General features: G+C 43.2%; 2 protein-coding genes across 3 annotated transcripts; both read left to right on the top strand.

The window, feature by feature from the left end:
* Positions 1–53,255: 53,255 nt before the first annotated feature.
* Positions 53,256–111,264, top strand: itga3b (integrin, alpha 3b). Of its 2 annotated transcripts, XM_007901558.2 has the most exons (26): positions 53,256–53,517; positions 83,046–83,173; positions 83,805–83,884; positions 84,628–84,886; positions 85,413–85,517; positions 86,037–86,244; positions 86,973–87,166; positions 89,993–90,081; positions 92,719–92,852; positions 93,749–93,832; positions 97,042–97,103; positions 97,609–97,748; positions 98,343–98,489; positions 99,420–99,529; positions 100,533–100,701; positions 101,331–101,405; positions 101,932–102,011; positions 103,463–103,540; positions 104,002–104,104; positions 105,495–105,671; positions 106,376–106,489; positions 106,828–106,944; positions 107,553–107,651; positions 107,853–107,978; positions 108,577–108,703; positions 110,147–110,210. In XM_007901558.2, exons 1-25 carry the CDS (start codon positions 53,336–53,338, stop codon positions 108,685–108,687), a joined length of 3,171 nt encoding a protein of 1,056 aa, XP_007899749.1. In that variant the 5' UTR covers positions 53,256–53,335; the 3' UTR covers positions 108,688–108,703; positions 110,147–110,210. The 2 variants fall into 2 exon arrangements, with proteins under 2 accessions (XP_007899749.1, XP_007899748.1); XM_007901557.2 differs by lacking the exon at positions 108,577–108,703 and having other exon boundaries at positions 110,147–111,264.
* Positions 111,265–117,655: 6,391 nt separating this feature from the next.
* LOC103183848 (pyruvate dehydrogenase (acetyl-transferring) kinase isozyme 2, mitochondrial) lies at positions 117,656–129,530 on the top strand. Its single transcript, XM_007901559.2, has 11 exons — positions 117,656–117,963; positions 120,856–120,997; positions 123,713–123,784; positions 124,619–124,803; positions 125,139–125,228; positions 125,486–125,563; positions 126,231–126,310; positions 126,802–126,900; positions 127,256–127,366; positions 127,490–127,603; positions 128,383–129,530. Exons 1-11 carry the CDS (start codon positions 117,846–117,848, stop codon positions 128,524–128,526), a joined length of 1,233 nt encoding a protein of 410 aa, XP_007899750.2. The 5' UTR covers positions 117,656–117,845; the 3' UTR covers positions 128,527–129,530.
* Positions 129,531–135,985: the final 6,455 nt, after the last annotated feature.

Raw genomic sequence — 135,985 nt, 5'->3', positions numbered from 1 at the left:
TCAGCCTCTCAGCCCCCAGGCTCTGGAACTCCATCCCCCAGTGCCTTCGCCTTGCTTCCTCCCTTTCCTCCTTCAAGGCCGGTCTCAAAACCTTTCTCTTTGACCGTGCCTTCAGCTCCCCTCTCGACTCTCTTCCCCCTCCTCGCTCCCTCCCTTCCCTCCCCTCACCCTGACCATTTCCCCCTCCTTGCTCCTTCCCTTCCCTCACCCTGACCATTTCCCCCCTCCTCGCTCCCTCCCTTCCCTCCCCTCACCCTGACCATTTCCCCCCTGCTCGGGTCATGACCCAACTGTGCAGCGCCTTGGGACGTCCTCCTGACGTGAAAGGCGCTTTATAAATGGAATCTTGTTGTTGTTGTTGTCAATGCAGAACTGATCACAGAGAAAATGACACTCAGGAACTTTGGCATTTTGGTCCTGAAATAAATTGTCTTCATTATAAATGGTTTAACCCTGTATCTTCTGTCAATGATTTCCTTTCTAAAAATTTTTTTGGAGGGGTTCAGCTAGGTGTCTGACACAAATGGAAAAAACCCAAATACCGTGCTTAAGAGTACCCAAACCAAGCTGAGAATTCCATGCACCCCACCTACACGTGGAAATCCCAGACATATGATGGAATGATGGAATGCGCTCTCTCTCTCCCTGGAGGGATGCATCCTGTTTACCTAATTCCGGAAAGTATTAGGCGCAGGTTGGCAAGAGCCAAGGCTTGAGGACCCCAGAGTGTGCTTTGGAGGTAACTGCTGGGGTCTAACCAGCTAAAACCACATAGCTTCCATGTACAGTAAACACTTGATAATATCACTGACATCATCAACCTGTCCCTCTCCTCTGGCTCTGTCCCCATTCCATTAAAAACTGCCATCATCACGCCCACCCTGAAAAAACCCTCCCTTGATGCGTCGCAGCTATCAAGCTACCGGCCCATCTCCAACCTCCCCTTTCTCTCCAAGGTCTTGGAAAGAGTTGTCGCCTCCCAACTGCGCTCTTTCCTTTCCACCCATTCTCTTTTTGAACGCCTTCAGTCAGGTTTCCGTGCTGCCCATAGCACAGAAACTGCCCTGGTCAAGGTCACCAATGATATCCTGACCATCTGTGACCAGGGCTCCCTCTGTCTCCTCGTCCTCCTCGACCTATCGGCAGCATTCGATACGGTCGACCACGCTATCCTACTCCACCGCTTGTCCTCCCACCTAAACCTTCAAGGCACTGTCCTTGAATGGTTTAGGTCGTACCTTTCTCACCGTCTTCACTTTGTCTCAACGAATGGCTTCTCCTCCACCCCCCGTACTGTCTCATGTGGTGTCCCTCAGGGCTCTGTCCTCGGTCCCCTCCTCTTCACCCTCTATATGCTCCCCCTCGGTGACATCATCCGCAGACATGGAGTTAACTTCCACATGTATGCGGATGACACCCAACTCTACCTTTCCTCCTCTACTCTCAACTCCACGACCACCGATGTCCTGACAGCCTGCCTGTCCGACATCGAGTCCTGGACGAGAGACAACTTTCTTCAGCTCAACGTGCGAAAAACCGAGGCCCTCCTGATTGGCTCACGTCAGCGCCTCCGCACCTCAGGCGCTGACACCATCAGCATCCAAGGCTGCACTCTCCACCTCTCAAAGCCAGTCAGGAACCTCGGCGTTTTGTTCGACCCTGAGCTGTCCTTTCTCCCTCACATCCGCACTACAACTGGCACCGCCTTCCATCACCTTCGGAACATCGCCAGACTACGGCACTACCTCACCCCTCACGCTGCTGAAACCCTGGTCCACGCCTTTGTCACCTCAAGGCTGGACTATGGGAACTCTCTCCTCGCCGGCCTTCCCGCCACCTCCCTCCACAAGCTGCAGGTCATTCAGAACTCTGCAGCTCGTGTACTGTCCCGCACCAGGCTTCGGGACCACATCACTCCCACCCTCGCTCGCCTCCACTGGCTCCCCATCCCCCAGAGGATTGATTTCAAGATCCTCATCCTCACCTACAAGGCCATTCACGGCCTTGCTCCCTCCTACCTCTCCAACCTACTATCCCCCTACCTACCTGCCCGTACCCTCCGTTCCTCTGGCTCTGGTCTGCTCCACGTCCCCCGCCCCAACCGCCCTACCATCGGTGGTCGGGCCTTCAGCCTCTCAGCCCCCAGGCTCTGGAACTCCATCCCCCAGTGCCTTCGCCTTGCTTCCTCCCTTTCCTCCTTCAAGGCCGGTCTCAAAACCTTTCTCTTTGACCGTGCCTTCAGCTCCCCTCTCGACTCTCTTCCCCCTCCTCGCTCCCTCCCTTCCCTCCCCTCACCCTGACCATTTCCCCCTCCTTGCTCCTTCCCTTCCCTCACCCTGACCATTTCCCCCCTCCTCGCTCCCTCCCTTCCCTCCCCTCACCCTGACCATTTCCCCCCTGCTCGGGTCATGACCCAACTGTGCAGCGCCTTGGGACGTCCTCCTGACGTGAAAGGCGCTTTATAAATGGAATCTTGTTGTTGTTGTTGTCAATGCAGAACTGATCACAGAGAAAATGACACTCAGGAACTTTGGCATTTTGGTCCTGAAATAAATTGTCTTCATTATAAATGGTTTAACCCTGTATCTTCTGTCAATGATTTCCTTTCTAAAAATTTTTTTGGAGGGGTTCAGCTAGGTGTCTGACACAAATGGAAAAAACCCAAATACCGTGCTTAAGAGTACCCAAACCAAGCTGAGAATTCCATGCACCCCACCTACACGTGGAAATCCCAGACATATGATGGAATGATGGAATGCGCTCTCTCTCTCCCTGGAGGGATGCATCCTGTTTACCTAATTCCGGAAAGTATTAGGCGCAGGTTGGCAAGAACCAAGGCTTGAGGACCCCAGAGTGTGCTTTGGAGGTAACTGCTGGAGTCTAACCAGCTAAAACCACATAGCTTCCATGTACAGTAAACACTTGATAATTCAAGGGGTTAAAGGCTCAGTGCTGAGTTATCCAGAGTGGAAAGTTAGGCAATGTATGAATACAGTATATAAAGAAATGTAACCGGGATATTGGCAGCATGATGACTAAAGTGGTAGTGACGAGTAAAGCCAGGAGTTCACTATGTGTAGCTTTCCTGGTTGACAGAAATGCAAGGGTTACATTTGTGATGCTTCATCACAAGTTGTGGGGTAAAATTCAATAAATGATAATAATCCTTTCATTTAAAGTCGCAGTGTTCATGTGAGGTGGACGTCTCAAAGTGCTTCACAGGATTTACTGTAAAGTGTCACGACTGTGGTTTGTGTGGGAGAACACAACAGCCATAAAGCCTGCAAATGAATCCTGGCATTTGATAAAGCACTTTATCCCCTCATCCAGATGTCTCAAAGAGCTTCACAGAATATAGTGTAAAGTGGTTTTGACTTATATACTATGGGCAAAACGCAGCAGCCAGTTGCGCACAGCAATGTCCCGCAAACAGCCACAAAGTGAGTGATGGTATAATCTTCAATGATTGTCAAGTATTACGTAGTCTGGAATGACTGTCCAGAAAACATTCTCTTCAAAGCATTGCAATAAATAATGACAATAATCCTTGTATTTGGTACAGTGGCTTATTGCGTCTTCAAGACATCTCAAAGCACTTCACAGAACATATTGTAAAGTGAATTGACTGTGTATAAACAAAACGCAAAATACTGCAGATGCTGGAAGTTTGAAAAAAAAACAGAAGTCGCTGGGAACACTCTATAGGTCAGGCAGCATCTATGGAGAAAGGAAAGTGAGTCAATGTTTCACGTCCACATGTTTTCTGATGAAGGGTCATGTCCCGAAACGTAGACTCATTTTCCTTTCTCCATAGATGCTGCCTGACCTGCTGACCGTTCCCAGCGACTTCTGTTTCGTGACTGTGTCTAACTTCCCTGATCAGCATTGATGTAAAATAAAAACAGAAGTTGCTGAGAACCATCAGCGGGTCAGGCAGCAGCTACGGAGATAGGAAAGTGAGTTAATCCATAGATGCTGCCTGACCTGCTGATTGTTCCCAACGACTTCTGTTTTTAAAGCACTCCATGGTCTTGCTCCCCCCTACCTCTGCAACTTCCTAACCCCTACCATCCTGCTCGCTCCATCCGATCAGTGGCCTGCTTCACGACCCCGCCTCGCTCTCCCCACTATTGGCAGGTGGACCTTCTGCCACTCTGCCCCCACCCTTTAGAATCACATTCCGCAGTCCCTCCGCCTCGTCACCTTCAAGACCCATCTCAAGACCTTCCTCTTCGACCATGCTTTTGATTTTCCTGCTTCTCCAGCTACCCTCCACCCTCCCCCACCCCGACCCCCAGCTCAGATCCGTAACTCTGTCTGTCCAGCGCCTTGGGATGTCCTCCCGATGTGAAAGGCATTATACACATGTAATTTTGATGTTGTTGATGTTGTTAATTCAGATTTCCAGCAGCTATTTTGATTATTGATAAGATGTACTCAAATTGTCCACCCAGTGGCGCTAACAGCCCAGCAAAATCCTGTTTTTACAGAGTGACCAGACTGAGTGTTCCAGATCTCTGGGAGTTTGAGTTATTTTTACTGGCTAATGAGGATTCCAGTCAAAGATCCCAAGCAGATTGACTTTGCATGGTTCAGTTTATCAATTTCAAGTCTTTAGGGAGCTTTTGCTCATAGGTTCAAGCCCCCCACCTTCAGACTTGAACTTACACAGTGCTGTTCCACATTCTCAGACTGTTTGTTGGACACTGCTGTGCACAATTGGCTGCTGCGTTTCGCCCACAAGCTACACGGTCAATTCGCTTTGCAATATATTCTGTCAAGCGCTTTGAGACGTCTCGACAACGTGATGAGGCGCTATATCAAATGCAAGGATTATCATTATTATTATTATTATTATGCCACTTGCTAGTTCCATTCTGATAAAATCAGTTTAACCACACTGACTCTGTCATTTTCATCTCATGAAAGTCAAGGGGAATTAGTTGACCTTAGTGTGAAATGTGGGATAAAACAATCAGCACAGAACTGGAAGAAAACGTTCAGTTCAGGGCTAGTCTGGACCGAGCCCTCAAAATGCAACAGGTTGACAGTCTGACCTCCAGGTTAAGGTCAGCAACAACAACAACAAATTACATTTGTGTAGCACCTTTCATGTCAGCATGATGTCCCAAGTCGCTGGACAGTCAGGGATCCACACCCAAACTGGTGGTTGGGATCAGGAGGGTGGAGGGCGGGGAGAGTAGGGGAGACTGAAGGCACAGTCGATGAGGAGAGTCTTAAGATGGGTCTTGAAGGAGTTAAGGGAGGGAGTGAGGTGGAGGGACTGTGAACTGGAGTTCTAGAGTGTAGGGGCAGAGAACCTGAAGACCCGGCCGCCAATGGGAGGGCGGGCATGGCGAGAAATGTGAAGCAGGCTGGATCCCACTTAGCAGAGGGAGCTTCTTTCTCATTTTCCTTTTGATGCATAAACTAAACTTGAATCAATTTGAGCTTAAGTCGATCGCAGGAGCCTGGCTTTTGTGTAGGCGGAACTTTCATGAGCAGGCCTTGTCTGCAGAACATTAAAAGACTCAATTTGTCCTGCATTACAAACAGAAACCTTCTGACGTAAGGTTAGCAGTGCCAGAGCGAAACCTTGGCTCTCATTTAATTCACAGCATAGCACCACTCTCAGACATCTCATGTTTGCAAAATGCGTCAGCTAAGAGGACAATAAATCAAATCGCTAAGTCACTTCCTTGGATGTTCTCAAAATTCAACACATCGGTTCCCCAAAAAAACCTCCGGCTTATGGAAATGAACGTCTACAAAATGTAATAATTCACTTTGGCCAAAAGTGTAATGAGCAATGTTCAAATAAAATAAATATGATTCATGGCAGCCTGTAATAAAATGGATCTGCTGATTGCATTCAGAGGAATAGCTTACATTGAGTATTGGATAAACTATGAGTGCAGTTTAATCTGCCAAGTGATATTGTTCTTCAAATTAACTTGTAACTACAACTTAATACAACAGCATAGCTCCTTCCCATGATACACCTGGAAGCACCTCTCAAAATAATAATAATAACCTTTGCATTTGATACAGCGCCTGATCAAGTCATTGAGTTGTCTCAAAGCGCCTCATAGAGTATAATGTAAAGTGAATCGACGATATATTTTGTGGGAGAATCGCAGCAGCCAATTGTGCACAGCAGTATAACACAAACAGTCATGGATTGAGTGACCAAATTATTATTGTGAGTCTAATTTGAAATAAAGACACATTCAGTCTTGAGAGAAGGCATCTCAGAGGAGATCTTATACTTATTTTAAATTTTCAGTGTCAACCTGACTCAGTAAGGAATACTCTTGCCTTTTGCTCAGAAGGTTGTGGGTTCAAACCCCACATCAGGATTTTAAGATCATAGTTTAAGGGTTATTTCCATTCTGACCAACACAGAGGGAGATCCTAAATGGGCAAGCAGCAGGAAGCTTGCCAGGCAGTGCCTCTCAATGGCAAGTTGTGTGTTTTTAACTGGTTAAACTCCAGCAGTTACACCCCCCCACCCCCCACACATTCAAGGGTCCCCAAATCTCAGCTCTTGCCAACCTGATCCTAATACTCCTGGAATTAGGTAAGTGGGGTGAGAGTGCGTATTCTGTTGTGGACATAGGAAAATACAACACAAAATTCCATTTGTATAGCGCCTTTCACGTCGGGAGGATGTCCCAAGGCGCTGGGCCATTTGTAGATTGGCATACGTGGAATTCTCAGTCTGGTTTGGGTACTCTTAAGTCCAGTGATGGATCTGCACATGTGTCAGACATCCAGCTGTCCGAACGAAGAAAAAATTTGTTCTAGCTTTTTGGATGAATCACTCACATGTAGTGTGAGTGATGGGATTTTTTCTTGCCAGGCTGCCTTATGTCTCATTCCAGTGGAAGCTTACTTTCACATCCACCCTTTCCATACCTGCTATTCACCACTTAGAGGTGGACAGCATCAAATATTGCCTTGTTACGTGAATTGTAAGCTACCGAATGATCTGCTGAAGCTCATCATGTTGATCTATCAACTAGGGAATGTCTGATGTATGAGTACAACTCTAACCATACTGTATGTAAATCCCAAACCAAATGTGAGCAGTAAATCATGAGCAATCTCTTACCCAAGCCATAATATTTAAACTTCTGAACAAACGGCTTTGTGTTTTTTACCATCCAGATTTCATCAGTCTTTCCCTTGTTCCCAGATGACTGATGAATGAACGCATGAGCTCATGAGATGGACCCGGGCCACGTTTCCTCTGTTATCTCCCCAGCTTAAATCATTCAGTTCAGTGGCCCGTAAAGTGGAGCCTTCTGGCAGCAAAGAAGCTAGGTCCAAATCTAGGTTGGGTTGTTATTTTTGAAGAGTTTGCCTGCAAAATACACAGTCGTTGCGCTTTACAGTAAATCCCCCCCACACCCACCCCCCCCCCCCCCCCCCGATAACATTGGTCATTCACTTTGTGGATGTTTGCGAGACATTGCTGTGCACAAATTGGCTCTCATGTTCACCCTTAAAACACGCAGTAATTTCACTTTAGAGTAAATCATGTGAAGTGCATTAAGACATCCTCCCAATGTGAAAGACATTGTACCAAACACAAGAGACGGTCGTAAGACTGGTTTAAAAAAATCTGATTGCAGTGTCTTACCAAAGGCACCCATGGGCGGATCGTACAAACTGGGATTTTGTGTTTGGTGTAATTATAATTCTACAGATTATCCTTTGGGTACCAAACGCTACAAAGTGGAAGTGACCTGTTCAATCCACTTGCACCACAATCCAGTCTGCTCCTGTGGTCTCTCAATGCACTGCTGTCAGATGACTGCCATTGATATATGTGTGGAGGTGTGACAGAAATAACAGTGAATTTCAGGCTCACTATTCCACGCTGGTGAAAGTATTATTGATATCTTTGCTCTCGTGAAAACTGCGTGTTGTCTTTGGCTGAATCGATGCGAAGCCTGTCGTGTGTCACAGCTGTCGCTCAGCTTTAATAATTAAAGATCTGTCAGGCTCTCCGCCCTTTTTAAGAGCCTTGCTGCCACTCCTCGTGGCTTTGGCTCGCTGGCTAATTGAGTGAGGAGGAGCTAAACTGATCAGTAGAGGCAAAGGTTGTTGAGACTGCGATTCCAAGTCCATGATTTGCGGTCTCTTAGTTTCACATTCTTTGACCACATTCTTTGGAGACCTGTAGCTCAGTGGTTAGAGCAGTCGCCTCGCAAGCGAGAGGACCATTGTTTGATTCCTGGGCAGGGCAAAACGTTAGGCAACTTTCCTTACTCCACAAGCCTCTGTTTACTTAGCAGTAAGTAGGAACCTGGTTATTATTCGATTGGTGGATGGTTTTTCCGAGGGTAATAATTATATTATTAAAATTATAAATTGGTCACTCAATTCACAACTGTTTGTGGGACCCTACTGTGCCAAATTGGCTGCTGCGTTTTGCCCACAAAATATAGTCAAGTATGTTCTGTGAAGCGCTTTGAGACATCTTGAAGATGTGATAAGGCGCTATATCAGCTGCAAAGATTATTATTATTTATTATGAAAGGCTGGTGATTAAATAATGTTGCAGATGAGATTAAAGCTGACAGACACAAAGCTATGGAACAGTTAGATCAAAGTTGGAGAGTATCAATGTCTGATCCCGAAGCACTCACACACAGAAGGTAGCCCCTTACAACCCATCCATTTGAAGAGTGAGAGATAGGAGGAACCCCATTACCCAAAATCAAGGACAGGGAGGGGGGAGATGAAGGGAGGGAGGGGAGAGAAAGAGGAACATAAAGAAAACATTCAAGCAAAAATGGATAAGAATACATTACGAATGCTTCTAAGAGCCAATGACACCATTAGGCTCTGAGCCAAGAGACAGGAACCAGATAGAAATCTAGTTATTTTTATACGTGCACACGCACAAACCCTACAGAGAGATCCACTTGCTGATTACCTATTATATGTTTCTCAATGTGCTTCATTATTGCTGAATCCAGGTTTGCAATATGTGGGCCTTGCATTTCCAATGGGAGAGCAAAATGTGCTTGAAAGTACAGGTCATGGAGTCCACAAGGTAAGAAAATTGAACGAACTAACTTTAGTCTCCCTCTCACCTCTCTGCCTTCCCTCACCCCTACACCATCCCTCCCCCATGCTCAGGCCCCGACATCTGACTGTTCAGCGCTTTGGGACGTCCTCCCGACATGAAAGGCGCTCTATAAATGTTATTTTGTTGTTGTTGTTGTTGATTGTCCAGGTGTGTGTGTGGCACATGCGGAAACCCGTCACTGTGCTTCAGAGTCTCCAAACCAGATTGAGAGTGTCATGCATCCCATCTACATATGGAAATTCCCATGTACTGGAATGGAATACACAGTCTCTCCCCAGAGGGATGGTATTTCTGCTTGCCTAATTCCAGAGAATATTGGAAACAGGCTGGCAAGAGGCAAGGCTCATCAACTCATCTCTTTCTCCTCAGACCAGCCACTCTCAACAAGCACAACAACAAATTACATTTCCACAACACGTTTCACGTCAGGAGGACGTTCCAAGGCGCTGGACAGTCAAGGATCCACACCCGAGCTGGTCATTGGAATCAGGATGGGTGGAGAGCGGGGAGGGTAGGGGTAGGAGGGTGGTCCAAGGCACAGTCGAAGAGGATCCAGTGAAATAATGAATCATAACGAATCCTTCAAATCTGGCTGTGTATTTCATCTAGTGAATTATTACATAGGTTGAAGGAAATACAGTAACATTTCTAAGAGAGAATCAAGAATTTGGAGTAAAGGTTTAGTCGTTCCCAAGCTTAACCGTTGACTGCATTGCTGTTTTCCTCATCACCAACAATCCAGAAATTGGGAGCTCAGAAAGCTCAGGGCCTTGAAGTCATGGTCTCGGCTGATTTTCCAACACAGTGCTGCAGGGAACATTGCATTATTGGAGGTGACACCATTTGGATGGCATATTAATCTTAGCTCCCGTCTGCCTGGCCAACAATCCCCCAGATAAAATTGATCATTCATTTCATGGCTGTTATGGGACATTGTTGTGTGCAAATTAGTTGCTGTATTGCCCTCCAAAAAAAAGTCATTACACTTTACAGTAATTGTTTGTGATGCCCTTTGAGATGTTTGGATATTGTATACTGGGTTGGAAGCTAATTATTTTGAGGACTGTGGAAAACCAAGATCCAAATAAAGACTGAATTAAATTTCAAGACAAAATTATAGGCAAAGACCAGATGATTTTCAATAATAATAATAATCCTTGCATTTGATATACCACCTTATCACATCTTCGAGACATCTCAAAGCGCTTCACAGAACATACTGTCAAGTGAATTGACTGTATATTTTGTGAGCGAAACGCGGCAGCCAATTGTGCACAGCAGTGTCCCACAAACAGTTGTGGATTGAGTGACCAAATTATTATTTTTTTAAAAAGTCAACAGTGTATTTCAACAACAACAACTTGCATTTATATAGTGTATTTTCCTCAGGTAGCATCTCGGAGAGCTTGAATTTCAGGAACATTGAGAGTAGATTTATTTGTGTTCTGTCAGTGATGTCTCTCTGTTCTCCATGTGCTGTTTGAAAGCCACAGAGGCAATACAGATAGTTGCAGAAGCCTTTGAGAACATTAGCATTTGACGCAGTTTGTTAATCAAACATTAACCAATGGCTTTATCACTCAAGTTGAGAACTACTGCTCATAACTTCCTAGCTACCAGAAGACAAAATCCACCGCTAACTTGTCAGAGTTGCCAAGCAACAGAGCGTAAATCCTCATTTCCTTTCTGATCTGCATGTTGACGTCCAAATAATCAATAATCAGTCACCTTAACTGTGCAGATTAATGCTTTCCCTTTCATCCCTATTACATCCACTAAACATCACATTTATAATAATAATGATGATAATATTATTAAAAGGAAAAGGGAAGGTAAATGGGAGTGAAAGGATTGCTCTTAAAAGAGCCAGCACAGACACAATGGACTTCTTCTCCACTGTAAATTTCTGTGGCTCTGATAATAATCCTTGAATTTGATGTAGCACCTTATTACATCATCAAGAGTACCTCACTGGGTTTTACTAGAGTCTTCTAGTGTATTGGTCAGAGCACTTGCCTCGCAAGTGAGAGGGCCCGGGTTCGATTCCCGGACAGGTTGAAACCTTAGGCAAATTTCCTTACTCCACATCCTCTGTTGTTAGTCGATTGATGGATTGCTTTCCAGGGGTAATAAGCCCTCGAAAAAGAAATAATAATAATAATAATGTCCCTCAATCCAAGACTGTTCGTGGGACACTGCTGTGTGCAATGTTTCGCTCACAAAATATACACTATATTCTGTGAAGCGCTTTGAGGCTCAAAGAGGTGATAAAGCGCTATATCAAATACAAGAATTATTAATATTATTGCTGTGAGGCGTAGCGACCACGTGTTTGTGGGCAAACTGGTCCACCCAAGCCGTGTGCATTGGCAAAGGGCCAGTGTGGTGGCTCTGTTTGTTGAAGCTTCACCATAGGAAGCCTGAGAGAAATGGTTTGTGGCCACACCACCTCTCACAGAGTTCCCAGTCCTAGTTGTGCCACGTCAGCACTGCCAGCCTTCCCGCAGGCTAGGAAAAGGGGAAAATTCACCCAAGCTTCACCCTGGCTGTTCTTCCCGATCTCCTAGCAACCAAGTACTTAAACACACCTGGTATGTACGAGTGCCCTCCTCTCAGGTAGCTGGCATTTAGGCACTTGAAGGATGGCCTGCAATGGGCTTTGCTGACCACCTTTTCCTAACAGGTCAGTCTCAGTCAATAGAATTTTGCAGATTCATGTCCTACATTACGACTTTGAGCTCGCAGTCTAGGCTGAAGATGGGGGAGAGCTGCATTGTCAGAGGTGTTATCCTTTGGATGAGACATTAAACTGAGGACCCGTCTGGGCCTGTTCAGGTGAACGTTAAAGATCCCCCGACGCTTCTCAAAAAGAGAAGGGAGTTTTTCCCCCAGTATCCTGGCTGACAACCAGCCCCTCCCCCCCCCAAATCACCACCTAATAAAACTAGTCCCTCACTCCATTGCTGTTTGTGAGACATTGCTGTGGTGCAAATTGGCTGCCAACGTCCACCCACAAATAAACAATTGCTCCACTTTACGCTGACATCCTGTGTGACGTGTTTGGAATGAGCTCAGCTCCAATCCTGTCAGCTCAGGCCTTAATGAGCTCACTGATCACACCTTCCATGAAGTGAGCAGAAAAAAAGGATTAAAGACAGAAACGACGACTTCTTGGAACAGTTAATTGCCAACGTTCTGCTGCTGTGTTAAACATGCTGACTCAGCAAGCAGCTGTTGGATGTTCGCTGTGAAGAGTAATTCTATGATCTATGGATTGAGTGGAGGGAATTAAGTTTGAAGATACAGGAGTGTAGGTTGCACTTTAGGACTTGTCCTCTTTAAAGTGTGCAGTAATGATGTTAGATGGAAAGGAGCCTAGGAAACTGGCAAAACTCCCATGCCCTTTTGGATCCAGCAATACACCATGGTGATTCATTGCCTGACCTGTCTTGCCATTTCCCAAGTCCAATCATTTCATGGCAAGTCATTGCTTTTGGTGTTCAAGCCAGCAGGATGTGGTTTGTTTATCCATCAGGTGCTAATCTTACTGGCATCCCACACAAGGTGGTTACTAATGCAAGAAAACTTTCCTTTACATGCCTAGGACGGTGTTCTGGACTGTGGAGTCCTGTAGCTTGGTGTTAGAGCATTCGCCTCACAAGCGAGAGGACCTGGATTTCATTCCTAGGCAGGGCGAAATGTTAGGCAAGTTTCCTTACTCCACATACCTCTGTTTACCTAGCAGTAGATAGGAACCTGGTTGCTCATCGATTGGCAGATTGCTTTTCCAGGAATAATAATCCCTTCAAAAAANGCTAAATAAATAAATATATAAATAAAAATAATTTGGTCAGTCAATCCACGGCTGTTTTGGGGACATTGCTGTGCGCAATTAATTAGCTGCTGTGTTTCGCCCACAAAGTATACAGTCAATTCACTTTATAGTACATTCTCTGAAGCGCTTTGAGACAACTCAAAGATGTAATGAGGCGCTATATCAAATGCAAGGATTATTATTATAGTTTTTATTACAATGGGAAGCACAGAACAAGGGATTTGCTGGAGGCTAGTGCAGGCTCAGTTGCATGTTCACAATGTGGTGAAGTTATATGTTGAATACAATGCTTAATATCAATGGCATGAATTGACCAATTGTGCCCCCATATAACAGTGTGTTTACAGTACTGCACAATGTCAGCCATGGTTTGTTTGGTAGCACTCTTGCTTCTGAATCAGAAAGTTTTGAGGATCTCCCAAGGTGCTGGGGATTGTTACTTAATTATTGATTGATTTATTACTTTCTTTGATCAAGCAAATATCACATTCTCCTTCTTGAATGAGAATCATTTGTTTTCCATTCATGAGCTGTTAGAACCTGTGGATCAGATCTCCAAAGCACTTTGAAACTGTTCTGGATTGATTGTTCAATGCCACATGCTGTTTGCTGCAGGTTTTGGGTTAGTCAATACAGCAAAACAACTGTGTTTTTAGGTGAATTTTTTTTGAGCATGGTTGTGGTCAATTTGCACGTGTCGATGTCCCACAGACAGGAAATGAAGTGAATGATCAATTGTATCTAGGAGACTGTTGTTCAAGACATCAGACAAAACATCCTTCTGGTTTCCTATAGTTGCCATGAGATCTTTGGTGTCCACCCGAACAGGTAGACAAGATCTCAATTGAAGGATGGCACCTCCATCAATGAGGCACAATTTATGGCATTAATCAAAAAATATTTAACCCAGAATATTTATTTTGTTGGCCGACCACAAAGAATGACCACCGCTGGCTGATACTGTGTGATTCCAAATTGTGACCTGGGGCATCAACTCACAACCTTTTATCTCCAAGGTGAGAGTGCAACCAACTGAGGCAGGCTGCCACCTAAATCTGACGAAGGGGGGAAAAAAACTGTTAATACTTGCACAGGATATGACTCAGAAGGTTTTGTGTGATAATATCAAGTTTGATCTTGACGAATGCTGTTTCCAGGAAGTAGCTTTTATAATAGAAGCACAGGCCATAAAATATTCACCTAGTGCAATGTAGCTCAATGAAAAGCATTGTGCCATTGCAATTTCTGTGCCACCCACTCACAAAATATACAATTCACTTTACAGTATGTCCTGTGAAGTGCTTTGAGACACCTCAAAGACAAGATAAGGCACTGTATCAAATGCAAGGATTATTACTAATCCCTACAAAGAGTGTTTGATCATGCCGTTTCGCAAGATCACAAGACTGGTTCGGATGAAGGCAACCCTTCGAACTATCATAACAATAATAATCCTTGCATTTGATATATCACCTTATATCTTCAAGGTGTCTCAAAGAACTTCACAGAATATATTGTAAAGTGAATTGACTGTGCGATTTGTGCGTGAAACACGGCAGCCAATTGCACACAGCTGTGTCCCTCAAACAGTCGTGGATTGAGTGACCAAATAATAAGAATGAATCTGTTTTAAATACCCACCTCTCTAATCTTTAAATAATGGTAGCATTACAGCCGGCTGAATATGTTGCAAGCTACTGTCATGGATTTCCACTTAAAGGCATAGTTGTTTTTCCAAGCAGAATCAGTGCATCAGGTGGTATTGTACAGGATATCATTTTAGTTGTCTTTGTTCTGTAAATCAGCTTAGTGAAATCACGTGCCATCAGGTTTCAAAGTGAAAATACAGCTGCAGATTTTTGGTGTGTGTAGTGTTGGTGTGTGTGTGTAGTGTTGATGTGTGTGTGTAGTGTTGGTATGTGTGTAGTGTTGGTGCGTATGAGTAGTGTTGGTGCGTGTATAGTGTTTGTAGTGGTGTATGTAGTGGTGGTGTGTGCGTGTAGCATTGATGTGTGTGTAGTGTTGGTGTATGTGTATATATGCTGGTTAAGAAATGTAATAATTTCTATAATGTCACTTTAAAAAGCTTCAGGAATTAGGCCAGTTATGTACTTCTAGTTTGTAGCTGCCATCTTTAAATGTTTGATTAAAATCTTGCTACACAGTCCACAGAGTAAGTACAGTACTGCTTTTCCGACAATGAGGATGGATACATGCAGGTGTCAAGCTTACTACATGTGATGTGATAGTTTGCTTGTTTCTATTGTGCAAGCGAAAGCTAAGTAATTAAGGATGTGATATATATACAACTTGCTGTTGCAGAGGTTCAGGCCTAGTGGCTGAATTACACCAACAACATTTAGGAAACAAGCGGGGAAAATTAGTCAAGGCTTTCAGGTCCGCGAGGAACAGTTCAGAACTGAAACTATCAGTACATCAAAACTACGAACATAACTCAGGATTTTTATTATTTGTGTGATTGCAGATGTTTCCAGTGTTTGTTGCTGGAAGGTCCTTTCCTATTGTTTCAAATATCTTACCCATTGTTCACAGCAAAAATACTCAATGAATGGTGAGCGAGTCCTTCAGAATGTCATGTGTGCCAATTGTATCCTTTCTCGGTTTCTTGCCAGTGTTAGTTAGTGTTTGTCCAGCAACTGGCAGTGACTTAACACTTTCCTGAATTGCCCACAAGGTGCTTTAAAGAAGCAGTCTTTTTGAATGATAACAAGGACAACAGCAACAAGAACTTGCATTTACTTAGCGCCCCTCACGCAAGGTAGCGTCCCAGAGCCCTTGACAGTGGCAGAGCATGATACTGGTGAAGCTGGGGCTCAATGAATTTGAGCCATAAAACTAGGAATGATCAGGGATTTCTGAATTAAGAAATTGTACAAAATCGATGCTTTTTTTGAAGGTTCACTACACTGGTTAAATTACATTAAACCATGAAATTGGGCATATTAACCCACAAAATGCTGGTCCTGTTTAATTCAGAACTGTTGCTCGTTCATGACTTTTCAAAAAAAAATGAAAAAATCCTCTCACCATGTTTTCCTCCCACTATAGTAGCTTCTATATATTGGAGCCATAGTAACCAACTGTCAGTGAGGCGGTTGTGTTAACCCTTAAAGTGTGATTTACGCGCTCTGAGATGCTACCCTGCAACCTGGGCGTGGTATAAATGCAAATTGTTGCCATTGTTGTTGCTGTTGATGAGATTTATTCCATGCATTTTTATACCGCACAGCACGCAAATACCTTCCTTAGAAAAACAGAATGTAGATTTCACAGAAAAAAGGGCTCCACTATTTTATGATTGTTTTTCTCCATGGCTTTTTTAAAACGCATTTAATTTATTTTCCCGTTCAAAGAACCATTCACCCCCCTCCCTCCCTGGGCATCATTCCAGCATTCTTTATAGCTGGCACCAATCGATGGTCTGTTATGCCTTGTTAAATACAACTGAAGCCTTTAAATGAAGTGTGATTGATATCCGTGTCTGAGGTTTAGTTGACTGCTGGAAAGTAAACTAGAAGCTGCACATTCACCAGGTCAGAATCTTACCTCTATGCACAATGGTCCGTTTATACTTCAATGTTTAAGCAGAATTGAGCCCATTATGAGTGTGAAACCAGCTATATTATACAACTACAGATTTGGTGTTACTTTGATTTTCCAGGGATTTATTTTATTATATAAAGCCTACATGCCCTCAGGTTTTAAAGAGGAAATTTAGCTGCAGGTCTGTTGTTGTTGTTGTTGTGTGTGTGTGTTGCCTGTGTGTGTGCGTGTATGTGTGTCTATATTTTATATATATATATACATATACGCACTGGTTCGAATGTTAAACTGAGGTTTCCGTCTACTTGTCCAGGCATCCATTAAAGATACCACGGCTCTATCCAAAAAGAGAAAGGAGTTTCTCTCTCCCAGAGTCCTGGCTGACAATTCCCCCAAATAACTCAATTCAGTGTGGAACTTGGTTGCCTCGTTTGCCAACAAAAGCAGTCACTCCACTTGGCAATAATTGCCCTTGAAGCACTTTGAGATATTTAAGTTGCAAGCACTATCAAAATGATATTCCCATGATATTATTGTATACTGTTATCATGTCCTGAATTGTTCTGAATGCCAGTCAACAGGTTTAAATTATTGATTTTCAAAATATGAAACAAGAATGAAACAAGTGTCTTCAAAAGAGATTATATTTCGGATTAAGGCTTTCCCTGGCCCATTGTGTGTGAAGATGGCTTTCATGAGAAATATAAACCGAGGTCTGCCTGTTCAGGTGGATGTTAAAGATCTCATGGCGCTAGTCGAAAATGGAAGGGAATTACTCCTGCTGTTCTGGCTAATAATTCCTCAAATAAAAATTGGTCGCTCACTCCATGGCTATTTATGGGTCGTTGTGCTTAAATTGGCTTTTGTATTCATCCACAAATACAGTTATTCCACTTCACAGTGAATCCTGTGAAACGCTTTGAGATATCCTCCCCTCATGAAAGACACTATAACGAAAGCAAAGATTATTATTCTTGTTATTCTTCCAGAACATCCATCCTACTGTTCTCCCATCACAACATGAAGCTGTATTTTTTTTAAATAAAACCCTTCTTGGAAACATGTTCCAGTTGTTAATTATCCTCTGGGAAAAGAAAAACTTCCTTTGCAAACTCTAAACTCGTGTTCTCTTGCCTCAGTGGGTCCAACAGTATTGTTCTGAGTTTACTTTCTCAATCCGACTTAGCAACTTATGAACCTCTAAAGTCCCTTCTAAGATGTCTCTTTTCATGACTGAAGAGCCCTGCCTTGTCTGATCAACGCTCATAACTCATTCTTGCTTTCTTCTGAACTGCCTCCAGGGCTGCTTCCACCTGAAACTGGAAGGCAGGAGGTGAGTAAATATACTTATCCTATTCAATATCCCATCGGGCTGAAACATCAGACTTGCCTTGCGAGAGAATCTTCTCAGTTACGTTACAATCACTTGATCCTTGTGACAGAGTTTTTTTTTCCACATTAAAGTGGCCCAATTCTTCAACCGAGACGAGACACGATCGCATCAATAAATTGGAAAGGAGCAGTCAATGGAATTGATATTAGTCTATTTTTCATCAGCGAATTGCCATCACATTTTGTCTTGATGGATTACACAAGTAAAACCCCTGTTGTTTGCTTCAACCGTAAAGCCTCGAACCTTCCTTTCACCACTTTATGTTGACAAACTCATGACTGCAAATCACATCTATCCAGATTTTCTTCATGTTATTAAATGTCTCATTCTACTTTAAATGTGATTTAACCACTGCCAGTTCTTTACCCAAGCCCTGATCCGGGGATGGCCTGGCTCAATTGGTAGCACGCTCAACTCTGGGTGAGAAGGTTGTGCATTCAATCCCTACTGCTGGGTTGAACTTATATACAATCTGTTTAGGTGGATGTAAAAGATCCCAAGGCACTATTTGAAAAGAGAGGGGAGTTTCTCCTAGTGTCCTGGTCAACAATCTCCCAGATAAAATTGGTCACTCACTTCATGGCTGTGTGAAATTGGCTGCTTGCGAAGTACACAGTCACTGTGGAGTCCTGTAGCTCAGTGGTTAGAGCACTCGCTTTGCAAGCGAGGGACCTGAGTTCAATTCCAGGCAGGACGAAACCTTGGGCAAGTTTCCTTACTCCACACAGAGCCTAATAATAATCCCTCCAAAACCAAAAACAATAATAAATTGGTCATTTTCAATCTATGACTGTTTGTGGGACATTGCTGTGCGCAATTGACTGCTGCGTTCGCCCACAAATATACAGTCAATTCACCTTACAGTGTGTTCTGTGAAGCGCTTTGGGACGTCCTCCCGACGTGAAAAGCGCTATATCAAATGCAAGGATTATTATTATTACTACACTTTACAGCATGTTCTGTGAAGTGCTTTGAGGTGTCTTCCTGACGTCAGGGGCACTGTATCAAATGTGAGTATTATTATTATTATTTAGGATGACTTCAGGCATCCCCTCCCCCACTGATGTGATGATCCCAATTTTAATTCATGTTCTGGACAAGTCTTTGTGTTATCACGGGAAGAATAGCATTATAAAGGGCCTCAGATCCAACGAGATCTTAAAATAAATAAACTTGCTTCATTGGGTTATTCCTTTGAGGTTTTCCATTTCCCATACCCTGGTACCTGGCTTTGAGACCAATGATACATCTATTTTCCTTAATCAGAATTTGTTGAAGGACGGGACTTTTGGACGTGAATATTGCAAATATCATTTGATATCACGTCTTTTGCAGTTCTCAATCTGTCTCATTCATTGCAAGAAAAGTGAGAAGTGGATTTGGGGTAAGTGATTGACTGACAGGAGACAATTACTTCTAGTACTCAGCTTTTGAAAACTATATCCATAAAGGTCACCAAGAAAAGATCCTATAATAATAATAATAATAATAATCCTTGCATTTGATACAGCACCTCGTCACGTCGTTGAGATTCTCAAAGTGACAGAATATACTGTAAAGTGAATTGACTGTATATTTTGTGGGCGAAACGCAGCGGCCAATTGTGCACAGCAGTATCCCACAAACAGTGGTGGATTGAGTGACTAAATTATTATTATTATTTTCATTTTTTTGTTGAAGGGATTATTACCCCCGGAAATGCGATCCGCCAATCGACTAGGAAGGAAAACTACAACAGAGACGGGAGAACAACAGGTGAGTGAGACTGAACACACAGCTCTTACAGAGTCAGCACCTATCAGGACTTAGCATTGTCATCATGTTTGCATTTTTGCTGGACGGCAGTGAAGCTGATGAGTCTGTTACAGTTGAGAGGTCTGTCATTTGTTAACACATGATCATATCGTAGCCTTATCTTACGATGATGAATGTTTACAGTGAGCACAATTGCATCTTTTGTAACGTTGCTTTGCATTTCCTCTTTCCACTTGGCTGTGCAGAAGTCACAGAGGCAGTTCATTAGAGAAGACTGGACCTGCTAATTTACATTACCTTGGCTCACGTTCAAAACTCCAGGCTGATGAAAAGCAGTCCATCTCCAAAACGGAGTTTTTTTTTAACATGTTTGGTACTTGTGCAACATTAATGGCTTTGTTCCTTGTGACGCATGTCTGATGGAGCCCGTGGTGGTGTTGGGGTTGGTGGGGGGGGGAGAAATGTGTATTATCAGGGGGAGGATGGCGGGGGATAGAATGCGGTACGTAACAACAGCAACTTGCATTTATATCGCGCCCTTCACCCGGGGTAGTGTCCCGGAGCGCTTGATGGTGGCGGAGTCTGACCCCAAGCTGGTGGGGGGCTGGGAGGGATTGGGGAAGTGACCGTAAGCACAGTCAAAGAGGAAGGTCTTTAGGTGGGGTTTGAAAGTGGGGAGGGAGGGGACAAGGTGGAGGGATTGAGGGAGTGGTTATGTGATATCACTTCACCTCTCTTTTTTCTTCCCTTCCACCCCCTCCCACACCCCCCTGCACCCACCAGCTTCAGGTCAAATGATAATATTACATGCTGCATTTCCTTCCTGCACCCCACCCTTCCTTTCCACCTCTCACAACTGTGTTTGTGCTGCACTTTAGTGGTGGTGGTGACGGTGGTTTGGAAGGAGAGGGTGCCAGTGCCAAAAGAGAGGAAGAGTCGCTTACACTTAGCGACTAAGTCATTCCCAGTCAGCCTCTGGTACTAGGAATTGAACTCCACTTTGGAGATGAACTGTATCTTTCATTTATTGAGGCTTGGAAAGCAGATCTATTTATTTGTGTGTGTGTAAAAAAAATTCTGTTGAAAGCCGGCCATGGTAAACTTACTAAGGCAGAGCCAAGTTTTTCTGACAAATTGCCGCAATTGAATTGAGCGAATGGTGGTAGTTGTTGCACTGTTGAATAGAAGGGAAAATGAATAGCAACAGTCCCAAAAGATGCAACTGTAATGAATGTGGACGTTTATCAGTTCAAGATCAGACGCGATCTAATGACAATAATAATCCTTGTGTTTGATCTAGAGTGGCTTGCACATCAGTTGGACTTCTTAAAGTATTTCACAGAATGTCCTGTAATTGTAGTGACTGTGTGTTTTATAGCCGAGTGGGTAACGTAAAAAAATGACTTTGTTGGCAGTTAGTGATATGATATATTATTAATATAATATTAATATAATCCTTGCATTTGTTATAGCACTTCATCAAGTCTTCGCGATGTCTCAAAGTGCTTCACAGAATATACTGTAAAGTGAATTGACTATATATTTTGTGTCCAAAATGGATCATCATTCCAAAATCTCCTTCGATCAATTGATGGTTTTGATTTTAATTGATCAATTTCCTTTGACCCATTGAAATCCCTGAGAAACAATAACTTTAATATAGCGTGTGACAATATCCTTGCTGAACATATGTATTTTGAAAGCCAGTTTCCCAGATCCTCCATATATTATATTCAAACCAAATCACAATAATCTAACAAAACCTTTTCTCTTTCATTCCCTGTTATGTGTTCCAAGACACTATATAAACTCAAGTTGTTGTTGTGCTGATTTGTGGTGCTACAAAAGATTTTCCTCTCGACAGACATTGATGCAACACAACCTTCCAAGTCAGTGAGAGTATAAATTTACACATCACCTGTGTTTTTTNAATAACCTGTCTCAGCAAGTGGCCTTAACTAACTGCACCTCTGACTAATGTTGAATCACTGCATAAAATTCTTACATCAATCACCAGAAACGGTCTTTTGTAACATCATTTGGAACAGGAGCTTGAGCCAGTTTATTAGGTCATTGATTGATCTTTTAATCATCTTCCCCTTCATTTTCTCCATAGCCTTAAATACGCTTTCTCCCTTGTACCTATCCAGCTTTTTCTTTAAGATGTCCCAATTGAGTTATCATACAATCTTACGGAACAGAGGGAGGCAATTGGCCCATCAATGCCTGTGCAGTCTGTTTGAAAGAGCTATCCAACTATATATAATAATATAATAATCCTTGCATTTGATATAGCGCTTTTCACGTCTTTTCGATGTCTCAAAGCGCTTCACAGAATAGACTGTAAAGTGAATTGACCGTATATTTGTGGGCGAAATTAACTAGTCCCATTCCATGCTCTTATCCCATAACCCTGCCAATTTTTGCTTTTCAAGTACCTGTCCAATTCTCTTTTGAAAGTTGTCCCAACAGAGTTCGGAGGGATCAATGGAGCATTATCGGGAGGGTGGTGGTGGTGACGGTGGTTTGGAAGGAGAGGGTGCCAGTGCCAGGAGAGAGGAAGAGGTTAATTACATTTCGGAGGGATAAAGTGCTATTAAAATATCAATGTCTTTAGGAAGAGGGGTTGGGGGGGAAGGGTTGGGGGAGATTGTTAGGCAGGACATGGTGGTTCTGGTACATTGTGAGCTAACGACCGGCAGGTCAGTGTATTCTGCTGACCTGCTTTGTGCCACATTCCTGCGGCTGTCACACACTTTGTAGCCTGCGGGAAAGGATTTCCACACCACACAAACTTTTGTCATTCAGGAATGTAATAGAACAAGTGAAAGGCTGCCTTAGGAATTCGGGCTGGGCTGTGACTTGCACAGGTTTCTCTCTGACTGAACAGGCAGAGGAAGGTGGGTTGTGTTGTTTTGTTGCAGCAAATCATTCCTATGTCTGAGTAATTTCCAAACTAATCCTGCAAACATTCTCCTGCTCAACCTCAATATGTGCATACTTTACGTTTACATGTCCAAACCAGTACCTAGGCTGAGCTGGTGAATTTTGTTACTGCGTTTTCCTTGACGTGATGACTTTCCTGACTGTAGTTTTATTTGTGAGAACATAAATTGTCCAGTTTTCAACCCAAAGAATAAGCAGGATTCAAAGTGTTTTTTTTTATTGGTGCTTTCAATGAATTTGCTCATTTGAAAGCATGCAAATCCAATTCAGGCTCATTTAAAATAAGACAAAAGACAAAACTGAGGCGAGTTTGGTAAATACAGAGGTTTTGTGAGGTCTGAAGCTGCCAACAGCAACAAAAACATTAAATTACATTTGTATAGCGGCTTTCACTTGAGGAGGATGTATCAAAGCGCTGAACGGTCAAATATTTGAACCCAGGGGTTGGGATCAGGAGGGATGGAGGGCAAGGAGGGTGGTGGGGGTGGGAGGGTGACCGAAGGCATGGGGTTGAAGAGGAGGGTCTTGAGGGCCTTGAAGGAGGCAAGGCAAGGAGTGAGGCAGGACTTCTAGAGGGCGGTGGCAAAAAGTGGGTCATGGAGCAGGCTAGAGCTTGCTGTGCACAAATTGATTGCCACATTTGCCTGTGAAGATAACTGCACTCAACTGTAATTACCTGTAAAGTGGTTGAAGACATTCTGTCATAAGGTGGCTGCATAGTATTCAGGAATATCTCTGAGCACCTTAAACTTCCATTAATTAATAATATTAGAGTAGTGACCATTATGGCTGCATTATTGATCCTTTTCAATTTTGCTTAAATCCTGTCGGATCGATCGTAGATTTGAATAAAAATGTCCTTTACTGGATTGCGATGACCTCTGACCTTTGTTGCCTTCCAGAAATCAAATGACGTGTGTGTTCCCCAGTATTGCTCACTCTTCTGTTTTCCTGTGAAGTTGCTTTCAGAATAATAGATTGCTCACAGTGAAATGCAAGGCAGTAATTGAATTGAGGGCTTCAGACATAAAATCCGAGAGGAAAGCTGGAGATTTATGAACAATCTGAATTAAGCCTTGAAAATTGATTACTCCCCTGTACCTGATAGCCTTGTTTTACCCCTCTATATATATATAGAGAGAGAGAGAGAGTGGTGTGTGTGTGTGTGTGTGTGAGATGTGTGGTGTTTTCTGTGCACCTTCTGTGTGGCTGTTTTGTTACCTAACTATCTGAATGAAAGTCTGTGTGTGTGTTTGTATGAGTGGTATTGCGTATGTTAATATGGAATTACATCCACTGTACACAGAAACAGGTCATTTAACACAAATGATCTGTGCTGGTATTTATACTCCACATTAACTTCCACCTCTCCTAATCTGCTCTCCCAAACCTCTCTCCTAGCTCAACCACCCCTCATAGCAACCTGTTCCTGTCATTAATTACTCTCTGAGTAAAAAAACATTTATTGCTGTCTGCTGTGAAATTGCTCTTTGCAATTCCAAACCTGTGTCCTCTTGTTCTGGTGTCTCAGTGCCTCCCTAAGTATTGTTCTGGGTTTACTTCTTCAATCCCATTTAAAATGCTATACACCTCCATAAGGTCCCCTCTAAATCATCTTCTTTTGAAACTGAAGAGCCTGAGCTTGTCTAATCACTACTTGTAACCTAATCCTCCACCACTCCTCATTGCTCATCTCTGCACCATCTTTAGAGCATTATGTCATGGCGACACTGACTGTCATGTTTCTCAATCCAAAACACTGGGATATTAAGTAATTGCTTTAATCTCAACTAATGTCTAATAATCCAGCCATAAACCCACACACCCTTTGTCCCACTCCCAGTGTCCTTTTAGGCATCTTGTCTTCCTCTGATTGTCTCTTTCTTAACTGCCATCGATTTCTTAAGAGGGATACCTTACACTGACCTGGATCCGATCAGATCGTACCAATATGGGATTGTCACGGTCTGTAAGGTTCAGATCCACAATGCATGCTATATTTACCAAGTGAGCAATCAACAACAACATGCAATTTTTTAAAATATATATAAAATATACCCTTCTTAGCCAAAAGCGTAGTGGAAATTTGGAACTCTCTCCCTCAAAAGGTTGAGGATGCTGGATCCATTCACATTTTCAAGACTGAGGTGGGTAGATGTTTGTAGCTCAGGGTATTAAGGGATCCGGGGCAAGAGCAGGTAATTGGACTTGAGGTACAGATCAGCCGTGATCATAGAAAGGCAGAACAGGCTTGAGGGGCTGAGTGGCCTACTCCTGTTTCTATTTTTCTATGTTTCTATATACAGTCAATTCACTTTACAGTATACTCTGTGAATCACTTTGAGGCATCTCAAAGATGTGATAAGGCGCTGTATCAAATGTAATGATTATTATTATGATTATGATATAGTGTCTTTCATATCGGAAGGATGTCCCAAGGTGCTGTATCAGATGACTACTCCTTCAGTTCAAACTTATCTTCCTAACAATCGCAAAGATATCTATCCCTCTTGACCGATCTGCCTGTTCTGAACACTGTGCTCAATACAATACAATACAAAGTTATATTTACACAGCCCTTTCATGTCTGAAGGATTTCCCAAGGCGCTGGACAGTCAGGAATTCGGACCCGAACCTGGGGTCAGGATCTGGGAAGTAGGAGGGTGGCCAAAGGTACAGTCAAAGACGTGATTTCAGGTGATTCCCTCCCGACGTGAAAGGCGCTCTATAAATGTAATTTAGTTGTTGTTCTTGTTGTTGAAGAGAAGGGTTTTGAGACATACCTTGAAGGAGGCAAGGGAGGGAGCAAGGCAAAGGGAATGTGGGATGGAGTTCCAAAGAGGGCGGGTCAGAAAGGCTGAAGGCCTGACCGCTGATGGTGGGGCGGGCCAGGGGGGGACGGCGAGTGGAGGGAGTGGACCGGTTGATATGAGGTCAACAGTTCGCAGAGATAGGAAGGAGCAACCTTGAAGGCGAGGACGAGGATTTTGATCTCTATCCTCTCGGGGATGGAGTGCCAGTGGAGTCGGATGAGGGTGGGGGTGATGGGATCATGGAGCCTGGTGTGGGAGAGGACGAGAGCTGCAGAGTTCTGGATGATGTGCAGCTTGTGGAGGGAAGAGTTGGGAAGGCCAACAAGCAGGGAGTTGGCAGAGTCAAGCCTGATGTGACATTAGAGATGCACCATGGGGATAAGGACAGGGAGCAACTTAGGGAAATTTTCATTAGTAGAGAATTGGTGCTCGGGAAACTGTTAGCACTAAAAAGTGACAAATCCCCTGGTCCGGATGGCTTGCATCCCAGGGTTGTAAAAGAGGAGCTTATGAGATAATGGAGGCCTTATATCTGACCTTCCAAAATTCCTTGGATTCTGGAACAGTCCCCATGGATTGGAAGATCACAAATGTTACACCACTATTTAAAAAAGGTTGAAAGGAAAAGATGGGGAACTATAGGCCAGTTAGTCTCACATCAGTGATAGGAAAAATTTTAGAATCATTGATTAAGGATGTGGTAGTGCGGTATTTAGGGCACAATATAATTAGGCCAAGTCAACATGGCTTTACAAAAGGGAAGTCATGTTTGACAAATCTCATAGAGTTTTTTGAGGATATTTTGAGTAAACTAGATAAGGGTGAATCAGTGGATGTGGTCTATTTGGACTTCCAGAAGGCATTCGATAAGGTGCCGCATAAAAGGTTAGTCCAAAAGATAAGGGCCCATGGAATTGGGGGGAGCATATTAACATGGATTGGGGAATGGTTAACGGGTAGGAAACAAAGAGTAGGGATAAACGGGTCCTTTTCAGATTGGCGGGATGTGACTAGTGGAGTGCCACAAGGATCAGTCCTTGGGCCTCAGCTATTTACCATCTACATCAACGATCTAGATGAGGACATCGAAGTTAATATATCTAAATTCGCGGATGACACAAAACTAGGAGGAAGTGTCAACACAGAGGATGACATTAAAAAAATGCAGCGAGACATAGATAGGTTAGGTGATTGGGCAGGTAGGTGGCAGATGAAGTATAATGTAGGGAAGTGCAAAGTCATCCACCCAGGTAGCAAAAACAGTAGAGCGGGTTATTTTTTAGAAGGGGAGAGATTGGAATGTGTTACCGTCCAGAGGGACTTGGGTGTCCTTGTACACCAATCACAGAAAGTTAGTCTACAGGTGCAGCAGTAATTAGGAAGGCGAACGGTATGTTAGCATTCATTATGAAAGGATTAGAGTATAAGAGTAGGGAAGTCTTGCTGCAACTGTATAGGGCCCTGGTGAGACCACACCTGGAATACTGTGTGCAGTTTTGGTCTCCTTATTTAAGGAAGGATGTACTTGCCTTGGAGGGGGTGCAGCGTAGATTTACTCGGTTAGTACCAGGGATGAAGGGGATGAGTTACAAGGATAGGCTGACCAATTTGGGCCTATATTCTCTAGAATATAGAAGAATTAGAGGGGATCTTATAGAAACCTATAAGATCATCAAAGGGCATGATAGAGTAGATAGTGGGAGATTGTTTCCCCTGGTTGGAGAAGCTAAAACCAGAGGCCACAACCTTAAAATCAGAGGCCAACCCTTTCGCACTGAGTTGAGGAAGAACTTCTTCACTCAAAGGGTGGTGAATGTATGGAACTCGCTACTCCAAAGGGCTGTTGACGCTCAGTCCTTGAACATATTCAAGACTGAGATAGATAGATTTCTTATTGCAAACGGGATTAAGGGATATGGGGATAAGGCAGGGTTATGGTATTAGCTGGAGTTAGATTAGAAGATCAGCCATCAGAATGGCGGGGCAGGCTCGAAGGGCCGAATGGCCTACTCCTGCTCCTACATGTTATGTTATGTTACAAGTGTGTGGATAAGAGTTTCGGTGGCCTAAGGGATGAAGCAATGGCGGAGCCAGGCAATGTTGCGGAAGTGGGGGAAGGCAGAGCGCATCATGGCACAAATGTGGGCATGCCACATGCCATAAGACATGCGAAGACGCAACAGTACAGAGCAGAATGGAAGTAGTGAAAATGTTAGTTTCATTTTGACTTCAAACTGGCGTTTACTCTGGTTCCCAGGTTTTGAACAACTGTTTGTGGGACAGTTCTGTGAGCAATTGCCTGCCGCATTTCGCCCACAAAATATTACGTCAATTTACTTTCCAGTATATTCTGTGAAGCGCTTTGAGACGTTTCGAAGACATGATAAGGTGCTATATCAAATGCAAGTATTATTATCATATTCCTAACCCATCATTAACAACCAGCGAAATTGAAGGAGCACAATTTTTGTTGTATACATTTCAAGAGAATGTTCCTTTTTCAATAATAATAATCCTTGCATTTGATATAGCGCTTTATCACGTCATTGAGATGTGTCAAAGTGCTTCACAGTAAAGTACGTAAAGTGAATTGACTGTACATTTTGTGGGTGAAACGTTCTTTTTTGAGACATCTTGAGAGTGTCAGTACCACCCGCAATTTACTCTCAAGGCAAATCAAACTCACCAACTAGGAATAAAACTGTAAAAAGATCGAAAAGTCTTCGACATCACGCCAACCAGACAGAGCAAAGATTTACATTCTCACATCTGGTCTTGCTGAAGGAAAAATGTATATTTGTGCCTCACTGTTTCTTTAAGTGCATGCACGATTCTTTGCTGGTTTTGTAAAGACTTGTCTTTCAGGACTGGTTGCAGATGTACAGGTGTAAAGCGCTCCAAGGCGCTGCCCCTCGTGTAGGGCGCTGTATAAATGCAAGTTGTAGCTGTTGTTGTCTCAGTCCTCCTTATTGCCCACATTTTGCCAACTGAGCCAGGAATTCTGATCAGATTCATTTCCATAAACCTTGGGAAAATACACAATTGTTCTGAAGCATCAACTCAACAACCCTCCTCTCTGCCTGAAATCCTTCAATAATACTCCTGAGTATTATTAATTATCTCAATATATTATTGAGATAATACTCCTTACCATCCTTGATATAGTGCCTTTCATGGCAGGAGGATGTCTCAAAGCACCACACAAGATTTGATCGTAAAGTGTAGTGACTGTGTACTTTGGAGGTGATTGTAACAGCCAATTTAATTACAGCAAGGTCCCACAATTAGCCATGAAATAAGTGATCAATTTAATCCAGGGGATTGTCGGCCAGGACACAGGGAGAAACTGCCTTCTCTTTATCAGATGGTACCAGGGCAAAACGTTGGTCAAGCTTCCTTACTCCACACGCTCCTGTTTACCAGCAGTAAATAGGAACCCGATTGTTAGTCGATTCATGGATCGCTTTTCTGGGGGTAATAATTCCTTCAAAATAAATAAAAATAATTTGATCACTGAATCCACAACTGTTTGTGGGACACTGATGTGCGCAATTGGCTGTGGGTTTCGCCCACAAATTATACAATCACTTTACACTTTACAGTATATCCTGCAAAGCGCTTTGAGATGTTTCGAAGATGTGATATGGTGCTATATCAAATGCAAGGATAAATATTATTACAACAGGATCTTTAGCGACCACCTGACCACACACAGTTAATGATCTCAGTTTAATGTCTCAACTGAAGAACAACACCTCTGAAAATGCAGCGTTCCCCAAGCACTGTGCTGGAATGCCAGTGTTAACCATGTGAGTTGAAAGCCCGGAACATGGGGCTCAAACCCACAACCGTCTGGCTCAGAGGCAAGTGCTTGGGGACGCTACCCCGCATGAAGGGTACCATACAAATGCAAGTTGTTGTTGTTGCTACCAACTGGGCCAGAGACTGGCACTTAAATCTATTTGCAGTGGGGGTGAGGGGAGTCAGGCACATATTCTTCTGACTTGGAAGAAATCCAGTTGCAAAAGGCTTGAAAGGTAGAAAATGATTATTTACTGGTGCTGCAGAATAAAGGCACGCATCAAACGAGAGGCTTTAAACTCTTTAATAGAAGTGGATTTGGTTGCTAAGTGCCTGGGTTTCTGTAAGAGAGTCTGCATTGTACACTGATGGTAGTGGTGTTGCCTGTCTTGGGCTATTATCTGGTGGTGTCTGACAGCTACTGGCATGCTGCCATGTAACTGCAGCATATTTACCACACTGCATTGCAGTAAGTCCGGCCCTCAAACTCTCACAGAAACAGATGCCCCAACAGACATTTCTCTCCGTCAGTTTTGTCACACCAATGAGAGTTTTAGGGTTCTTCCTTCCACTGATAAAGCAATGAAAGCGTTTCACCCACAAAAGATATATAATCAATTCACTTTAATGTATATTCTGTGAAGTGCTTTGAGACGTCTCGAACACGTGAGAAGGAGCTATATCCAATGCAAGGATTATTATTGTTGTTATAATAAAACAAGAAGACAGCAATTCACTTGCGAAGAGCTGATTGCCCTATTTAATTTAGCATATAGAGATAGAATCTTAGCGTGTCAAGCTTGTGATATTTTGAATTAATATTGCTTCCCACTGCCATCTCATCATTGAATAGCAGATTCCTTGCTCTTATGCAAAACAAACTTTCATCTTTCCATTTGGGGGCTGGATAGGGTTGCTGGAAAGACTCTCAGAAAAGCTGAATCAAATGGATTCTTTCATCTGTCAAGTATAAGAGAAAAATGAGTAAATGGAGAGTGGAGAACTACAAGTCTCCAGTCTACAGGCATCTGTAATTTTTACTTGGTGGGAAAGGGAACAGAGGAGAGTACCAGATGAAAACCACGATAGCAATTCACCTTTAATAATCATAATAATAATCCTTGCAGACATCACCTTATCGTGTCTCAAAGCGCTTCATAACATATACTGTTTACGTAGAAGTAAGTAGGACCCGCTTGTTCGTCGATTGGGGATCGCGTTCCGTGAGTAATAATCCCTTTATTAAAAAATCACTCAATCCACGACTGTTTTGTGGGACACTGCTGTGTGCAATTGGCTGCTGCGTTTTGTCTACAAAGTACACGGTCAATTTACTTAGGCTTTACGCCGGCACAGAACTTCACATGATCACGTCAACGTGTTCAGTCTGCGTCTAATCAACGTTTTTCTCCAGATTGGAAACCGGTTGGCCACAGGTAACTCAGTTATACCTTCATCGCCATGACAACCCCTTTTTTCTTCCCCTTATCTAGGTGTCCTGATCAACAAATCCCCCAGGTAAATTGGTCATTCAGTTCTTTGCTGTTGGTAGGAATTTGTTTGCTTACAAAATAGCTGCTGTAGCCAATGAGGCTTTGTGAATTGCACGAGAGACTTTTTGACATCAAAGATATTGTATCAAATGCCAAGCTTCTTCTTATAGAAGAACCAAGGATGACAATATTTTGTTTCGGAAACCTCCATAAATTATTAACAATGAACGACGCATGCATTTGGTGTTTCAATCCAACCACTCCCGGCCGTTCCTTTCACTCAGTGAACACTATCTATCTATCTGGAGCTCCATTCCCCGAAGTCCCACCGACTCACTCCCTCATTCCCCTCGTTCACAGCCCGTCTTAAGCGAGCAATGTCTCAGGTGTTCCATGAGGCACCTTTCAAGTGGGGAGGGCAACTCGAAGCGCTTTGCAGGATTTACTGTGGGGTATAGTGACTATGTATTTTGTAGGCAGACAATGCGTGAGGCCGTCATTTGCACATGAGTCCTCAGTACTTGCTGTCTGAGGAAAAGCGAGCCAGAAAACATCCCATACTCCCAGGCCAATCAGTGCATCCACCTCCCACCACTCCTCCCACCCCACCTCCCCTCAAAATGAATCATGATTTTTTTTGCATTCGCATGTGGTTTAAAGGGAAAGCAATCTTGCAAGTAATGAAAAGCTAACAGCACAGCACTTACAATTCAGCAATGTTTAAATATATCAAACAGCTGTTCGGGAGATTTGAAAGCACGCTAAGAATATAAATCACGCTTCCTTGCATTAATTCTACAGTTAATATTTTACATCAGTACGACATTAAAACCATCACTTTGTAAGACACTGACAGAGCATTACTCAAAACGAGGCAGTTAATTGTTACAATTTACTTGTTGGTACCAAACTGTTTACAGCAGTTTAAGAGCTGTCAAATAGTTGGAACCATTTGTTGGGAATATTATAATAATCAATATATCTTTGTACAGGCTCTGTGCTGCTTGCACTGCTGAAGACCTAGTTTGTTTCTTGTTCGAACAATGCTACAATGGTTAGGCATAGCTACAGAAAGTACCTCCATGACGTGCAGCTGGTAAAAACGCCAAACTCAATTCCAACCGTGTATTTAACATTGGTATCCCGGGCTGGGCAAAACGTTGGGCAAATTTCCTTACTCCACATGCCTCTGTTTACCCTACCAGTAAGTAGGAACCTGTTTTTAGTCGATTGGCAGATTGCTTCTCCGGGGGTAAGAATCCCTCCAATGAATAAATAATAATAAATTTGTCACTCAATCCACAACTGTTTGTGGGACACTGCGCAATTGGCTGCTGCGTTTTGTCCACACAGTACATGGTCAACTCACTTTACAATATATTCTGCGAAGCGCTTTGAGACATCTCGAAGAGGTGATAAAGCACTGTATCCAATGCAAGGATTATTATATTAAAGGCAGCTTTGCATTAAGATGGACCATTTGACTGAGATCCATCCAGGAGGAATGAATGGAGCTGAGCCCAGCTTTTACGAGAGAGAGTTGCTGGGATGTGGAATGTCCTACCAGGTGCGATGGTCGAGGCAGGTTCCAGATTTCCATTCGCTTGATCGCTTTGAGGCTTTTTTTTCTCCAAACACTGTAAATTTGAGCGCCGTTTAAGCTAAACACTGCCCCACTCACCAGATGGGAACTGAACCCTATGTGATTGTCTGGGCCGCATTCTCAGTTTATCAGCCAGTACAGAAGAAAATCAATAATTCTCCCTTCAAGCATCTGCTCACCATCATCTTTCAGCACTCCCTCGGCATATTTAATTTTGCTGAATTCCACGCTGCTGATATTAAGCACTGCTGAGAGTTATAGTCAGGGCTAGACTTTCAAACACTCGTGATGTTTAGTCCAACTCCCAGTGACTCATATACAATGCAATACAGTACAAAATTACATTTGCACAGTGCCTTTTATGTTGGGAGGACATCCCAAGGGGCTGGACAGTCAGGGATTTGGATTCGAGCTGGGGGTCAGTATTGGGGAGGATGGAGGGCAGGTAGGGTAGGAAGGTGGCTGAAGGCTCGGTCAAAGAGGAGGGTCTTGAGACGCACCTTGAAAAGGCAAGGGAGGGAGCAAGGCGAAGGGAATGTTATTACATATTTGTTCATTTCATTTCTGATATTTATCACAGGGACCGTAAAGATTTTTAGGGACCATAAAGATTAGGATACTTGGTTTTATCTCACTGCGTTTTGATTTAAGAACTTCTTTTACTCAACAATGACTTTCATTTAGATCTCAGGATAACACCTCAGAGCACTAATGGCCCAGAAAACTGTAGTGACTGGTATTCTTGATCTTAACAGGGCAATTTTTTGGTTCTCTTTAAAAACAACCTGTTTTGGAAGCTCACTTTATAATAATAATAATCCTTACATTTGATATAGCACCTTATCACATCTCAAAATGCTTCACAGAGTATACTTCAAAGTGAATTGACTGTATATTTTGTGGGCGAAATCTGGCAACCAATTGCACACAGCAGTGTCCCACAAACAGTCGTGGATTGAGTGACCACTTTTTTTTGTAATTCTTTTTGAAGGGATTATTACGCCTGAGAAAGCGATCCACCAATCGACTAACAAAGGGTTTCTATTTACTGCTAGATAAACAGAGGCGTGTGGACTGAGGAAACTTGCCCAATGTTTCGCCCTGTTCCACAGTCACTATTGATCGGCTGATCAATCCTTTCAAACAAGACAAATACCTGACCGTACAAACCTTGTAATGTTTGCGTGTTCTCTTTGGGATTATGGTTGGACTGATGGGTCCTGTGTCCGGCGGACGCTGAGTAGTTGCTTTTTGCTATTGATTTAGTAAATCAATAATTAACTCGCATTGGTGTCAGACTGGCCTTGTTCCCACCTCTGAGTCAGAAGGTTGTGAGTTCAAGCCCTGAGTTGGGGACATTTAGTCCATGTCTAGGTTGTCGCTCCAGTGCAGCGCTGACTGCAATGTCGGACGTGTTGTCCCTCAGATAATTTTAATAATGCTTGGATTTGATACAGCGCCTTTTCACGTCTTCGAGACGTCTCAAAGCGCTTCACAGGATACACTGTAAAGTGAAATGATTGTATATTTTGTGGGCGAAACGCAGCAGCCAATTGCGCACAACAGCGTCCCACAAATGTTACTCCCTTATCATCAGTCCTGCACAATTTAATTTAATCTAATAAATAACAGATGAGACGTTAGACCAAATTCCCGTCTGTCTGTTCAGGTGGACGGCAAAGTTTCTCCAAGTCTTGGCCAACAATTTCCCCCGCACTTTAAATTGTTTAAATTTAAATTTAATATTGTTGATGTTGATGATGTTGTTGTTTATCTACCAGCTCTGTTGCATATCCCTGGCTGTCCAACGCCTTGGGACATCCTCCTGATGTGCTATACACGAATGTAATTTATCGTTCTTGTTTACTCTTTTTTTAAAAAAAAGGTTTCTTTCTGTAAAAGATAAGAGAAAGACAAGACATTTAAAATGAGTGTGTGATCCAGTGAGAGGGAAAAGAGGAGCTGTGATCCACCCAGAGAATCGCAGAATTTTTTTCAACTCATCCTTTATGACGGGACAAATATCTGAGGGGCCTTTTGCAGACTTACAGACTGATTTACAGACTGGAATAAAACTGGAAATTGCCTTGGAATGCAAACTTTTTTTAGAAAAGCAAAGGAATGTGGCAGCGAGATTTTAAGAAACCTACCTTGCTTTGAAACGCTGTTAAGAAGTCATTTTGACAAGAATCTCGTTATTGCCGAAACTTTTTTTTATTAATTGTGCCAATTCTTTCTCGCCTTTCAATTTTCTGCAGAATTTTTTTATTTTGATTTTTAAGGGAGTTTAACAAAAACTTTAAAATAATTAGGAACATTAAAAATATTAAAACATTAAAAAATTGACCCGAGTCTGCAAATCATGTTGAAACAAATTGGTTCTGTATGAGGAAATGACGCCTCACTTGAAGTAATTTTGTCTCAGAGTATTTTTGGTTTCAGAAAAAAAAACACTGAATCGATTGTGCTTAAACCGGCTCGAAAATTGAAGGGAATTAGTTCAGTTTTACTCTTGTTTGTGTGTGTCTATTTGTGACGGATGAAAATATAACTTTTGAGTGGGTGGGGGGAAGCGGCTGAGCTGACCGGGCTTTGCGAGTGCTTTTGAGTGTGTTCGCATACATGTGTGTGTTTGTGTATGTGTTGTGTGTGTGTTGTTTGTGTCAGCACCAGATCCAACTCCCACTCCCTCAACTCATTGACTGTTACATTCAACTTTACTTCACATCCCATTACATTGTGTAGAGAGCAATGCCTCTCTCCAGCCATAACATCCTATTAGCCCAAATTGGAGTAAAATAGCCTTCGCTACCTTCCACCTATCTTTGTGTGTGTGTGTATGTGATATCATATGATTGTTGTTTTTTATGAATTGGCCCCCTTTTAAGGCTAGTTATAATCATCGATTCCTTCAAACCTAGTCTTCACGGCCCATTGTATAATTGTTTCTTTAATGTGCAGTATGTAGCTTGTGCAGAAGATACCAACGTACCCAGTTCCCCTTGCCGTTCAATTATCATTCAAGGTTGTTTCCTCCACTGCTATTTTTAGCCTTTGTTGAGTGTAGCACTTTCTTTAGTCTTTTCTGTGTGAACTTCGCTCTTTAGATTCTCCAACAAACCCTCCCTGGTAACCTTTTTCAATTGACGAAAAACTTCCCTGTGTCTTTCCAGCAATTGGCCTTCACAACTACTGTATAAACTTGTGTCCTTTTGCCTTAGAGCAGCCTAAACCACCTCCTCCAAAACAAGATGAGACATAGCATGGATGTCTGGATTATTTCTCACGCCCTCAAGCCGTAGCTTCAGTCCTCTGTGGCAGTAAATGTGATAATACTTAGAATCATAGAATCTTACAGCACAGAAGGAGGCCATTCCGCCCTTGTGCCTCTGCTGGCTCTTTGAAAGAGCTATCCAACTAGACCCACTCTCCTGCTCTTTCCCCACAGCCTTGCAAATGTTTCCTTTTCAAGTACATATCCAATTCCCTTTTGAAAGTTATTATTCAATCTGCTTCCACCCTTTCAGGCAGTGCATTCCAGATTGTAACAACTTGCTACGTGAAACATTTTTTCCCTGCTTTGCTTCCAAGTCCTCCTAACGTGAAAGGCTGGGTTGAAAATTCTGGCTACTTCTTTCCAAAGCAATTCACGACTCTTCGTATCACTGATGATAATAATAATAATAATTGCATTTCATATTGCGCTTCACGGGATTTTACTGTGAGGTGTAGTGGCTGTGTTTTTTGTAGGTTAAACACAACATTTAAGCACAGCAAAGTTCCACAAAGCCAATGAGTGAATGTCCAATGTTATGGGGCTGAACCTTGTGATTATTGGTCACTTTGACTAGAAACCGGGGAAAGGACAAAAAAAGACAGCAAGCTTTAGAACTATACCCCAACTTTTTTTTTGCTCTCTTAAAAATACCTGAACTCACACCCACAGCAGAAATACACATGAGGTAGACACCGGAAGTCAAACCACATGTTGAGAGAAACATACAAAACCCAAAGCCACTTACCAGACTGCAAGGACAGAAAGAAAAAGTCCCAAATATGTACAACCTGTAGCTTAATGTGGCTCAGTGGCTGGAGCATTCACCTCGCAAGCAAGAGACGGCTGGTCTGAGAGAGGGAAAGCAGAAAGATGATGTTTCTTACAGACTAAAATCTCTTGCGTGTGACTGTGACTCTATTGTCTAAAATAGATCCCATTGCGTTGAAATGCGTGAGTCTGGCTCAGTCGATACCCGGCTCGCTTTGGAGTCAGAAGGTTTTGCGTTCAAACCCCATGTCGGGACTTTGAATTCAAACAGTCTAAACTGAATAGAAACTGAACTTATGTAATCTAAGCGAAAAATGCAGTGCCTGGGGTGTGCTCCATTGTCAGTGGTGCGGTCCTTTGAATAAGACATTGAAACCAAAGTCCCAATTACCTGTTCTGGTGAAGGTTAAAGATTTCACAGTATTTTTTTAAAATGAGAAGGGAGTTAAATCTTCTGAATATATACAGCCTGCCCTCCTCAAGGCAGCTGGACACACAGCCTGCCTTTTGCTGGGCCCTTCAGTGTTTCACAGAATCCCTGCTTGCACTTCTGTCATTTGCTTACTGAGAATACTTCCCCTTAACATCTTTTAACATGTTTATTGCAGCAGGAATGTAATCCTGACATTCCTCCTGGTGTCACTTCTGGTCTTTGAGTCACAGCTTGTGGGTCCAAGACCCATGTTGGGACTTAGAACTCATATAGTCTTATATAGAAATGAAACCAAGGCCCTGTCCTCTTGTTCCTATGGAAGTTGAAGATTCCATGGCACTATTCGAAAAGAGAATGGAGTTCTCCCGATATCCTGACCGACAATCCCTCAAATAAATTTGGTAATTCATTTTATAGGTGTTTGTGGGACATTGCAATGCAGATATTAGCTGTCGTGTTCGTCCACCTGACAACACAGCCAACACACTTTACAGTGTATCCTGTGAAGCATTCTAGGACATTCTCCCATTGTGAAGGGTGCTGTATCAAATATAAAGATTATTATTATTATCGTAACTTTGACTGAAAGTTCAAGCACTCCAAGACGCCGACCGGTGAGAAGGGTCGATATAAATGCAAGTTGTTGATGTTTAAAGTTTGGTTCCCCTAGCAAACCCATTGACTGCCATCCATTGACTTCCTGTTTGCTATTGGCAGGGAAATGCCATCAACCCAGTGGGGTCCTATTTCCTCAGTGCTGGCTGATTGACACATGCTCCACTTATTTCCATCACCACAGGGGTGCTTCCTCATGTCACAGCTGTTGTGAACCCTATACAGCTGGGCCAAGGACAGGAATCTTCAATTCCATTCATTTGTTAAATGGAGTTCATTCAGAAGAGAGCTGGTTGAGTGGCCTTTGAGTTAATCACAAAATAATCATAATAATATGAAAATAATAAGTGCATTTGATGTAGGGCTTTTCATTTCAGGAGGCCAGTTGACGGGATTTACCATAAAGTGCAATGTTTAGTGTCAAATACTCTGTAACCAATTGTGCATAGCAAGGTCCACAAACAGACACGAACAGCCATTTTTATCTGGATGTTTGTTGGCCAGGACACCCGGAGAGAAAAACTCCCTTCTCCATTTGACAATTGAGTTAAGAAAACTAAGCTTGATTTAATACAGTGAAATCTTGTCCATATATTTTGGTCCTTGGTTGTAAAATGAGGTTAATGTGCAAGTAAGGCTGTCTACTGGAAATTCAAGGAACTCAATCTATCACTATTCACTTGGCAAAGGCCTTGAGGCTATAAATTTCCCCTAGATTTAGTATGCAAGACAGGCTTTTGGGGCGGGCGAAACCTTAGGCAAATTTCCTTAATCCACATGCATGCCTCTGTTTACCTAGCAGTAAGTAGGAACCCGGTAAAAAAATATATTATTTAAAATAATAATTATATTGATCACTTCAATCCACGAATGTTTGTGAGAAACTGCTGTGCGCAATTGGCTGCCGCATTTTGCCCACAATGCATACAGTCAATTCACTTTACAGTATATCCTGTGAGCGCTTTGAGATGTCTAGAAGAAGTGATAATTATCATTAATATTTTAAGATCGCTCAGAGTTGTGGAAAATTTCTTAAAGGCAATCTTAATTCAGGAAACTGTTTTCTGTATTTCTCTAATCACTTTTGGCAAAGCGTTCCGTGTTCCAACACTAATAATAATAATAATAATAATCCTTGCATTTGATACAGCGCCTTATCACGTCTTCAAGATGTCTTAAAGCGCTTCACAGAATATATTATGAAGTGAATTGACTATATTTTGTGGGCAAAATGTGACAGCAATTGCGCACAGCAGTGTCCCACAAACAGTCATGCGTTGAGTGACCAAATTATTATTATTTTATAAAACATTTTTTGAATCATTATTGCCCCCAGAAAGCGATCCGCCAACCAACTAACAACCGGGTTCCTACTTACTGCTAGGAAAACAGAGGCGTGTGGAGTAAGGAAACTTGCCCAACATTTCACCCTGCCCGGGAATTGAACTCAGGTCTTCTTGCTTGTGAGGCAAGTGTTCTAACCATTAAGCTACAGAACACAATAAGGCTGACGTCCTCCTTGTGGAGGAGGTAACCGGCATACCTTGTTCACCCTGCAAGCCAAAACCCTAATGGGTGGAGTGAGGTGGTCTAAGCTGGATAAGCAGTGGCAAGCTATGAAGTTTTTGCTGGTTAAAACTCCAGAGCTTATTCCAAGTCACACTCTTTAAACCCATATATATTCCACTATATAAAGAGCATCAATTCTACCACTTATTGCTTATTGCTGCCAAGGCAGGTTTGTTTCATAGTACATCAAACATTGCACATCCGATTACAGTCAGGAAATGGTAGTGACAGATGTTAAAGCATTGTGTGGTTTTAAAAATGCCAGCGCTGTGTTGTGATGTTTCAATGTTATGTTTGACTATTTCAAAGAGAGTTGGGTGGGGGAGGAAAACAGAGGTTGTAACAAGCATTTTTCACCCAGAGAAATATTATTGAAATATTATTTTTTGGGTGTTTCAACACAAGTGGAAACTCATCGCCATGCTTACGAGTATCCAAACTAACAACAACAGTAAATTACATTTGTATAGCGCCTTTCACGTCAGGAGGACGTCCGATCGCCCAAACTGGGGGCAGGAGACTGGAGGGCAGGGAAGGTAGGGGTAGGAGACTGACTGAAGGCACAGTAAAAGAGGAAATTCCACATATGGGTACCACCCACACATGGAAATTTCCCTGTCTGTGGAATGCAGTGCACACTCCCTGGAGGGATGTATTCCAGAGAAAATTAGCTCAGATTGGTTTTGGGATTTCAAAGTGTGTGTTGGGGTAATTGCTGGAGTCTAACCAGCTAAAACCTACAAAACTTGCCAGTGAAAGCATAGCTGCTGCTTGTCCAGCAAGGTCCACTCAACTCATTTGGACTTCATGTTACAGGGTTAACAGGAACTGAGTGACAAAATCCCAGCACAAAAACGTAATCTTACTATACTAATAATAATAATCCTTGAATTTGACATAGCATCTTATCACGTCTTTAAGACATCTCAAAGCGCTTCACAGAGTATAATTGTGTGAATTGACTGTATATTTTGTATATCCTATTTATATGCTGGAAGAAATTAGATCAGTGCTGGAAATAGTTTTCAGATTTCCTGCTTTGCAGATGATTGAGAAACACTTTAATGCATGCAGTTATTTATCACAAATGTTTATTAGTTTTATTTTCACGCCAAAATTTTTTTACTCTTCCATCCTGAAAAAATCCATTCAAATCCTCTTCCTTCCTTTTGCCTATGTACCAGTTTCACATCGCAATGGGATGTTATTGTGCACAAATTGACTGCTCCTGATGTGAAAGGCACTGTACAAATGTAATTTGTCGTTATTGTTGTTCTCGCTCTGTTTGCCTAAAAAATACAGTTACTCCACTCCTCAGTACATCCTGTAAAGCACTTTGGGATGTCCTCCTACTCTGAAAAGTGCTGTATCAAGTACAAGAAATATTATTTGTAACGAAAATCTCCGCAGAAACTGGCATCTTGGGATAATTAAATCTCTTCAGTGCAGCTTTCTGTCCCTTGTTAATAACGTTGGATCATTGATCACAAGTAGATAATTACCATTATGGTCTGTGATCAATTGCAAAAAAAAATCCTGTTCGCTTGAGTTCAATCCTGTTGTGACTTGGTTAAGGCTGGGACAATATAACATCCATTGACATTTCTGTGACTCATTGTACAGGAAGGACATGGAGGGGGGTTGGGTGGGTGATGGGTGGATTCCACTAACACTGATAGCAATCAAACCCAAACTTGGAAGAAATATTCTCGGCAACCTTGGAATCAACTTTGTGAACAAGATGTACGAGACATCTTTGATGAGACTTACGTAAATAATCCTTGCATTAACTGTAGCTCCCTTATCACATTGTCGAGACTCTTCCCAGGAATTCACTGTGAAGTTTACTGTTTGTAAACAACATAATAGAATTTGTGCAGAAGAGTTTGTGCTCCGTATTAAAAAAAATTCTGAGCAGTCACATTTGGATGGCAAATATCATCCATATTTATTAAAATATGTTATTTTTAAGAGTGATTTACAGTTTGTCCCCTGGTCTTTTGAATATTTATTATGAGATCTTTTACGCAGTTGGGCTTTAATCTTTTTTCCCCAATGTTTCAGGCATTACAACTGATAGTTTGTTTTTCTCTCCCTCGTGTATCTTTTCAGCAAATAATTGTGATTGCATTTGTAAGTCTAAACACTGTCCATTGTTTCTGGTGTGATTTGTACTTTCTCTATGAATCGGCTACTGTTTCTGTCAAGGCTGAAGTTCAGCCTGATTGATTCAGGTTTTTTTTCATTCAGCTTAAGTTTTTTAATTACTGTAATTCAATTCATTAATTCATTTTCAAATTAATTCCTTCGATTAATACAGCACGCTATCACATCAAAACATCTTAAAGTCCCTTCACGTAGTGTGTTACTTTGAAGCATAGTGGCTGTTTATGTAAGCATAAGCATTAGCTAATCAGTACCAGGAAAGTCTTTAACAAACACAGTAATAAGATAAATGATCTATTTATGCATTATGTTTGGCAGATTTTTATTAGAGGATAAAGGAATATTGATGGGACGCTGGGAGAAACTCCCTCCTCCTTTCGAATAATAGCATCCTCCTGAACAGGGCAAACCGGCAGACCTCGGTTTAAAGTCTCATCCAAAGGATGGCACCTCCGAAAATGCAGCACCCACCCCAGCAATTCATTGGAGTGTCAGCCAGACTGTGCACTCAAAATCCTGATGGGGGTGGATGGGTGGGTGGGTGAGGGCGGCGGTAAATCCACAACCTTCTGACTCGGAGGAAAACAAGCGTGCTAATGACTGAGCCAGGCTGACATCTATTTAACCTTCCAGTATAACCTTTGTTCACTGCAATCTTCCAAGCAATAACATTTTTTTAATAATAGTCTAGTTAACATACTCCTTCCCCAGTATCAGTTTCCAACTGCAGTCACTGAAGCAAAATGCTTTGTCAAATATTACAGTACCATTATATACTCCAGAGTAAATATCCCTGCAATTTAGTCCAGCTGAATTGGGTATAATGTCCTTCTCTGATTTATGCGACCATGTATTTTTTATAATGATGCTGCAAAAGGTTAACAGTATCATTTTTTTTGTCACATGGTGCCTCTAATGGTACTTGGCAAAGATTGCTGAACGCTGGAGGTTCACAGCTAAAGGCAGCACTTCACACCAATGCCATCTTCAAACAGACAAATAGGAGCTTCCCTGATGGGTCAGTGGGCAAAGGGTTAACTAGTCACTCGGGCATAAACCACTGGAAGATCTCACATATGACTCCAACATCTCTGTGTGTTGCATGATCTTCCCCAGGGCAGATGGGTGGCACATAATCAATAATAATAATAATTCTTTCATTTGATACAGTGCGTATCACAACTTTGAGACGTTTCAAAGTGCTTCACAGAATATACTTGTGGAGTCCTGTAGCTCAGTGGTTAGAGCACTCGCTTTGCAAGCGAGAGACCTGAGTTCAATTCCAGACAGAGGGCGAAACCTTGGGCAAGTTTCCTTACTCCACACAGAGCCTAATAATAATCCCTCCAAAACCAAAAACAATAAATTGGTCATTTTCAATCTACGACTGTTTGTGGGACATTGCTGTGCGCAATTGGCTGCCGCGTTCGCCCACAAACATAGTCAATTCACTTTACAGTGAAGCGCTTTGGGACGTCCTCCCGACGTGAAAGCGCGATATCAAATGCAAGGATTATCATTATTATTATTACTGTAAAGTGAATTGACTGTGTATTTGTGGGCAAATCATGCCAGCCAAATGCGCTCAGCAGTGTCCCACAAACAGTCGTGAATTGATTGAATGACTAATTTTTTTTAAGGAATTATTACCCCTGGAAAAGCGATCCGCCAATCGACAAACAACCAGTTCCTACTTACTGCTTGGTACGCAGAGGCGTATGGAGTAAGGAAACTTGCCCAGCGTTTCGTCCTGCCCAGGAATTGAACCCAGGTCTCCCTCTTGTGAGGCGAGTGCTCTAACCACTGAGCTACAGGACTCCAGGTCGGATGGGGAGTGGACATTAAATTAGACGAGTTTCCTAAATCGTCATCCAGCAATGTGCATTACCAGGGAGAATGAGGAGAAATTCCACCCACGTCTAGATTTATTCTATGCCGCGTTTCATAGCATCCAGAATTTGCCAAATTGTTGAACTCAATCTCAACTTTCAAGTTTTTTTTTTGTAGTTCTTAAAAGAAACTTGCGGAAAACATGGCTTCCAAATTCAGAAGGCATTTAAAGAATTGGCCAGATTCTGGAATCTGTGATTCCCAACATTAATCCAGTGAACCTAGATTCAGGAGGAATTTCTCCCTTAATGACCTACCCTCATCTCTACCAAGTGTTCAGAACGAGGCACACAATCGAGATTTTGCAATCTATCTTTTCTGTCTCTCTCTCTCTCTGTAACTCCTCTCTCTGTATCTCTTCCCTGTCTGTACATGCCTCAGAGTGGGTGGGTACCTGGCCTTTCCTTGCTTGATCTCAGACCTCGGTGAATATCTCAACAGTTATGCTTTTGTAGCAAACTTAACATGGATTTGTAGCCCTGAAATCTAAACTTCTTTAACAACCACCTGGAAAATACAATGACGGATGAACATATTTGGAATGTGCTTATATATAATATTATGATAATTATTATTGATAATAATCCTTACATAAATTGATTACTCAATCCATGATTGTTTGTGGGACCCTGTTGTGCACAATTGGCTGCCGGGTTTCACCCACAAAATATACAGTCAAATTCACTTTAAAGTATATTTTGTGAAGTGCTTTCAGGCGTCTCGAAGACCTGATAAGCACTATATCAAATGCAAGGATTATTATTATTACATTTGATATAGTGTTTTCACGTCAGGAGGATGTTTCAAAACGCACAGTATTCACAGTAACATGTAGTGACTTTTGTAGACGAACGCAGCAGCCGTTTGGGCACAGCAACATCCCACAAACAGCCATGAAGTGAATGGTGTTTTTTTTATTGGGTAGGGGGGGATTGTCGACCAGGACACTGGGAATAAACTCCCTTTTCTTTTCAAACAGTGCCATGAAATCTTTAACAGCCTGAGCATGCACAGATGGGGCCTTAGTTTAAAGTCCAATCTGAACTTTTTGAGCTGTGTGAAGACATCAATGTGTAACTACATAGTTACTTAAACAAGCAGGTGTTTTTCAGGAATCAGGAGATTTAACAAAAAGCGTCCACATCACCCTGCACTTGTAGTTTTCATTTCAGCCACAACTAAATTTGCCTTGAATGCAGCACCATGCTTCAATCACTCCAGCCTAAATAATCTTGACATTAATAAGCTCAGTAAGTACTCGCTGCTTCCTGTGTTTTGTTAATTTACGCACAAAGGGAGCTTCCACTCGGAATAGTTTGGCCCATGGAATTGTCCCTCATTCAACAATAACCAGATCCCAAGATTAGTTCAGGTAAAGCAGACTCCTCAGCTGATCTCATCCCAACACAACATCCATCCCACCTTCCTCCCATCGCAGCACCGAGCCGCTTTTTTTCTTTAAATGAATCCCACCTTCCATTCGTAGCCTGTTCTAGTAGTTAATCACCCTCTGGGAAAGAAATATTTCCTTGTGGTCTGTCCCTAAATTGACTGTTGCAACTCTAAACCCGCTTCCTCTTGTTCTAAAGCACAAGTTGAGAAGGATCCATTATGACCTGTTGACTTTCATCACGTTTTGCTTGTTGGGTAACCAGTAAGGGAGAACACAGTGATAGCTATCACACTGATAATACAATACAAAATTACATTTGCACAGTGCCTTTCACATCATGAGGACTTCCCAAGATACTGGATACTTAGGGATTTGAACCCGAGTGGTGGGTGTGGGGGTTGCGGTTGGGATCAGGAGTGGTGGATGAGGGGGTGGTTGGGAATAGGAGGGATGGAGGGCAGCGAGGGTAAGGAGGGTGGCCAAAGACACGGTTGAAAAACAGGGTCTTGAAGGAGGCAAGGGAGGGAGTGAGGCGAAGTGAATGTGGGATGGAGTTCCGAAGGATATTGTATGGTTTCATCAGTAGGATATTGAACACCCCAGGTTATCAGTGGGCTGCAATGGAACTGTCTGTAAACTACAATGCTTGGCCCTTGTCCCATTCCCGAAATGAGATTTTGATACCTGAATTTAATGCCGTTCCAAACTCGAGTAGTTTTTGACTGCTTGATGTTTTCGATTTTATTTTGCATTTCGAAAAACATTCTTGTTCAACCTCCCGATGAGTCAACTCCCCAAGTGGAGTCCTGTAGCTCAGTGGTTAGAGCACTCGCTTTGCAAGCGAGAGACCTGAGTTCAATTCCAGGCAGGGTGAAACCTTGGGCAAGTTTCCTTACTCCACACAGAGCCTAATAATAATCCCTCCAAAACTAAAAACAATAATAAATTGGTCATTTTCAATCTACGACTGTTTGTGGGACATTGCTGTGCGCAATTGGCTACCGCGTTCGCCCACAAATATACAGTCAATTCACTTTACAGTGTGTTCTGTGAAGCGCTTTGGGACGTCCTCCCGACGTGAAAAGCGCTATATCAAATGCAAGGATTATTATTATTATTATAACTAATAAAAGTGGCGTCCAAGATAAACTGATTCTGCAGTCACACTATTTACCTTGGCTCTTCATAAATAACCACTAAAAACATCTATACTGTATCGCTGCGAAAATACACTAGTTCTGCATAAAAGATTCTTGTATAGTGCTTTGGAGAATAACACTTAACAATTTAAAATGTGTTCCTGGAGGAAATCAATGGGGTGGTAAACATTGCAGTCATTATGCAAGTCTGCACTAGGAATTGAGCTCCTAATTTGCACTCCATTGTGCTATTGGAGGAGAGTTGCATTTGAATAAGGCTTTAAACTGAGGTCCCGTCTCTCTGTTCAGGTGGACATTTAAGACCCCATGGCAATATTCTGAAAGAGAAAAAGAGGACGAGAGTTCCTCTCGGTGTCCTGACCAACAATTCCCCCAGATAAAATGAATCATAATACTTAATGTGTTTTTCATGGGGCATTGCTGTGTGCCAATTGGTTGGCATGTTTGCCACAAATACACAGTCACTACACTTTATATGAAAATCTTGTGAGGCTCTTTAAGACATTTTGATGGTGTGTTAAAATTCCACATCAAGCACTCCGAGATTCCGTATGGCGTGAAGGGCGCTTTATAAATGCAAGTTGTTGTTATATCAAATGCATAGATTATTATATTATTATTACTGGTTGAGGGTATCAGATTCGCTGCTGTGTTTGCCTGCATAGGTCAGTTCAATCAGTTTTAAGCTTTTGAAATGTTTTCATGTGATAAGGCGCAACATCAAATCCATGAATATATGTTTTATTGGTGGCGCAATAAAACACATCAAACATTTCAGCATTGTTTGTGAATTGGAGGCACTTAATGCTTGATTCGTCTGTTAAAATATTGTCTGGAGACTGCTTGTCTGCTTGCTTATATTTTGATGGCGTGGGCCTCAAATAGTGCTCAAAAGCCAGAAAAGTGATCTTGATGTCAATTATTTTCTATAGGGAACTCTAAGTAGAATTTAGCTTTGCTCCGTTACCAGCACTCTCACCTCATACTCAGAAAAGTCTAATTCCCACAAAGTTAACTATGAATTCACACAGTCTAGCTGTTAGTTTAGTATTTCATGTTGCAATAGATTTCTCACCTTCTCTTCAGTCAGTGAAAGCTTTCTGAACCACAAGCTGCTATGTAATAATTATTAAGAATAAATAAATAATAATAATAATCCTTGCGTATGATACAGCATCTTTTCATGCTGTGAGGATGTCTCAAAGCGCTTCACAGAATTCACTGTATATAATATAATAACAACTATAAATTATATTTGTATGGCACGTTTCATGTCAGGAGGACCTTCCAAGGCACTGAACAGTAAGGGATCCGCACCCAAGCTGTTGGTTGGGAACAGGAGGGACGGAGGGCGGAGAGGGTAGGGGTAAGAGGGTGATCGTGTATAATTGTATTACTGTGTATTTGTAGGAGAATACGGCAGCTAATTTGGAAACCCAACAACACCTGAAAACAGCCAATTTTATACGACTGTAAGTAAATGCTAGAATAGTTATTTTAGAGAGACCAGCAGACTAACCCTTTACTGTAGTATCAATACATTAGCTAATAGTTCCTTGAAGAGTTCCTCCCTCCACTCTTGTCCAGTCGATTGAAATCCTTAGCAAACCACACAAGATCCAGTTATTTTTTTATAGCTTCCGAGACAATTGATTTTACACAGCAATTTTACATCCTTGAGTCAGATAAGAAAGACAATTTATCATAGGCGACCATGCCATGCAATTTTGGGCACGTTTTCATAACTTGTCATATCACAAACCAGAATATTACCAGTATCTCTGTTTCAAAGGTTATTACATTGGCATGAGTTGAGCAGTTAAGAGTTGTATAAAGATTTTCGCAGTGCCAAATACCTGTGATTTTTGAAGATCAATGAAAAAAGAAATGCAAACTTTAATCCTAAAAATTTACAAGATGGAGGGTAAGTGTTTTGTTATTGATGTGGGGGGGTGGGGGGAGAGGCAAGAAGAAATTCTGTCTGGATTCCTGACTTAAAATGGTAGATTCTTTGCAGTGGTTATTTATGGAAATGTTATGTGTGACGTTTTTAAGTGGGGTGGGGGAACAGGATGTGAGCTGAAGAGGCCAGTCTGAATGGGTTTCACACTTCTCACTCTGTGAGCCAGCCGGAAAGTGTTCTTGGCACAATTCTCCAGCTTCGCAAACCCGATTGTGGGCTGACAGTCAAGGCAGACTGTGCTAACCAACCACACAGCGCTGCACAGAAGCAGCCTCTCTGTTAGTTCCAGTGCCATTGGCAGCAAGTCATCCTTTTGTATTTGCTGCAAGAGAGACTTTGAAACCCTTTTACTGATCCTCTATCTCTCACGCAGCCATTTCAAAGGATGCAAGAGATTTGTTTCTGTAGACCCAAAGTACACAATTAATCGTCAGTGTGTGCTCTTGTGAGTTTTGTTTTAAGTTTAGCTTCTAATTTGGGGGCATCCAGGAGACATGCAATTAACTCCAAAACAACAGCAGCAGAAGGCGACTTGCTTAAATCCCAAGGCTGTCCTGTGTTCTGCCATTGCCATCAATACTGATTCACTGCCCAAAACAGGCCGAACTCTTACCTAAAGGAAGATATGTAGCAGTTCCAAGTCAGAACTTTGAACTCACATAGTCTAGGAGGACACTTCAATGTATGGCTTTTGATACATATGCGTTTGATGCATCAGCTTTCAACACGACTGTTTGTGGGATGTTGCCGTCGCAAGTGGCAGCCGCGTTTTGCCCACAAAAATATACAGTCAGTTCACTTTATAGTATATTCTGTGAACAGCTTTGAGACATCTCGAAGACGTAATAGATTTTCAGTGACCACAATCTACATGTATTGAAGTGTTAAACAGGATGCATACGTGTCAGTCATGGTGTCAGCAAAGCTCGTTGAGGAGCACTCTCAACTAGGAGTCCGAAGGTTGTGGGTTTTAAGCTCCACAGCAGGACTTTGACCTTATATAGTCTAGGCTGACACTCCAGAGCTGTACTGTTGGAAGTGTCATCCTGCAGATGAGACATTAACCTGAGGTTCCATCTGCCTGTTTAATTGGACATTAAAGATCCCGCGGCGCTATTCAACAATAGAGAAAGGAATCTCTCTCTCCCGGTCAACTCCTGACCAATTAGTTTCATGGATGTTTGTGGGATATTGCCATGAACAAATTGAAAGCTGCATTTGCCTCCAAACTACACAGCAACTACACTTTTCTAGGGGTAATAATTCCTTCCCCAAAAAATAATAATAATTTGGTCACTCAATCCACGACTGTTTGTGGGACACCGCTGTGCACAATTGGCTGCCAGTTTGCCCACAAAATGTACGGTTAATTCGCTTTGAGATGTCTCGCAGATGTGATAAGGCACTATATCTTCCTCTTCGACCGTGCTTACGGTCACCTCCCCCCACTCCAGCACCAACTCGGAGTCAGGCTCCTCCACTGTTAAGCGCTCTGAGACGCTACCCTGCGTGGAGGGTGATATATAAGTGCAAGTTGTTGCTGTTTATCAAATGCAAAGATTATTATTATTACAGTTTATCCCATGAAGAGCTTTGAGACGTCTTCCCTATGTGGAAGGTGATGCAAGTAACATTGTCACTCTGAGATAGAAAACTGACAGAGAAACTGCTACCAGCTGAGCCACACTGACCTCTCACATCCATACTCCAGATTCTTCTGGTGCATGTTGTATCTCTCTCACACCCATCATGGTCTGCATGCCTCAGTGCGTTTGACCTTAAAACACTCGGAAGAGCTTAAAGGGAATTGATGGGAAACTGTTCTGTCAGCACTTGTTTGTTTCAGCCTGTTTGTATCGGCGGGCAACTGTGACCTTCATCGTGAAGGAGCTGGTATCTTGGCTGGGTGGGGGCGGGAGTCCCGTTCACTTACAGGTGGGGGAAACTCGGGTTCCCTTGGACGCAGACAAAGAAAACAAGTGAGGAGGCAAACAGTAGATTAAAAGCGCAAGAAACTTATCAAATTGGGCTGGAATGGAATGCTATTCTCTAGATTACTGATGCTTTTCACGCTCCGGCACCTCCATGGAATTGTCATGCAATGATGGTTGAAGCTTTTACTTTAAAGACAAACTCAATTTAAGGCAGCAGCAAAACAGGCCCCACGGTCAATGCTGAGGAAGTCCTGTGGCTCAGTGGTTAGAGCACTTGCTTCGCAAGTGAGACCTGGGCTTGGTTCTCAGGCAGAGTGAAGCCGGGCAAATTTCCTGAGTCCAAACGACTATGTTTATCTAGCAGTAAGTAGGAACCCGGTTGTTAGTCAATTGGCGGATCACTTTTCCAAGGGTAATAATCCTTTCAAAACAAATCTATGAGTGTTTGTGGGACGCTGCTGTGCGCAATTGGCTGCTGTAGTTTCACTCACAAAATGTACAGTCAATTCACTTCACAGTATATTCTGTTGAGACGTCTCAAGGACATGATAAGGCGCTATATCAAATGCAAGGATTATTATCATAATATACTGTAAAGTGAATTGACTGTATATTTTGTGGACAAAACACAGCTGCCAACTGCGCTCAGCAGTGAACCACAAACAGAGGTGGATTGAATGACCAAATAATTTTATTTATTATCTTCTCTCATCCCTGCAGAAAACCTGCCCTCCTGTCCCGATCACAGCATCCAGCTGCTCTTTTAAATGAGTCCCAGCATCCTGGCCTTAACCACCCTTCCTGCCAACCCTCTTCTAACTGTTAATTATCCTCTGTGTAAAGAAGTGCTACCTGGTGTCTGTCTGGAAATTGCCCTGTGCAACTCCAACCTGTGTCCTCTTTTTCTGCTGTCTCGAACTTGATGTAGGTTTACTTTTTCAATTGCATTTAAAGCTTTATACACCTTTATAAGGTCCCTGCTTAGGGACATCTCCTTTCAAGGCTGAAGAGTCCTAGCTTATCAAATTGTTGCTCATTCCTCTAACACTGGGGATCATCTTTGTTACTCTCCTCTGCACAAGAGCCTGAAAAAGGCCAGGACACTGGACCCAATCAAGTAATGGGTTGATGCTGCAATGAGAAGACTGTTATGTCGGTGTTCTGGAAGAATGAGATTAAATGGCCAGTCTTCTGAACTTGTCAATGAGCATCGATAATACTGTCAGATATATATTAAAGGGCTTTGAAGTGTTTTATGGAAATGCTGCCATAATTGCAAGTTATATTCATTCAAATTTCCGAACTAGCGATTTGATTTATTTATATTTGCATAAATAATGGAAGTTTGGATTTGCATTGACTCACTTTTCCGTCATTCCTGTTGTAAAGTAACCACCTTTGACTTTGCTTCCTATCCAGGCAATAAAGAATCGTTCTTAATTGTCACTTTTGAGTGATGCTTTTTCAGGAGGAGCAGATGAGATATCAGTGGTTTTAGCCAGTTAGACTCCAGTAGTTACCCCAATGCACACTCTGGGGTCTCCCCAAGCCTTGGTTCTTGCCAACCTGTGCCTAATAGTTTCCAGAACTAAGTAAGCAAGATGCATTTCTCCAGGGAGAAAGAGAGAGGGCGCATTCCATTCCAACAATCTATTTCTGGAATTTCCATGCGTAGGTGGGATGCATGGAATTCTCAGTTTAGTTTGGATAATCTTAAACGTGGGTGATGGATTTCCGCATGTGTCAGACACCTGGTTGACCGAAAAAAANTTGCCGCCATGTCTAATGAAGGATTGAGCTTTCTGCTCCTGTTCATTCCCTACCGTGTGTGTGGGGGGCGGGGGGGCATTTAGGTGACAAACGAGATCTGTGATGCTCTGTGATCAATTGGCTTGTCAAATAAGCAGTGTCTGCATGGCAGTTTGGGGGTCATCATCTGTACTGTTTATTTCTGAAGGGCTGTTAACATATTGATTTTGTTTTCTGTCGCTGGTTTGTGACCTGCACCTATTTCCAGGTCTGGCAATGAGCCACGTTGCTATTGTGCATCTGGGATAATGCCTCCATTCAATCTCCCTGACATTTATTGTGTTCCTGACACCTCATGGCAAACCGTCAATACTCCAGCAACGTTCTTACAATTATAATTTTAATGCAGTACAAATTTACGTTTGTAAGGTACAGTTGCTTTCACGTCGGGAGGTCACCCAAAGCGTTGGACGCTGTAGGCTGGGGTCCGAACTGGGGTTGGGGAAGGGGGGAGCTGAAAGAAAGCTACATCTTGAGACATGCCTCAAAAAGGGTGAGCGAGAGAAAGCAAAGGAAATGGCTTATTCTTCAATTATTGCTAAATTTGCTAGAAGCTGTTGATGGAGGCGATGATTAAAAAATAATCCTTGCGTTTGAAGCAGCGCCTACTTTTCACGTTAGGAGGATGTCTCAAAGTGAAATGAAATGACTGTGTCCAAATCCCTGACTGTCCAGTGCCTTGGGACGGGCAGTACACAAATGTAATTTGTTGTTGTGTGTTTTGTTGTTGGTAAACAAACAATGGTTCGTGAACAGCAGTGAAGTGAGTGCCTGATTTTATCTGGCGGGATTGTTTGCCAGGACATCAGGAGAGAGAAACTCCCTTCTCTTTTTGAGTAGTGCCACAGGATCTTTAACGTCCACCTGGACAGGAGGGTGGAATATCTCATCCAAAGGACGGCACCCCTGACAATGCACCTGCTCCCCCTCCAGCACTGCACGAGGGCATCAGTCTGACTGTGAGTGCACTCTTCCAAATATTAATAATAATAATCCTTGCATTTGATACAGTGCCTTATCACGTCTCTGAGACGTCTCAATGCGCTTTGCAAGATACACTGTAAAGTTAATTGACTGTATTTTGTGGGCATAATATTGGATTCCTGTAGCTCAGTGGTTAGAGCACTCGCTTTGCAAGCGAGAGACCTGAGTTCAATTCCAGGCAGAGGGCGAAACCTTGGGCAAGTTTCCTTACTCCACACAGAGCCTAATAATAATCCCTCCAGAAACCAAAAACAATAATAAAAATTGGTCATTTTCAATCTACGACTGTTTGTGGGACATTGCTGTGCGCAATTGGCTGCCGCGTTTGCCCACAAATATACAGTCAATTCACTTTACAGTGTGTTCTGTGAAGCGCTTTGGGACGTCCTCCTGACATGAAAAGCGCTATATCAAATGCAAGGATTATTATTATTATTACTAAGAGGCTGTTTGCGGGGAACCTTTGCTCATCGCAGAAGGCATAACTGTCGATTCACCATTATGACTTTCGCCTGATAATAATTTGGTCACTTCGATCCACGATTCTTTGTGGGAGACTGCTGTGCGCAATTGGCTCCTGCGTTTCGTCCACAAAACAATTTGCTTTACAATATATCCTGTGAAGCGCTTCGAGATGTCTCGAAGACGTGATAAGGCGCTAAATCAAATGCAGGATTATTATTATTATTAATTATTATCATTATTATCCGGCTTCAGGGACTGGCGATGTCCACAAATTGAGCAGTCAGGCCGGGTGGGCGGATGGACGGAGTCGAAGAGGCGACTTAGCACTGGTTTCCCAAAGGAGGCTGATATTCAAGGATACCGACAGGAGTGGCCGCTTTAAGTAATAATAATAATCCCAGTAAGTGAGGGAGTGAGTGAGTGAGAGATGTGTCCAGTAGAGAGTAAGGCAGAAAGGTGTGCAAGTTTTTGGGAGGGGGGAGGATGGGGAGGTGTCGAGTGTTGTGAGTGGGTGTGGTGTTTGTGGGGGGAGGAGGGAGGGAGGAGGAGGAATGTGGAGGGTTCTGCTCACTGTGAAGCCCACACAGCCCCGGGGAGGTGGACATGGCGCTGTGTGCTGCTGCCGGAGAGTTGCGAGTGCAGCTTCAGCTGTTAGCGGCCCTGAGCATCGCCTCCGCCTTCAACATCGACACCAGGTTCCCGGTCCTGAAGCGGGGACCGCCCGACAGCTACTTCGGATACTCGGTGGCTTTACACCGGCAGCTGAAGGGGCAAGACCGCCACCTGTGAGTGCACTGGGCACACGGAGCTTTATTGCTGGGGGGACTGTGTGAGAAGAGAGAGTGACGATGAGTGCGTGTGTTTCAGACTCTGTGTGAGAGAGAGAGGAGTGTGAGACTGAGTGAGAGAGAGAGACTGAGAGAGAGAGAGAGAGACTGAGTGAGAGAGAAAGAGAGAGACTGAGTGAGAGTGTGAGACTGAGTGAGAGAGAGAGAGAGTGTGAGTGAGAGAGAGACTGAGTGAGAGAGAGAGAGTGTGAGACTGAGTGAGAGAGAGTGTGAGACTGAGTGAGAGAGAGTTTGAGACAGAGAGAGACTGTGAGACTGAGAGAGAGAGAGTGAGTGTGTGAGACTGAGTGAGAGAGAGAGAGTGTGTGAGACGTGAGTGAGAGAGGGTTGTACAGTAGCTGATGTTGCACAGAGAACAGGTGATGAGGCAAAAAAAAAGCTATGTAACTGGTGAGTTTTGCAAAGTTTAAATGAAGCCCTTTTTATATGGGCGACAACTGTATGTGGAAGTGGGCATTGTGCTTTCAGTTGATTATATTGTAAGCGGTGCAGCGAGTGTAGCAGTGCTGGGGACTGAACAGCACTCAATGTCGCTCTGTCTGCCACTGCAAAAGAGTGAATATACCTCTTCTCGCTCTCTCTTAGAAGGATGTTTTTTGCGATTGTTAGTTCTGTCATAATAATAGTAATAAACCTTGCATTTGCTACAGCGCCTTACCACGTCTTCGAGACGTCTCAAAGCGCTTCACAGAATATACTTGATATTTTTTGTGGGCGAAACATTGCACCCAATAGCGCACAGCAGTGTCCCACAAACAGTCATGGATTAAGTGACCAAATTATTCTTGTTTTGTGTGTGGGGATCATGCCTTAAGTTTGGGCTTTAACTCATAGCGAATGTTTCACTCACAAAATCTTACAGTCGATTCACTTCACAGTATATTCTGCAAAGTGCTTTGAGATGTCTTGAAGACGTGATAAGGCGCTGTATCAAATGCAAGGACTATTATTATTGAGACAGGGATAATTTTGTGACGTTCTAAGAAATCTCTTGTCTTTTAAGTTGTATCACACCTAGCATCTTGATTTTTTATAATATTTATATTAAACTTTATTTTTTATAGCATGTCGTTCTTGTTGCATTACAAATAAACACTAAGAATAACAACCTACAGTAATAAAATATGAGGCAGAGAGAGAGAAAAAGAGAGACTTAATTCAGCTGTCAGGTCCAGTCAGGACATTCCCCAAGGAGAACAAAGGGTTAAACACATGACGATTTACGATAGCTGTCAAGTAAATGCCAGAATAATTTAATATAAGTTGCTGGTGATTTCCTATTACCAACCGTCCCCCACATCCCCCACCATCATTTCTGTGATTTGTTTTAAATGTTTCATGATAAACAGAGGGGTTCTCTCCAGCCACCCTCCTACCTCTCTGCGCTAACTCATCTGCATCCTGCTCCCCGTCCGCCACACGCTTGGGTCCTGATCCCTGACTTGGGAAGCCCTCCCAACTTGAAAGATGCTTTACAAATGTAATTTTGTTGTGCTTGTTCTTGTTCATTGGAGTGGCAAAGTATGGTGGATCTGAAAGGGTTAAAGCCGCCTTGCCAAGATGTAGGATCGCAACTGCGCTCCAGTCGTGGGGACTCAAGGGGCAGTTTCTCTGAAACGTTACTGACAGTTTGCAGAGGTTGTGTTTAGGAACACCTGTAAGCCAAGGAGAGTTTACCTTGTGACTGGCCTCCCTGGATCTGAAGTCCAGCCTCCTGCCCATTTATTGCCTTCCCCTCCCTGTCTCTCTCTCCCCATGTGACTGAGCTTTTGGTTGTTTGCCTAAGCTGTGCCCTGCTGTAATGGAAGGATAAAGGTCTTATCAGCCAGGAATTCTTCCTGTGGAATTTTTAGGGTGGGGGAAGGGCACTGGCTACATATTTCTCTACAACTCTTAATTCTCAGCCTCAACTCTTCTCTCTCCTACCACCACCCCACCCTCCACACACACACACACACACTTAGATTTCAATTGGTAAATTTTGACGAGTTTAAAAGCTTTGCTGGCCAGCTTTGTTGCAGTCATTCGGCTTTTTAAATGGTCAGAATGCTACATTTTACATTGAATACAGTTTTGAGACAATTCACCCAAGGTGCTACACCAAATACCAAGCTTATAATGCACCTAAGAATTAATAATGCTCTGATTTTTGTGGTTCTACTGACTTGAACTATATGAAATTCAAGGGTTATTATGTTCTACAATTCCAAAGCAAATTAGGCAACTTTTTCTGCCTTAAAGTAATATCGTACATCCTCATCAATCGGATACGAGTAGAACTTAACACAATAGTTTGTTTTGTCATTGGAATAAACTGGAAGTTCCTTCACTTGGAAGTCGCTGTTTAATCTTTGTGCACAAGTAATTGCAATTAGCTTGAGTGATCAGATGAGTCAGTTCCTGTGTTTAGTGGTGGATATTTATTGTTGTATGTATTAAATTTACTTTATCTTCCTTCCTCTCAACCCCCACTTGCGAGAGTTAGTGTTAATAATAATAATAATCCTTGCATTTGGTATAGCGCTTTTCACGTCGGGAGGACGTCCCAAAGCGCTTCACAGAACACACTGTAAAGTGAATTGACTGTATATTTGTGGGCGAACGCGGCAGCCAATTGCGCACAGCAATGTCCCACAAACAGTCGTAGATTGAAAATGACCAATTTATTGTTTTTTTGTTTTTGAGGGATTATTATTAGGCGTGAGGAGTAAGGAAACTTGCCCAAGGTTTCGCCCTGACCTGCCGGGAATTGAACTCAGGTCTCTCACTTGCAAAGCGAGTGCTCTAACCACTGAGTTACAGGACTTGACCTACAGGTGTTGACCTTGAGGGAAGTGTTGTGTGGCGGAGATTGGCCCTATCTCTCCCTGATGTTTGTGCACCCACAGTTTTCCAGCAGTACTGCCCAGAACTGTTAAGCGCTTTGCGACATCCGTCTGACATGAAAAGTAAACATCAACGTAAACTTGTATTGTGTGTATGCAACAATATTCCTTGCATTTGATATAGCGCCTTTCATGCCTCAAAAAACTTCACAGGATTTAGTGTAAAGTGTAGTGACCGTGCATTTTTGTAGGCGAACGCGGCAGCCCATTTGTGCATAGCTCTATCTTGAGCTCATAGTGTAGGCTGACGCTCTAGTGCATTGCTCAGGGGGAGGAGCGTTGGATTGTCGGAGATGCCATCCTGCAGGTGAGATGCTAACCTAAGGTCCCATCTGCCTGTTCAATTGGATGTTAAAGATCCCATGGCGCAATTCAAAAAGAGAAGGGAGTTAGGGTCTCTTTCCTGCAGTCCTGGCCGACAATCACCCAACTAAAATTGACCATTCACTTCATTGCTCTTTGGGATATTGCCGTGCGCAAATTGGATGCCACGTTCGCCTACAAAATCCACAGCCACTTTACTTTACAGTGTATCCCATAAAAAAATGAGCGTGATAAGGCGCTGTATCCTATGAAAAGATTATTGTTGTTGTAATGCACAACAGGGTCCCAGCGATCAGTCGAGCGTGAATGACCTGGATTTATTCCGTCTGACGGGATATTGGCGAGTGACTCACAAGGTTGGCTGGTGCTGTGAAGGATGAGATACACGACCAGCTTGCTGCCAGCCAACGTCTGAGGCTGATTCCTGCAGCCACAAACTGGAAGATACAATGCCTGCGACAGGCTGTCCATTTCATACACACACGAGCTGAGAAGTTTCTTAGCCTTCAGACCCGTGTCTTAAAATTTAAGACCATATAGAACAGTGGAAAACCAGTCCCCAAAGTTTTTTTTGAGGAAATTTAAGAATTTTGGTTCCACTTTGAAAGCCCACCTCAAGTCTCTTTGCCTCTTCCCCTCTTTAAACGCTCCGAGGTGCTGTCCGGCTTGAAGGGCGCTGTATTAGTGCAACTTGTTGTCGTTGTTCAATTTGCACGAGGGTGGGTGTCTAGCACTGTGTAAAGCGCTTTCAGGTTTCCTCCCGATGTGAATGGTGCTGTCTAAATGTGAGCTGCATTGCATCTTGTACGCATGCAGAAATGGGGGATATTCTGTGGTTCTTTGAAAGTTCAGTATGTACTGGAACAAGGTGCTGAAGAGTTCACACACTCAGTGGTGTTCATTACTACCACAGATGCCTTTGGTCAACACCAATGAATTCTCTTTTTATTCCTCGCTAATCTCTGGAATCTGCAGGGTTATGTGGGGAAAAGGACAGGGAAATGGGACTGAAATGGATCGCTCTTTCAAAAGAGCACAGCATGGAACACAATGGGGTTAATGGCCTTCCTCTGTGCTGTAAGTGCCTAGGGTTCCATATTCTGTACTCCTTACTAGATTGGAGATGTCCAGCCAACATTAACGATGTTTTATAACTTTCAAGTTGTTCCTCGTCTTTTAACTCTTGTTTGTTTCCACCTCTTCCTTTCTGAAATTCTTTTAAATATTTTTTTTGTGCATGCCGTTGTGTTAAAGTCTTTTTTTCCCCTTGGATCAGTTTCACTCTAGATTGAGAGGTTTTGATTCAGACCAAGCCTACACTCTGCACACTACAGGGTCATTCTCTGTCAGTTGTGTCTCTGGGTAATGTAATGGGATCTGGGTGAAGCTGGATAGATCTGGTGTGCGATTGAGCTCTGGTTCAGCTCCTGGCACAGGTTATTTGCCAGAACATGTGTCGAGGGAGGGACTGTGATTTGATATTAAGGCTTGTGGTTGGGTTGGGGTTGAGTTGTAATATAAACAGAGAGGTGATGATAAAATTACGTTCTGATCAGGTGAGATCCAAATAAAACCAGACCTCTGTGTCTCTCACTAATCTGCAATTTAAGTTGTGAAAAAAGGCCAGGTTGTATAACAGTAAGTGAGCAAAGTCAAGGGAAAAGGAGGGAAGGCAACAGAATGGTATAAATGCAGCTTGCATTTGTATAGCGTAGGATAAAGGTCAAACAATGATGGAGTCAGACGACAAGCCGAGCAGGGGAGGGGGATATTGACTATATGCGCAGTCAAAGAGGGAGGTTTTAACATAGGATTTAAAGACTGATTGATTGATGGAGTCCTGTAGCTCAGTGAATGGAGGACTCGCCTCGCAAGCGAGAGGCAAAGTGAAACGTTGGGCAAGTTTCCTTACTCTACACTCTTTGTGGAGTCCAGTAGCTCAGTGGTTAGAGCACTCGCTTTGCAAGTGAGAGACCTGAGTTCAATTCCAGGCAGAGGGCGAAACCTTGGGCAAGTTTCCTTTAAATTGGTCATTTTCAATCCATGACTGTTGGTGGGACATTGCTGTGCGCAATTGGCTGCCGCGTTCGCCCACAAATATACAGTCAATTCACTTTACAGTGTGTTCTGTGAAGCGCTTTGGGACGTCCTCCCGACGTGAAAAGCGCTATATCAAATGCAAGGATTATTATTATTATTATTATTACACGCCTCTGTTTACCTCGCAGTAAATAGGAACCTGGTTGCTAGTCACTTGGCAGATCGTGTTTTCGGGGGTAATAATAATTCCATCAAAAAAAATAGTAATTTGGTCACTGGCAGGACTTTGAGCTTATATAGTCTAAGCTGACACTCCAGAGCAGTGCTGGGGGCGCGGGGCTGTACTGTTGGAAGTGTCATCCTGCAGATGAGACATTAACCTGAGGTCCCATCTGCCTGTTCAATTGGACATTAAAGATCCCGCGGCGCTATTCAACAATTGAGAAGGGAATCTCTCTCTCTCTCCCGGTCAACTCCTGACCAACAATCCCCGAAATAAAATTGGTCATTAGTTTCATGGCTGTTTGTGGGATGTTGCCATGTACAAGTTGAAAGCTGCATTTGCCTCCAAACTGCACAGCAACAGCACTTTTTCAGGGGTAATAATTCCTTCCAAAAAACATTAGTACATTGTTCACTCAGTCCACGGATGTTTGTGGGACACTGCCGTATGCAATTGCCTGCCGCGTTTTGCCCACAAAAAATACAGTCAATTCACTTTACGGTATATTCTGTGAAGCGCTCTGAAACATCTCAACGAAGAATTATTATTATTAAGAGGTGAGATGGAGGAGTAGAAGAAGGGAATTCCAGCTCAATCCAAAAGTGTTTGTGGTGGTGTGTGAGACGTGAGGTAGAGATAGAAAAGCTAATTTGTTATAATAATAAATAATCCTTGCATTTGATATAGCGCTTTTCACGTCGGGAGGACGTCCCAAAGCGCTTCACAGAATAGACTGTAAAGTGAATTGACTGTATATTTGTGGGCGAACGCGGCAGCCAATTGCGCACAGCAATGTCCCACAAACAGTCGTAGATTGAAAATGACCAATTCATTATTGTTTTGTTTTGGAGGGATTATTTCTGGCTGAAGTGGACATGACATGGGATGTAAAGTGGCTAGAAAATAGTCCCTGAAGTGGGAGGGAAATCCTACATCTCTCAAAACCCCCAATCAATTTATTTTCCTCTCTCTCCCTCCTCACCACTTTTTTCTCCCGCCCCCTGTGGACAGTAACCCCCACCTTCTAATGACAACCACCCCCCCCCCACAAAATCATTGAGTCTGTCACAGACATGCCAAAATACTTTTTTCAATTTACAAACATAATGCAGCACTCACTGTGTTGTAATAATAATAATAATAACCACAATAATCCTTGATTTAACATAGCGCCTCATCTTGTCATTGAGACGTCTCAAAGCTCTTCACAGGATATATTGTGAAGTGAATTGACTCTGTATTTCGTTGGCGAAATGCTTTATATTGAGTACCTTGCAGACACCTTCACCTGGAACTTTTGTTTGTTTACATTTCTGACGTCTTCAGTGTTTCAGACAGCCTGGCAATGACAGTGTCTTTGAGCCCCATTACCACACAGGCATTCTCTGTTATGATCGATCTCACACACACACAAACACACACACACAATGAAAAGGTTCTTCTCTGCTGTTGGATCTTGTCTGTGTTCTGTTCTGACTCCCAGGATACAACTCGCCATCCTGTATGTGGAGATATAGATTCCCTAGCCACAGAGTGTGCTTGCAACCTCTTACTGTCTGGGTTCGAAGTTCATTTATTGGCAGAGGTTGCACTAAATCAGCCCATTGTTCCACCTTTTGCTGTCACTTTAAGCCTTTGTTTAAGTTTGATCAGTATTTTTTCGCATCGATTAGGACTGTAGTTCAATTGGATTATACTGGGATTGGGTCAGGCTTTGTCCTCATGATTAGGTTTGTGTGTGTGTGTGTGTGTGTGTGTGTGTAAAAAAAGATCAACCTTGAATGTTTCCCGAATGGATTCAATGTATTGATTATTTCCTGTGACAACAACAACAACAAGATTCCATTTATAAAGCGCCTTTCACGTCAGGAGGACGTCCCAAGGCGCTGCACAGTTGGGTCATGACCCGAGCAGGGGGGAAATGGTCAGGGTGAGGGGAGGGGAGGGGGCGAGGAGGGGGGAAATGGTCAGGGTGAGGGAAGGGAGGGAGCAAGGAGGGGGAAATGGTCAGGGTGAGGGGAGGGAAGGGAGGGAGCGAGGAGGGGGAAGAGAGTCGAGAGGGGAGCTGAAGGCTCGGTCAAAGAGAAAGGTTTTGAGACCGGCCTTGAAGGAGGAAAGGGAGGAGGCGGCGAAGGCACTGGGGGATGGAGTTCCAGAGCCTCGGGGCTGAGAGGCTGAAGGCCCGACCACCGATGGTAGGGCGGTTGGGGCGGGGGATGTGGAGCAGACCGGAGCCGGAGGAACGGAGGGGACGGGCAGGTAGGTAGGGGGATAGTAGGTTGGAGAGGTAGGAGGGAGCGAGGCCGTGGATGGCCTTGTAGGTGAGGATGAGGATCTTGAAATCAAATCTACGCTTTGAATTTGTTTAAGGGACTTTGCAATATGCACCTAGATATTCCATTACAGTGTTACTGAGTCACTTAGACCGCAAATGTGGGGCAGAAAGAAGTCACAGGGCAAGAAAAAACAAACTGAAGTCACACAGATGCCCTTAGTCATCCTTGCAGTTGGTACAGTGCCTCGTCATGTTGTTGGGACGTCTCAAAGCACTTCGCAAAAATTTACCGTAAAGTGTAGTGTCTGTATTCTGAAGGCAAATATGGTAGCCCGTTTGCACGTAGCAATATCCCACAACCATCCATGAGCGATCGATTGTATCGACGGGTTTGTTGGCCAGAACAGCGAAATAAATTCCCTTTTTTCGAGTAATGCTTCAACGTCCACCTGGACAGGCAGGAAGGACCTCGGTTTGAAGTCTCATCCGAAGCTCAGCCACTCCATGCAGCGCTGCACTGCCCTAAACTATGCGATCAAAGTCTCAAAAGCGGGCTTGATCCCACAACCTTTCGACTCGTTAGCGAGAGTGCTACCAACTGAGCCAGGCTGACACCGTTCAGACTATCAGTACTTGCTCCAGCAGTGCATTAGATCTTTGCGGATTTCTTCACATCAAAAGGATAACTCAAAGCCCTTCACAGGATTTAATGAAATGTAGTGACTGTTTAATATATTTTGTAGGCAAACAAACCTGTTCCTTGTATTGCAGCCTTCAGCTTCATTGACTGAGTGATGAGTCAGCCAGTCGGAAATCGTTTTTCCTTTGTCGCATACTGTCATTGCAGTAACCAGATGCAGACTCGGTCAGCGTTTTTTTAACCCTTTCTTCGGATGTGGAGTCTTGCAGCTCAGTGGTTGGAGCACTCACTTTGCAAGTGAGAGACCTAGGTTTGATTCTCGGCAGGCCGAGATGTTGGGCAAACTTCCTTGATCCACACGCCTCTGTTTACCTAGCAGTAAGCAGTAACCTGGTTGTAAGTCGATTGGCGGATCGCTTTTCTGGGGGTAATAGTAAAAAAATAATAAATTGGCCACTTCAATCCACAACTGTTTGTAGGACACTGCTGTGCACGATTGGCTGCTGCGTTTTGCCCACAAAATACACAATCAATTCGCTTCTGTGAAGCGCTTTGAGACCTCACGAAGACTTGATAAAGTGCCGTATCACAAGCAGGGATTATTATTATTTTACTGTTCAATAGCATCGTCACAGCATCAGCATCCAAGGCTGCACTCTCCACCTCTCAAAGCCAGTCAGGAGCCTCGGCGTTCTGTTCGACCCTGAGCTGTCCTTTCTCTCTCACATCTGCACCACAACTGGCACCGCCTTCCATCACCTCCGGAACATCGCCAGACTACGGCACTACCTCACCCCTCACGCTGCTGAAACTCTGGTCCACGCCTTTATCACTTCAAGGCTGGACTATGGGAACTCTCTCCTCGCCGGCCTTCCCGGCCCTCCCTCCACACTGCAGGTCATTCAGAACTCTGCAGCTCGTGTACTGTCCCGCACCAGGCTTCGGGACCACATCACTCCCACCCTCGCTCGCCTCCACTGGCTCCCCATCCCCCAGAGGATTGATTTCAAGATCCTCATCCTCACCTACAAGTCCATTCACGGCCTCGCTCCCTCCTACCTCTCCGACCTAGTATCCGCCTACTTACCTGCCCGTACCCTCCGTTCCTCTGGCTCCGGTCTGCTCTACGTCCCCCGCCCCAACCGCCCTACCATCGGTGGTCGGGCCTTCAGCCTCTCAGACCCGAGGCTCTGGAACTCTATCCCCCAGTGCCTTCGCCGCCTCCTCCCTTTCCTCCTTCAACGCCGGTCTCAAGACCTTTCTCTTCAACCGTGCCTTCAGCTCCCCTCGACTCTCTACCCCCTCCTCGCTCCCTCCCTTCCCTCTCCTCACCCTGACCATTTCCCCTGCTCGGGTCCCGACCCAACTGTCCAGTGCCTTAGGACGTCCTCCCGACGTGAAAGGCGCTCTATAAATGAAATCTTGTTGTTGTTGTCACCAGAGAGGAGACATTAGTATCTCAGCACATTAACAGTGGCGTAAGGGCAGTCGCTATAAATGCAGGGTGAGATGTACAGGGTGAAAGGTTAGAATAGGAGCCATGACCACAAGTGGCTATTGAGGGTGAGAGAATGGAATCATTCAGAAGGGATTGGTTAATGATTTGTGGAGGAAACGTCAAGGAATACGAGGAAAAGAGCTGGAAACGGGATTAATGATTCTGGTGGTCAAGTCTTAAAGCCAGCAATAGGTCTAATAGCCTCCTCCTGAACTTAAAATTTACTTATTTTTTTCTGTAAAGGTTCACTGGCTGTGATGGACAGGTACATAACCTTAAAATCATGGCACAGTGGGTTGAGACCAGATGAAGAAAAAACATCTCAAGGAGAGTGATTTTAGAATCTGGATTGCACTGCCCAAAAGTGCTAGAGTTGGGAAATCAACGGGTTTAAGAAAGGGGTGGATTGGCAAACAAAACGTTTTAAGGGACGTGATGCGAAGGTTGGATTGGGGAGGTTGTGGTATGGATGCCATGGAACATCCTGTGGTAGAATGTATAATATATATAGAATAGATAATGTAGTCCTGTAGCTCAGTGGTTAGAGCACTCGCCTCGCAAGCGAGAGACCTGGGTTCGATTTCCGGCAGGGCGAAACCTCGGACAAGTTTCCTTACTCTACACGCCTGATAATATATACAGTCTATTCACTTGACAGTATATACTGTGAAACGCTTTGAGACGTCTCGAAGATGTGATAAGGCTCTATATCTTGTAAGACTTGTAAGAAAGATAGAAGCTCATGTATATAAAAGGAACAATGGATCCGGAACTGGCTGGGAAAAAGAAAGCAGAGAGTTGTGGTGAACGGCTGCTTTTCTGACTGGCGGGAAGTGTACGGTGGCGTCCCCCAGGGATCGGTATTAGGACCACTGCTCTTCTTAATATACATAAATGATCTGGACTTGGGTATAGCAAGTACCATTTCCAAGTTTGCGGATGACATAAAGTTAGGTAGGGTGGTAAACAGTGAGAAGGATAGGAGCCAACTGCAGGAAGACGTAGACAGAATGGTAAAATGGGCAGACACATGGCAGATGAATTTCAATGTGGAGAAATGCGAGGTAATGAATTCTGGTAGAAAGAATGAGGGGAGGCAATATAGACTGGTAATACAATCTTAAGGGGCAGTAAAAGAACAGAGACACCTGGGGGTGCAGGTAAATTCATCCTTGAAGGTGGCAGGACAGGTAGATAAGGCTGTAAAAAGGGCAAATGGGATTCTAGGCCTTATAAATAGGGGCATAGAGTACAAGAGTGAGGATGTTATGATTAACCTATATAAAACACTGGTTAGGCCTCAGTTAGAATACTGCGCCCAGTTCTGGGCACCACACCATAGGAAGGATGTTAAGGCATTGGAAAGTGTGCAGAGGAGATTTACGAGGATGGTACCAGGAATGAGGGACCTTGATGATGAGGAGAGGCGAGGATTATTCTCATTGGAGCAGAGAAGGTTACGAGGAAACCTAATAGAGGTCTTCAAAATCATGAGGGGATTTGATAGGTTGGAAAGGGAAAAACTGTTTCCACTGATGGGTTTGCAGGGTTATGGGGAAAGGGCTGGGGAGTGGGATTGACATTAATTGCTCTTTTCAAAGAGCCGGCACAGACTCGATGGGCTGAATGGCCTCTTTTTGTGCTGTACAATTCTGTGATTCTATGATTCTATATTAAATGCAAGGATCATTATTATATTATATATAAACCGTGATAAGCTGTTTCCTCTCATTCTGAACAGTGGAACCAGAGGACAAGGCCTGCGATTGAAGGCAAGTAAATTCAGAACAAATCTGCGGAAACACTACTTCAGTGAGCGAGGAGTAGACATATGGAATAGGCTCCTTAGGGAGACAATGGAAGCAGAAAATGTAATTGGTCTTCTTTGTCTAGCATTTCTTATGTCATGCAGTGAAATAACAGAGTAATAATCCCATCATCTTACTAATTTGTCAATGGTGGGTGGGGGTGGCAGAAGGGGAGACTCATGTCAATTTCCTCACCGAGTAATCTACAGTAAGTTACAAAAAATCTAAAGGACTAATAATTTTTACAATTTAATATACTATCTAATCCTGTTCCCAACTGGTGTTTAATGTAACCCCTTGGGACGTCCTCCCAACGTGAAAGGCTCTACACAAATGTCATTTTGTTGTTAATATAGCACCTTTCGCGTTGGGATCATGTCTCAAAGCTTTGCAGCGGGTGGTTTGGAGGGAGACTGGACAGTGATGAGGACTGAGAAGCTTGGCTGATTCATCATAATAATAATAATCCTTGCATTTGATATAGCGCCTTATCAAATCTTTGAGACATCTCAAAATGCTTCATAGAATATGCTACTGTACTGTAAAGTGAATCAACTGTATATTTTGTGGGCGAAACGCAGAAGCCAATTGCGCACTGCAGCGTCCCACAAAAAGCCATGGATTGAGTGACCAATTTATTATTTTTTTTGTATTAATTATTACCCCCGGAAAAGCGATCCGCCAATTGACTTAACAACAGGGTTCCTACTTACTACAAGGGAAACAGAGTCGTGTGGAGTAAGGAAACATGCCCAGCGTTTCGAACGGCCGGGAATCAAACTCAGGTCTACCGGCGTACAAGGCGAGTGCTTTAACCACTGAGCTGCAGGACTCCACATTTCCCAGCCCAGGTCAGCCAAAGCCAATCGTCGCACCCATGTGTCTGCCTTAGTTGGGAGCTGCTAACTCAACACGGATTGTGAACCAGTTCTTTCAGTGTGTACAGCTGAGTGGCATACATTGCCAGTGCCTTTACTTCATCAGTGTCCAAGGGAACTTGCATTTCCTCATGTAATTTCCTCTTTCTGAAGTGTTGTTTTTAACATAAGAAGTTAATCTCCCCAGGTTTGAAAGCGGAGACGGTGAATGGCAAAAGTTCACTAGCTTTGCATGGCGCAAAGCGTTCTCTGGCACTTGTAATAGCACTGTGGTATTTCACAAGTGCTTGACAACCAACTTTATGGAGATGAGGGAGGGCACTTGCTGTTCTGAAGGTTTTCAGTCCTCAATAGTCCTCACTTTCAGGTCAAAATTCCAATGTTTCCAATCAAACATCATAACATTGGAGCTTGATTTATTAACACCAAGGCAGTGTGATTCAGTCATTTCATAAACAAGCTTTTTAAAAGTGCTCTGTGTAGTAATAATAATACTTGTAATAATAAGCATTTAATCAATCAGGAGAATATCTCAAAGCACCATATACTGTAAAGTGTAGGGACTGTGTATTTTGTAGGCGAACATTTTGGCATAGCAATGTCCCACAAACAGCTTGAATAATAATAATAAGAAAAATCCTTGCATTTGATATAGCGCCTTATCTCGTCTTCGACACGTCTCGAAGCGCTTCAGAGAATACACTGTAAAATGGATTGATTGTGTATTTTGTGGGCTAAATGCGCAGCCAATTACACACAGAAGTGTCCCACAGACAGTCATGGATTGAGTGACCAAAAATTATTTATTTTTTTGAATGAGATTATTAGCTCCAGTAAAGTGTCTATTTGCCAGTATAGCAGGCAGGACTTCATTGGCAAATCGAAGAACAATTTTCCCCCTTTTAAAATTCAACGCTTGTGAACAAACAACGGAAGTCAATTTACAAACAGGAAGGTCTTCAATGAGCAAATGGCATCAGAAATCTATCAGTGCGTCAAATCGAGTGCTTCACCTCAAATATTGAGTGGGCGTCCCAATAGAAGTCAATGTTTGTGCTTCAGGACTCTGTGTCTGACCTGGGTAATTGAGGGTGACGTACTTACATTTTCAGATAGATTGGGTACAGAACATTACTCTGGAGAAATCTCTTCTCATTTCATTGTGACTGAATCGAATTTGTACTGCAGTAATTACACTAACTGCAGCATTACTCAGCCTAATAACTCTTAAACCATACACAGCCCACTCCCCCCTCCTTCACTAAACCTCTATTCAAAGCGGAGTTGTCATTGTAGGCAGATTCCATTAGGGAGCATTTTAGAGATATCTACACTCTCCTCCATGTTCTCTCTCTGATAACGTCACATTTGGGGAGCAGCAACAACTATTAATAATAATAATCCTTGCATTTGATGTAGCTCCATATCACATCATTGAGATGTCTCAAAGTGCTTCACAGGAATACTGTAAAGTGGATTGACTGTATACTTTGCGGGCGAAACACATCAGCCAATCGCGCAACGTAGTGTCCCAAACAGTCATGGATTGAGTGACCACAGTATTTAGTTTGAAGGATTATTGTCCCCGGAAAAGCAATGTGCCAATCAACTAACAACCATGTTCCTACTTACTGCTAGCTAAACAGCCTTACCTTTGATCTATTATAATAGATAATAATAATTCTTGCATCTGATCTCTCTGAGACTCAGATGACTGACTGATTGACTGTTCCCAATGGATTTCCTTGTTTGCAAAATAAACGCGACTCCTGGGAATAATGAAACAAGTCGCCGCATTGATTGAACATTTGGGGCTGTGATCGCTGAACAAGTTGTGACTTGGTTATCAGCAGTGATCTCCTGAGTAGCATTGAATTGTAGTGAATCCACATTGCACCAACCACAGCCTTCAGAGGTGATGGAACAGTGTTAGAATTATCCAAGCCTAGAAGAAAGCTGCATAGCCACAATTGTAGCTTTCTGGTTAACTAATGGACTGAAGATGTGGATAAGTTAGGACTTTTCCCATTAAAGCAGAGAAGGTTACGCGGGGACCTGATAGAGGTCTTCAAGATCACGAAAGGTTTCCACAGGCTAGATAAGGAAAAGCTGTTTCCGCTGGTAGGTGTGTGTCTGTGACCCGTGGTCACAGTCATAAGATATCTACCAAAAGAAGCAAAGGGGAGGTTAGAAGAATTTTTTTCACTCAGCGAGTTGTTCGAATTTGGAATGATCTGCTGAAAGGGCAGTGAAGTCCGATTCGATAACAGCTTTTAAGAGAGAACTGGATAGGTATCTGGGGAAGACGGGTTTGCAGGTTTATGGGGAGAAAGCTGGTGATTGGGGTTAGTGTAAGTGACTTACTCTGTCAAAGAGCCGGCACAGACTCGATGGGCCGAATGGCCTCCTTCTGTGCCGTAACATTCTATGAAAAAATCTATGAATCTATACAAGCACATACATGTTCCTGTTTTAGTGCACGAGCTGTTTAAAAAAAAACTGCTTTATGCTGGCTCCCTTTACTTTCTTTATCCTTGTGTTCATCAGTAATTTAAAGGCCAGACTAGTCATTGGGGCACAGTTATCAATGGCACGCTATGCGATTATAGCTGATTAGACTCCAGCAGTTACCCCCAACGCACACTCTGGGGTCACTGAGCCTGGGCTCTTGGCAACCTGCGCCTAATACTTTCTGGAATTAGGTAAGCGGTGGGGTGCGTCCCTCCAAGGGGAGAGTGCACAAATTCGATTCCATTAAATATCTCTGGAATTTCCACGTGTCTGTGAGATGTATGGAACTCTTGTTTGGTTTGGATGCTCTTAAGCAAGGCGATGGGTTTCCACGTTTAGCAGAAGCCCGGCCGACCCCCCAAAGAAAACTTTATGTATTTTCTCCTATCCAGTTTTCTTTTATTGGGGAAAGAGAGAGCCCCACTTTCTGCCTGTGTTGCTTGCATGGTAAATGTGGAGTCCTGTAGCTCAGTGGTTAGAGCATTCGCTTTGCAAGCAAGAGACCTCAGTTCAATTCGAGGCAGAGGGCGAAACCTTGCGCAAGTTTCCTTACTCCACACGACTAATAATAATCCCTCCAAAAAAAAAATAATAAATTAGTCATTTTCAATTCATGACTGTTTGTGGGACATTGTGGTGCGCAATTGGCTGCTGCGTTCGCCCACAAATATGCAGTCAATTCACTTTACTGTGGAGTCCTGTAGCTCAGTGGTTGAGCACTCGCTTTGCAAGCGAGAGACCTGAGTTCAATTCCAGGCAGGGCGAAACCTTGGGCAAGTTTCCTTACTCCACACAGAGCCTAATAATAATCCCTCCAAAACCAAAAACAATAATAAATTGGTCATTTTCAATCCATTACTGTTTGTGGGACATTGCTGTGCGCAATTGGCTGCCGCGTTCGCCCACAAATATACAGTCAATTCACTTTACAGTGTGTTCTGTGAAGCGCTTTGGGACGTCCTCCCGACGTGAAAAGCGCTATACCAAATGCAAGGATTATTATTATTATTATTATTATCCTCCCGACATGAAAAGCGCTATATCAAATGCAAGGAATATTATTATTATAAATCCAACCCAAAAAGGTGAAGCCAGTTGATTCTGGTACCTGGCGGTAGGCATTGTTCACACGTGCCAATGGGTGTTGATAGCGCCTTGGGACGTCCTCCCGACGTGAAAGGTGCTATACAAATGTAATCTTGCTGTTGTTGTTGATAGCCTTTTGACTACGTAGTTGGTGGGGGGCACGGGGTGGGTGGTGGGATGTGAGAAACGCGGCATTACTCAACCAGCGTTGACTCACGCTTATACACAAATCAACCACCTCCCTCCAGCAGGGATCCTTGATAAGTGGAAACCTCAGCTCCTTTTAAATGTCTCCTTCCTTGTTTCCAATCACAGGGGGCACGGGTGCAAATTGTGGCACCCCCCCAGCTTATCTACTTGGCTGAAGTCCATCAACTTAACTCAGCATCAATACCAGGAATTCAAGTCTGGATGGCTTGGCGTTTTGAATAAAGTTTGGTGGCTGTTCTTTCAACACAGACTTGAGGCTGTTTTGCCATGTCTGCTGCAATCTTGGCCAACGCAGAGTATGATTTCACTGTTATAAGTGCAGGCTGCTCAGAGATTCATAACTTTGACATTGTGCGTCTTGCGTCTCAACAGTTAAACCTTAAGAATGCCCCAGAGTCTACTCTGCAATAAACTGCTGCACTCTAATAAACCTTAAGTAGCCTGTGGTCATTGAGCCTATTGCCTCGCTGTTTGTCCAGCAAGCAGCTATTTATTGCCCCCTTTAGGTACCTGCATTTGATGCTCAATACATAAATATGCTTTCGGCTTGATAATCACTGTGTTCTAAGTCTGTGCCTTTGTGGGTGAGTACAGTTCCAAGCAGAGACTTGGCAGGTCGTTACAGGTCCTGTTTGGTACATTTTGATTTTAAAATGGCCGGCGGTACTGCTCCAAGTTGTAAACCGTGCAACAGATCTCTGACCTTTGTTCAGCCAGCAAGCACTCCAAACTTGGCTCCCACTTCAAAGTAGAGTTGACCGCAAGAATCTCTTGTTTGCAAGTCATAAATTCCTGGCAATTATCGAGTTAAGCTACTGACAGCTGTCATCTACCAACAAACACTGCTGTTTCATTGTCACAATACGAGAGATGCAGCTCAGATATTACTGGATACAGAGCCGAGGAGAAATCTAATGATGTAGTCTTTTGCTCGCAAATTACCTGCCACGTTTGCCTACAAGCACCCAGTCACTACACTTTACAGTAAATTCTGTGATGTGCTTTGAGGTGTCCTGATGTGAAAGGCCCCATATTAATGTAAATAGCATTTGATGTCGTAAATGCTAATTAAATTCACTCCAGCTGAACATTCTTTCAATTTTTAAATTCAAAAAAATTAAAACGTAACTTTTCTTAAAATAAAAAATCTCAACTTCCTATTTTTAAATGAAAGATTCCCTTCCTGAAGCGAGACAAAAGTGAGCATTGGTACCATAAAAGTAATTAACATAATGGTTCATTTTGAGTGAGGTTTAATCTCTAAAACAAAAATGTGATTTTCTTTCTATTCCGATGTACAGTACAAGTTTTGAAGCGACTAGAGGGGATAAATCGGGCATCACCTTTAAGTTCATTTGAGCTAGTCTTGTGGTCGTCTGGCAGAGAGTAGCAAGTGCAGGATTAATAATGTGCAAAGAAAAATACTAGGTGATGAGCGCTAAAACCCTGAATTAAGGGATCAATACAGGGTTTCCAACATGTGCTTTAGACTCCACTGATGGTGCTCAACTGTTTCGAGTTCCAAAAATAACAGGCCACTATTTTGCTTTGAGTACTGTTCAGCTGAAAGCTTTCTGACCTGAAGGGAAACACTTGATCAAAATATCTGATCCGCCTCATTAACCACCATTAGGCCTCCCATTATGATTGTCTAGGGGGTGAGGGATGGAACATTTGCTCAGTGCTTATTAATAATAATTAATTATTAATGTCTTATTAATAATAATACTTGCACAGAAGGAGGACATTTCGGTGCTTTATAGGATTTACTGTAAAGTGGAGATTTTGTAGGTGAACACGGCAGTCAATTTGCTCACTGCAACGTCCCACAAAAAAAGTCACGAGGTGATTGACCAGTTTTGCCTGGTGGATTGTTGACCAGGACATCAGGGAAACTCCCTTTTCTTCTTGAATGGGATCTTTAACGCCCAACTGATCAGACAGATGGGGCCTTGATTTAACTCACATCTCTAGTGAAGGGTGTCACCTGCAATGATAAGAATATCCCCAGCACTGTATTGGAGTGGCAGTTTAGATTTATGAGCTGAAAATCCCAATGTGTGGATTGAACCCACAGCCTTCTGATTCTAGAGGCGAGAGTGCTACCGACTGAGCCAGGCTGACAGCTGGTAACTTGCATGCTGAGATGACTGAACATATAATTGGCCAACTATATTTATTGGTGTGTGTGTGTGTGTGTCTGGATTATTTGGGGGGATGGTGGGGGGGGCATTGGGTTGTCGTTTGAGTCCCGAAGGAAGGGGCAAGTCTTCGGTGTGAACTGATCTCAAACCTTGAGAGTCCAAAGGGTGGTGTTTCAATCCCCATCTATTCAAATTCAAATCACAAAATAGGTTAACAGAGATGCCGAGATCTGTGTGTGTGTGTATAACTCTATGCAGTGAGATTGCTGAGATGCAGCCAGGAAACGAATTCCGCTCTAATAAGCAGTGTGGCATGTGTGTTATTGCAATCCTTATTAAAGTCATAACCATAGCCTGAAATTCATACATCAGTGCCGTCCAGATAAAGCCGGGGGAAACATGCTTATTATGTCAAATGAATCCCCTGTGGTAAACTCTCAGTTATTAAGCTGCCCTTTTAATATAAATTAAAGACTCCGTTGTTCTCCTCCCCGCTTGAACCGATCAGTTCTGTGGATTCTTGGATAACCTCCAGAGTCTGGTCAGTCCAGGCGAGAAGGCAGTGATTGGCTGAGCTAATGGACCATGGAGGGGTTTTATAGCCAAGGCCACCCTCACCTGAAGCACAGTTTCACGACTTGTGTTTGTGGGGGGGGAAATAGCATTGCACACACATCAAGATCAGAAAGAGAGGCTTTTTCTGTGCTGAATTTCCTCCTAAGGCCAAAATGCTGTAGTGACTGTATCTTGTTGACAAAACTAGCATACTAATTATTTGTTTCACGCAGTGATTTTCGGTGGTGGTGGTGTGGGGGAGGAATGAGGTGAAGAACAACAACAACTTGCACTTATATAGTGCCCTCCATGCAGGGTAGCGTCTCAGAGCACATCACAAGTAATATCTTGCGATGTTACAGGTTCTTTCCAAGTGGATCTTATTTCCTGGAGCAATCAGTAGTGATACAGCTGCACGGTACGTTCCCACTGCTTGGCAAAGGGTCTCTGACCCCTGTCCCCATGTCACCAGTGAGGTTTGGAAAAGTGCTGCGATGAGGAATTTCTAATAAGCCAGAGAATGGCTTCACCTTGAAGCTTGAGGGTGTATGTGACTTGCAATTGCTGAGCTTTGCAGATTTTCTCGGCATGGGTTTCAGCTCAGAGGAGAGTTATTTATTGTATGATGTTGGAGAGGCTCCAGCTCCTGGCCTCGGAGTGTCCCGCTGTGCCCAGGACCTGTGGCATTGTTTCCACGGTTTCCCTGTTAGCAAGGTAATGGCTGAATCCCACAAGTAAAGTAAAATGTTACTTTTACTGCATTTGCCTTGTTTTGCATGAAACCATTGAGCTTGTGAGCGTGTGTGTATGTGTGGGTGCGTAGACACATGTATGCACACATACATGCTCACGCTCACTCACTCACTCACTCACTCATTCACTCACCTAAATCACACTCACTCACTCACTCACTCACAAACCTGCCTTTCCATTGACCATCCTCTCTTCAACTCTGCAACATGACCAAAATGGGGGAGAATTTTCACAGGGGCCAAGATTTGCTCAATTTCTCCAGCATTTCAGTGTGTCCAGAATGTGAAAGATGTTGGGATGTTTGCTGAGAGGAGGGATGGTTGGGGCAGTAGGGTTACAGGAGGTCGCAGTGGGTGGAGTGTGGAAAGGAGGCCGTGGAAAGAGATCTCGAACTTGAGGATGAGAATCTTGAATTTGGCTTTAGCAGCCAATTTTAAAAAAAGTGACGCAGTTTGGAACGAATAGAGTGGGGCAGTTCATTTGAATAACTTTTTTTGTGGTGGGAGAGAGGCACAATACGTTTTTTTTCAAAATAATAATAATCTTCGCATTTATACAGCACCTTATCACGTCTTCGAGATGTCTCAAAGCGCTTCACAGAATATACTGTCAAGTGAATTGACTGTATGTTTTGTGGGCGAAACCCTCGATGCTGACTTAGCCTCTCATCCCTTTGTCAGAGCATAGTCTGGTTTGTGTATTATGAGCCTCAGTGTGTGTTGCTTGTGATTTACACCACATGCTTGGGGAGTCGAACTGTCAATGTAATGAACGACTCTCCTTCCCATCGCGCTGATAGAATGACATCCCAACTGTGAACCTGGCCGAGGGAAAAACAAGGCGCCAGCCTGCTCCCACACGGAGTGGGAGTCTTCCTCCACTCTCCGGAAAAGGTTCGTCTGCTTTTCAATGTCGTGTGTATTTCCCATGTGAAAATATGTGGTTGTTCCAAACTTCTCCAAAACCCACATTAGTGCTTTACTTCTTTGACCACACTTTTTTCACCATGAATCATTGATTTATAGATTAAGAGTAATCCTGTGTCATCTCCCGGTAATATCTCCTTGCACAGTGTAAAGTGGGAGTCCTTTACCGTGTTGGTTAGATCACTTGACTTGCATGGGAGAGGACCTGGGTTCGATTCCCACGCAGGGCGAAACATTAGGTAGTTTACTTCATTCACACGCCTCTACCAATGAGTAGGAACCTGGTTGTTAGTCGATTGGCGGATCGCTTTTCCGGGAGTAATAATCCCCTTTAATCCCCGATTGCTTATGGGACACTGCTGTGTGTAATTGGCTGCTCCATTTCGCCCACAAAATATACAGTCAATTTATTTTACAGTATATTCTGTGAAGTGTCAAAGACTTAATAAGGCGCTGTATCAAATGCAAGGAGACTCACTGTAGGGCTTGAACTCACAACTTTTCTGTCCCAGAGTCACAAGTGCCACCAATTTCAGTGCTGTGAAGCCAGCTGACAAAGTGGAGAAGACTGACATTGCTCATGACAAGAGCTTACAGTTCCTCCAGATAACAATGTCAATCTGTTCAAGCTCCTGGCTGCAGTTTTGCAGCAGTGAAGATCATTGGGACCACAAGGCTGTTTTCCATTATCTCCTGCATGGAAATACATTATTTATGTTTGCTTTCATGTGTCTGCTGCAGTAAATGAGACAATAAACTGGAAATTGGAATTGCGATCAAAGCTATATTGAGTGTATGGTAATTCAGGTAAAATGATCAGAGGATTTTATAATAATATAATAATAATAATCCTTGCATTTGATATAGCGCTTTTCACGTCGGGAGGATGTCCCAAAGCGCTTCACAGAATATACTGCAAAGTGAATTGACTGTATATTTGTGGACGAACGCGGCAGCCAATTACGCACAGCAATGTCCCACAAACAGTCATGGATTGAAAATGACCAATTTATTATTGTTTTGTCTTTTTGCAGGGATTATTATTATTTCTTTCTTTAGACTGTGATAGCCACAGACATAATCAATTGCCTTGAGTGTCAGACAGAAGTCTGGAGTCAAACATGCAGAGTCTGGGCTTTTTCAAAGTTTTTCTGAGACTGTTACAATTTCCCACGTGAATTGCTCCTCTCCCTCTCCACCCACCCCCCCAGTTTCATTTCTACCGTGAACTGCCTATCTCATTTACCAATCTATCCTTCGGCATTTCACTTCATGCGAGATGTCCAAAATGGATTGCCACATTCAGCTTCAAAATACAACAGTTGATACACTTAACAACAAATCCTGTGAGGAGCTTTGAGAAGTTTTGATGATGTGATAAGGTGCTGTATCAAATCCAAGGATTCTTCATTGACCACCTAGGAGCTGGATGTGTAAACTAGTCGTGTATTATACCCCTCGCACGGCACTTTCTCTTTATACGACTCAGTTTCAGCCCGTGTTTGCCAATTCCCCTGGGCAGCAAGGATATTTCGACTTGATTTTTATTCAGCATCGTAAACTCTAGTGGATCTTTTTGAATTCAAATCTGCACTGGACGATATCGGTCAAAGTACGTTATGTGACCTTCACTTCTCTGTGGTGGGGGAACGGTGAGTTGCAGCTGGAGAAACCGGAACACCTAATGGGTTTAATAATTTGCAGCGATTAATCATTATCGCAATAATTCACCTACAAAATGCGCAGTCACTGCATTTGAGAGTAAATTGTGTTGAGCGCCTTGAGAGGTCTTCCTCACTTGTAAAAAGTTTAATCAAATACAAGGAGGATAATGCTAAATCTCACAGCATCATCTGGCACTCATATCTTATGTCTTATACCTTTATATTTGTTAGGTCAGTGTATTAAGGGATACGGGGTAAGGGTGGGTAATTGGACTTGAGGTACAGAGCAGCCATGATCTTATAGAATAGAATGGCGGAACAGGCTCGAGGGGCTGAATGACCTACTCCTGTTTTTATGTTCCTGTCTCGTGCATCAACTCAGTGCTGCACAATTGGAGTCGTAGGATCACAAGATCAGTTTGGATGAAAAAGGCCCTTCGGCCCTTGTGAATTTCATCCCTTCAGGACACCCACCTGCCCGACCTCCCATCACAGCAAGTCCCAGTGCCCTGGTTTCAACCACCCTTCATTGGAGACCAGTTCCACTGCAAATACACCTGGCTCAGGAACCAGACTCCAGCGATCAGCACGCTTAAAACCCTGGCCTAACGAATAGCTATCCACCTCCGTCTTGAAGATGTGACTGGATCCAGCATCCACAACCTTTTGGGGTAAGAGAGTTCCAGATTTCCAGTACCCTTTGGGTGAAAAACTGCCTCTGGATTTCACTCTTAAATGGCCTAGCTCAAATTTAAAGATTACCACCCCTTGTTCTGGATTCCCCCACCAGTGGAAATAGTTTTTCTACCTTGCTGTCTTCCCCCTCCCCCAACCCTGGGAGTAGATTGCCTACGAAAATGCATAGTCACTAGGTTTTTTGCAGCAAATTGTATCGAGCGCTTTAAGATGACCTCCCCACATGAAAGGCGCTTTCTCAAATGCGAGGACAATTACTATCAATCACACAGCATCATCCGCCATTCACTGCAGACTGTATCCCCAGCGTGTACCAGTGCCTTTCGTAGTAGGAGAGGAGAATATTGAAAGGAAAGTAAAACGATTTAAAGCGAATGTTCAACGTCGTCTGAGCCCAAATAGATAATTAATGTATTAGCTAATTTATATCACGGCTGTTTAAAAGGTAATAATCAGCATTAGTTGTTTATGACATAAGTGTCTCTTTTAAGTTTTCTGTAGTTTTTAATGCAAGGGAGCATGACTCATCCCATGTTAGATACAGTAAGTCCATTTTTTTTTAAAAAAGTCTGAATACTGCAGAGAAGGTCGATTTGCACAGGATCTTAGAAGCACATTCAGCAAAGCACTTCTGTAGTCAACTTACGTATTACCCTGGGCATCAATCAGAAGGAAATAAAGGTTCACTTACAGTATCCCTGCAGCAACTATTCATTATCCCCAACAGGAAGATGAGCAGCCAAACTGCATTGCATTTCATTTAAACCAGTAACGGATGAGATGCCTTGTACAAGGCCTGGTGAATTGTGTCCTGAAGACAGTGGAAATGGCAAAAAACTTTTGATCATTTTTCTGCTTGCTCGAGCAGTCTGGAGGCTCTGTGCGTAGATTAATAATGCACTTAAGGCAAAGTACTGCAGACTGCAAATAAAAACAGAAGTCGCCGGGAACGCACAGCAGGTCAGGCAGCATCTGTGGAGAGAGGAAATTTTGTTTCCTAAAATTGCCTGTCTGCTGCGTGTTGTTCCCGTCTCTGAGACGCTACCCCCACGAGAAAGGGCACGGTATAAATACAAGTTGTTGTTGTTGTTCGGTCGTGGGCAGGTAGGGAGGTTTAAGTGTGGCCTGAAAGTGGGACCTCAGTTTGAAATCTCAACTGAAGGACGGCACCTCAGACAACACAGGGCTGACCCTGGCACCTTACTGGAGCATCAGCCTAGGCCGTGAGCTCAATGTCGAGACATGGGGGTCAAACCAACAACCAGTTGATTTAGGGCACATGGGGTGAGAGTGCAACCAACTGAGCCAGGCTTCCATCCTATGCCTTTCCTCTCTTTTGTAATAATAACAATAATAATAATAATCCTTGCATTTGATGTAGCACTTTTCACGTCTTCGAGATATCTCAAAGAGCTTCACAGAGTATACTGTAAAGTGAATTGACTGTATATTTTGTGGGTGAAACGTGGCAGCCAATTGCACACAGCACCGTCCCACAAACAGTAGTGGATTGAGTAACCAATTTACTATTTTTTTGGAGGGATTATTACTCCCGGAAAAGCGATCCGCCAATAGACTAACAACCTGGTTCCTACTTACTGTTAGGCAAACAGGCATGTGGAGTAAGGAAACTTGTCCAACATTTCATCCTGCCTGGGAATCGAACCCGGGTCCTCTCGCTTGCGAGGCGAGTGCTCTAATCACTAAGCTACAGGACTCCAGAACAGGCAGCACCAGCAACACTCCCTCAGTGTAGATAAAGAGCTAGATGATAGGGAGGGAACAAATAACCTTTTAACCCAGAGGTGAGAGTACTCTTAAGATGACTCGTTGCTGTAATTATGGGTTAGCCCAGTTGGCTAAGACACTCACTTTGGGACTACAAATCAGTGGCCATGAGGGTGAATGAATGACTTAACATACCCAGGACACTGGGAGAAATTCACTCCTATTTTCGAATGGGATCTTTAATGACAACCTGAACGGACAAGCTTTTGGACACTGCTGTGCGCAATTAGCTGCCATGTTACGTCCACAAAACACACCGTCACTACTCTTTACAGTAAATCCTGTGAAGCACTTTGAGACGCTTCTCACCTCTCTCCCCTCCCTCCCAGCACTGCCTTGGAGCATTAGCCTAGATGATAAGCTCAAAGTCCCCAACATACAACTTGAACACATAACCTTCTGACCCAAGAATGCTACCAACTGAGCCAGTCTGACACCTTGTGAAGGCTAGACATCTCTTTAACCCCGCAAGCCAAATACCTAGATGAGCAGGTTCTGTAACTCATTCATTTCATTCACTGCAGTGACTGACTATTTCCCTTGATTAAAGGCTGCTAGATATTTGCTGATGAACATTGACTTTGATTTGCTACTCTGAAGCACTTTTGATCCCTTGCATTATTTAAGAACAATTGCTGCCCAGGAATCTGTCCCACTTTTCTCCCAGCGCTCCAGATTCCTATTAAAAGAAATCATTAACAAAATGCACGCACGCTCACAAAACCGGCCAGATCGATGTATTAAAAGCAGACTGCTTCAGGGATGGAGCAATGTTGCAAATGTAATTTTGCTGGCACCTTTGACATGCTGACTTGCAAGCAATATATTAGCAAGCATAGTTACTGCCATTGAAAATTAATTCTTTGCGTTTTTTAAGAGAGTTAAATTAAACTCCGCAGTGCAGTGGGTGGGAGGCTGAGGATATTATAGAATTATTTGCACCAGGCTTCCTCCATTCAGGCATCAGTGTCCACAAAGCAAACAGTGACTACACTTCACAGTACATTCTGTGAAGCGCTTTGAGACATCTCGACGATGTGAAAAGGCGCTAATCAGTACAATACAAAATTGCATTTGTATAGCACCTTTCATGTCAAGAGGATGTCATAAGGCGCTGGACAATTGGGGGTTTGGACCTGAATGGGTGGGGGATGGTTGGGATAAGCAAGGGTGGGGGTAGGAGGATAGCCGAAAGCATGGACGAAGAGGGGGGTCCTGAGACATGCCTTGAAGGAGGCAAGGGAGGGAGCGAGGCAAAGGGAACGTGGGATGGAGTTCCAAAAGGTGGGGTCAAAGAGGCTGAAGGCCCACAAGGATTATTATTATAGATTGGATACAGCGCCGTTCTCGCTAGGAGGATGTCTCAAAGCGCTTCACAAGATTTCTGTAAAGTGTAGTGACTGTGTGGTAGGCAAACGCTGCATCCAATTTGCACACAGTGATAAGCTGGGCATGCTGCCATTATACTAGTTTTGGCGCTTGTAAGATTAATCACTTACAGCAATTAACTGTGAAGCACTTTTGAGATATTTCATTGATATTAGAAGCTTTATCAAATGCAAGGATTATTATTATCCTTAATAATGCTTTCCCCCTTTACCCAATTCCATTTTAAATATGTTATTCTTAAAACAAAAATCTGCATCTTTTTAATAAAAAAAACCTGGACACTTTTGATAATTCCTCAATGTAAATACAGTTGTTTCTGCCTCGCCAAACAATGGAAATAATTGGTCTCTCTCTTTATCCTGTTTAAACCTTGTCTGACGTTGAAAACGCTATTAGATTCCACCCCCTCCCCTTAACATTCTGCTGGAACACCTGCACAAATGCTCTTTTTTAAAACACGTTATTAATATATAATCACGCTGTCAAAATAGCCCTCTCTCCAGGTCCTACACTAGTCGAGATATAGAGTGTGTTCCTATTTAATTGAATGAATTTTTCATGGTGCGTTTTTCAAACGATGGGAAAGGGGAAGCAAGCCATCTGTCAGACATTCCTGGTGTTAGAAATCTTGATCTCAATCTCCCAAGCTGGGGTGTTTGAAATTTGGGGGTAACATTTGTTGTAATTTGCAAATTTGCACCTAAAGAAAAAGAAAACACGCAAAAGGTAGGAAGTGTCATTCACTTTCGAGTGTAATGACTGTGCATTTGTAGGCAAATACAGGGTCATCAAAAGGTCTTATTTTTCAGCTATCCTATTATCTAAAAAAAAATTCTTTAAGGCTTATTAACATAACATAACATGTAGGAGCAGGAGTAGGCCATTCTGCCCTTCGAGCCTGCCCCGCCATTCAATCATGGCTGATCTTCTAATCTAACTCCAGCTAATAACCTGACCCTGCCTTATCCCCATATCTCTTCATCCCCTTTGCAATAAGAAATCTATCTCAGTCTTGAATATGTTCAAGGACTGAGCGCCAACAGCCTTTTAGGGTAGTGAGTTCCATACATTCACCACCCTTTGAGTGAAGAAGTTTTTCCTCAACTCAGTGCGAAAGGGCTGCCTCTGATTTTAAGGTTGTGACTCCTGGTTTTACTTTCTCCAACCAGGGGAAGCAATCTCCCACTATCTACTCTATCATGCTCTTTGATGATCTTATAGGTTTCTATAATTGGTCAACCTATCCTCGTAACTCATCCCCTTCATCCCTGGTACTAACCTAGTAAATCTACGCTGCACTCCCTCCAACCCAAGTACATCCTTCCTTAAATAAGGAGACCAAAACTCCACACCGTATTCCATGTGTGGTCTCACCAGGGCCCTATACAGTTGCAGCAAGACTCCCCTACTCTTATACTCTAATCTTTTCATAATGAATGCTAACATACTGTTCGCCTTCCTAATTGCTGCTGCACCTGTAGACTAACTTTCTGTGATTGGTGAACAAGGACACCCAAGTCCTACTGGACGCTAACACATTCCAATCTCTCCCCTTCTAAAAAATAATCCGCTCTACTGTTTTTGATACCAAGGTGGATGACTTTGCACTTCCCTACTTCATCTGCCACCTACCTGCCCAATCACCTAACCTGACTATGTCTCGCTGCATTTTTTTTATGTCTAATTAGACATTGTAATGGTTTCATGAATTTTTGGTCACCCTGTACAAACCTACAAATGGGTGGCTGCATTTGCCTACTGATGTACAGTCACTACACTTTGGAATAAAATTCCTGTGATGAACCTTGAGGCCTTCTCCCGACATGAATAAGTTTTGAATCGAATGCAAGGATTATTATTATTATTATTGTTGTAATTGTCATATAACCCCACCCCGCGCCCACACACTTTGTTAATATTTCCCCTCCCCTCTCTTTGTGTCGGTTCCCACTAACAGTGCTGTCATACAGTGTTAATTTGCGGTTTCTAGCCACATTGTGTTGGCGCCGGCTTCATTATAAAGGTGGTTTGCGACTGGTTATAAATGCCTCCAGGGAACTATTGAGCTACTGTCTATCTATCTGAAGTGCAATATCGTGAAGACTGAAGATCCTGTGTCTCACTGTTTATTGTTCTTGCAATTTCAAAGAGTTTTGATTTTTTTTCGAAATGGGTTTTTCCTTTCGAAGGTTCATGTTACCATCCATCTGTTCCTGTTGTGAAAAATGAACCGTCCTGTTTTTTGCCTGGGAATGAGAAATGCACAGACTGTACTAATCACTCGAAGCTCTATAGATGAGACATCAAACCAAGGTCTCTGTCTCTTCGGGTGATCCCTGGACACGATTGTAAAAGAGAAGGGAATTTCTCCTGGTATCCTGGCTAACAGTCCCCCAGATAAAATTGATCACTCAATAAAAGGTGCCCAAAAAGAAATATTAGACCCTTACATAACTAATAAGTCTTAAAGAAATGATGATTTTTTTTGGTTTAGATAATAGGGTAGTTACCACGACTTTTTGGGTCCCTGTATTTCAGAAATTCTGGATTCTAAACTCTAAACAATATAACAACTCTGAATTAGCAGGAACCATGAAACAATACTGTGTGGCTTGGGATGACAGTATTTTTAAAGTGTTGAAACAATGTTCTATTTTATTTACAAACCATTCCGTTTTTATTTTCAGACATTGATCTGGCTCTCTGTAGAGTTAAGAGTGTTGTATTGGATTCGCTAGGTGTGACCGTGTGTATTTTGTGGGTGAAATAAGTTCTACCATTGGCGGTCAGGCAGGCCTTCAGCCTTTCTGTCCTCACCCTCTGGAACTCCAATCCCACAGTCCCTCTGCCTCGCCCACTCCCTTTTTTCCTTCAAGACCTGCCTCAAGAACCTCATCTTCGACAGTGCCTTAGGTCATCCTCTTACCCCTAGCCTCCCCGCCTTCCACCCCTCCAATCCCAACCACCAGTTCGGGTGCGGATCCCTGACTCTCCAGTGCTTTGGGACGTCCTCCTGATGTGAAAAGCGCTGTACAAATGTCATTTGTTGTTGTTGTTTAGTGCTAGGGAACAGTGTGAGTTAGATAGACCCAGCGGTGGGTGTATTGAGTGCTGACCTATTTGACTGTCTGCTCTAAAATTGTGGGCCATTTCTATCTTCTTTCTCTTTCAGGTTGCTAGTCGGGGCTCCCAAAGCAGAAGGCCTTCCAGACCAGCTTGCAAATCGCACGGGAGCCTTGTTCTACTGTCCCATTACATCAAGAGAGGACGACTGTGTGCGTGCAGACTTCGAGACACCTAGTAAGACATGACTGCGGTTGTTACTGTCTCATCATTATGAGATCACATGTAGGTTTGGATGGATAAGAAACCGTTTTGTCCTGTGCGATAGACACACTGCACTAAGTCGGTAGAACACTGGTTTAGTGTTACAAAGAACAATTTGAGGATAGATAGACACCAGGAAGGATTTTCTAGGGTAACCAACAACTAGGAGAGGTGGCTGAGGCCAGGACTCATTTAAGAAACTGCTTGATAATGTGATGGGAGGACTGTAAGAGTAGATGTTCTGGGAGAATGAGATCAAATGGGCCGAAGGGCCTTCTTCACCCGAACCAAACTTGTGATCTCAGTGAGATATCAATCTATTTTTATTATATTTATATTTCAATTTAAAGGTAGACAGTGATATGATCCGAATGAATCGTTGTGAATGAATCCCCGAAACTCTTCCTCTATCCCTTCCACCTTGCCCCTTCCTTCCCTATATTCAGGTCACGCTTGAAGGCTATGCCTATGGTCACCTCCCCCTACCGATTTGGTGTGTCGTGCTCTGCCACTGTCAAGCGCTATGGGACGATACACTGCATGAGGGGCACTATATAAATGCAAGCTGTTTTTTAGCTGTGGTAACTTGAGTGCTTTTCTGCAGCTGACTTACAAAAGGAGAGCAAAGAGGATCAATGGCTCGGAGTCACCGTAGCAAGCCAGGGCCCTGGGGGTAAAGTGCTGGTGAGTTTTGTACAATATGGATACAATAAACAATATACATTAAGGGCATGGTAACTGTGTGGGGATGGGTGTGATAGGGCAAGATAGCTGCTCAGTGCTTCTGCATTCGCCCCACACACAGCAGCCCAACTTGTTTCAAAGCGCCGGATGGCATCTTTCACACTAAAAGATGGCCAACTTCAAGTTCCTATGTTTAATGGATTTCTGCGGCGCTGTCCGTGAAGCCTTGACCTAGACCGTGAGCTCAAAGTCCTATCCTGGGCCTTGAGCTCATAACCTTATGACCCAGAGACAAGAATGCAACTGACTGACTGAGCAAGACTGCTTAACTATTCATTTATTTCTCTTCCCTCCTCTCTCATCTCCTCTCCTCTCTCCTCTTCTCTCCCCTCCCCTCCTCTTCTTTCTTCTCCCCTCCTCTCGCCTTCTCTCCTCTCCTCTCCCTTCCTCTTCTGCTCTATTCCTCTCCCCTCCTCTGCCTCTCCTGTGCCCTCCTCTGCTCTCCCCTCCCCTTCTCTCCTTTCCCTCTCCACTCCTTTTCTCTCCTCTCTCCTTCTTTCCTCTGCCTTCCCCTTCTCCCCCCTCCACCCCACTTCCCCTTTTCTCATCTCCTCTCCCCTCCTCCATTCATCTTCTCACCCCTACTGTCTCTCCTTCTCTCCTCCTCCCTCCTTCTCTCCCCTCCTCTCCCTCTCCCCTCCTCTCTTCTCCTCTCCACTCTTCTCCCTCTGCTACCCCCATAGGTATGTGCACACCGGTACGAGAAGAGACAGAAGAACCTTCGGGGTGAGAAGAGGAACTTGCTTGGTCGATGCTTCGTGATGAGTGATGACATTGCTATTGACCAGAATGATTACTGGGACACCACCCCAGCCCACTTCTGTGAGAACGTTGGTTCCGACCACCAGGGCCTCCTCATGTGTCAGCAGGGCATGGCAGGAGGCTTCACACATCCCAATCATTACGCGTATTACGGGGCTCCAGGAGGGTGGAACTGGCAAGGTCTGTATTCAAGGTCCATCTAGTTTCGCCCTCCGCTTTCCTGGAGTTCACATGCACAAATGTCCCGAACTGCCTAAATACTGCATCCCATAATGTATTTCCTAAAAGAAAACTTATCTAGTATAACTATCAAACATATTATAATAAATGATAATGATACTTGCATTTGATATAGCACCTTGACAAGTTTTCAAGACGTCTCAAAGCACTTCACAGAATAAATTTTAAAGTGGCTTGACGGTATATTTTCCGGACAAAACACGGCAGCCAATGGCGCACACAGCAGCGTCCCACAAACTGTCGTGGATCGAGCTGCCAAATTATTATTGCTAGTAAAATAAAATGAAAAATCGTTTTTTTTTATGTGCTAAGGATTCCCAGCATTGCTATTTTTATTCATGATTGTACATTTCTTCCTCTCCCTCCAAACCTCGCATTAAGTTCCCAAGAATCCCTCAACTCTTAATTTTTTTTAAGTACAGGGAGAGGGATTCACTCACGTTTCTCTCCACTGTTGTTTGAATAGGAGCAGTCTACGTTGAACAGAAGAACAGTACCTTTTTCGATCTCAATATACTGAGTGACGGACCGTTCAGGCTTCCGGACCTGAAAAAGGGAAACAGCTACATTGGTATAGTAAAAGAATAATACTCCTTGGATTTGAATCAACACGTTTCATGTCAGGAAGACATCTCAAAGCGCTCCTCAGAATTGAATGTCACGTGTGGTGACTGTATTTCTGTAGACGAATGCCCCCAGAGTGTTCACAAAGTCCTATTACCCTGTTACAAAACAGTGATATGAGACTAGGGAGGAGATGTATGTTGCCTCCTCTCTCCATCCATGTTATGGAAGGTATCGCACAACAATGTCCCACAAACGGTAGTGGATTGAGTGACCAAATTATTATTAATATTTTTGGGAGGGATTATTACTCCTGGAAAGCGATCCGGCAATTGACTAACAACCGGGTTCCTACGTACTGCTAGGTAAACAGAGGCATGTGGCATAGGATATTTGCTTAAGGTTTCATCCCGAACAGCAATCGAACTCGGGTTGTGTGGCTTGCAAGGCGAGCGCACCAACCACTAGGCTACAGGGACTCCAGAAAGGTTATCAGTTATGAATCCCCTGCTTTCTAACCCCTTAGGGTACTCACTCATGGCTGGGCAGCAGATCTTATCCCAGAACAGCTTCAGCTATGTGGCTGGAGGCCCTCGATATGATCATACAGGAGCCGTCTTCCTCTTGGAGCAAAGCAAAGCAGATGATCTGAAAATGGAGAAAGTTATACGGGGCAATCAGACAGGCTCGTACTTCGGCAGTACTGTGGCTGTCGCTGACCTTAACAATGACAAGTGAGTAAACCTCAGCTTTGGGATGACGGTCTTCATAATTGACCTGGTGCCTTTCACGTCAGGAAGACCTCTCAAAGAGCTTATCTGCATTTACCACGAAGCCAGACGATAAGACCGCCACAAGGCATTGGCTCGATTCGGACAATCAATGACTGACACTGGGTTGCCAGGAAGGGTGGTCGAGGCCATGGCACTGGACTCATTTCAAATAATAATAATCCTTGCATTTGAAGCGCCTTTTCACTTCTTCGAGACATCTCAAAGCGTTTCACAGAATAATAATAATAATCCTTGCATTTGATATAGCGCTTTTCACGTCGGGAGGACGTCCCAAAACGCTTCACAGAACACACTGTAAAGTGAATTGACTGTATATTTGTGGGCGAACGCGGCAGCCAATTGTGCACAACAGTGTCCCACAAACTGTCGTGGATTGAGTGGCCAACTAATTTTTTTTATTCGAATGGATTATAACCCCCAGAAACGCGATCCACCAATCAACTAACAACTGGGTTCCTACTTACTACTGGGTAAATAGAGGCGTGTGTGTGGAGTAAGGAAATTTGCCCAAGGTTTTGCCCTGCCCAGGAATCGAACCCAGCTCCTCTTGCTTGCGAGGCGAGCGCTCTAAATACTAAGCTACAAGACTCCACATACCTGCCCTCCCTTTAAAAATCTCTGCTGATGGTTTAATGGTGTGTTTTTTCCTCTCTGCTTTTTCAAACCAGTTGGAAAGATCTCATTGTGGGGGCTCCTCACTACTTTGATCATAAGAAGGAGATCGGTGGTGCTGTGTACATCTACATGAACGAAGTGGGGAAGTTTCCCAATCAGCACAGCCTCATCCTGAACGGCACTTTGGACTCTTTGTTCGGTCATGTCGTCAGCAGCATCGGGGACGTCAATCAGGATGGATTTCAAGGTCGGTCTATAAACAGGAGTCAGAACGGTGGCTTCTTGTCCGTCCACGCTAACCTCCTTTCTCCTCTCCCACCGCCCTCCTCTCACCCTCCGGCATCATCTCCGACACCAAAAAAATTAAAGTGAATAATAATTTGGTCACTTAATCCACAACTGTCTGTGGGGCACTGCTGTGCGCTTCACCCACCAAATATACAGTCAATTCACTTTACAGTATCTTCTGTGAAGTGCTTTGAGATGTCTTGAAGATGTGATAAGGCGTTGTATCAAATGCAAGGATTATTATTATTATTATCTCTGTAAGCGCCCCATCGTTATTCTTAACATGAAGTCAGCTGTTATACAGGGTGACCAAAAAGTTGTGATACCATTACAATATCTAATAAGTCTTAAAGAAAGTCTTAGAGAATTTCCACGGTTGTCAGTGGAGTCCTGTAGCTCAGTGGTTAGAGCACTCGCTTTGCAAGCGAGAGACCTAAGTTCAATTCCAGGCAGGGTGAAACCTTGGGCAAGTTTCCTTACTCCACACAGAGCCTAATAATAATCCCTCCAAAAACAAAAAAAACAATAATAAAATTGGTCATTTTCAATCTACGACTGTTTGTGGGACATTGCTGTGCACAATTGGCTGCCGCGTTCGCTCACAAATATACAGTCAATTCACTTTACAGTATATTCTGTGAAGCGCTTTGGGATGTCTAGAAGACGTGAAGAGCGCTATATCAAATGCAAGGATTATTATTATCACAACTTTTTGTTCACCCTGTAAACGCCAGTTGTTCTGATGACGAGAGTAATCTTTGCATTTGCTATAACGCTCTTGAAACATCTCAAAGAGCTTCACGGGATCTTACTGTAAAGTGTTGGTGACCCTGTATTTTGTGACGGACGCAGTAGCCAATTTGCACACAGCGATGTCCCACAAGATGCCATGAATCATAGAATTGTACAGCACAGAAGGAGGCCATTCGGCCCATCGTGTATGTGCCAACTCTTTTAAAAGAGCTATCCAGATCAATCCCACTCCCCCTGCTCTCTCCATAGCCCTGCAAACTTGTCCTCGCTAAATAATTATCTACTTCTCTCTTAAAAGTTGTTATCGAATCGGCTTCCAGAGAATGACAGACTTTAACTTGGGGGGAGGGGTGGGAATTGTTGGCCAGGATACCAGGAGAGAGAAATTCCCTTCTCTCTTTTCAAGTGATCTGTAAGTTTATTTAAAAAAGAAAGGCAACAAAAGATGGATTTAGTCACAACGTAAAATTCTTAAAATTAAGCCTGCCTCTTCCCCCCCCCCACCACCACCACCACCTACACATGTTAAATAACCTCCCACAAGAAAAACTCAGAAATTCCAATTATTATTCACTTTGTGCATGTTGTACTTGCCTGTTTTATCAGCGCGTGAACAGTTGCACAGTGAGTGAAACTGACTGTGAAATTACGAGTCAGGAATGTGAGGCATCTGAGTGATTGCACAGGGACAAATCGAATAAGCATTCAGGTTAATGATTGCATTGACTGAACATTCAGCTTCCTTTCTCTCTCTCTTTCTCTCGCTCTCTCTCTACCCGCCTGGCTCATTAACCCCCCCCTCCCCCTTCCTCCTTCCCTTCCTGAAGTTTCTTCATATTGTCATACCCACAGTTTAGCAATCAAGTAACAAAAAAAACACTGAATTCATTCCTGCGGACAGAATGTAGTTCCCAGACACATGAGGCCGCAGGGTGCAAACGGTGTTTGTTTGAACCGTGGGGCCAAATTAAGAGCAGTTAAGACTTAGCTGTGGTCTTTGCTGAAAATGTCACGGTGTTGAACAGTTTGGGTTCGGGTTGGGAGAAAGTACAGTTCGAATTTGGCAGCGTTGAAAGAGTGCCTTTCAAACGACTGCCGGTTGAGTGATTCTAAGTGTAAAAGCCTTCACCACTTTTATTAGCAGGTGCTCCTGGTACAGAGGACCTGTTCTGAGAGAAATGCAGAGTGTACACGGGTGTTAGCGACTGAATGACGTCTGGCCATCTGAATGGCTGATTGCGTTGTTCTCTGCCGAGACAGTTCATGACCTTTCACCATGGCTCTGTACAGCTGCGAGACTAGTGGGGAGGAACAGACAGACACGGGGGAGAGGGGGGGAAGGGAGGGGAGGGAAGAGGAGAAGGGCTGACATTTACCCAATCTTTTAAAAATGTGTGTACCATGTTACTCAGTTTTGCTTTTGTTCCCATTTCCTCTGACATTCCTTCCACTGCACTGTGTAGGTTGAATGGGGCCAGGTGTGTGGTGAGGGGTGATGGGGGTGAGATGTCACTATTTAATATCTGTGGCAAAACCGTGTGTACTGTGCATCTCCCTACCTATCCGACCTGCTTAACCACCCCCCACTTTACCACACGCTGCCTCCGCTTGGCTGGCTCCAGCCTCCTGTTTGTCCCTCCGCTCCACCATTGGCGGCCATGCTTTGAGCCACTTCGCCCCAAAACTCTGGAACTCTCTCCCTCAATCCCTCCCCTCTGCCTTGCCCCCTCTCTCCCCACCTTCAAATCCCGCCTAAAGACCTTCCTTTTTGAACGTGCTTAGGGTCACCTTACCCCCTCCCTCCACCCCCCCCCCCCCCCACCCATTAGCTCTGGATCAGACTCGGCCACTGTCAAGCGCTCTGGGACACTACCCCGCGTGAAGGGTGCTGTATGACTGCAAGTTGTTGAGGTTGTGTTACTGGTGACTGTGCTTAGGGAGAGGACAGGTCTGGCTACAAAGGAGATAATGATTGTTGAAACCTCATCATTTTATTTCTCCCCCCCTCCCCCCCACCCTGAAACACATACAGATATTGCTGTCGGCGCTCCGTATGATGGAGACGGCAAAGTTTACATTTACCACGGCGGTGCCCGAGGATTGGAACCCAAACCCAGTCAGGTGCGATGTGCAATTTATAATAATCCTTGCATTTGATACAGCACCTTATCACGTCTTTGAGACGTCTCCAAGCGCTTCACAGGATATACTGTGAATTTACTGTATATTCTGTGGGTGAAATGTGCCAATTGCGAACAGCAGCATCCCACAAACAGTCGTGGATTCCATGACCATTATTTTTTGGAGGGATTATTACTCCCGGAAATGCGATTTGCCAATCGACTAACAACTGGGTTCCTACTTACTGCTTGGTAAACAAAAGCGTGGAGTAAGGAAACGTACCCAACGTTTTGCCCTGCCTGGGAATCAAACCCAGATCTTCTCACTTGCGAGGTGAGTGCTCTAACCACTGAGCTACAGGATTCCAATTGACATTTACACAGCACCTTTTCAAGGACGTCTCAAAAGCAACCCTTATCTCTGCCTTGGCACCAGAGCTGGGGGAGGGGAAAGTTGACCGAAAGCACGGTCAAAAGATTTATACGTCTGGAGCCGGGCCTGATACCCAGCCTGACGGGGAGACTCTCAGTTTAGGTTCAAGAAATCTGTTTCAAGCAGATTTTTAACTCATTAAAAATCTTGGAATAAAGACGGGACTGATTTTACGGGCAAACACTCTCCTATAACTTCCCGTGAGATGTTCGGACCATGTGAGAGGCAGTGTATCAAATGCAAGGATCGTCATTAATATTAATGTTATTGTTATTGAATCTGTGTATAACGAAAGCTGGAGTTCATCTCTGAACTGGAGCTTTGGAGGAATTTGAAGACAGGAGGAGGCCATTCAGCCCATCGAGCCACAGTCTATTGAATTAGGGCAGATCTTTGAATCTCATAAGATCACGTGAAAAACGCTATATCAAATGCGAGGATTATTATTATTACAAAGCGTTACAAAGATGTCTTCTCGATTTGAAAAGGCCCAATATCAACTCAAGAATTCCTATAAAATTATATAATTCAGACAAATCTTTGCTGAATACCCACAGTAACAACAACAACAAATTACCCTGATTTGTATAGCGCCTTTCACGTCAGGAGGACGTCCCAAGGCGCTGGACATCCACACCCAAACTGGTGGTTGGGATCAGGAGGGATGGAAGGCAGGGAAGGGTAGGAGAGTGACCGAAGGTGCGGTTGAAGACGAGGTTCTTGAAACGGGTCTTGAAGGAGGCAAGGGACGGGGCAAGACGGAGGGACTGTGGGGTGGTGGTCCACAGGATACCGTCCTTTGCCCATGTTTTCTCCATTCTCCCTTAATACCTTCATTTCCCGACGTTCTACAAGGAATGTGCCTGAGCTAAGAGAGGCTAGAATGTTGCACCTGGATGTCAACACATGTTGCTGCCTGCTCTCCGCTCAGTGCACACCAGCCTGAGGTGTCTTGATTCATTGAAATATTTGACAATCCAAGGCTGTTGAAATTGCATCCAGTTGTGTCATCTGCTGGTGCCAGAAAGATACTACACGATACGACTTGCCAGTTTATCATGCAGATGACAAGGGATCTTGAAAGATGAGTGATTTAGTTATAAATGGGGGGGTGTTTGTGTCCAGAGGTGAGGGGTGTGTGGGGAAAGGCGTTATAGCACTCACTGTATGATGGACGGTCATGTGAATAGAAACTGAAATGGCCTGCAAGGTAGAAATGAGCAGCGTTGAGTGAATGTTGCCAAAGAAAAGCGCCAACTTCAGCACAAAGTCATGGGCTTTTTCATCCCTCACACTGTAACTATTAGCCCCTGAGAGGTCCGGCAGAAATCCTGTCCCCAATCTGTTTTTTTCCAATCCAATGGGCTTCCCTTGCTCCATGGCCAATGTTTAGAAGCTTTGCTAAAAGATCTGAAGTTCAGGAAAATGTCAGGCCTCCCTCCCCACTTTCAAATCCCGCTGAAAGACCTTCCTTTTTGATCGTGCTTACGGTAACCTCCCCCATCCCTCCCTCTCCCCCTGGCTCGGTGTCAGACTCCGCCACTGTCAAACATTACCCCATTGTGAAGGGCGCTATATAATTGCAAGGTGGAGTCCTGTAGACCAGTGGTTAGAATACTTGCCTCGCAAGCAAGAGACCTGGGTTCGATTCCCGGGCGGGGTGAAATTTCCTTACTCCACACGCCTCTGCTTACTTACAGTAAGTAGGAACCCGGTTGTTAGACGATTGGCACATGGCTTTTCTGGGCGTATTAATTCCTTAAAAAAATAATAATAAATTGCTCACTTCAATCCACAACTGTTTGTGGGATGCTGCTGTGCGCAATTGGCTGCTGCATTTTGCCCACAAAATATACAGTAGATTCTGTGAAGTGATTTGAGAGGTCTAGAAGACGTGATAAGGCGCTATATCAAATGCAAGGATTATTATTATATGTTGTTGTCATCATTCAGTTTCTGGATGTTTGTAGGGATGCTGCAGTATATACATTTGGCTGTTCTGTTCGCCTACGAAACACACATAGTAAATCATATGAAGTGTTTCAGAGGTGAAAGGCACCACACTAAATGCAAGGATTATTATTATTGTTGTTGTTATTCTGTATCTATCTGTCGGGTCCAAATCCTGACTGTCCAGCACCTTGGTACGTCCTCCCAATGTGAAAAGCGCTGTACAAATGTAATTTGTATTGTATTGTTATCTAGATCATTGATGGGAAACATCTGAATGGTGGCATACAGACATTTGGTTACTCTATCAGCGGAAACCTTGATGTGGACAGTAATACCTATCCTGATATTCTTATCGGAACTTTGTCGGACAAGGTCACATTATTGAGGTGGGAACGTTATCTGGGGGTTGGGGGGGAGAATCCGTTAGCAGCTCACCCTTCCAATTCCAATTCTACTCTCCCTAAACTCTGGAACTCCCCCCTCGACCATCCCAGCCCAAAACCACCGATAATAATTTGGTCACTTCAATCCACAATTGTTTGTGGGACAACTCTGTGCGCAATTGGCTGCCATGTTTCACCCACAAAATACACAATCAATTCACCTTACAGTATATCCTCTGAAGCGTTTTGAGACATCTTGAAGATGTGATAAGGTTTATTTTATATCAAATGCAAGGATTATTATTATTTACTTTTATTATTATCTGTCCCTCTCTCTCTCTGTCAATCAGGCTTCTTCGCCCGTGCCTATGATCAGTTTCTATTCTCGTGTACGGGGATAGGGCAGGGCAGTGGGATTGAAAGTACATCTTCTCTGAGAGCCAATGCAGACTTGATGGGTCGAATGGCCTGCTTCTTACTCTGTAAATTTCTGTAAGGGTTTTACACAAAGGGTATTATGTCAATGGATTTTTTTAAGCCTCCCCCACTACCTCCCCCGAAACTCTGGAACTTTCTCCCTCAATTCCTCCGCCTTACCCCCTCCCTCCCGCACTCTCCCCCACCTTCAAATCCCGCCTTTTTTAACCTTCCTTTTTGATTGTGCTTACTGTCACCTCCCACCTTCCCTCTCCCCCTGGCTCGGTACCAGACGCTACCCCACTGCATGTGAAGGGCGCTATATAAATGCAAGTAGTTGTGTTGTATCGGCTGTCATGACGGGATCGCTATCCCTTCCACCTCAATGGCCAATGGAACTAGGTGTCCAGCTGTGCACCGCACGTGTGTGAGAGCATGTCAGACATTTTCTACGCTAATAACGCGGAAACCTTGGTCCGCAGATCCAGGCCTGTAATTAACATCAAAAGAAACTTCACCGTGCATCCGGAAACTATAGACCCCAGCAAATGCACTGAAAAATCCTGGTACGTATCAAAATGGTTATATTTGCACATAGCCCGTTAGCCTTAACCATTCCCATAACAATTAAAATAAAAATAGAAGTCACTGGGAACACTCAGCGAGTCAGGCAGCATCTGTGGAGAGAGGAAAGTGGGTTAACGTTTCAGGTCGATGACATTTCGTCAAAACACTTTTCTCTCCATAGAGGCTGCCTGACCTGCAAAGTGTTCCCATCTGCAGTATTTTGCCTTTTATTCCCTTAACATTTAAGATTGATCAGTGCTTTGGGTGGGGAAAAAAACAATCTTTGTTTGCCTACAAAATACATAGTTACTACACTTTACAATGAAAAATCCTGTGAAGAGTCTTGATGGGACCATGCGCTGTGTCAAATGCAAGGATGATGATTAATCAATCCTACATTTTGAAGCAAAAACAAAGAGAGTTGGGAAAACTCAGCAGGTCAGGCAGCATCTATGGAGAAAGGAAAGTGAGTCAATGTTTCGGGTCCACAAACCTTTGTCAGAACTGGGGCATGTTGGGAGGGAGAGGTTTTTAAGGACTAGTTGAGAGGGGGAGGCAGGAAAAGGATGACAAAGTAGACAAGAAAGAAGACAAAGGAGAGAATGTAGAGAATGTGTTAGTTGATGAGTTAAAGAAGTGATAGTGGCGTAAAACAAAAGGTGGGGTTGTCCAACAAAAGGGAGGGTGGGTTGAAACAAAGCTGGGGAGAAGAGGTGTTAATAGTGCAGAACAGGCAACACACCAGAGAGAGGCAAAGAGTGTCTGGGGTGATGATTGTATTGATAACAGAAGATAACTCTTCTGGCAACAAAAAGGGAGGGAGGGGGGAAGGTGAGGTGTTATGGTCTGAAGTGGCTGAAATCGATATTGAGGTCAGAGGGCTGTAGGGTGACTAATAATAATAATAATAATCCTTGCATTTGATATAGCGCTTTTGACGTCTTCTAGACGTCTCAAAGCACTTCACAGAATATGCTGTAAAGTGAATTGACTGTATATTTGTGGGTGAAAGGCGGCAGCCAATTGCGCACAGCAGCGTCCCACAAACAGTCGTGGATTGAAAATGACCAATTTATTATTATTTTGTTTTTTGGAGGGATTATTATTAGGCGTGGATGGAGAGGTCAGACTGTGAATGGGAGTGTGAGTTAAAATGGCAGGAGACTGGAAGATCAGGGTTGACCTTACATACAGAATAGAGATGTTCTGCAAATCGGTCACCCAATCTGCGCTTAGTCTCCCCAATATAGAGGGGACCACACAGCGAGCAGCAGATACAGTATACTACATTGGTAGTAGTACATGTTATTTTGAAGACTTGTTTCCTGCAGAGATCTGAAATGCCACTTAGTTTTAGCTCGCACAACCATTTTGCGTTAAAGTTTAAGATTCGTTGGAGAATTCTTCAGTTCAGTGTTAAATCAGAAGCAGAGATCTTGTTTTTAAGCCCTAAAAACAGCTTCCAAATTATGGCTGAGTTTGTAAGAATTTGCTTCAGTCAGGCACGATGTTACATTTTGCGGCAAAAATGAACTGAACAGCTAGTTACACATATACACAGGGTCCGCAATTCAATACAAAATTACATTTGTATAGCACCTTGCACGTCGGGAGGACGTCCCAAGGCGCTGGACAGTCAGGAGTCAGGATGCGAGCATGGGGGAGGGGTGGGGTAGGGGTGAGGGGAGGCAGAGAGGTGGGAGGGTGATCAAAGGCACGATCGAAGAGGAAAGTCTTGAGACCGGCCTTGAAAGAGGCAAGGGAGGAAGCAAGGTGAAGTGACTGTGGGATGGAGTTCCAGAGCGTGGGGGCAGAGAGGCTGAAAGCCCGGCCATCACTGGGGTTAAGTGAACTGACTTTATAATTTGTGGATGAAACACAACATGTGGGATGTAGTTCCAATGGCTGGGGGCAAGAGGTGCTGAAGGCAAACAGGTTTAAAACTGAATTGCGCTATCACAAAGCTCACGATAACAAGGCAACACTGTATGTACTTAAATAGGTGTCTGCAGTGGGAGTGTTGGCCCCAGCTACACAGTGCTGCCGATTGTACTGACATTGTTTCAGTGGAGGTTTAATGACAACACTTTGGTTCTAATGCGTCGCGATTAGCATTAGAGATTAGCATCTCGTAAAGTGTCTGTAATGGGATTTGTTCCGTTTTACTGCTGAAATAATTTGATGCTAAAGTGCTGCAGATTGTGTCAGCCATTTCAACAGGGAATTAGATAGTTGTGCAGCAAAGAAATCAATGCAAAAGCAGTTCGGTTTTTTTTATGTTGCTATGTTTCTCTCTTATGTAAAGCAGTTATCATTCTGGCTGTAAACAGCCTGGGACATAAGGTTCTGCAGTTTAGGGGCTAGTTCAGTGTGTGAATGAAACAATAAATAATTTTCTTAAAAAAATAACGATTTGGTCACTTCAATCCACGGCTGTTTGTGGGACACTGCTGTGCGCAATTGGCTGCCGCGTTTCGCCCACAAAATACACAGTCAATTCACTTTACAGTATATTCTGTGAAGCGCTTTGAGACATCTCGAAGACATGATAAGGCACTGTACCAGTCACAAGGATTATTATGTCAGGCTGACTAAATTGGTAACGCTTTCGCCTCTTGAGTCAGAAGACCCTAACGTTGGGATTTTGAGCTCAAATTCTTGGCTGACAATGCAGTGCAGTAATTGAGGATCGCTGCATTGTCAGAGATGCCATCCCTTTGGATGAGACATTAAACCGAAGTCTGGTGGATACTCATGGCGCTATTTCAGAAGAGCTGGGAGTATCTCCCCGTGTCCTGGCCAACAATCCCCCCAGATGAATTGAATGGTCGCTCACTGAATGGCTGTTTGTGGGACTCTTCCCAATTCGCACCCGAACTCATTGGGATTGGGTGAACAGGATGCGTCCATTCGGGGAAACTACACCAGACAGACCAAGATTTCCATACCTGTGTGGAAGACCCATTCAGTGTGTTTAGATACTCTTAACCCTGGTGATGGCTTTCGCTGTGTGTGTCAGACACTCATCTGGTTGCAAGCTGTCTGCCTTGTGTTAAAATAATTAGATATCTTGAGTTTCTGACAACCGGATCGCTTTAAAGACAGATGGGATTTTGTAAATCCTTAACTGCTTGCACAGCGCTCAGCAGAAAGCACATTTCGCTTTGTTTAGAGTTGAATAAAAGGTTTATCTGTTGTTTTCATTCAGTATCACAGTGGAACTGTGTTTCTCATACCTGACAAGCACCAGGAAGTACAACCGCAACATTAGTAAGTATTGATAACAAATAGCCTGCTTCTTTTTTGGCAAAATTTTTTGCAGGTTGCTATTATTTTTATGCCATGTATTGTCTGCCTGGCTCAGTCGGTAGTACTGTTGCATCCGAGTAAAGAGGTTGCAGGTACATCAGAACTTTGAGCTGATAGATTGGACTGGGCTGACACACCATTGCAGTTCAGCTTTGTCAGAGGTGCCATCTTACAGATGAGATGTTAAACCGAGGCCCCGACTGTCTATTCAGCCGGACGTTAAAGATCCCATGGCGCTATTTGAAAAGAGAACAGAGTTTCTCCTTGGCCAGTAATCCCTCCAGATAAAATTGTTCATTTACTTTAAGGCTGTTCTGGGGGATGTTGCTGTGCGCAAGTACATTCCAACACAAAATATACAAGACGGAAGTGGCACTTGACAGAAATTCTCTCTGGAGCACTTTAAGATGTTTCGAACCCAGGAATTGAACAAAGGCTCATTTAATATCATTTTCACCTAATGTAGCTCTTAACTATACGTTGAAGGCTGAGAGAGAGAGACGTTCAGCTCCACGAGTTCAATTTGTCAAGACCATGAAAGACGAATTAGAAGGCTTCTTCTCAATGCCAAAAACCAAATGTCAGAAGATTGAACTAAACCTGATGGTGAGAGGATATTCCTGTGTGTTTTAGCCTCTGGGTTGACCCGGCCAACAATTCCCCAGATAAAACTGGTCCTTCGCTTTGTGGCTGTTTATGGGATGTTGCTGTGCTCAAATCGGCTGCCGCATTCACCTAGTAAAATCCTGTGAAGCGCTTTAAGACTTCTCAACAACATGATAATTCGAGATGAGTTATGTAGCTCAGTGTTTAGAGCACTCACCTCGCACGGGAGAGGATCTGGGTTCAATTCCTGGGCAGGGCGAGTCATTGGGCAAGTTTCCTTACTCCGCATGCCTCTGTTTGCGTAGCAGTAAGATGAAATCGGTTGTTAGTTGATTGGCAGATTGCTTTTCCGGGGGTAATAATTCCTTCAAAAAAAATAATAATAAATTGGTCATTTCAATCCACTGTTTGTGGGACATGGCTGTACGCAATTGGCTGCCGTGTTTCACCCCACAAAATATACAGTCAATTCAATCTACAGTATATTCTGTTAAGCGCTTTGAGATATCTTGAAGATGTGACGAGACTTTATATCAAATGCAAGGATTATTCTGGCAGTTTTACACTTCAGCGCTCTTTCTGTTCCTTCTGCAGAATACCGTTCAGGATAAGTTGCATCCGATCTCAATTACTCTGACTTACGACATTTATAGGCCGGTGTCCCGGGGGCGTCAGTATGTGCGCTCTCTGGACCAATTCCCTGTTTTGAACGTTCAACAGACCCACAATGAGACGAGAGAGGTAAGACAGAGCACAGTGGGGTTTGGGTTTGCCATTCGCTTTGCAGTATTTTCTGTGAAGCGCTTTGAGATGTCTCGAAGACTTGATAAGGTGCTATATATAAGGCTGGATGGTGAGTCTTTGGGGGAATCAGTATCTCCTTAAACATTTTACACTCATTGCAAATGAAAGGGTGAGCAATTAAAACTCATGCTTTTCCGTGGGTAATAATTCTTTCAAAAGAAAATAATAATAAATCAATAAATAATAAATTGGTCACTTCAATCCATGACTGTTTGTGGGACACTGCTGTGTGCGATTGGCTGCTACGTTTCACCCCACAAAATATACAGTCAATTCGCTTTGAGATGTCTCAAAGATGTGATAAGACGCTATCAAATGCAAGGATTATTATCAAATGCAATGCAATATTATTATTATTCATGCAAATTTCTCTATATTGCACCAAAACTGATCATCGTCACATTTCTTCGTTGTTTGATGTTAAAAGCGAGAGCTAAAAACAATAATAGAATTGGTCATTTTCAATCCATGACTGTTTGTGGGACATTGCTGTGCGCAATTGGCTGCCGCGTTCGCCCACAAATATACAGTCAATTCACTTTACAGTATATTCTGTGAAGCGCTTTGGGACGTCCTCCCGACGTGAAAACGCTATATCAAATGCAAGGATTATTATTATTATTGCTATCTATCCTTCACTTTTGCTTCAATAACTACATGCTTTTATATAGTGCCCTTCATGTAGAATAACATCCTGGACAGGGGAGATGAGGAAGGGGGAGGTGATGATGGGCACGGTCGAAGAGTAGGATTTAAGGTGGAATTAAACACTGAGAGAGTGTGTTTGTGTGCGAGGGGGGGAGGAGGGAAGAGAAAGAGAGATCGAGACAGAGAAAGAAGGAATTTCAATATGAGACCTCATTGCAGATCCATTTTGAGAAGGATTGTGGCAGCGACCGAGTTTGCCACAGCAACCTGCAAATGATGTACGAGTTTGGTAATTTCGGGAAAGACGAGAAGTTTGATCCTGTCAACAGGTGAGGGAGCGAGGTGTGAGTATTGAGGCATCATCCTCTCTTTGTGTGAACCTGGATGCTGAGGCTTAATAGGGTTCTTTTCTCTCTTGGGAAGTCTGGCTCAGTTGGTAGCACTCTCACCTCTGAGTCAGAAGGTTGTGGGTTCAAGCCCCACGTCGGGATTTGAACTCACATCATAGAATCATAGAATTTTACAGCACAGAAGGAGGCCATTCGGTCCATCATGCCTCTTTAAAAGAGCTACCAACTAGTCCCGCTCCCCTGCTCTTTTTACCCCATAGCCCTGCAAATTCTTCCCTTTTCAGTACCTATCTAATTCCCTTTTGAAAGCTATTATCGAATCTGCTTCCACCACTATTCCAAACTATCTGGGTGAACATAGTCTAAGCTAATGCTCCACTGCAGTGCTGCGGGGTTATTGTGGGAGGTGCTATACCTCGGATGAAACATTAACCCGAAGTCTTGTGTGCCTGTTCATGTGGACATTAAAGATTTCCATGACACTATTCAAAAAGAGAAGGGAGTTTCTCCCGGTGTCCTGACAACAAGCCCCCAAATAAAATTGGTCACTCACTTCAAGGTTATTTGTGCCACACTGCCGTCCACATGTTGACTGCTACGTTTTCTCCACAAAATACAGAGTCACTCCACTTTACAGTATATCCTGTGAAGCTTTGAGATGTCTCAACGGCATGATAAAGCACCTTATCAAATGCAAGGATTATTATTATTATTATCACCCCCTGCATCCGGATTCAAACAGCCCTGGTGCATCAAAGACCTGCAAAAATTTTCTGTGTCTGGAATGGGATGCGCACTCTCTCTCTTTTCTGCCTCTCTTTGGAAAGAAGCAGCCCCAAGAGCATCAGATGTGGTGTGAGCCGGGGCTTTGCAAGTGGGGATTGAGAATGGATCTTGTGGGCTCTCGAGAGAGACAAGAGATTTTTTGTTCTCAGAAATCTTTGGATGTTTGATTTCCAAACGCGCTCTTTATTCTTCCCAGGCTGCAGAACAAGCAAATCCTGGAGTTCGATGGCAAAACTAAGAGGCTTGCTCTGCAGGTCAATGTCAGCAACTTTCTGAACAACAGTGACACTATCGGCGAGGACGCACACCAGGCCTTCCTCAACATCACGCTGCCTAACACCCTCTCCTACTCTGGAGTCCGGGCCGTGAGTAAACCAGTGCCTCGCCTCAAGATTACTGTCCAGTCATTGCCTCACTGTGTGCAAATTGGCTGCCACATTCACCATCAAGACACACTGCCGCTCCATTATCAACCATTATCAACCCGCACATTTGATATTATCCCTGTAGAACTTCACACATAAAAATAACTTGTATTTATATAGCGCCCTTCACTGTGGTGGAGTCTGACAAGGAGCCAAGGGGAGAGGGCGGTGGGAAGGTGACTGTAAGCACAATCAAAAAGGAAGGTCTTTAAGGTGGGACTTGAAGGTAGGGAGAGAGGGGGCAAGGCGGAGGGATTGAGAGAGATACCCTGGATCTCTGGAACTCTGAAAGCAAGACAGCTTTCTGCACGGATTTTGGATATTTTGTGAAGTAAACTGGGGTGTGTGGAAACCACACTCCGAACAGCACTGTAAGCAAATCCGCGTTATAATGATGTGAGTTATAACTAAGTTCCACTGTTGTCCTTGTGTGGTTTCTTTTCATTTGCTTGTTCTGCAGCCTGAGTTGCACAAGCCACTTGACGTCGGTAGAACTGGATGTCTCGTTACCACATTGGGAAGTGGGAGAGGAAATGCATGGACTCAACACAGTGTGTTATTTCTTTCAGGATTCCGCACGCTGTAACAATAGAGGACAGAATGTGCTCTGCTCTTTGGGAAACCCATTTAAGAAGAACCAAGAGGTAGGTCAGGGGCAGCCTTGCTTTGAAGGAGATTAAGCAGGGACCCCATTTGCAGGTCATCAAGTCATTAGCAACTTCTCGCTTAGTGCAACGCACAGGAAGTGATGGCATCGGTCACCTAATGACCTGGAAGGTGGCCATTTTGTCTTCTTTAGCAAGTCGGAAACCAGCCACAACGATTTGAAAACAAGACAGCTTTCTGCACGAATTTTGGATATTTTGTGAATTAAACACGGTGGGAGGGGGGAACCACACTCCCAACAGCACTATAAGCAAACCCGCATTATAATGAAGCGTGTTATAACTGAGTTCCACTGTCGTCCTCGTGTGGTTTCTTTTCATTTCATGGATGGCCAGGAGGGAGCTGATTTTTTTTACCTGGGTTTCGTGATGTTGTTGTTCACTTGCTCTTTCAGAAAAAGGGTCAAGGATTTCAAAGGTTGAGTCAAGCGAGGCAAGTGTTGTGGTAAATAATGAGGGGTGTGTGTGAGGTGGATGTCAGTTATCGCATCTCTCCTTTTTGTAGATGACCTTGAGTATTCTTGTGCAGACGAAGTTAATAGATCTCCACACGAGAGAGATTAATGTGATGCTCCAACTCACCACGTAAGTCCAAACCGTTTAACAACGGCATGACGCACTTCCAATAAAAATGCCTTCAGTGAGCCATTCACGGCCTTGCTCCCTCCTACCTCTCCGACCTACTATCCCCCTACCTACCTGCCCGTACCCTCCGTTCCTCTGGCTCCAGTCTGCTCCACATCCCCTGCCCCAACCGCCCTACCATCGGTGGCTGGGCCTTCAGCCTCTCAGCCCCGAGGCTCTGGAACTCTATCCCCCAGTGCCTTCGCAGCTTCCTCCCTTTCCTCCTTCAAGGCCGGTCTCAAGACCTTTCTCTTTGACCGTGCCTTCAGCTCCCCTCTCGACTCTCTACCCCCTCTCGCTCCCTCCCTTCCCTTCCCTCACCCTGACCATTTGCCCCCTGCTCGGGTCCTGACCCAACTGTACAGCGCCTTGGGACATCCTCCCGACGTGAAAGGCGCTCTATAAATGGAATCTTGTTGTTGTTGTTGTTGTTTGCGCAAGTGACACTTGTTGTACAAAGGACAGAACAACAATTAGCCACTATACAGCACCCTTCACGTCCGGTAATGCCTCAGAACTCTTTACAAAGATGGGGTTGAATTCTGGACAATGCACAGAGTGGGGGGGGGAAAGGTTGGGGGGGAAGAGAAGGAGGTGACCATAGACGATGTTGAAGAGGTAAGTTTTAAGCCATTTACATTTGTGTCAGCCTGGCTCAATCAGCAGGTTGGAGTTCAAATCCTACATCAGGTTTTGGAATCACATAGTCTAAGCTGACACTCCAATGCAGTGCTGGGTGGGTGTTGACTGTTGAAGTCCTTTAGGTGAGACGTTAAATCGAGGTCCCCTCTGCCTGTCCAGGTGGACATTAAAGATCCCGCAACGCTATTTGAAAAGAGAAGGGAGTTTCGCTCTCCCAGTGTCCTGGCCAATAATTCCCCCCCAAATTAAATTGGTCACTGGCTTCGTGGCTGCTTGTGGGAACTTGCTGTGACCTATTGTGCTGCCATGTTTGCCTACAAATAATTACTCAATCATTCGATTTCACAATAATTCCTGTCAAGCGCTTTTAAAACGTCTTGATGGCGTAATAAGATGCTATATCAAATGCAAGGATTATTATTATTTATTATTTGCAGCTTTCACATCAGGAGAATGTCTCAAATTGTTTTGCAGGGTCTACTGTAAAATTTAGTGACTGTATATTGTAGACAGACAGGACAGACGGACGGACATGGAGGGAGGGAGGGACGGACGGACGGGCAAGATGGAGGGTTAGAGGAAGTTCCAGAGGTTCAGCACATAAATCTGATCAGCTAAAGGTCTCTGGCTTTGTGCACATTGCAATGTACTGTACGTCAGCTGTCACTAGCAAAATCAGATCTTCTGTCCTGTCACTATTTTCCGTGAAGTTTTTCTGTTCGGATCTACGAAGTTACTTAAACTTTGCCCCCAATGACTTTACAACACAGGGAGAGCGTACAGAAGGACCTGATGCCAGTCACAGCATCAATGCTGGTGCAAGTTGAACTGCAAGTTTCCCTGAGTAGGTAAGTCAAAGTTACGGTGAAAGAAAAGCCATTGAGGTAAGGTATCACCAGGGTGTAGATTCAATCTTAGCCGTGCATTTCGGAGTTCTTTGGAGTTCAAAAGAAATTTACAGGAAAATTAAAGACTGAAGTAATGCAGTACTCAATGCATTCTCCAGTGCATTAGGATGGGTATTGCACCTCAAATTGAACCTCAAATAATAATAATAGGTTCAGGACATATGTGCAGGTGACCGCCAGGAAGGTGGAAGGTGAACTCAGATGGACCTTGGTCTTTTTTAGTTCCAGCATTTCTTATATTCTTAAGGTAAACGCTTAAAACGTGCTAACATTTATTCTTCCTTAAGAACCTCAATTCTGCTCCATTCCCCTCTCCCTCACCAATGGCTTGTGCTGTGACGCTCTATGTGATTCAGCTTGTTTTCTCGGCCTCATCGCTTGTTGTTTACTTGCTGACCCAGGGAGCATAAAACCCACTTGGCGTACTTCAGTGGCTCAGTCATGGGTGAGAGCGCCATGAAGACGTTCGACGATGTGGGGAGTTCTGTGGACTTCACGTTTCAGGTGATTGTTAATTACAACCCCGAGAGATTCAGTCACGCAATGGGTGGTGCATCCAACATAGTAGTACTAATAATAATCCTTGCGCTGTTTCACATAGCGCCTTTCACGTCGGGAGGACATCCCATAACACACAGCTTAATTTCTCCACCGAACAATGACACTACTGACAATCCCTCAGCTCCGCCATTAAGTGGCACTTCCCTCAATCCTAGCTGCCGCCATGAGGTATATAGGGCACGACATTATCAAGCAACTGCCAGGATGGTGGAAGGTGAACTAGATGGGCCTTGGTCTTCTTTGCGCCCAGCAAATTCTTAAGAGGAAGGGTCGATAGAACTGTGTCATTGTTCAGTCAAATTGAAAATGTAGCCAGATGCACAAAGTGGTTCGTACAGCTGGAAATAAAAATATGAACTTTATTGTGTGACCTGCGGTTAAGATCACTCCTTCCTCTTATTTTCATTGAGTATGCGCGATCGACCCTCATACACGCATTCGTCACCTCAAGGCTGGATTATTGAAACTCTCTCCTCGACGGCCTCCCCCAACTCTTCCCTCCACAAGCTGCAGATCATCCAGAACTCTGCAGCTCGTGTCCTCTCCCACACCAAGCTCCATGATCCATCACCCCCACCCTCACCTAACTCCATCAGAGGGTAGAATTCGAAATCTCGTTCTCACTTTCAAGGTCCTCCACGGCCTTGCCCCTCCTACATCTCTGACCTGTTGACCCTTATCAACCTGTCTTCTCCCATCCATTCAGCAGGCTCTGACCTGCTCCATGTCCCCCACTCAACCCGCCCTATCGGTGGCCAGGCTATCAGCCTGTGCCCCACCCTTTGGAACTCCATCCCAAAATCCATTTGTTTCATCTTGCTCCCTCCCTTGACTCCTTCAAGGCACGACTCAAGACCCTCCTTTTCGACGGTGCCTTCAGCCGCCCTCCTACCTCTTTGCCCTCCCTCACCCCAACCCTGCTGCTCCCGCAAGCTTGGGTCCTGATCCCTGACTGTTCAGTGCCTTGGGACGTCCTCCCGACGTGAAAGGCACTTTACAAATGTAATTTTGTTGTTGCTGTTGAGCTCAAAAACTCCACATGGGACTTGAATTGAATTGGCTGCCACGTTTCACCTACAAAACACAGTCAATTCACTTTACAGTCTATTCTGTGAAGCGCTTTGAGTGTCTTGAAGACGTGATAAGGATTATTGTTATTATATTGAGCCCGCAACCTTGAGACTTGGAGGCGAGAGCGCAACCAATTGAGACAGACTGACCCACACCCTTGATACAACACGCTACAATGGAGTTTAATAGGCAGAAACTTTACTGAATAACTTGCAGTTTATCAAACAGCTAATATTCCCCACTATTTTAACTCTTTATACAGGTGGTAAATATCGGAGAACCTCTGGGGAACCTGGGGGAACTTTACCTCAGTTTCTTGTGGCCTCATGAAATCAGCAATGGCAAATGGTTGCTATACTTGACTGAAATAGAAATGAACGGGACAGATGACCAGTATTGTGTACCAGAGGGGAATGTCGTGAATCCACTGAACTTAATGGTACCTGGATTATTTTCGTCGTGTTTCTCAATTGACGTTTCTGCACCTCAGTCAACGCATTCAGTATCTTTACACAGAATGATATGGCAAATGGGCCATTTGGTGAAGTAGGCCATGCTGGTATTGACCCTCCACCACTCTCTTCTCTTCTCCCTCATGTATATATACCATTGTAAAGTCCTGTAGCTCAGTGGTTAGAGCACTCGCCTCACAAGCGAAAGGACCTAAGTTCGATTCCTGGGCAGGGTGAAACGTTGGGCAAGTTTCCTTAGTCCACACACCTCTATTTACCTCACAGTAAGTAGGAACCTGGTTGTTAGTCGATTGGCTTTTCTGGGGTTGATAATCCCTTCAAAAATAATAATAATAATAATTTGGCCACTCAATCCACGCCTGTTTGTGGGACCCTGCAGTTGGCTGCCACGTTTCGCCCACAAAATATACAGTCAATCCATGTTATAGTATATTCTGTGAAGCGCTTTGAGACGTCTCAAAGATCCACATTCTCACCACCCTCCTAGACCTGTTAGATCTATGACTGGCTTCTCTCTTAGATTCATTTGTTTGCCTTTTTGGTTATTTAAATCACTATTTACTTGCGATCTGGTTCTGGGGGCGCTCCTGAGCTGTGGATTCCTCGATCAGGATGCGGGCACTGTTAACCCTTTGTTGACCGGCTGTGAAACAACCGTCTCCTCCTCCAGATGGCTAAACAAACGAAACAGGCGGTGAGACGGAAGCGGGAAGCTGTGCCAGCCGTGGACCAGGAGAAGAGGAGACTCCTCAGCCATGCCAAAGCCAAGGATAATCTAGAGTTAGTAAGTACCGTAACATTAACATTGCGTAGGGGGAGTGGAGGAGGATAGGGAGGGGGAGGGGCGAAAATGGCATGAGGGCTTCAACCCACAACCTTCTGACCCAGAAGTGAGAATGCTACCAACTGAGCCAAGCTTTCAGGTGTTGCATGTACCCAGTTTTGACAGACATATATTATTATTATCTCCCCTTCTGAACGATGGGGTTGAGAGGTTATGGCGTGGGCGACACGCACACAGTGTTCGTATGTTCGCCATTCACTGTTGGGAGATTGAGCGGCCTTGTCTTAGCCCGACGCAAGACGCTTGTTAATGCAACTGAATGCTTGTCTTGTGAACAGGAATGTAATAACAAGCACACAGCCAATTGCAGGAAATTCCAGTGTCTGCTCAGTAACATGACTGACAAGGCTACAGTAACACTAAGAGCACGAGTGTGGAAAAGCACTTTCTTAGAGGTACGGACAGATTTCTCATTGATTTGGATCAGTAACTTTATTTTAATGTATTTTCCTCCTTGTAATTAGATAAGTCTACAGTAACCTGAGACATTGAGGCTTACTGTGTGTTATGTAAATGCCTGTGTATTATGTGCTGTTAGTAAAGGCATGTACAGGTTGGAGGGAATTAAAGGTGACATTATTATGCAATTAACAATTAAACCATTTACATCAGCCGCTAGTTACATCATCCTTATAATAATAATCCTTGCATTGATTTAGCACCTCGTGATTTCATTGAGAGGTCGCAAAGTACTTTACAGAATACACTGTGAAGTGGTGTGGCTGTCTGCGTATTTTGTGAGTGAATGCAGCAGCCAGTTATCACATAGCAATTATCCAAATAAGTCAGTGAAGTGAGTGGCCAATTTTACCTGTGGGATTGTCGGCCAGGACACCGGGAGAGAGAAATTCCCTTCCCTTTCCAAGAGGCACCATGGTATCTTTAACATCCACCTGAACAGGCAGACGGGACTTCAGTTTAGTGTCTCATCCTTCTAATAATTGCATGAATTCAGTTAGAACTAAATCCACTATTGACTTGTGTGTGTTTTTTGCCTCCTTAGGAATACAGCGACTTCAGTCGCATTATTGTACAGATGGAAGCTTCCTTATACCTGAAGACTAATATAAGTACAATAAAAATGGACGAAGCACCCGTGAAAGTAAGTCATGAAATGGAATTGCTTTCTGTTATCAAGTCGGCAAGCTCATTGTATAATAATATAATAATAATCCTTGCATTTGATGTAGCACCATATCATGTCTTCGAGGGGTCTCAAAGCACTTCACAGTAAAGCGAATTGACTATATATTTTGTGGGCTATAAACTAGTATTGTGCTGTAAACTGCTTTGTTTAATGCAGGCAATACTCTATGTTATGTCTAACGTTGATGAAGAACAGCAGTACGAGATACCGCTGTGGATCATCATTGTTGCAGTCCTGGCTGGAGTCTTGCTCTTGAGTCTAATTGTACTCTTACTATGGAAGGTATGTTTATTTCCATTTAATGTTAACTGCTGTTTATCGGGGAGAAATTCCTCCTTGTCTAAGATTTACTCTCTTAATGCAATACAACAACAACAACTTGGAGCACTTAACAGTGGTGGAGCCCAATGCCGAGCCAGTGTGACCATAGGCACGGTCCAAGAGGAAGGTTTTCAAGCGCAACCTGAAAATGGAGAGAGAGAGAGGGGGGGGAGGGGGGGCAAGGCGAAGGGATTGATGGAGAGAGTTCCATGCTTCGGGGCACAGTGACTGAAAGCACCTCAAGTCCAGAATTCAACAAAACTGAAATGAAATTGCAAATTTGCTATCGAAGCAGCAGGCGCCTGAGCCCAGATCGTTTTATTAGTTAAGGGTTCACTGTTGGTTTTACTCTGAGTTTGTTTGGGTGACTTGCTTTTTATTATTACAATTATTAATAATAAGTATTGATTATGAATAATAATAATTCTTGCATTTGATATGGTGCCTTATCGCGCCGTCAAGACATCTCAAAGTATTTCACAGAATATACTGTAAAGTGAATTGACTGTGTGTTTTGTGGGCGAAATATATTGTAAAGAGAATTGACTGTCTATTTTAGTGCGGTTTCTTCAAAAGAGCGAGCACACGGGCCATGTATGAAGCCAAGGAACAGAAAGCTGAAATGAAGATTCAGCCATCAGAAACTGAGAGGCTCACTGATGACGATTAGCCTCCTGCACTTTTTGGTAATATTGCGTGCAGAGAACTATTCCAATAATATTTGGGGGAGAAATTCCATCTCCATTTTCCGCCTCCTCTTCCCCCACCCCATATGTAACTACTCCATTTCACAAAGCCCAGAGTTTGGGAAATTCTCAAATCTCTGTTCCAATGAGATTCTGTTCAATACAATACAAAATTACATTTGTACAGTGCCTTCCACGTCGGGAGCACCTCCCAAGGCCCTGGACATTCAGGGATTTGGACCTGATCGGAGGGAGGGGGTGGGTTCAAATTTAAGAGCAAAAGTGGCTTCAGATTTAGTTTTGAGTTAAAAAATTTGCCAAATTCTTTGCTCTCTCTGAAACACCATGTAACCAGGATAAATCTACCTTTACCTCCCCCCAACCACCCCCATTCCAGATTGGGGATAGACTCTCCTCACTTTCCTTTTCAAATCTTTCCAAACGGGAGTGGGGGCAGAAAGGGTAAAGGTGATGTTTTCACAACAGATTCCACGGGATAATTTTGAAACAGCGCAATTTTTCAATCGATTGATTTCCACATTCTTTTTAGGTTACTTAAAATTTCTTCTCCTCACAGCTTTTCAGTCTAACCGCACTTTTCTTCCTTTGATTCAATAACAGTTTCTAAACTAAATGTCTTTTCTCCTTCTGGTTTTACTGATTGTTCTCCACAGGCTCACAACCACTAACCCATAATCTTTCATCTCCTCTGACTTCTCTAATAGAACCTAGGTCTAATTGGGTGTGATTGATTTTAGCCCAATAGTTTGGTACACAATTGGATGCAGTGCTATGTAAAATCAATTGAATGTTAAATTATGAAGGGATTCGATAAGGTGAATAAGGTTTCCACTTGTTGGTATCATTGTTAGACCATCCTTAAGTATTGTTCTGTTGCTATATTTACTTCCCATATACAGTAGCAACAGGCATTCCTCGCTCTGTTTAATATTATAATAATCATCGCTATAATTAAAAATCCCTACAATTTGACAGAGTGTCTTTCACATTAGAGGACGTCTCAAAGTGCTTTGCAGGATGTACCGCAAAGTGGAATGAATGCGTGTTTATTTGGTTGGTGAACATGGGCAGCCACTTTGCGCACGGCAATGTCCCACAAACAGCCATGAAGTGAATGACTCATTTTATTTGGGGTGGTGGGGGGGATGGGGGGTGGAATTGTCAGCCAGGACATTGAGAGAAAAATCCCTTCTCTTTTCAAATTGTGCCATGTGGGATCTTTAACATCCACCTGAACAGGCAGACAGCTTAACATCTCATCTGAAAGACGGCACCTCCAACAGTGTAACGTGTTTGAACGTGCTTGGGGTGAGCCGTTTAATATTGTAGTTGTGTGGTTCCCACGAACTGATGTCAACGCTGTGTGAGGAGACCGACATGAGGCAACTCGCGTTAACTAACTCTCGTTGTTGTTTTTCAAAGTGCGGCTTCTTCAAGAGGACAAGATACTACAGGACCATGCCAAAGTATCATGCTGTGAAAATTCGCAAAGAGGAACGCTACTTTATCACAGAAGGCTTCACAAAGAAGAGCCAAACAAAGCAATGGGTAACAAACTGGAAAGAGGAGGACCATCCATATTGACTGATTCTTGCTCAACATCAAAATGGGGGGGAGTGAGGGGTGTGTGGGGGGGTTTAATTGCTGAGGCTAAATTCCTTTCTAGCGAATAAACCAAGGGACCTGGACCAGTGGACAGACAACATCTGTCCACATCAGTTTGGTTCTATTTATAATAAGTTATGTTTCAGCCAAACTCAAGATTTTATAAATATAGATAAATATATGTGACAAAGTTTACGAAGCACGGAGAGAAGAGATTTTTAAAAATTCTCTCGCTGTCTTGGAAGCTGACCTTTAATTTACTGCTAAGAGCTGGAATACATTCTCTTTTCCTCTCTCTCCCACTAACTCCCCCACCCCCACCACACACCCTCCAATGGGGTTAGACTGTTTCTAAGGGGGTGTTCAATGCACTGACACTGTTTGGGCAGGTCAGGGAAGTGGGGGGGTGGTTGGGGAAGGGACGATTTTATTATTTTACAAAGCAAAAATGTCAGCGTTCTCAAGAAGCGCTTTGCTCTGGAAGAATCGACAATTCTAAAGCAACTTTTTTTTTCTAAAGTTTCTTCTGTTCTCTTAAAGTTTCTAATTTATTACGTCATTAAATATTGTGGGTTTACGATAGACTGGACCCAGATTGTAAAGAAAGCTGGAGAGAAGGAGACTATTCCAATGTTAAGCAACGATAGAGAGTGGGGGTTTGGCAGTGGTTGAGGAACTCAAGTTCATGTGGTTTCGTGGATTTTGGTGACTGATTCAGCAAAACTACATCATCTGGTCTAAGGCTTTAGTGCAGAGGTATTCAATCCGTTGTCTTTTCTTCAATGCTCAATGTCTGTTGAGTTGCTTCCAGTATTGCATTGTAAATGGCATGATCCGAAATATAATAATAATAGCCTTTACATCTTGATACAGAATCTTTTACATCGGGGAGGACGTCTCAAAGCACTTCACGGGATATACTGTAAAGTGTAGTGACTGTGCACTTTGTAGGCGAACGTGGCAGCCAACAGCTCAAAGGAAATAACCAATTTTAACAGGGAAGAAACTCCCTTCCCTTTTTGAATATGGGCCAATCATCTATCCTTGCCCACTGAGTGACCATTACAAGTGGGCGTATAAACATCAATAGATTTGCATTCTATAATGCAAAGCCGCCAATATTAAAGAGAGAGAAAAGTAATAGTTAGGATATTTTTCCTCCTCATTTTTTAAGAGATTTGAAGAAAAATGCAAAACATTTAGCCTTTCTTTGATATTGCATAAAACTTGGTTCTATCATTTTTCGAATGCGATACAGTCAACTCCTGATAACTCGTCACTCCGAGGGAAAGTGGGGGGAGCTCAGTGATGAGTTATCAGGAATGGCGAGTTAGATGTGTGTATAAATACATAAATAAATGTTCCCGGGATGTTGACAGCATGAAAACTCAAGTGGCAGTGACAAGTTAAGCCAAGGTTCAGTTATCAGGAGTTTGCTGTATACACCCAACCAGCAATAGATTTTGAATATAGATCCAATACATTAATGTCAGCCTTAGATATTTTATCTCACTATGTACTAGCAATTCAGCATAAATTAAGGTACTGAAAATGATCGGAATTTTGAGACCGTTTTTGCACACATTTATACCTTTAAATGAAAGATTATTGATTTTTTTGGAGAAGAAAATTAATTGGGGACAAATCTAGCATTTCTGTGCAGAAACCAAAAGCTTTTCTCTCTGAAAAGGGACAATATAATAATAATAATACTTGTATTTGATATAGTGCCTTATCACATCTTCGAGACGTCTCAAAGCGCTTCACAGAATACACTATAAAGTGAATTGATTGGGGAAGGGAAGATTTTATTATTTTACAATCTTGTGGGTGAAATGGACAATTGCACACAACAGTGTCCCACAAACAGTCGTGGATTGAGTGACATTATTATTATTTTTAAATTAATTACCTAGACAGAAGCTCCCACCTTCATTTCCTCGGCAGAAATGAAGGAGTCAGCACTGAGACAAAATAATTATTTTATTTTATATCTGAGATAACTGAATTTTTTTTGTGAAAATCTAGATAATCAGCAATAGGTTATGTTAATTGCGGAGTAGGGGATACAATGGTTGCCATTTGCAGAGCTGAGGGCTGGGGTTACAAAGAGTGACAGTAATGCTTACATTCAATATAGGGTCTTTCACGTCGGCAGGATGTCTCAAAGAGTTTATTCACAGGATGTATGTACTGTGAAGTGTAGTGACTGTGCACAAGTGCACAGGCACTCTGAGTGTGGGGGGTGCTCTATAAATGCAAGCTGTTATTGTGCATTTTTGTAGGTGAATGCGACAGCCAGTTTGAGCACAGCAATGTCCCACAAATAGCCATGAAGTGAATAACCAATTTTATGTGAAGGTGGTTGGGCTAGGACAGGCACACATGGTCGATAAACTAATTAGTGCCTTGTTTTGACAGGCAGAATGGGGGAAATGCATCTGAAGTCTCCCATCTGAACTTACCATGTGGGGAGAATTACAGATGGGTTCTACCTCTCCACAGCATAGAGCATTAAAGGATTTAGGTGCTCTTTTTTAATAGGTTGCCTTCTGCTGTTATTCTTTTATTCACAGTACTTGACAGGATTTACTGTCAAAGTAACTGCAACCACAATATCTGGAGGAAAACTGTGTTCAGCCCGTTACATAAATAGACACATTAGAAAATAAATTGGAATGTGAGAAAATATTGCCACGGAGACGAACACGACAGCTAATCCCTTATGCAGGGACATCGAGCTATTTATTTCAAAGGCTATATTTGCTTTTAAGAAAAAGGCAAAAAGAATCTCTACATCAATACACGAGAGCCAGAGCCAATCTCGTGAAGAGAATGGTGGTAATGCCAAAATATTGAACGCAAAACAGGGTTTTAACATCTTGAGATCTGTAACAGCCTTGCTTTGTAACCAGTCTCGTAACGTGCAGCGCAACAGGGAGCTGCTGTGATCTCTCGGTGATGTTAAAGAGGTCACGGCAGTGTTTTTATTTATTTCCAGCAAATCACTGGCAATCATTTTGTTCCCATCCACCCTCCCTTTGGATGTTTGAATGCAGCGTAAAAGCAAGTTGTTGTGTAGTGCTACTGTTCAGCCTGTGGTTTATCGCAGCCATTTCTTACCTGACGCAAAAATGCTAAGTCAATACAATTTTTAAAAAAAATAAAGTTGTTTCCTGGGAAACTCTGCCAAGTGCTGCACAACTGCCTCTCAGCCAGAGGGGGGCGACAGCAGCTATATTAATTATAAAGCAGCTTCTGAGGCCAGTCACTTGAACACAAACCAATTGATTTTTCTGGTGTGTGTGTTTAACATCTGAACTTTGTCTCCTGTTTTGATCAATGCACTTCCTCTCTTGTAGGGTGAACCCCCCCTCAGGCACTCGTATCCGATTCTCATGTTAAGCGCTCCTTGCATTTGATGTAGCGCCTGATCAGGTCTTCAAGACGTCTCAAAGCGCTTCACAGAATATACTGTCAAATGAATTGACTGTATATTTTGTGGGCGAAACAGCACTATATAAATGCAAGTTCTTCTATTCGTTGCTCTGCAAAGGAGAAGTGGTGCGTGTGTACATGCAGTTACACCATCTGAAGCAATCTGCTGTGCTTTACGTAACACCACAGCTACTTAAATGATTTCAACTCTCAACATAAATAGTGCTCATTACACCCACTTCTCGAACCACCTAGGATTTGGGTATTTTCATGAAGGGATTTGCTTTTTATGTTTTATTATCTCATTGGTGCTAGAGAAACAAATCCGGGATAATGTTAATTTTATTCAGTTCTGACTCTGGGGACTCCTATCCTTCTGCCCGAAATTTGGTGGGTTATGTACACATTCAGGCCAGATTGGGGGCATGGGGGTGGAAAGTGGGGATGGGAAAAGATAATAATCCTTGCATTTGATATAGCGCTTTTCACGTCTTCTAGACGGCCCAAAGCGCTTCACGGAACACACTAAAGTGAATTGACTGTATATTTGTGGGCGAATGCGGCAGCCAATTGCGCACAGCAATGTCCCACCAACAGTCATGGATTGAAAATGACCAATTTATTATTGTTTTTGGTTTTGGAGGGATTGTTATTAGGCTCTGTGTGGAGTAAGGAAACTTGCCCAAGGTTTCGCCCTCTGCCTGGAATTGAACTCAGGTCTCTCACTTGCAAAGCGAGTGCTCTAACCACTGAGCTACAGGACTCCAGGGTGATAGGGTGACAAATAATTCTAATGAAAATTGCCAGGTAAGGGCAGTGTAATTCTGATTGCAAAAACACAATGTGTTGCTTGGCAGTTACTGTGTTGTCTCTGTTTTGATAGGTGTTATGTGAATTATGGGTTTACAATAGGGGGATGTTCTGCTGAAGTTGACGTTATTATTAATAATCCTTATGTTTGATTCAGCACCTTTCATATCAGGAGGACTTCTCAAAGAGCTTCTTGGAGGTGTAACTGGGTGGAAATTCTACCTGAATCTAGATTTGACCTCTTCATTTTCTTAGATGTTCCGGGTTTCAGCAAACCCCTTAACACTTTGGTGCTACAGTTCGGTAGAATTCGCTTTAGGAAGTGAAGATATTCGGCTTCAGTATCGAGACTGAGTTCGACAACTTGTCAGTTTACAGATGTTCTGAAATTTAGGAAAACAGCAAAATGCATTCCAGCGAATTTTTCTCCTCAAAGTGTTTTGCCAGTGCAAAAGGGATATTTACCTTCCATCCAACTTAGGAGGTGAATAATTCTGAGAGTGACTCTGGTAGGTAGGGTAGCGTTCTGGACCCTTTCCGCCCTGAAAGAGCAGTTCCTTCAGCACTCTTCACCTACCCTTTAAGGTGCAGTACCCTTAAATTGATCAGACAGCACAACATACAGGATTTCACGGGGTATCAGTTCATGGGAAGTGTTTTAAATCTGAACAAAAATGTGCACTTGTACAATGGCTAACCCCCTGGACAAATGCTGAACCCCTGACCAGTTGCTAAACATCTGGTCTCTCAGTGCAAGTGTGTTAGTCAGTTACTACTGTATTTGATGTTTTACTACTGATCATTGGCAATGATATACATGTGTTAAGAAATAAACGAAGAGAGTTAATGTACTTTTGATTTGTAAAAACTATTGCTTGGATGTGGGGGAGGATTTTAATTTACTACTGTAATATGTTGTGTTAAATTGTACGCAGGAGTGCACTAGAGTGTACAAAAATGTATTGTCCAACACTGTTTCCGCAGATGCAGAAACAGAAGAAATCTTTTTGATAGTGCTACTGGAATATCGAAATAAAATATTTTTATCAAAACCCATCAGGGGCTGTCATTCTCCCTCGTCAACAGCAACTTGCACTTTTACCTACAGTCATTACACTCTATAGTTTTCTATATTGTTCCTTTGGAGCTTTTCAAGTCAGGAGGATGTATTAAAGCATTTTACATGATTTACTCTAAAGTGTAGTAAGTGAATTTTGTAGTTGAAGTTGAAGTTTGAAGTTTGCATTTGTAGTTGAATGCCGTGGCCAGTTTGCACACAAACAGCCGGAGCGGAGGGAACGCACAGGTTGTTGCCAATCAATTCCGCGCACACCTCTCCTTCCACTCCCTCTTTGAACCTCTCCAATCCGGTTTCTGCCCACAGTACAGAGACTGGGTTTGTGAAAGTCACAAACGACATCCTCTCTATCTGTGACCAGGGCTCCCTCTGCCTCCTTGTCCTGGACCTCTCCGCCGCGTTCGACACAGTCGATCACACCATCCTCCTCCACCGCCTTTCCTCCATCATTCACCTCAGTGGGACCGCACTCGCCTGGTTTGAGTCCTACCTCACAAACCGCCAGCAGTACATCTGCACAAACAGCTTCTCCTCCCGCTCTCACCCGGTCACCTGCGGGGTACCCCAACGATCCACCCTTGCCCCCCTCCTCTTCCTGATCTACATGCTCCATCTTGGGGATGTCATCTGCAGACATAGGGTACATTTCCACATGTACACGGACGACACCCAACTCTACTTTTCCACCTCTCTTTGCGACCCCCAGTCCCCTGATGTTCTGTCAGCTGCCTGTTAGATCTCAGGGGCTGGATGAGCGCAAATTTCCTTCAGCTGAACTTTGACAAGACGGAAGCCATACTCTTTGGCTCTCGTTAACGTTTAAAATCTAACGGCTCTTACCTCTTCCACCTACCTGACCTCCCCCTAAAACTCTCCGAACCCATACGCAACAGGTTCGACCCCCAATTATCCTTCCTCCCCCACATCCGGTCCCTCACCAGCACCACTTTCTTCCACCTCTGACGTATCGCCCGTCTCAGCCAATATCTCACTCAAAAAGCCGCCGAAACCCTGGTCCATGCCTTTGTCACCTCTCGGCTGGACTACTCTAACGCCCTCCTCACCGGTCTCCCATCCACTACCATCCACAAAATTCAGATCATTCAAAACTCTGCCGCCCGCATCCTCACCTGCACGAAACTCCACTCCCTGATCACCCCAGTCCTTGCCAGACTGCACTGCTGCCTATCCCAGAGAGGATCGACTTCAAGATCCTCACTCTTGTATTCAAATCCCTCCACTCCTCTGCACCCCCCGACCTCTCTGACCTCCTCTCTCCTCAAAACAGAACCCGTTGCCTTCGGTCCTCTGGGTCTGGCCTCCTCCTCGTTCCCCCCTCCCCGCCGAGTCCTCCGCTCCACCCTCGGCGGCCGCGCCTTCAGCCACTATGCCCCGAGGCTCTGGAACTGCCTTCCTCACTCCCCGCCCCCTCCCTTCCTATTTTCAGGTCTCAGCTGAAGACCTTTCTCTGACCGAGCTTTTGGTCACCTTTCCCCCCCTCCCCCGGCTCAGCCCCGGGATCCGTTACTGGGAAGTGCTCTGAGACACCGTCTGGCGTGGAGGGCACTACATAAACCCAAGTTGCTGTTGTTGTTATTACCCCTATACACACACACACAGAGCACTGCCCAACCCCAGTAACAATATGTCAATAGTAACACGTGTCAGAGTGACAGCCGCGCATGCGAACAGGAGTCCAGCTCTCCAGCCCCATCCCCCCTTTGTGACGTCAGCCACAGCGGAAGAGAGGGAGAAAGAAGCTCCGATTGGTCGAGCCGCGTGGTACCTCGCCCGAGACAGCCTTGTGATTGGTCGTGGGTGGGGGGGAGGGAGTGAAATGAAAGAAAAAGCGACACAAGTCATTGGTCGAGAAGGCCGAGCGGTGGGCGGGCGCTGACCCCGCTGATTGGGCAGATCCGGGGCAGGTGTGTGTGTGTGTGTGTGTGGTCGAGGCCCTGCCATTGCCTGGGAGAGGAGCTGCCTATTGGCCGTGGCGTGCAGAGGGGCGCGGGGTGTTGTGGGGGAGTGGGAGAGTCATGTGACTGTCACCTCAGCGCGAACGGCGTCACTTGGTGCCTGGAGATGCCCCAGAAGCTTCGAGGCTGTTTCAGTCGCCTCTTCAGCCCACGAAACCGCTGAGCCGACCGACCGACTGACCGGGCAGCCCGGGCCGACAGGCAGGAGGGAGAGATGAAGTTCGTACGCTTTCTGATGAAGAACTCGTCTCTGGCCAACGTGCCGAGGCACATCGACCATTTCTCCAAGTTCTCTCCCTCGCCGCTGTCCATCAAGCAGTTCCTGGACTTCGGTGAGTATGGAGGGGGAAGGTCCTGGAAGGTTGTCTTTGTTCGGGGGGATTTTGGGGTCCCCATCTTCCCCGACAACCCCACCACCCCCGCACACACATACTCTTGTCAAGCGCTCTGGGACGCTACCCTGTGTGAGAGGTGCTGTATGCATGTTGTTGTTAAGGGGGATTTTGGGGGTTTGAGGGGTATTGGGGATTGGGGGAATATATAATAAAATAAATAATCCTTGCATTTGGTATAGCGCCCTATCACGTCTTTAAGACGTCCCAAAGCGCTTTACAGGATATACTGTGAAGTTGAGTAACTATTTTGGGGATGGGGGGTGGGGTTTACTGTATATTGGTCTCTCTGTGCCTCCTTCAACCTCCCCACCCAGCTGTGCCTTCATCTACTGTGCCCCAACCTTCTGGAACTGCCACCCTCAGTCCCTGTGCTTTGACCACACCCCCCCACCCCTTTTTGTCTTTAGATCACAATCCCATCCCCCGCTGGTTCAACATCAAGCTCTGCTACTCAGCACTCTTAAGACTCCAGCATGTGTGTAGGGCGCTATATGTGGAGTCCTGTAGCTCAGTGGTTAGAGCACTCGCTTTGCAAGCGAGAGACCTGAGTTCAATTCCAGGCAGAGGGCGAAACCTTGGGCAAGTTTCCTTACTCCACACAGAGCCTAATAATAATCCCTCCAAAAACAATAATAAATTGGTCATTTTCAATCTACGACTGTTTGTGGGACATTGCTGTGCGCAATTGGCTGCCGCGTTCGCCCACAAATATACAGTCAATTCACTTTACAGTATATTCTGTGAAGCGCTTTGGGACGTCCTCCTGACATGAAAGGAGTTGTATAAATGTAAATTGTTGTTTGGTGAGAAGAGCGATATTGGTGGGGAAGGAGAGAGAAAGGGGAAGAGCGCGAGGTGTGTGTGTGAAAGGGGTTGAGTGACTATTGGGAGAGTTTACTGCAGTGTTGTATTATAGTGCATTTTCATTTATAATGTGTTTTACCCACTGAACGGTTATCTACTTGGTGTCAAGAGAAAAGCTGCCAATCAGTGTATTAATTTTACCTGCTGCTTATGTTGTGGTGAATAACATGACAGTAAAGTGCATTGCTTGCTTTTTTAAATTTAAAAATTGTGTTTGTATTCACACAAACACCAAACGTGAGTAAGAGTGTGGCTTTTTTGCGCTCAATATACAATATAGTCTTGTTGTTTATAGAGTGGTAAGTTCACTCAGGACTTTCACTTTTACAATTTTCTGTTGAGCCCAAATATAAACACTGGAAAGCAGTTATCTCAGTCCAATCCTTTGCACCAATAGGATCATTAGTAGGAGGTCACTGTATTACTGTGTTGATCCCTCTCAGCTGTCTTGCAAGACATGCGTTAGTTACATCAGCCTGAGTTCTGAGCCAAGAAATGTTTGCAGCCACGACTTTACATGGGGGAGCTTGAAGTGAAGGCAGCAAAACAGTGCAGGAAACAACAATCGCGAAGTCAGCAGCCCCAATGAGATATTTTCTTGAAAAATAAGTTCTTTCCATTTCCAAGTTCTGTTTTAATTTTGACCAAAACACTTAATACTGGAAAGACTTGATAAGACTGGAAACGTATTGTCATCTTCTCATTTTCCACTGATGATTTGCCTCTCCTTTCAACAGTTCACAGGTCACGTGCCTCTATCATAAATAAAAATAATTACCCACAGAGGCATGCTTAAAGTAGCGTAAGACCCTTTCTATGCTTTATTTTGAAAAGAAGCTATCAATTTATTTTTAAAACAACAATCATAGATGTAACTCTAGAAATATGTTTTTTCAATCACAGCTGAAGAACACTGATCACCACACTAGAATTATACAGCACAGGAGGCCATTCAGCCCACCGTGTCTGTGCTGGCTCTTTGAAAAGAACTATCCAATTCAATCCCACTCCCCGCACTCTCCCTGTACCCCTAAACTTGTCCTTCCCAATTTCATCTCTGTCTCTTGCCTTAGTCAAATCTGTATCTATCTGCTCCTTGTTGACCATTTTAAATATAACTGCAGAAAAGAATACTAGGTGGCATTCTATTCCATGTTAATTGCTAATAAAAAAAAGTTGCTTTGATTGCTTTTAATATAAGACTATGATTAACCATGTTCTCCAGAGACAAATCTGCCCTTTTAGCATCAGAGATATCTGTCTAGGCCCTCAGTGCTGTGCCTCAGTCATGTCTCGAACAACGCTGAAAACTGCTAGGCCAAACCTCCATTTGTGCCAGGAATACCAGCACTGCTGTAGCTCAGTATTCTTTGCACATAATACCACTAGCAAAGCTGTGCATGCTGCTTCTCCTGCCTGTGAAATTCTCCACCCAATGTCAGTACCATCACCCAGAACTGTAGTACTATATTTGTATGTAAATGGTCATTTTTGCATTAGAAGATAACTGCCTCAAGATTCATCTAAACACCTACCTCTTTGATCATGCTTATGGTCATCTTTCTTTTACCCATGCCCCTCAATTCCTACTTCCAGCTTGGATGCCCAGCCAGTACTGTTAAGTGCTTTGGGACATCCTCCTGAAATGAAAGGCACTCTATAAATAGACTTCCAAGGCATTTTTGAAAAGTAAACAGCAGCATTTTTAAGAGAGATTCATCATTTTAGTGTTATTTTTCCTGTTCGAGTGTCTTCTCTCCGCTGACAATTACCCACTGGTACCACAGGGAATCGAACACGCTGCATTGCAGATGCTAAATAACAGCATCTGAGATGAAAACTAAGCACCAGCTGAGTACACACCATGTCCATGGCATGGATATCTTCCTGTTGGGAGGATTCCCTACAGACCGTGCATGTTTATACTTAGCATTGTTGTTCCGTGTCGATTTCTTATCTGCTTAGGCTCGACCAATGCCTGCGAGAAGACTTCCTTTATGTTCCTGAGGCAGGAGCTGCCTGTGAGACTCTCGAACATTATGAAGGAGATCAACCTTCTCCCAGACCGGCTTCTCAGCACACCCTCCGTTCAGTTAGTCCAGAGCTGGTGAGTAATAACAATTTGCATTTATATAGCGCCCTGCACCCGGGGTATCATCCTGGAACACTTGACAGTGACGGGGTCGACCCTGAGCCAGGGGGAAAGGGAGTAACCACTGCAAAACTGAAGATAATATTGAGATGAGAGAAAATGCTGCTTTGAGAAGTCTCGAAAATATGATAAGGCGCTATATCAAATGCAAGCATTAGTTTCAAGTCACAAGTTACCTTTTTTGTGGTTTCTTAAATATTGTATGTCAGAAATAGAATATAAATATTTTTTTTCATAGGATATTAATAGCATTTTTTTCCTCTGATTTGTTCAACAAACGCTGATTTTTGTTGCCTGTAAATTATTGTGATCAGCTACCTCTGTACAGTATTTCCACCTGTGGCAATGATACAAAATATCATTCATATTCCAGTTGAACAAGCTTCAAGTTGTCAGGCTGGACAATCTCAATTGCTCTGTGACATTGTCCCACTTCAGTTTGTTTATCAAGTACTTATGTTATTTCTGGTGTTTTTACTTAAATTGTGACAGCAGTGTCTGATAATTACATTCATGTTAACCCTTTGAGAGTAGGAGTGATCTCTGAAGCATTTATGTTGCACAGTTTTTATTGAACCACATGGGATTTCTTCAATTATTCAAGCTATAGGCACTGTAACATGTTAGCTGTGCATGCTGTGTTAGAAGGCTATTTGACCTAGAAGACCACAAGAGGCACAGAACTAGTAAACTGCTGACTTGGAAGATACCAGATAATTCAGTACAGACCTAATATGTACAGCCAGAGCTTCATTGGAGAACATAGAACCAGCTTTTTAATTGCAAGAATTGTATTTCTGTGGGACAAGGAAAATAATGTGGCCGTGCAGAATTTGTAACAAATTTTAACTGGCTGAGGGCCACAAACCCCAATGTAGCAACAGTAATTATATAATAATAATCCTTGCATTCGATATAGCGCCTAATCGTATCTTCATGACATCTTCACAGAATATATTGACTGTATATTTTGTGGGCGAAACAAGCAGCCAATTGCACACAGCAGTGTCCCACAAACAGTTGTGGATCAAGTGGCCAAATTATTCTTTTTTTGAAGAGGTAATTACCACCAGAAAAGCGATCCGCCAGTTTCTACTTACCATTAACAGAGGCATGTGGAGTAAGGAAACTTGTCCAAAGTTTAGGGAGTAAATCAAGAAATATTCAATCAAGAATATTTGTTTTGTTGGTCAACCACTGTGTTAGGGAGTTTTATCTTCATGTTACTAGATTCAAACCTCAAAAGAGCACTTGCACTGACTGTATTGCTGCTATTTCTAGTTCTCACATAAGCTACTCTGTTGGACTTCACTGCAGACATGATCTAATCTCATTCATGTTGACCTTTTGTGCAATGGCCTAGTATCCAGTTGATCTTTGGATTAGACGTGTTTTACTTTAGAACACACCCCATCTAAGAAAACGGAAAGTGCCAATATCATTAGTCTGTAGTTTCAATACTGGCCACGGAAATCAAAGGCTGAAAGTGTGCTTAACCTTTTGTGTCACTGTGTCAGTCAGCTGCAAACATATGAATGCCTTGAACTTCCAGATAAGTTTACAATATAGATAATGGCACAAGCAGTACTCTGGGAAAGATACAAGACTTGTGACAAAACAGGATCTATAAGACCTGATTGTCTTACACTTTCTCTGATATCCATCGGTCAATTGCAGAACAAATATCTATCTGAAGTATGGTTTTAAATTTTTACCACAGTTGCTCAACAATTTCAGGGCCTGAAGTGGCAAAAGCATGGCATTGCTAATTTCTTTATTAGACTGATTTTCCTTTGAACCCTTCCCCCCTCCTATACAGAATGCTTTATGAAATATTAAATGCATTTGTCCAAATGTCTCCTTTAAATATTTTCTGGTTTAGATTTTGAAAAAAAAATGCTCATCTATTTTGTGCATGAAATTTTGATTTCAGAATAATGGTAACTGCACAACTTGCAGTACAAATGAAATATCTATACATCCAGGTCATTAATGTGCCAGACAGCCTGGTGAAGCACTAAAAACGTTACTTGGGATTTCTTCGGATCTCTTTGGCTTTAAAAAGCAAGAAGACTGAAAAACAATGAACCCTGTGTCAATTAACATTCTGCAGAAAGCAGGTTGGGAATAGAGACAGTTGATGTGGTGAAAGATTTCAAATTACCCTGGGTCAGATCATAAGAGCCATATACTGTACTATCATACAATAGACTTTCACAATTGTTTGCCTCTTGTTGGGTTCAGTGGAAGCCAGACTGGCTGCATTGCGATCGATAAATAAAAAGCAAACTCCCCTTCCTCTCTATCATTCTTCGTTTTGTTGCTTCATTTTATGTAGGTAAACAACCTACCACCACCCTTCTCTTTTGAGCAGTATTGTTCATAGTGCCTCATCAGCAACATAGCTTAAATTGGCAAGTAATATTACACCTTATCATGCTCTTGCCTCATATTTCCCTGAAGGCATATATATATATATATATGAGTATTAGTCATAAAGGTATTGAGTCCTTTGAAGGAAATCCAGTTCCAATGGGAGTACTTGGTCCTTAATGATGAAACCATTTGAACTTAACATTCTCGTCATTTACAAGAAACTTAATTTGTTTACTTTATATTCAGTATGATTTGTGCGAAACTGAATGTGGAATCATGCTTATTTTGATTCAGGTACATACAAAGTCTTTTGGATATCCTTGAGTTCTACACCAAGAACGCTGATGATCATACTGTTTTATCTGGGTAAGTGTGTGGATATTTCTTTCGTATCTGTAGCTCAGTGGTTGGAGCATTCACCTTGCAAGCCAGAGACCTGGGTTCGATTCGCGGCAGGGTGAAAACTTGGGCAAGTTTCTTTACTCCACACGCCTGATAATACCTCAAAAAAAACAAAAATAAATTGGTCATTTCAATCCACGATTTTTGTGGGACACTGCTGTGTGCAATTGGCTGTTTGTTGCATTTCACCCACAAATATACAGTCATTCACTTTACAGTATATTCTGTGAAGCGCTTTGATACGTCTAGAAGACATGAAAAGCGCTATATCAAATGCAAGGATAATTATTATATCTTTCAGAACAGGCTATGGTATTTATAGTTGTCATTTGCTTACATTTTGGTTTGGCAGATAGAGAGTAAATTTATTCTAGCATTAGTAACTGAAAGGCGTTAACTTGAGACAGTAAATTGATTACCTTTATGCCAAATGTACTTTGGCACCAATTGCATTCAAATACCAAATGTGTCTTTCATCTTGCTAAGCAAATTTCATGGGCTTGTTTTTCATTGTTGTTTTTATATCCTGTGTCACTCTTAACTTTTTTTGCCTGTTTAATTTAACCACAGGAACCTTTGTGTGGAAAGGCCATAAAAATAAATAAATTAAAAATCACGTTTAATGGGATGGCCATGCAAAATTCCTGCGGTTAGTCTTAAAATATAGGGCCACAGAGTCAAAGACTGATCCATTCGGTGAACAAAAGGCACCGGCAAATTAAATAAGCTAAATTTAAATTAAATTTGTGTACAATGCCGCAAAAGGGTTGGTTCCTTATGTTCGGTTTTTACCTTAAGTTTCACAGATGCATTAATTACAATCCGGAACAGACACAATGATGTTGTTCCCACGATGGCGCAGGGAGTCATAGAGTACAAAGAATCGTTTGGAGAAGACCACATGACCAGTCAGAACGTGCAGTACTTCCTTGATCGCTTCTACATGAGCCGCATTTCCATTCGAATGCTCATCAACCAGCACAGTAAGTGTGGCGAGTCAGACAGATTGCCCTCCACGCTTCCATTTCAAGAAGAGACACTGAAACAGCTTTGAGCCTCTTCCTTTGGCAGAACATCCATAAAATTCATCGAAATTTCCTTCTCCTGATTTTCACTACTTTTATACTATTTTCTTTTAGTAAAAAGAATTTTGCTAATCCTGATAATTTCACTATATTTGCCAAATTGAGTAGCTTCTTCCTGCTTAGGATTGCATTATAGAAAATTAATTCCTTATTTTGCTGAATAGTTTTAAAAAAGTTGATATTTCAGTCACATGTCAACTTCTAACTATTTTGAATTCCTTTTGTTTCCTGAGCGCTCATTTTTGATGGCCGAACAAATCCAGCTCATCCTAAACACATCGGTGGTATTGATCCGAACTGTAAGGTAGTAGATGTTATTAGAGGTAAGATATTTTCACTTTTGTTTTATTTTTATATTTCATTATAACTGACCAGAATCCTTGGAAGCACAGAAAGAATTTAATAGTAATTCTTGCACTTGATATAGCGCCTTTCACATCAAGAGGACATCTAGATGTGCTCCACAGGATTTACTGGAAAGTAAAATTACTGTTTTTGTCGGTGAATTTCTTGTGTAGTTCTTGAGAATTGCTTAAAGTATCTTTCTAAGGATGACCTCCCAACTGTTTGTCTTTCACAGATGCATATGAAAGTGCCAAACTGCTCTGTGACCAGTATTATATGGACTCTCCTGCACTAGAAACTGATGAACACAACGGTAATTCAGCTAAACCTTATTTGCAATCTGTACACAGACTTGATCATTGTCTAGACAGTCTGGCTAGATATTACACTGGTATGGAAATCAGGTGAGACAAGATTAGGCGTTGCTGTGATGCACTCCACGCTTGCATAGCCTTGCAGACGCCAATGCCTCAGCTCAGAGGTGACGAATTAAAGTCAAGAGGATCACAGGACTGCTTATTTGAACTGAATTCAAAGTTTCCCCTTCCCTTAGTGAGATTTTATATCATTAGTTCTGGAGCTGCTTTGCATTTAAATATTTTTAAATGGATTAACAGTATTTTGCAAGTTCTAGGAAAGGATACTGATTTAATAAAGGAATGTCAAACTTCTGTTTTGTAGTTAATTTTCGCCCACAAATATACAGTCAATTCACTTTACAGCATATTCTGTGAAGCGCTTTGAGACGTCTAGAAGATGTGAAAAGCGCTATATCAAATGCAAGGATTATTATTATTAATTTGCCTTTAATTTGCAAATGTACTTTCCACATGTTTGTAGCCTAACTGTTAGTAACCCTTAGTCTCAAGTGCAAAAGATTTAAATTCCTATTGGGGCATTTAACTTTTGAGATAACGAGCTTATTGTGTACATCATAAAGATTTAAGGAAGGAAATCTTTTATATCTGTTTTACTTTCAGCTGTCAACGGCTCCAACCAGCCGGTGTATATTGTTTATGTGCCATCGCATCTCTACCACATGCTGTTCGAACTTTTCAAAGTAAGGAACTAGTTATGAAAATGCTTTGTTGATTCCCTGAAATGTAAATTTATTTCTCGATCGATCGAAAGAGTTTGCACATTGTTTGGTGCCACCGGTGTAGATCCAGCAGAGTATATGTGTTTCTACAAATTATGTACGCATCAAATTCTGTCCTCTTCCAGTCCTCTATATTGCCATATTGTACATCCATGACGTGCATTTGATATTTGTGTGATTGATAATTCTTCTGGATTGCTCACTGCCTTACAAATCACATTGATGTAATTGCATTATTAGATTTAGGTACGTATCATACTGCAGAAAAATGTGTAACATTAAATATCAGGAATGTAGTGATTAAACACAGATATGCAGTCGGTTACATTATTTGTGGAATTTTTTTTCACCCTCCCTATTCGGTAATGGATGTTTTCTAGTAATGGATGTTTTTTGGGTTTAGTAAGGGGTAATGAAGTTCATAACTCGAGTGATATTTCTCTTTATTCAAGAATGCTATGAGAGCTACTGTGGAAAGTCATGAATCCAGTCCTCGTCTTCCTTCCATCAAAGTAAGAGTTGCTCTGGGTGGAGAAGACGTCACAATTAAGGTGAAGACCGTTCATCTTGTAACTTTCTGTCATTACATGTGGACATTTGCAAAACAGAATATCCAGACTAGAAACTCAACATCCATGCTGATTTACAGTTACTCCTGTGCTGTTCATCTTCAGATATCACTAAAATACTGTACGAGATTACTCAGAAACAAACACCACAAGTATGAATTTTCCTCATTTTAAGTTGAAGATGAAACCTGGCATTGCATTCGTCATAGTGCCATCATAATAGTGCAACAAAATAGTTCTTTGATCTATTTCATTACACCATTTCAATTGAAAGAATGAGAAAAGAAAACATCTTGTTTCATTTGATGTCCTAACATTGAATCTTTCCATTTTATAGATGAGCGACAAAGGTGGTGGTGTCCCCCTCAGTAAGATAGATCGATTGTTCAGCTATATGTACACTACAGCTCCCACGCCAAACCTGGGCAGCTCAGGGGGAGCACCTTTGGTAAAGATTATTTACATAAGAGTTATTTTGAGTGCTCGTTTCCTATTGTGTGTTACAACAAGATTCCAGTACATTTCAATGTCTAAAAGTCTGGGTTTCATAATTACCTTTGTTTTGTTGCAGGCTGGTTTTGGCTATGGGCTGCCTATTTCACGACTGTACGCTAAGTACTTCCAGGGAGACCTGCAGCTCTATTCGATGGAAGGCTATGGGACTGATGCTGTCATTTACCTAAAGGTAATTCTTCTTTAATAATGGTCGTTACATTTGATATAGCGCCTTATCATGTCTTTGAGATGTCTCTGAGCGTTTCACAGAATATACTGTAAAGTGAATTGATCGTATATCCTGTGGGCGAAACGAGGCAGCCAATTGCGCACAGAGGTGTCCCACAAACAGCCGTGGATTAAGTGACCATATTATTTTGTAAGATATATAGTTACATTACTGTATTTTGTGGGAGATGCAGACTCAAGCGATGGACACTGGAGATTGTTTTTCATGGTTTCACGTAATTAGACTTAAAGCCTTGAATATTAATTACTGCATGAAATCAAAAGAACTACAGAAACCACATTTATCTTGAAATGGAACAAGAAATGAGAGCTTGCCTTGATGTAAACTTCAATAGCTGTCTTTAAAGTCTGAGCAATGGAATGTTATGACTGTAATTTACTTAGTCAAAATACTTGATGTTGGTATAGTAAAATACACCATTTTGCAGTACATTCCTTTAAGTAAAAAGAAATACAGAGATTTAATTATGCTTTCACTTTAATCATTAAAAGAATATGAGAATTGTTCACTGTTCTGGCTATGTATTCACAAAGCGTTGTGCTACATACCAGGGGATTTAAGACTTATTTCCAATGGAATATATTGTTCCTATTGATATTCCCATTCAAAAATTAAATAGTTGCAAAGAATTATTCAATTCAACCTTTAATTACCCATTTAAGTCTTCATTGCGATGGGTTTCTGTTTTGCCTTTTCATAATTTGTTGTGTACTTTCCAGGCTTTATCTAAAGATTCTGTGGAGAGGCTGCCGGTCTATAACAAATCTGCGTGGCGGCACTACCAACACATCCAGGAAGCTGATGACTGGTGCGTCCCCAGCAGCGATCCAAAGAACATGGCTGTGGACAAAGTCCAGCAGTGAATCAAAGACCATTGAGCTCAAGGCAATGGAAGCGAGCAAAGTAACTGAGATGCCCAGTTTGCACTTTAAGGTGCAGCTGAAAGTGGTTTAATTTGACTGTCGGCCACAACGTTCGATCTTAGAAGACATCGTGGTTCTTTACAAAGTAAAATAGTGGGAATTTCAGTAGTGAAGAATCATCTAAAATCATTAGCCTGGAGGTGGTTCATAACAACAAACTTTTTGCCCCCCTTTTTGCCCTAAAATTGTTACCAAAATGATGGTGGAGGGGGGAAAAGTAAATTAAAGTGGCACTGTAAATCTAGAAGCTGTTTTAAGCTTCAGAAGCTGTCAGAATTTGGAGCCAGCTAAGAATCTAGGAGGTAAGGATTGCAGGTTATAAGCATAAAATGTGGCTTAAAGGCAAAGTGACTGCTGAAAGACTGTACCATTTAATGAAACACAGCCAAAGGAATTAGAGTGATTGTTCCAGTGATTGCAAAGAAGAAGGAAAATGAAACGAAATTAGACAAATTACCAGTTTGGTATTTGAACCAGAATCTTAAGAAATTCTGCAATAAGATATGAGATTTAAAGTGCTACTCGCAAACCATTTTAAATGTATTTCTCTGTAAAACTTTTGATTCTGTGATTTTAAAATGTGGCTCGCCCTTCACATATGGTTAAGTTGCCCTGAAACTGTGAATTAAACCTCAATAATTGAGAACCTATTTTTAGCCATGTTAACAAGTCGATTCCACAAGTGACTGACATTTTTTAAAAATCTGTACACTATATATATGTATGTATGTGGGTATTCATTGTATGGATGTGTCTAAGCATTTATGAACTAAATGTAAAACTATCAAAGTTCTTTGAAGTAACAGAATGTGAAGTAATTTGCCTTTCAGATTATTGAGCTTCGAGTAAGCTTCAGCGTTAGCTGGTGTTAGCGTCTTGGCCTTTTGTTGCAATCGTATTAGTTGTTTTTTTTGAAAGGTTGATTTACAAACAACTTTATGAAGTGAAGATAAAATAATGGAGGGGCATTATTCTTTGTGTTAGATTGCTATAAGAATACAAACCAAATCTCTCGTTCTCTGATTCCTCATTGTATTTTCTGGTACACTGTGCTTGATACATATTTGTATCCAACATACAAACTTTCTTGCCATCAATTTGTAATCTTATCTCTTTTTCCCTTCTTTGTCAAAGTCTGTTTTAGTATTGTCGAGATGTGTTTTTTTGTAAATTTGCACTGCCAATTGGTAATCATTTCAAAAATAAAATTTAAAATATTTTTATTTTATTGCTGGCTTTTTAATGTTTCTTAGTTTGGATGTTGAAAAATTAAACCATATGTAATCACATAAATTTCACATTGGGGACATTGAGTCAATTATCCTTTTCACTATATTTTGCTCACAAAATATATAGTTAATTCATATTATATATTCTGTAAAGTGCTTTGAGACGTCTCAAAGATGTAACGAGGTGCTATATCAAATGCAAGGATTATTGAGCAAAGGAAAGCAATGCCAATCATTGAGTGCTATTTATGTCCATGCACATAAAGCCCCCTTGGCTCCCTGTACCAGCTCGGATGCCCAGCCAGCAGTGTTGAATGCTTTAGAATGTCCTCCACACATAGGAAGATGAAAGCCAAACATAAGTGTAGCCATTCATTGCATCGGTTTCTACAATTTTTTTTCCCCACCCTTAGAACTTAAATGGCCTGGAACCAGTTTGTGAGATCTTTATCTCGCATTTGTGTGGAGTATAAGATTATTCTACGTACAAGAAATTACCCAACCAGAAATACTTTCCTTTTAGCCCACAAGTGGTTGTACACTTCCTACCATTGAAACGCACCTGTGTAATCCCAACTCTTTCAATGGACGAAAGCATCATTGGCACAAAAGGTCTCTGCTTTGTGATGAGGCCATCTCGAACATGCACTGACTCTGTATAGAGCGAGGATGAAGCTTGGGTATTATCCAAACCTGTAATGTTCCATTGTGTAGTCCTATAGCTCAGTGGATAGAGCACTTCGCTAGCAAACAAAAGACCTGGGTTTGATTCCTGGTCAGGGCGAGTTTCCTTACGCCACATGCCTATGTTTACTTAGCAGTAAGTACAAACCCAGTTGTTAGTTGATTGGCAGATTGCTTTTGTGGGGGTAACAATTCCTTAAAAAAAATTGGTCACTCAGTCCATGACTGTTTATGGGACACTGCTGTGTGCAATTGGCTGCCAGGTTTTGCCCACACGATATACAGTCAATTCAATTTACAGTATATTCCATGAAGCACTCGGAGAGTCTCAAAGGCGTGATAAGGCGTTATATCAAATGCAAGTATTATTATTATTATTTTAAGCAAATTGATGTCAAACCAATATTTTGTTTGGTTTTCAAAGAATTGCATTGGCCGAGATGTAAAATCAACATTGTAGGTACTACTGGACGATTGGGTATCTAGTTAGGATGTGCCCCTGGAATTCAACCAATAAGGTTCTGTTGTTTGGCTGATTGAAACGATTTGTCTTACTGCTCAGGGAAACTATTTACTGATACTTCAGCTTGTTAATCATTATTCAGGATGAACATTCCCCCAAGTCCCACAAATGACCCGAGTACTGAGTTTCCACACCCACCTACCACCCTTTTGTTAAACCAATAAATGCAAAGCATGAAAGGTGGGTGTAACGTTTGGCATCACAGAAATTACAGCACAGAAGGAAGCCACTTAGGCTATGCTCTGATCCTAAATTCTTCCCCCATAAGCGTTTACATTGTTCCTTTTCCAAATTATCCAATTCCCCATTAAACCTTAAGGTCTCATATTTGTCAACAACAACAACAACTTGCATTTATATAGCGCCTTTCATGCCGGGCGGTGTCCTGAAGCGCTTAATATTGGCAGAGCCTAAGCCAGGGGAAGAGCAAGATGTGGGGGTAGGTGATGACTATGAGCACAACCAAAAAGGAAGGTCTTTAGGCGGGGTTTGAAAGTGGGGAGGGAGGGTGCAAGGTAGAGGGATTGGGAGAGAGAGTTTGAGAGCTTCGGGGCATAGTGACTGAAAGGGACGAACAGGAGGCCGGATAAATTCACTGATCCCTGGTCAGGGAACGGATGTGTGGGAGAAAGGAAAGCTGGGGATCGAATCTGACTCTGAGATCATGCGTGGGTTCAGTGAGTCTGAGGGAGAGCCCGGGGAGATTGAGGAGTTCAGAACAGCAGGAAAGAAGATGTTGACAGGAACCAAAGAGCATAGCTTCTGTCTTGATTACATTCCGTTGCAGGAAATTTGTGCTCATCCAGACAAGCTGACAGGACACCAGCAGATTGGGATTCACAGCTGGAGGAGGATGGAGAAGTAGATTTGGGTGTCATCCACGTAGATATGGAAGTTGACCCTGTGTCTGCGGATGACATCGCCGTTTGGTGCAGTCATCCTTGATCTATCAACCACTTGTGTCAATGAATCTTCTTAACTCTTCCAGTGACCATGCTGAGTTCATTTACCACCCAGAAATAATAAAACGTTGAATTTGATGTAATCCTCCACTCATCCCCCTTCTACTTTTCCCACAAAATATACACTCACGGCACTGCACTACAGTATATCCTGTGAAGAGCTTTGAGATATCCTGCCAACGTGAAAGGCACTGTAATAAGAAATGCAAGGATTATTTCCATTTTGATATAGAACCTTTTGTCGAAACGTCTCAAAATACTTCACAGAGTTTTATGGTGAAGTGTAAGGACTATATATATATAATCCTTGCATTTGATATAGCGCCTTATCACATCTTCAAGACGTCTCAAAGTGCTTCACAGAATATATTGTTAAGTGAATTGACTATATATTTGTGGGTGAAACGCGGCAGTCAATTGCACACAGCAGTGCCCCACAAACAGTTGTGGATTGCGTGACCAAATTATTATTATTTGTATTTATTTATTTGTAGGTGAATGTAATGCCTTTAAGCAACATAAGCTATCAGAGATGTTAAAGTGCATTTCATCTTGCTGCCTGCTCTAATGTTAATCATTCACCCCTTAATATCCCGCTGGTGTCAAAATCAGTATAATGGTGTGCACAACAACTATTCTCCGTGATTTCACAACCGTCTTGTTTTGCCTGTGCCTCCGAAGAGCAGCGTCAGCAGTTCGTGGAAGAAAACAAGTGAAAAGCCAAGAACAAACTCTCATTGAAAAAAAAAACTCCTTCACTGCCAAATTTCCAACCTGTTGATTACTGACCATTTGAGATGGAACAGTGCTTCCAAATGAGATCTCAACTGCAAATGAAAAGCTTCTTCAGCAATGCAAAACAGGAATATAGTATAAGAATACTGATTTTTTTTTAACATGGAGTTTAATTTGCCAGCAACCCCTTTAGATACAATCTCGGTATACAGCTAATTTTTCAAAGAGGGGTTGAGCAATAGTATTAATTCCTCCTCCTGTACCTGCATCTGACTGAAAAATACAAGACCATTAAATATTTACATTACTACTACAGTAATTCAAACAAGTATTAGGCTTCAATAACTCTTTCTTACTCTTTTCCTAGATATTGACGAACATCCTCCTACAATGAGACAGAAATGCTGAAATTGTCTCTGGTTTCCTTCCCCCACCCTCCACCCAGCGCATTTCAAACCCCTTCTCTCCCCCACCCACCAACCCACCCCCAACCTTCACCCGCCCACCATCACCTCACTGTTTTTTNCCATCAGGCGAATGCCTAACACATGTGGAATCCCACCACTGTGCGTGAGAGTCTTCAAATTAGACTGAGAGTTCCACTCATGCCACACAGCACTTGAAAATTTCCCTGTGTCTGGAATAGAATGTGCCCTCGCTTCCTGGAGGGACGCACTCTGTTTTTACAGCTAATTCAGGAGAGTATTAGGCACAGGCCGACAAGAGCCGAGGCTTTCAGAGCTCAGAGTGAGTGTTGGGGAGTAACTACTGGAATTTAGCAAGTTAAGAGGTTAAGGGCACTGGTCTGGCAAGCTTCCCATTGCTTGATAGGAGCATTGTGCCCGTTAGGACTATCGGTTTACAGGATTAAAAGAAGCAGGAAAGAATCTCTGCTGACAGTGACAGACGCTTCCAAAACTTCAATGTTTATCAATAGCTTCACACAAATAGCCCGAGTTAAGTCAGTTGATGTTCTTGCACCCTTATTATGCATCGACCGTTCTCTCCACATGACCGCCTGAGATTGATAGCTCACTGACTCGTGCTACCGATGATCAGAAAAGCTCGACAACAAAGGAAAAGAAGAAGCTGACAGGGAGAAGAACTGACGTGAAAGTAGAAACAATATCTGATTCCAGCAGCATGTACTGCTGCAAATATCTCGGCTTGGCTTTCGTGCTCCGCCAATGTCAAGCTCTCCGGGACACTATCCTGCGTGAGGGGCGCTAAATAAATGCTAGTTGTTGTCGCTGTTGTTGTTGTTGTGGGTAATGCTGAAGGCTTAATGTCAAAGCTGATGGATTTCCAGTGCTGAATGATCTCGATCTTCCTGATTATTTCCAATATTTCTGTTTGGTCTTCGACAGTGCCTTCAGTCACGCCCTTACCCCTACCCTCCCTGCCCTCCACCCCTCTTGATCTCAACCACCTGCTCAGGGTGCATATCCCTGACTGCTCAGTGCCTTGGGACATTCTCCTGACGTGAAAGACGCTGTAGAAATGTAATTTGTTGTTGTTGTTGGTCTGAACATGCGAAAATTTAAGGGCATACATACTGTACAATTGATATTTATACCGTGCATTGCATTGCAGGGAGTGAAGTAGGGCAAGTGGAGCAGGTTTCAGTGGGAGAGCATCTGGGCAATAGTGATCATAATAGTGATCATAACATCATTAGATTTAGAGTGCATATGGAAAGAGACAAGGAACCATCGAAGGTGAAGATATTCAACAGGAAGAGGAAAAATTTCAGTGAGTTAAAAAGGGACCTAGCCAAGGTGGACTGGAAAGAAAGATTGGCAGGTAAAACAACTAAAGAGCAGTGGGAAATCTTCAAGGATGAGATAGCTCGGGGACAAAATAAATACATTCCCACGAAAGGGAAAAGTAGGGCTTCCAAACCTCCGTGGATGACGAAGATAATTGTATCTAAAATGAAGCAGAAAAAGGAGGCGTATGACAAATGTCAAACCCAAGATACAGAAGACAACTAAATAGAATATAGGAAGTGCAGAAGAGGTTCGAAAAAGGAAATAAGGGGCAAAAAGATTATACGATTAAAGGTTAGCGGGTAACATTAAAGGGAATTCTAAAATATTTTATAAACATATCAAGGAAAAAAGGCTAGTCAAAGGTAGGGTGGGACTAACCAAGGGGGAAATCTTATTGTGGAGGCAGAGGGCATGGCATATGTGCTGAATGAGTACTTTGCATCTGTCTTCACAAAAGAAGTGGATGCACCAAATACCGCAGTATCGGAGGAGAGGGTAAAAGAAATGAATAGGATAAGTATAAACAGAGAGGAAGTACTGAAAAGGTAGATAAGTCGCCCGGTCCGGACGGGATGCAGCCAAGAGTACTATGGGAGGCACGGGTACAAATAGCGGAGGCTTTGGCTACAATTTTTCAATCTTCGTTGGACACAGGAGTGGTGCCAGAGGACTGGAGAGCGGCCAATGTGACTCCCCTGTACAAAAAGGGACAGAAGGACAAACCTGGGAACTACAGGCCAGTCAGCCTAACATCAGTAGTGGAAACAGAAAGCAAGAGGGTTGTGGTGAACGGCTGCTTTTCTGACTGGAGGGAAGTGTACAGTGGCGTCCCCCAGGGATCGGTATTAGGACCACTGCTCTTCTTAATATACATAAATGATCTGGACTTGGGTATAGCAAGTACCATTTCCAAGTTTGCGGATGACACAAAGTTAGGGAGGGGGTAAACAGTGAGAAGGATAGGAGCCAACTGCAAGAAGACGTAGACAGAATGGTAAAATGGGCAGACACATTAATTTCAATGTGGAGAAATGCGAGGTACTGCATTTTAGTAGAAAGAATGAGGGGAGGCAATATAGACTGGTAATACAATCTTAAGGGGGGGTAAAAGAACAGAGAGACCTGGGGGTGCAGGTAAATGAATCCTTGAAGGTGGCAGGACAGGTAGATAAGGCTATAAAAAGGGTAAATGGGATATTAGGCTTTATAAATAGGGGCATAGAGTACAAGAGTCAGGAGGTTATGATTAACCTATATAAAACACTGGTTAGGCCTCAGTTAGAATACTGCGCCCAGTTCTGGGCACAACACTATAGGAAGGATGTTAAGGCATTGGAAAGGGTGCAGAGGAGATTTACGAGGATGGTACCAGGAATGAGGGACCTTGATTATGAGGAAAGGCGAGAGAGGCGAGGATTATTCTCATTGGAGCAGAGAAGGTTACGAGGAGACCTAATAGAGGTCTTGAAAATCATGAGGGGATTTGATAGGTTG

This window comes from Callorhinchus milii, unplaced genomic scaffold (genome assembly GCF_018977255.1).
Source record: "Callorhinchus milii isolate IMCB2004 unplaced genomic scaffold, IMCB_Cmil_1.0 Scaffold23, whole genome shotgun sequence".
In the NCBI taxonomy this organism is placed as follows: domain Eukaryota; kingdom Metazoa; phylum Chordata; class Chondrichthyes; order Chimaeriformes; family Callorhinchidae; genus Callorhinchus; species Callorhinchus milii.
This window is presented reverse-complemented; position numbering and strand designations above follow the sequence as displayed.

Excerpts from the sequence above, each read along its gene's own strand:
- itga3b (XM_007901557.2), top strand. The coding sequence starts at position 53,336 with ATGGCGCTGTGTGCTGCTGCCGGAGAGTTGCGAGTGCAGCTTCAGCTG. Across the intron at positions 101,406-101,931 it reads CATTTAAGAAGAACCAAGAG|ATGACCTTGAGTATTCTTGT; the intron begins GTAGGTCAGGGG and ends TCCTTTTTGTAG. Across the intron at positions 105,672-106,375 it reads TGAATCCACTGAACTTAATG|ATGGCTAAACAAACGAAACA; the intron begins GTACCTGGATTA and ends CTCCTCCTCCAG.
- LOC103183848 (XM_007901559.2), top strand. The coding sequence starts at position 117,846 with ATGAAGTTCGTACGCTTTCTGATGAAGAACTCGTCTCTGGCCAACGTG. Across the intron at positions 124,804-125,138 it reads AATGCTCATCAACCAGCACA|CGCTCATTTTTGATGGCCGA; the intron begins GTAAGTGTGGCG and ends TTGTTTCCTGAG. Across the intron at positions 126,311-126,801 it reads TGCTGTTCGAACTTTTCAAA|AATGCTATGAGAGCTACTGT; the intron begins GTAAGGAACTAG and ends TCTTTATTCAAG.